This window comes from Carya illinoinensis, chromosome 11 (genome assembly GCF_018687715.1).
Source record: "Carya illinoinensis cultivar Pawnee chromosome 11, C.illinoinensisPawnee_v1, whole genome shotgun sequence".
Classification (NCBI taxonomy): domain Eukaryota; kingdom Viridiplantae; phylum Streptophyta; class Magnoliopsida; order Fagales; family Juglandaceae; genus Carya; species Carya illinoinensis.
Window position 1 is genome coordinate 20,630,366 of NC_056762.1, and position 144,179 is coordinate 20,774,544.

The window sequence follows — 144,179 nt, forward strand, 5'->3', positions numbered from 1 at the left end:
ACAAATCTCTTATACGCTTTGATAATCCTTTGTCCCTGTGGAATACGATCCTGGACTTATCCTTGATACAACTTGACACTTCTACACTTGGAAGCACATTCGAAACTGAGTCATTAATATAAATATTAGTATTAGTTATATCTATATTAGACTATATAATAGGATTAGTATTAGACTATTAGTATAGCTATATCATTATTTCATATATATATATATATATTTAGTATAGTGATTTATATACTAATTTAGTATTTTATATATAGACTTTTTTTTTTTTTTTTATGGAAAATGCTTCAATACATTCATTCATAAACGAAGTTACAATTATGACTTATCAGTATAGGAGAACTAGACTATAAGTCAACTAACGCAACTACTCAGGAGCTTCCCCGTTAACAAATTTCTTTGTGATGGACATTGTCTAAACTTCTATACCTCCTCTCTTGACAGCAGTCAAAAGAGAAAGCTCTTTGTTAAAACAGAGATAAAACGACCTTTCTTCCAAAAAAGAAAGGTACACCCACGCTCCATCCTCCCAAGGAGGAGAAGTACAACCACACTCTCTCCTCCCAAGGAAGAAGAGTACCAATACCTACCTTCCTCCAAAAGAGGAGTAGGACAAACACCTACCTTCCTTTTAAAAGCTAAAACAAACCTACAATTGCCAATACAAAACACAAAAACTGAAAAGGGCTGTAAAAACAAAAGCCCAGACGGTGTAAACACATTAAGCCCAGCCTAACTGAAAGCCCAGCTTGCGCGTGGGGGCCCAACCCGTTAGGGTTTGTCTCTTTCTTCTGCCGCCGCCTCCATCTTCAACACTGAAGGATCGACCCCGTGCCTCGCACTGTGCTGGAAATCGTCCAACAGCACCAAAAACCACTGCTCTCACCAAAGCAGGTTTTCAGGTCAGCCCACGCCGCATCTTCCACGCCACGCCCTGTGTTCCAGTTGGCCCTTGCTTCCACCCCTTTGATGTACCTCCTCCTCAGTCCTGCAGCACCAGAACCACTCCAACGGCTGACCACCACGGGAGCAACCCTTTGTGCTACAGACCCATCCCACGCCACCCCTGTCCCTGAAAGACAGAGTAGCTGCCAACCACATAACCACCCCCACAGTGGGTTGCACGACCGCGAAAAACCACCCCAAAAGACCAGAGCCACTGCTCAGCCACCCACCCCAAAAAAACCAGAGGCCAACCGACCACCGTATCTTCTCTGCCTCAAGACGCCATACAACCGGAGAGAAGGTTTTTGGGGTGAACCGAGTACTTGGCCATGGCGCTGAGTCACGACGATACAACTCACCTTCAGAGTATTTTATATATAGACTTAAAGTATATTACTAATAGTAATAGTAATACAGTATTAGACTATTAGTATTAGGTCATAAAATGTAAATTATAATTAATATACATTATATACTAATGTATATTAGTATTACAAATCGTATCCCTTCGTTGTTGAATAATTCTAAATGGAGCATTAGAGAATGAAATATTTTTTTCTAGTACGACAAATAGAGGGATAATGGCCCCTTGATTAATGACTTGTCAGTAGTGGGCCAGCCTTTGTTGAAAGTTAAAGAGTGTCAGCTGTCAAATAATTGGGATGTGAATCCTCTTGAGAACTTAGTTGGCCCAGAGAATGTTGATGATACTTTAGTCTCTTTATTTGGGCATAATTCCTGTAAGGATGTTCTAGATTGGACTCAGACAAAGATAGGTATGTTGTCTACCAAATCCGCATGGTATTGTACTAAAATCAGAGGCTTCTCTCTTGATTGGCATTCTTGGATTTGGCATAAAAGTTTTCCTTTATAAATGTCTATTCAATTTTGGAAGGCTTGGCATAAGACTTTGAGTGTTGATGATAGATTGCACCGTATTGGTATTCCCACTATTTTCAAATGTGATTGCTGTATTGCAAGCCATTATGAAGATATTAATCATATTCTCTTTGAGGGTGATTTTCCTCAAAAAGTCGGGTCATTTTTTGGCAACCTCATTGGAATTCCTCTTGGTAGGTCTTGGAAGTATCATGTCTCCTCTTGGTTCCAGCGAGCTAGCTCCTCTTCCCGGGTGGGTGTTATAATTGGTCCTATGCCTATCATTGTTAATTGGCGACTTTGGACAAGAAGATGTCTAGCTCGAATGGAGGGGAAATTGGAATCGCATGAAGATGTTGTCCAATCTATTTGTGTGTGGATTGGTTCTCTTTGTCAGGCAATTGACAACTCTTACAGCTTGTCCCAGCTTGATGGCATGATACTTGAGACTTTGCGGATCAAACCTGCTCCTTTAAAAGTTAGGTGGTGCAAAGTGGTTAAGTGGCATAAACCTCCGTCAAGGTGGTTCAAGTTGAATACGGATGGTGGTAGCCTTGGTAACCTAGGTTCTTGTGGTATTGGTGGAGTTATTCGCAATGATCTAGGATGGCTTGTGCAAGCGTTTGCTCTTCTATCGGTTTTGGTTCACATAATAAAGTAGAGCTTCCTGCGCTTTTCTAATGGCCTGTGGCTTTGCAATTCTCTTCATATTTTCAATGTGATTATTGAGGTTGACTTGATGGTGGTTATTTATTGGTGGAATAGAGGCTGTTGTGGTGTTTGGTACCTGGAGGATTATTGGGATGAGCTTGTTGATTTAACTCATATTATTAATTGTCGTTTTCAGCATATTTTTCGTGAAGGAAATAAGGTGGTGGATTGGTTGGCCAAGGATGGTGCCTCTAGTGTTGATTTGGTCTATACAAATAATTCTATCCTGCATCGAGCTCTTAGAGGTTTGCTCCATTTGGATTTGTCTAGTCTTCCATCTTTAAAATGTCGATAGTCTTTTTATTGTTTTTTGGCTTTCATGTTCATGATTATGTTTATAGGCTTGTCTAGTGATTTGTTTTTGGTTTTTGGCCTTGTTGAGTTTTTTTGCTCATGGGCCTTATTTATTTCCACGGTTTTCTTCCACCATAAAATGATGGCTTTATTAATAAATTCAGGAGGGGATCACTCATGGACAGGTGATTTCCTACTCTTCATAAAAGGAAAAAAAAAATTTACTAATGTATTATGTACTTATCAAAAAGAATATATTGAAAATTTATTAGGCCATAAAAATGTAGTAATAAATTAATAAGATTTGAGTGATTTTCTTTCTTTTTTGGTAAATAATATTTTAGTGATCTTATTTACAATTTTGGTATATAAATTCAAATATTTTGATATTTAGGATTTTCTTTTCAATTTTAAACTGATTTTAAGTGATAAAAAATATTGTTGTGATTTATCAATTTCAATTTGAAGTTTTACAATTTTAGTTTATTTTTAAATTAATTTATTATTTATCAATTTTATATTTAAGTATTTTTCTCTATGGAAGTGGTTCTTATGATAAAATGTTATTAAGATATATATTTTATGGTTAAAGCATATGATCAATTAAACTTTCATAATTAAGATTAAACTTTTATTTTATAAATTATAATAATATTATCTTATATATAATTATAATTTATATTATTATATATATTATATCTAAAAATTATATATAATATAAAAAGTATTATATATAATATTTAAAAAATAATTTAAAATACATATTAAATGAAACTGATTCAGTCCTAAAAAGCCTAGAATAGAAACTAGACTGATTCTGGCCGATTTTCCCATTACAGAAATTGGTTCCGGACCAGTTCAACAGGTTTGGGCCTGTCCGAACTGGTTTTTGGCTTTATTTTTTTTTACACCCGTATCTGCGACCAACTGACCTACTTTAGCCTGGAATAGATATCCATAGAAGACAATGCCATAGCAAATAGGCTAGCTAAAGCCGCTTCCGTGAAGCAAGAAGTAAACCTCTCGTGGGAGGTACACATAAGGGTAATATAAATCCCATCAATTGAAATGAAAGTGAACCAACTAGGGCCAATAGAGCCAGAATGGACCAAGGCAATATCTGAATACTTAGACTCAGGCAGGCTCCCCAAAGAGAAAGAGGCAACAAGGAAGATCAAAAGAAGTGTATCACGATTCGTCAAGGTAGATGAAATCCTTTGTAAAAAAGGTTTTGCCGCCTCTTTGCTAAGGTGTATCTCACCGAAGGAGGCGCAATACGTTCTAGTAGAGATACATGTGGGCATCTATAGGAACCATTTTGGTGGGAAAGCTTTGGTGAGGAAAGTAATCCGAGCAACTTATTATTGGCCCAATGCCCTAAAGGACCCCAAGCAATTTGCAAAGAAGTGCATCAAGTGCCAGATCTACGCCCCTATCTCGCATTGCCCTAGAAAAGTTATTATCTATCACAGTCCCTTGGCTGTTTGCCCAGTGGTGAGTTGATTTAGTTTGACCCTTCCCTAGCGAGAAAGGGGCATGAAGCATATCATAGTAACTGTGGACTATTTCACAAAGTGGGTAGAAGCAGAACCCCTAGCAACCATAACAGAGAAGGCCGTCACCAAGTTTTTATGGAAGAACATCATCTGTTGATTTGGGATCCCTCACAGTATAATATCTAATAACAAAAAAAAGTTTGACTTAGAACATTACAAGGAATGGTGCAAGGAGCTAGGATCCAAGTTGTATTCATCACTTGGGCACCCATAAGCCAACAAACATGGGGAGTTGACGAACAAGCCTTTACTTGAGATCTTAAAGAAGAAGCTAATAGAAAAGGAATGAGAGTGGTTAGCAAAACTCTCAGGAGTGTTGTGGGCATATAGGACAACGGTGAAGACCCTAACAGACAAGACATTCGCGTTGGCTTTCGGAAGTGAAGCAGTCGCGCCAGTGGAAATAGGTTTGCCAACACATCAAACCCACAACTTTAATCAAACAGAGAACGATGAAGCACTGGAAGAGCACCTTAATCTCCTGGAAGAGGAGAGAGAAGGAGCCGAAATCCAAAATGTCCTCCACAAAAGAAGGACATAACACTACTTCAATAAGCGGGTTAAGCCCAAATCCTTCAAAACTAGGCAACCTGGTCCCCAAGGAGATGGGAGTGATAGCGCAAGATGAAGAAAAGCTTGGGTCACATTGGGAAGGGCCGTATATAGTGATAGCCAACCACTGACCGAGGTCTTATCGCCTCAAGGACATCCAAGGAAAGGAGTTGCAGCACTCTTGGAATGTTAAGCATTTGAAGAAATTCTACCATTGATTTTTCTTGCTAAGCATTTGAAGAAGTTCTACCCTTGATTTTTCTTTTTTTTTTCCTATGTATTCAATAAAGACAAATCAATAAAGTTGGGTGGTTAACCAGTTTGCATGCCCACGACTTCTATACTTAGTCACCAAAGTCGAGTTAAAGATTCGCGGTGCAGCCAAAAGGGCGTAGAAGTCAAAATACCCCATGACTCCTATACTTAGTCACTAAAGTCAAGTCAAAGACTCACGATGTAGACAAAAGAGTGTAGAGATCAAAAGACCGCAAGACTTCTATACTTAGTCACCAAAGTCTAATCAAAAGACTCGCAATACAGTTAAAAGGGTGTAGAGATCAAAAGATCCCACGACTCCTATACTTAGTCACAAAATTCGAGTAAGAAACTCACAGTTTAGTCAAAAGGGTGTGGAGGTCAAAAGATCCCATGACCGCAATACTTAGTCACCAAAGTCGGCGGTGGAACCAAAAAAGTATGGAGGTCAAAAGATTGAACGTGCAATCAAATAGAAAAGAAAATTACTGAGATGAAAATTTTTAAAGTAACATAATAAAACTAAAATGATAAAATCGATACAGAAAATAACTAAGATTTCGAGGATCCATCTAATAATTTAGAATATTGTTTCTGATTGATTTATTCCAATTAAATTAAAATAATGATTCCGTTTGATTGGAAAATTTAACATTTAAGGTCAAGAAAAATAGTCACTAATGATTAAGCATGAATGATTTATGATTATAACATTCACAAAATCATTTGAATATCATAAGGGTTTTTTTCAAGCATTCACTCTATTCGAAAATTACAATGAATCAAGATAAATATATAAACAATCAAAATATCCAATAACAAAATCATTCAATCGATCAAGCTCACAAAATAAATTCTACGTTGATCCGAAAATAATGTTTAAATCATTAAACTTCATTAAACTTCATCTCTAACTATAGTATGAAAATTTAGCCAACCATATTCAACACAAGAGCCATGAAAATCATAAAAATATCATCCATAAAACAAACTAAAATAAAACACACAAATTAACACTAGAAAAATAATCTAGACCTTAGAGCAAGAGTAGAGAGAAGATATAAGAGCCCGAAATGAAAAAGCTCACAGCCTTTCGTCTTCCTTCGTGCTGCGTCAAAAGTCTTCCATTGTTTTTCTTCTCACCTAGAAAAATAAAAACTAAACCCCTTCTGTTTGCCATGAACCCAGCTTTTTTTTTTCCTTCTCTCACTTGTTAAACGCCCCAGCTAGCATCCCCGCGTCTTCCTCTGTTTTTGCCCTGCTTCTACCTCTCTCTACCGAAACTCCAACCAGCCACCCCAGTCTCCTTCTACAATCAAAAAAATAAATACCCTTGCTCTCTCCGTCCGCTGTCACCCCAGAAAGAATAGAGCATCCATTCTCCCCTTTTTCTTCAGATTTTCTCTAAACAGATTTTTTTTTTCCTTTCTCACTTCCAAGCCTGTTGCATCTCCCATCGGTCCCAAGGCTCTTGCTCTCCCTCCAGACCAGCTGTCGTGCTCCCCATAAGTCCTCACCAGCCGTTTGAAAAGTATCCTCGCCTCTATTCTCCCTTTCTGTCCCAATCGTGCCTTCCCTCTCAAATAATTTCTGCCCATTTTTTTCGTCTGGTTCTAGCCCGTTTTTCCTCCATTTCTTCGTAAAACACTCCCCAAAAAAATGTTGTATGTGTCTCCATCCCAAAATGAGAAAAATCCAACTCCCCTTTCTAGACCATAGCTCCTATGCACCTCAAATGTAGTGTCTTCAGCATGCCCCTTCCTACTGGCTCTGCAGAACAACTGTTGCATCCCACTTTCCTTATTGCACTGCATGTTAACATAAAAAAGGTAAAGAAAGTAAATTATCAATCTTATTTAGAAGCAGTATAATTAAGGAAAAGAAGTAACACACTTGAAATAGAAATCTAAAGATAAATTTAAAGGAAGAATAAAATATAAAAAATGTGTTGTGCATGTGAGAAAATATTATCGAATTAAATCATAGTTATAAAATTAAGTATAAATATGATATTAATCAATTAAAAATCACAACTCGTATTTATGCTTATTAACTATTTTTTTATTATCTAAAATCAATAATAATGTCATGAGATAATTAAAATGTATTAGCTCTAAATGTATAAAATCTGCAATATTTCAACTCAATCACACCCCTCAACTAGCGTTTTGCTAATCCTTTAGCAAAATAGTGAAAATTAATTTAGATGAATATTACATAAAACTCGAAATCTAAACAAAAGCAATCAAACACAATTATGAATTCTCACAAAACTCAATTCGTGACTACTCAACACCAGGAGTTGTATCCACAAGGATAGTCTCAATAATTTTTTCACATAGAACTAGGGCAAATATCTTAGAACTCGGGTGTGTGTGGCTAAATCACTGTGTGTTCCTCATTAATAAGCATGATTTATCATAAGATTTTTCAACCTTGAGATTAATCATTATTGATTCTGACTACCTCAAAGCCCAAGGGACTAGTAGTTTCATGCCAACTCTATTTAAATGTTGAACGTACACTCAACCCCTAAAGTTTTGGGTAACCGTTTCTACTCATTTATTTAGGAAAGCTAACACGCTTTCATCTTCTTTTTCTTTTTCTTTCTTTCTTTTTTTATTTTTTTTATTTTTTATTTATTCGTCTTTGTTCTCTTTTTTATTTTTATTTATTTATTTGTATAAGACTTAGTAGTCCTGCAGTTTATTTCTCCTGTTTTAAATCAATGAACATTAATGAAAGACACTACAAGTGTAAGCATGTGCAAAATGTTCTTTCAAAACTTGGTCTTCATTCTATATAAATTATACTAATTCTTATCTTTATAAATATCGCATCCTGGAGTTTCAAGTCACTCTTCAACAAAATATGATGCATCATAAGTCATGCTCTATTTTTAGGGTTAAAGATAAATCTGCATAAAATAATTTCACTCAATTACTCGATCAAGGTGCTCAAATTTCATAAAAATGTCAGAATGAGTGTATATTAATCATTTGTGTTTCAATGCACATCACGACAATTTTTTTTTGTTTTTTTTTTTCAATTTTTAAAAACTAACACATTTTCAACAGAAAACTCTCCCCTTAACTACATGTAACATTGTCATTAATGTTCAGCAAATGAATGTTTGATGATATATGCTATACAGGCATGAATTGAAGTAAGATAAACACTGCAGAACATATATTGAAATGAAAATGATTAAATAGAGAGAAAAGAAGTCATCTGAGATACTTGAGTGTACACAAGGACTAGATTTCTGTCAAAATTAGAAGACACAAAAAGTAAAAGAAAGAAAAACAAAACAAACAAATATGGTATATACAATGAGAAAGTAGAAATTAATTCTGATAAGCAGAATCCTCCAAAGTAGTGGACTCAATCTCTGGAGTAAAATCACTAAAAAAATAGTTTTAACCTTTGTCCATTAACTTTAAAAACATTACCATTCTCTGGGTTTTCTATCTCAATGACTCCAGAAAGATAAACAGTTTTTATAATAAATGGACCAATCCATCGGGATTGAAACTTGCCAGGAAACAAATGATGCCTTAAATTATACAACAAAACTTTTTGGGAAGGCTAAAAAGACTTTCGAAAGATATTTTTATCATGAAAATTTTTTATTCTCTCATTGGAAACATGAGCGTTTTCGTAAGCTTCATTCCTAATTTCCTCTAACTCATTAAGTTGAAACTTATGAAGAGAGCAAACTTTATCCACATCAAAATTAAATTGCTTAATTGCCCAATAAGTTTTGTGTTCCAATTCCACAGGCAAGTGACACACCTTTCCAAAAATAAATCTATATGGGGACTTACCAATTGGGGTTTTAAAAGCAGTACGGTATGCCCAAAGTGCGTTGGTTAATCGTAAAGACCAATTTTTGCGACTTGGGTTAACCATCTTTTCTAAAAAAAATTTGATCTCCCGATTGGATACCTCAACTTGGCCATTTGTTTGTGGGTGATAAGGGGTAGCAACCGTATAAGTAAAACCATATTTTCGTATTAAGGCCTTTCGAAAGGCTTATTGCAAAAATGTTTACTCACATCATTGATAATAGCTCGAGGTGTTCCAAACTTTGATAAAATATTTTCTTTCAAAAATTTCGGCACAATTTTGTGATTATTTTTCTTGCATGGAATGATCTCGATCTATTTGGACATATAATCAACAGCTACAAGATGTAGAGATTGCTAAAAAAAACTAGGAAGGGTCCCATGAAATCGATGCCCCAATAATCAAATATTTAAACAACCAAAATTAGATTTAATGGCATCATATTTCGGCGGATAATCCATTCTAATTTTTGACGATGCTCACAAATTTTACAAAATTCATGGGTGTCTTTGAAAAAGATAGGCCAGTAAAAACCACATTGTAAAATTTTAAAAACTATTTTCTTGCCAGAAAAATGGCCACTACATGCTAGAGTGACAAATGGACATCATACTTTGAAATTCACTATTAAGAACACATCGTCTAATTATCTGATTCGGACAATATTTAAACAAATATGAATCATCCCAAATGAATATTTTTACCTCTACAAAAAATTTTATCTTGTTTTGTTGAGTCTAAATGTGATGAATTTCACCTGTAGTAAGAAAATTAGAGATCAACATACCAAGGCAATTGAGATATACTGAAAAGTTACTCATCTGGGATTGTGTCTCTAATAGAAACTGTCTCTATGGAATCTGAAAGAACAAGTTTAGATAGAAGATCAGTAACAACATTCTCAACTCTTTTTTTTTTATCTTTAATTATCAAATCAAATTCTTGCAGTAAAAAGATCCATCTAAGCAACCTAGGCTTTACATTTTTTTTAGGTAAAAAGTATTTTAAAGCAGCATGATCAGTGAAAATGATAATTTGAAACCCAATCAAATAAGAACGAAATTTGTCAAGTGTAAAAATTACTGCAAGTAACTCTTTTTTAGTTGTTAAATAATTCATTTGATCACTATTTAAAATTCTATTTGCATAATAAATAACATAAGGCTTTTTGTCCTTACGTTGGCCCAACACAGCTCCAACAGTATAATCACTAGCATCACACATAATTTCAAATGGTAAATTCCAATCAGGTGATTGCATAATTATGGCTGAAATCAACATACCTTTTAGTTTTGTAAAAGCTAACTCACAATCCTCAATCCACAAAAAAAAAAAATTGAAAATAAATTACAGAAATGTTTAGAAATTGTACTGAAGTCTCTACCCATGTCGCCACCATACGCCAACCTAGTCGCCACCACCAAGCCCTACTACCTCCAAGTAGCCTCCACAGCCCACGACAACCACTCCTTCCTCTCCCATCGTACATACATAGCCCCTCTACAAGCATGCGTTTCTCCCCGTAGTGCCGTTGTGCACCACCATGCCACCTCACTGCTGACACCACCAACTTTTCCTCTCACAGACGAGTCCCCCCTAGCCTCCCCATGCCCAGCCGTGCATCCACCTTCTCCCACTCTCCCACGGCTTCTCCTCCACCTCTGGTGCGCCTTCCTCAATGCCACCACCTACCTCCCAACACCTCTCTTAGCTCCCCTTCGAAATTCTCAGTTTTGTGACCCACGACCAACACTTGAAAACACTACTTTGCCACCGCTTTGTCACTTTTGGCATCACCTTTGATCTTCCAGAATTTCCTTCTACCATTGTAAGTAATTTTCTAAAGAACTTTATGAGATTTAAATATATTTTTACGCTAACATATCTTTATGCAATCTGTTTGGTTGTGTCGGGCCTTGGGTCCAAGGAGTTTGGATTTTTGGTTGGATTTGGAGGATGGGTTGATTTGTAGAGTTGAGTTGTGATTGGATATTTTATTTGGTAGTTTATCGTGTCATGACATTCATTTCATTGTTGCATGCATTTTCATGTGTTATGTATGAAAACTAGGTTTTCATGTTCAGAAAATATTTTTGGGTGCTTGCTATCACGATCTCAAAACTAAATGGGGCATTATCTTGGTAGAGCTCCTTTAGTCAATCGGGAGCGTAATATACCTAGTGACGTCCCTTGAGTTGTCGTTGGACGACAACGGGATAGGACGAGATGGTAATACTCTCTTGCTGACTTCGTGGCCCTTCTGCTGGCTGGGTTTAAAGGATACTTGGTCACAAACGCGATGGGCACAGATCTAGGCATCTCTCGTTGCGAAGTCACATGCATGGTCGTTACCCATGGTGTGAAGAATGGAGCCAATGTGTGCGAATGGTCTCTAACGGAGATCATGGTGCATATGAGATAATTTGGATAATGAGCCATTTTCTGGAAAATGACAGATTTGATAAATGAATATGTGGACCATTTTCTGGGAAAATAGTGCTTTTATACTTAGACCGTTTTCTGGAAAAATGGAAAATTTGATAAATGAATATGTGAACAATTTTTTCGAAAAATGGTGGTTTTATACTTAGACCGTTTTCTGGAAAAATGGTGGTTGTTTATTTGAATAGACTTGTTTTAGGCCAAATGGGAGTTTTGGCATGCATTCAAAAAATAGGCATTTTCAGAGAAAATGATATTTTGGTCTCATGCATTCGTGTTGGTTGTTTAAATGTGTTTTTATCTCTTGGGTTGTTTGGTTGGTTAGTTATTGTGACTCATAATCTCACGTGGTATTTATGATGCAGATGAGGACGTTGAGTCTAAGGTTTCGGTTATGCTGAATGAGTGACTTGGGGTTGCTTGTTGGCTATGGGATTTATTTCCCCTTTTGTCTGTGTATTTTTGGCTTTGCATTATATTTGGTTGGATAATTGTTGAACTCTTTTTAAAGGCATTTTATTTTGGTGAATCTGTATTTAAAATTATAGTACTTAGTTGATTTCTTTTATTTATCCACTGTAGCTTTTATTGTACACTTTTTACATATACACACATTTAGCACTTATCGTTTGGGGTGTGTGACACATGTTGTTATCATCCTGGTGTTCAAGATTCTCATCTTTCCGTACGTGGGAATCAGGGACGCCACATTTTTAACTATAATGTTTATTTATATATAGGTTAGATTGGAAAATCGTGTACAAATTGTAATAGAGATGGGCTGAAACATGACCGCCATTCTAGACTTTAAAAAGGCATTTTGGGCTCAATGTACCTATACATCATCGAGACCAATAGGTAACGAGCAGATTTGAAGAAAATGAAAATTCAAATTTCACCAATACTATTTAAGGGATAAAGACCAAGTTGAATTTTTGAATAGCAGAAGACATTGGAACCAATCAAATGGCAAACTTTTGAATTGCATGTTGGAAGTCAGACGTGGGACACACATTAGCAAGTTTTGATCTTTGAGGAAAATATGCTACGTACAAGAAATAAGGCAGTTTTAGTTTTTGATTTGGCATGCAATACGGGCCATTATTTTTAATTGATGGAAGAAGCAATGTGGGGCCTTTGGTTTGACTTGGGAGAAAGACGCATGAGTGAAATGTAGAAGAAAATTTATTTTCGTTCGTTCCTTCCGTAAAAGAAGCAACCAAAATTAAAAACTCCTCCATGCGTTTTACGTTTGGATTGGAAATATGATTTTTTTTTTCCTTTTCGAGAATGCTAGGTTCTATAGACACATAAGAAGAAGTTTTCTTTTTTCCTCTTGGCTCTTGGACGAACAGGAGAGATAGAACGACAATTATTATTTTCCTTTCATTTGAAGACCCTACGACTTGGAGGACGACATTGTGGACTGCGACGAGTATCTTTTAGTGTTGATTTTCATCAATTCTTCTCAGAAAAAAAATATGGTAAATTCGTATATGTTGAATTTAATTTTTAGTATCAACTAAATTTTCTTTATTGTAGGCAAACGATGTAACTAGTTTCAAACTATGCTTGCTTTTTTATGCTAATTTGAAATAATTCTTTTCTATGTTTATCTGATTTATTCTGAACTTATTGCTTCTAATTAACTGGCCATTAATTAGATGATTTTGTTCTTGTGATATTCAATCAAAAGAGTGAATTATATGATAGATCTTAGATATTTCGGCATAGGTAAATATAGAGATCGAAAAACTTGTATGAGCCTATGTCTACATCCAAGCTTGAATCTTAGGATAAAGTTTATTATAACCTTTTATGGAAAATGCTATTGGAATTGAGAGATTCGATTGATACTTTATATTGATGCCATATGTCACTTTCTATATGGCCCATATAGTATATTTAAAGAAAAAAACTACAGAAAACTTGAGCTCCTCTCTTCCCCTTTGATAAAACCTAATGCTTCTCTCTCTTTCTTCCCTCTCAAAGTCGCACACCTCCCTCCCTCCCTCCCCTCCTTCTCGAATGAAACCACAAAACCGAAGCAATCTCAGAGCTCCACTTACCTTTTGGAAAATGAAAGTAAGCTCTCAAAAAAATATTAAAAAAAAAAAACAGGTTCCTATTTAATCTTCCAATGTAAACCTCCAAAATTTTTGAACGGAATCAACTCAGCTACACTATCCCCTATAGGCACCCATTGGAGGTTTTTTCAAGAATTCTTGGGCATGAAGCTATTGAGTAATTTTTTTTTTCAACCAACCCTTAGGTTCATTATCACAAATAGGTGGACTGTAATAGGCAAATTGCGATAACCTTAACATTCAGAAAAGTAGCCACTAAAATCTTTCATTATTGTAACATCAAAGACAAATCACAATAGTAGCTAGTAATAGGGTTGTAATTGAGCCAAGCCGCTTGGCTTGACTTAAAAACTCGAACTCAAGATTTTTATTTAATATTTGTTCAAGTTTAGCTCGGCAAGCTAAACTCCCAACTCGAGTTCGAACAAAAAATGAGGTCGAGTTATTTATTTATTTTGATATTTTTCGAATAAGATTTAATAATTAATAAATTAGATAAATAAAAAATAAAAATCTAATATTGAATTTGTACACTAACAAGTATAACTTTTATTGAATTATAAGATTTTAAAAATTTATAAATATTTAATATGTAACTAATCTATATTTATGTATAATAACAATATATTATATTTTTACATAAATTATTAATATATATACATAATATAATAGCATATATCTATTCATATATGGTTTCCACATACTAGTTGTTGGGGAGATTTATCCCAGGGCCTCAGGCCCATGAGGACCGGCTCAGACCAGACATCAAGAGGACTCCTTACACTCCTGAGGCCCAAAAAGCCAGACCCAGGCCTAGAGATCCCCTTAGTGACCCAACCGGGCCCACGACCCACGTAAGACAGGGTATACGGATTCAAGTCAGGATGAGACATTACGCAGGGAGCGTGGAAGGCCAAACTAGCAAAATGGGAGGGAAACACGCCAAAGGGAGGGGACTGGACCTCAAAGCAACACCAAGAAATCACGCCACATTAAAAGCACTCACCAAGAAATCACACCGCATTAATTACTTAACCTAGAGGTCCATGCCGCATTAAAGGAGGCATGGTAGATGAAATCCCAAAGGGACATCTCTTCACCCAGTCTATAGGATATGGCCGTCTGACCCCTGGGACTGGGTATAAAAGCATCCCTGGCCATTAGGTATCGGAGGCTGGGTATAAGAGTTTACTTGCTAGATTCCCATTTCACATATTACTAGAGAGTTATTGTTGACTTAGGTATTGGCAGCTCCCCGGGCCACCCTAGGGCCACCATTTCCAACTCTTTCTTTGTGGTCGTAGGCCCTCAAGAATGAAGATCTAGACCACTGAGAGCCAGACCCTTAGGCGTACAAAACACATCATCAACACTATTGTATGAAATTATTTAATCTTATTGACTAACTATTGTACAAATTATAAAATATAGTTATGAAGCATATTCAATATATAAGGATAAGTAATTAGGTTACATATCATATTTTAATTATAAAAGTGTTATTGTATATATTTATCAATATATGAATGAGTTTTAATCAAGTCGAGCTAATGAGTCAACTTTGGCATAAACGAGCGAGCCTTAATCAGTCTTAGTTGAGTCGAATCGAGTTTAGTTGGGTACGTATCATTTATTAATAGAGCGGATATCTGCTTTCATAATGAGTTTGATCCAAGTTTAACCGAGCGAGTATTGAGCGACCTATCGAACAGACTAGTTCATTTACAATCCTAGCTAGCAATGACTAGTTAGGAATGTAAATAAAAAATGAAAGAAAATAAAATCTACCGCTTGAATTCTTGAGGAATGGGGGGGAGCCGGCTGGAGATGAAGATCATCGCCGATAATGGATATCCGCCACATGGACGGAAGGATGGCGCCAGATGGATTCACTGATTTTGTCCAAGATGGAGGAAGGGATGAGGGAGAGGTTTAGAGTTATGGGGGAGAGGGAAGGAATGAGTATAGAGGAATGGAATGGGTATTCAGACCAATTTTTCCCTTTTTTTATTACCTAATCACGCGCAGCTCAATCAGTTGAACTTATAGATCCAAATTGTTGGTTTCTGTAGCAACTCCCAACCTTTATATATAGCTAGGATGATTTTCTTGATAAAATTGAGTTGTATGAAAATATGTAAACAGTACAATAGTCCCACTTGATTTTTGAAAGGAAAATGTTACTTAATCCCTTCAATATTACTGCTCGAGTATTTTAATTTTTTTTACTTAACAATTAAGGAAGCGACAATTAGTGAAGTTATATATATTTTTACTTTTTTAATAGTTAAAGGTGTTTAAAAAAATACTTAAAAAATAATAAAAAGACAAAACTATAATTTTATATTAGTGGTACGCCTAATGGTACACATCGCCCTACTCGATAGCATCATCTTTTTTCAAAACAATGTACTATATATTTTTCTTCAGAAGCAAATTGTTAGTTTCTATAGCAGCTCCCAACCTTTCCAAAAAAAAAAGAAAAAGAAAAAGAAAAAGGGTCCACTCCTTTGAAGGGTGAGGTTTTCTCTCTAGTTTCTAGTGGACTTAGAGCATTGTCTCTCAAACACCATGTCTGTATAAGGAAGGGGCAGGGAGGATGAGATTACTAAATTGTGTGAAGGCTTAACACTCACTGAGGAGGAAAGGCAAGAAGTGGTTGTTGCCAAGGAAGACTTGTTCCTATCTACTAAGAGAGTCAAGAGATGCCTAGTTACACTGGTGGTCTCAAACAGAGAGGTTAACAAAGGAGCTTTTTGTACCACCATGCTGAAACTGTGGCATGCAGAGGGACGTATCCCGCTTAGAGAGATTGGGTGGAACAAGTTTTTGGTCTAGTTTCATTTGAAGGAAGACAAGGACTCTATCTTTCAGGCAGACTCTGGTCTTTTGATAAGTTTTTGATCTGCCTCCAAGAGTGTGAGGGTTTAGTAGCTTCTCAAGATATCCAGTTTACTACTAAGCCTTTCTGGGTTCAGTTTCATGATATTCCTTTTGTAGGAATGACCAAGAAGGTGGGGTAACAACTTGGGGCTACAATAGGAGAGGTGTTGTTGGTTGATATAGAAGATAGTGGAGCAGGTTGGGGCCAGTTTTTACATGTGAAAGTTTTGTTAGAGTTGTCCAGACCACTGTCTCGAGGGAGATTTCTGATGTTGGGGGAGAAATGACTATGGATTCCTCTCAAGTATGAGAGACTTCCTAATTTTTGCTTCCAATGTGGCCTTATCCAACACCTAAAACAGAGGTGCTAGAAAAGGGGAAATCAGAGGCTCATGGGAGATGGCAGGCATGAGCAGTATGGCCCTTAGTTGAGGGTGAATCCCCCATCCAAAATCTCATCTTTCAAATGACCCATGGAATGGACTGGACCGGCTCTAAACATGGGGGAAGGGTCAAAGGGTGCAACTAGGGCAGAACAAGAGGACATTGCCCAAAAAGGAAAGGAGCCAGCAGCAGGTACAAGCATGGATGAAGGCAAGCAAGCCTCTAGTTCTTTGGATCTTACCAAGTTGTTAGATCATCAAATAGAGCATGAAGAGGCTGAGTTAGAAAGCATGCAAGTTGACCTTTCACCTCAGGGCCTTTCCTCTATAGAGCCTGCTTTTAACTTTACAGCCTTGAAGGGAAAGGAGGGTTGTCTCCATTCCTTAAATGTGGGGAGGGTGGAAAAGACATCTAAGGCCAAAATGCCAGCAGACAAGATGGAAGCTACATCAGCAGGCTCATTAAGGTGTACTGCCACGTCTTCAGTTCAAAATTCTTTCTTACCAAGAGGCTGCACCAAATCCTTGTCAAGATGGAAGAGAAGAGCCAGGGACTTGAAGGAGAAGGTGAGTGCTAAGCTTCCTTTAACATGTGCTAAAAATAGACCTATATGTGACATATAGGGTCACCTAGGACACTTTATGAAAACAAAACAACAAAAAATTGGTGGAAGGTTTAGTAAGAAAGGATTGGCAAAAACTGTTATGTAGCTTTGCCAAACAAAATGAATATCCTGTGTTGGAACTGTTGAGGGCTTGGAAACCCTCGAACAGTTTGTGAGTTTCACCTATTGGTGAAAGAGAAGTCTCCCAGTGTTGTTATTCTTATTGAAACTAAATGCAAAAGACAAAAAATAGAAGCCATTTGCAATAAATTGAGATTTGAACATAGTTTTGTAGTTGACAATTTGTGGAGGAGTGGTGTTTTGGCAGTGATGTGGACAGACGTTTGTCAATTACACCCAGAGTCATATATCCTTGGAAATGCAAGTGAAGAATTGGGATCACAAGTGGCTCTTGACTGGCCTCTATGGTAACCCCTTGGTTGCTAAGAGGATGGAAAGTTGGAACCTTTTGAGGCAGATAACCCTAAATGATAAAGTACCTTGGCTATATGGGGGATTTCAATGAGATCACATCTCAAGATGAAAAAGTTGGTGCTGCTCTAAGACCTTATAAATAAATGGAACTTTTCAGGGAAGCTCTAGAGTAGTGTGGATTGAGTGACATGGATTATGAGGGCTCTAAATATACTTGCTGTAATGGTAGAGAAGGCAGCGCATTCAACAAAGAGATGTTAGATAGAGTAGTTGGCAATCGAGTTTGGAACTCTCTTCATGAACATACTGAGACCTCTATTCTCCCAGTTCAATGCTCTGATCACAAACCCTTGCTCACCTCCTGTAACAACCCTTTCAGTCTTTTCATGCCCAAGAAGAGAACATTTAGGTATGAGGCTACCTGGTCTAGGAAGGAAGAATGTTATGAGATTATTAAGCATGCATGGTTTGGCACTCCAGCTGCCTCTAGCAGTACTAACTTCATTAAAAAGGGATTGGTTAGGTGCTAGCAACAGCTAACCAAATGGAGTAAATCTCCTCTCTGGGATTCTAGAAAGGCCATTGCTGAGAAGAGGGATAATATAAGAGTTGCAAACCTGAACCAAGGGGATCACTCAGGGACAATTAGATGTTTGCAGAGGGAAGTGAATGATCTTCTTGAAGATGAGGACCTCATATGGCGGCAAAGGGCCAATCAAAGGTGGTTAAGAGATGGTGTTAGGAATACCAAATTCTAACAGTACTGTGCTAGCCAAAGGAAGAAGTCCAACTTAATTCAAGTATTTCTAGGGTGGATGGGATGCTTGCCTCACAGCCTAAGGAACTTAGTGACTTGTTTCAGACCTATTACATTGGCCTCTTCACCTCCTCTCAGCCTCAAGGGATTAGAGACAATCTAGTTCACCTGAGGAAAGTAGTGACTACTGAAATGAATGACCAGTTATTCTCTAATTTCACAACTGAAGAGATAAACTGGTTGTCTTTGAATTGAATCCTCTTAGCTCCCTAGGGCCTCATGAGTTCCTTGTAATTTTTTACTAGGACACTATTGGTAAAAATCTAGTGAGTGCAGTGAAGGATGTGCTATCTTCTAGGTTAGGCCTTGAAGTGTTGAATGAAACCTACACCATTCTCATTCCCAAGAAACAGGACCTTAAACTAGTTACTGAATTTCGTCTTATTAGCCTTTGTAATGTGTCCTACAAGGTTATTACCAAAGTCCTAGTAAACAGGCTGAAAAGGATCATTCATATGATAATTTCCCCAACTCAAAGTGCATTCATTCCTAGTAGACTAATCTCGGGTAATGTTATTGTGGCTTATGAGGCTTTTCACACCGTAAAGACTAGAATGCAAGGGAGGAAGGAAGGCTATATGGCTCTAAAATTAGATATGAGTAAGACATATAATCGAGTTGAGTTTTTAGAAGCTATCATTCAGTAGATGGGTTTTGATTGCAGGGTGCAATGTATTTCTTCAATAAACTATGCTCTTCTCATAAATGGTGCCCCTCAATAGAAGTTCCATCGGTCTATTATGTATGTACTTAGAAATTTAAACAATACAGCTCATGTCCTAGCTTGGGATGCTTTACTCCTCAAAGAGGTTATTCAACTGGAGAACTCTCTTCCTTGTATTCTTATTTTGGTTCTTGATTTTAATGAGATCAATCATCGTTTCAAAAAAAAAAAAAAAAAAAAAAAAAAAAATATGAGGATACAGATTTGAAAACAGCCCAAGACGGGGGAACAGCACACCAGCTGACAGAGGCACTAAACCCACTTGAAAAATAACTAAATGAAAAAAACGAAGGAAAAGCCCTGGCATAGGGTTTATCATAACCTCTGTTTGAATATTCTGTTTCTTCTCAGCTATGAGAAACCGCCCACAAACGCTAGAGGAAGTAGTTTTGGATATGTCTACGAGTAGGAGCGGCTCCATGAACTCTCTTATGGCTTCACTCTCAACGAGTTTCGGGAAAGTGCCTCCGGTGGCTGTCCCAGCGATGTTGGATTGCATATTGGCTTCCACTAGCTTACCTCCATCGTCTCTCTTCGCTTCTCTTCTTGACGCTTTCCCTAATCTCATTAAGGTATATCAGCAATTCCATCAAACACCGGGCTTGTATAACCTCTACTTGTGTGCTTGGTGGCTGATAAAATGCAGGAAAAGCAAAATTAAGCATTCTCATTTTAAATGCAAGTGGGTTAAGAACAGAGTAAAAGTGAAATGTTGTGCCAAGTGAATACGAGAAAGGATTTTGAGACTACATTTATCTTACCCCCCAAGAAAAAAGAAGGCTTTTGAGCTTAATGTGGTCATGGGTTTGCCTTGAATTACGAAGTGGATGCGTTACCACTTAAGTCTTTGCAGGCATCTTGCAGTTTATTTTTCTGTAGAGCATTGCTCATTTTGTTTTTGTGACTTGTAAAATAGTTGTAAGAGTTGTAAGTTTATCATTTTCTATTATTAAAGATTATATAAAGGGTGGTTAAATTATTAGGGTTTGGTTAATTTGTGTAGGATATTATCGAGGAGGATGGGAAGTTGGGTCGTGATCGGTGTAACTATCTTACATCATTGGTGGGTGCACTTTGTCACCTTCTAAAAAAACTTGGTGAGTTATCATGGAACGCCCAATCTGGGAAATAGGTTTTCTCTACCAGTTGAGATTGTAAGATTAATACCATGTACTTCCCTTGAATCTCTGCAGACCCTGTTAGGTCGCTTTATTGTTAAGAAAGTAAATACCTTTTACAAGGAAGTTGCTATGTCTGTTTGGTTGGACAAAGACTCGGGGAAAGAATGTGTTAATTTTAAGAAACTTCCATTTTATCTACTTTCCTTCAGTATATTCTCTTTGATCAAGTTTATGTGTCTTGTTATGTGATCTGAGTTATATTTACCTTTAGAAAATACTAGACCTTTTAAACTTGACTAAAATTCCATTGCAGGGGCCAATAATAATGCTTTGCAATCATTTATGTCAATAAGTTTTATTCCTTTGTTGAAGCTGGTGGATGCATCTGACCGTGAACTGCTTAACCAGGTAGATTGTCTAAAGAGGGTGCTATCATCTTTAGTGGAGTCTTTGATGTTTCACCTGCATCTAACTGTTATTTGGTGCTACTGTTCTTGGCTTTGCATTAAATCTAGATTGGCGAATTGTTCATCAATGTTGTGATAGAGACTAATTCCTGGGTTGTTGTGGAAGAAAACTTGGTGCCATTGTTTGTTAGATTTGTTGGTCTTTCTGCGGGTATGCTTCAACACAAAGAGTCAGATGCCTTCGAATGTGCAGTTTTCAAAGGTTTAAATGAACTGAGAAATGTTGTGGGTGGGGTAAAAGAACACATTCTTTCTCCATCTGGACCCTTCCCACTACCAATATCGTGTCATATTCTAACCTTAATGCTGGATGCTTCCCTTCAAAGCTTGCAATCAGCTTCAATCTCAGAATTGATTGTGGCAAATGATTATTATGCAGAGAAGTTTGCTGCTAATTTAATTTGGGATCTTTGTAATTTGACTGAACGACTGCTTCTACAAAGTTTGGAACACCGGTCCTGCACGATTCACTTTTTTCTCCCAATTATTTTCAAAGCATTTGTTTCATATCGGTCTTTTGAAATCTCAGTTCATGGGCAGAAACAAATACTTTTGAGGTAAACTACTACTTTTTTCAACTATGTGAATTTGCATCTTTTTTTTTGATAGTAAAATCTTTTTAATTAGTTTATTGTGAATTTGCATCTTGTTTACCAGATTTGATATGAACTAGCACTTTGACTTTGTCTTTCTCTACCAACTATATGTCATTGTCTCACAGGAAGAGTTTCCTTGAAGAAATCTGGAAGTGCTGCAGAACACTGTTTTCTCTTGGAACTTTAGAGAGAAGAGATGCCTATAATGTACTCTCCATGTATTTCTCTTCTCTTCCTTGTACAGAACAATGTGATGTTGCTGACACAAGTGTGAGCGAGGAAGAATTCGACATAAGATCTGAAAAAGAATTTTGGGACGAAATTAAAAGAGGATTGGTAGCAGAGTGTTAATTTTTAAATAATTTTTTGTTAAACCATTCTGATTTGTTGGTAAACATAGCACATGCTGATTGTTTTATTTTTCCCTTCCCCCCTCCTTGGCGGGGTTGATCAGGTTGATAAAGAGGGACTGGTGAGGAAGCAGTCGTTACAAATGTTGAAGAATGTACTTCCCATTAATGGAGGAAGCCAACCCTCTTCTGTTGTTTCAGACACGAAATTGTGTGAAAGGTCAATCCCTCGTGGTATGACAAAGAGGGAGCTGTGGGCTGACAAGGAAGCCAAGTCAATGGGTATTGGAAAAATCAACAAATCAGCTGATCAAAATTTGAACAGCCACCAGCAGTGGGAGGCATTTATACTATTATATGAGATGCTTGAAGAGTATGGTACTCACTTAGTTGAAGCGGCATGGAATCATCAGGTTCTGTCCTTCATATTTCTAATGAATCTCCTGAATTCGCTATTTAGATTTCATTATTTTCTCATGTATGTATGAAATGGTTGTGTGCGGATCCCTTTGCTTTTGAAGCCAACTTGGGGTTTTTAATAACAACTATTTTCATAGATGAGTTCACAATCCTGTTATTTGACTTCTGAATTTTTAGCATCTCAAAATCACTTCTTATTCCAAATATTAGTGTTCCCATGCATCAAAAGTAATAGCTGTCCTGACTCCAATTGGATCTTCTACAGACAGGACAGTCGTATACCGAAGACAGTTGAATCAATAAAAAAAACTAGGAAAAGTACATAAATAAGTAAATTGAATATGGCTCTATAAATACAACTATAACTCTATTTGTTTGACTAAAATTTAAAATAAAGGTGGAAACTAAAGGAAAGGAAAATTTTTTTTTTGATAGGTAGTCAAGGAAGGAACATTATAAAATATCTATGATAGAATTCTTGAAGTCAAATTAAGTGATACCAAGAAAAATGAAGACGGGATGGTTCCATTTTCTTCTTCAGTTGAAAAAATATGAGAGAAGCCTTTCTAGGTTTCTTCTCTCTGGAGCATCTCTAATGATTCTTCTTGAATATCTCTAGAAGGATTTCACCTTGGCAGGCTACTTGGATAGGGAAGGGAATTGTGCCGTGGAGCAAAGGATTTTGAAAATGTATTTACAAGGAGGCATCATGGTGAAGTGATTGATATCTTGCATTGTGGAAATAAGTGAGAAGTAGTCATTAAGGAGAATAAATTTCTCTTCACAATCATTTGGTTTATTTCATAAATTGAAAAATTATGTTGGGATATAGGGAGGTCTAGCAAATTCAGTTTTTATTGTTTGTTGGATGGAGCAAAGGCTAAGGTCTTACCTAAACTTGATCCTGGATGCTGAAAGCTATCATACTAACCAAGGTATCAGATGCTTGCTTACAAAATAATACATTGAGTGCTTGATCTACTGATGTTCCAGATCCAATTTCTTACCAGAAAAGAGGTTCCAGGTCCGATTTATGAGGGTATTCACTGACTTAGAATGGAAAAAAGTGTTGGGGAAGATAGGAATGTAAAGAAAGGTCATACTTCAAAAAACAAGTTATAAAAGCATTGAGGCCGGGACACCTTGCTGATGAAAAACAATTGTCCTGTTTCAAGAATTTACTTTATTAGAAATATAAAATTTCCTTCCATGCAACCAGGTATACTCATTGGCTGATGAAATGAATAATTCTTGCATAGGCTAGCTTGTAATGCATCTCAGTATAGTAAATGTCTCCTTGAAGTGAAGGCTTCATTTTTGCTTTGCAGACTTTAATGCATTGCTATTATTTTTTCAGGCTTAATGCATTGCTATTATTTTTTCAGGCTATCTGCTAGAAACTTTTTATTTGTTGCAGGTATCGTTGTTGCTTCAATTCTCTATGTCCCATGTTAATTTTGCAAGCCTTGTGGATGGAATCCATCGAAACCAGAGTGAAATCATGGGTGAAATTTTTAATTGGTTATCAATTCTTTGGGAACGAGGCTTCTGTCACGATAATCCTCAAGGTACTGCTTATTAGAAAATCCTCAAGGAACTGATGACTTAACAAGCACGTGTTATTTAGTTTGTTCATAGGCATATTCAATATACTGTAAACAAGGCAATTATAGTTTTTCATAAGATATTGGAGTGAATTAATATATTTCCTTTTGTCTAAGTGTAACGCAGTTTTGTTTTTGTATGAATTGTGATGCAGTTAGGTGCTTGATTATGCAGTCATTTCTGGGAATAGAGTGGAAGAATTATGGAAACTCTGCAAAATCTGTGCCTGAAACTTTTGTTCTTGGTCCATTCATACAAGCGTTGAATGACCCTGTGCACCACAAAGAGTTTGGTTTGTTGTCAACTTGATTGGTCCTCTGCACTAACAACACTCTTTAAGCATATTTAGTTCTATTGCAGTATATTATAGGCAATTACTTGTGATATATTTAGGGAATCACAAGTAAAAAGAATGGTATGCTTTCGTAATCCATACCCTAATTAACTATCTACCATCTAGCTTTTTTTGAGAGTATCGGCCTATATGTGGATGGAATCTCACGTTGCTTATGAGAGAGAAGTTTTGGCCCTTTATAATGTTTCTAAGGGGGGCTCCAATTGTAACCTTGACTAATCATGTTGGAGTATAGGCTCAAATGTGGTTTTGATTTTCCTTGAGTTGTTACATTGTTTCCCAAACTTTGCTTCACTCTCCCTTAATGAAATCTAGATGAGAATATTAGTTATCCTTGGATTTCTTTTGGCAATGAATCAGAATATGCTCTCCTTTTAATAATTTCTTGAAGATTTCTGTTTTCGCATTCATTTAGATTCCCGTTCTTATAAAATCTTTTTGGTATTAATAAATCAACTCAGTGATTTGGTCTCGGATCTGATTGTGTCTTCAATTTATATTAATAATAAATCGTTTGAAGCATCCTTTTTGTTTGATTTTCTTATTTGCTTGCGTAAAATGTTCGCAATTTTGTCTATCAGTGGCAATATGAGGTTTTAGTGTCAGTGCTTGACCCGGTTGGTTGATTTACCCATGGCGGGAGGGGAATTCACATTGTCAAATGGGAGAGCATGGATCTGGTTGGACAGATTTTTGATTTTGGCTTCTTGGGAAGCCTTATTTCCGGAAGTGAGGAAGAAAAGGTTGCAGAAAATTTTTTTTAACCACTATCCTATCTTATTGGATTGTGGGGGCATTGTAAGCGGGAGAAGATATTTTAAATTTGAAAATATGTGGTTGAAGGATGAGGGCTTTGTTGAAAGGGTTAGGAGGTGGTGGGCCTCTTATAACTTTTCTGGCACTCCAAGTTTTGTTTTGGTTAAAGCGCTAAAACAAAACTTGAAGAGATGGAATGTGGAGACTTTTGGTAATGTAGTAAATAAAAGAAAACAGCTTATGGAACAGTTGCAAATTCTGGAAGATAAAGAGATTGTGGGAGATATTTCCTATGAGAAGGAGAAGAAAAAAGGGGTGAATGCTGAAATTGAAAAGCTTTCTCTTATGGGGGAAATTTCGTGGAGGCAAAAATCCCAGATTCTTTTGGTGTTGAAGGAAGGCGATAACTGTACGAAATTCTTTCATAAAATGGCAACTTCTCACTGTAGATTCAATGCTATTGAAGCTCTTCATGATGGTGATAATGTTCTTTCCGATACTGGGGAGATGGAAGACCACATTGTGAGTTATTATGAAAAGCTTTTTAGGGAACAACATTCATGGACACCAAAGTTAGATGGGCTGGTGTTTGAGTCCATTGATCAATTGAGTGCAGATCGGTTGCAGAGATCTTGATGTGGTTAGAGGTATGACTAAGGACAAGGCACTTGGCCCGGATATTTTTTCCATGGTGTTTTCCCAAGCATGTTGGGAAATTGTGAAGGATGACATTATGAAAGATTTTGGTGAATTCCCCTCTTTCCTGAAATTTGAGAAGAGTATTAATACTACATTCATTGCTCTCATTCCTAAAAAGGCAGGTGTTGTGGAGATGAGGGATTTTCGCCCTATTAGCTTGGTAAATGGGGTGTATAAAATCATTGCCAAGGTGTTAGCCAATCGTATTAGTGTGGATATGGACAAGATTATATTGAAGTCTCAGAATGCATTTGTGAGGAGAAGACAAATTCTTGACTCGGTTCCAATTGCTAATGAATGCTTGGAAAGTAGAATAAGAATGGGTAAACTGGAGTTTTAGTTAAATTGGACATGGAAAAGGCTTTTGATCATGTCAATTGGGATTTTCTTTGTTACATACTTGGGAGATTTGGTTTTGGTGAGAAGTGGTGTTCCTGGATTAAACATTGTATTTCGACGGCCAGATTTTTGATATTAGTGAATGGCAATCCTGTTGGCTTTTTTAACAGCTCTCGGGTTTTGAGGCAAGGAGACCCCTTATCTCCTTCCCTTTTTGTAGTAGTGATGGATGCTTTGAGTTGTATGCTTGAAGTGGCTATTGAATGAAGATTTATGTCGGGATTTGTGGTGGGTGATGAGACTCGGGATAGTATTACAGTATCACATTTGCTTTTTGCATACGACACTTTGATTCTATGTGATAATGATAAGGATCACCTTCATGTTTTGAGAGCCTTACTGTTATGTTTTGAAGCTGTCTTTGGTTTAAGAATTAATCTTTCCAACTTTGAAATTGTTCTAGTGGGTATGGTCAAGAATATTTTGGATTTGGCCTGTATTTTGGGATGTAAGGTAGTTTCATTACCGATGAGATACCTTGGACTACCTTTGTGTGCTCCTCACAAATCAGTTTCTATTTGGGATGGGGTTATTGAGAAGATTAGGACGAGGTTAGCTGGCTGGAAAAAATTATACTTGTCAAAAGGTGGAAGAGTTGCATTGATTAAGAGCACATTGACTAATCTCCCTACTTATTTCCTCTCTCTCTTTCCTTTATCAGTTGGGGTTGCTAAAAGAATAGGGAGGATTTGTCGGAATTTTTTGTGGGATGGTAATGGGGAGGAAAGAAAGTTTCATTTGGTGAGTTGGAATAAGGTTTGTCTCCTGGTGTCTTGTAGAGGTTTGGGAGTGCGAAATTTAAGACTTTTCAACAAAGCTCTTCTTGGGAAATGGCTTTGGAGGTATCTTAATGAGACTAATGCATTTTGAAGAATTATTGTGGATGTTAAATATGGGAGGACGTGGGGGAGTTGGTGTACGAATGAAGTAAGAGGGATGTTTAGCGTGGGTTTGTGGAAGTCTATTCAGCTGGGATTTTATTTTTTTTTGTTTTTTTGGGGGGGGGGGGGGGGGGGGCTTGTCAAGAATACTAAATTCAAGGTGGAGGAGGGGGCAAAGATCTATTTTGCCATGACATTTGGTGTGGGGATTTACCTCTTAAGGATGTTTACCCTAATCGTTTTAGGATTGCTAGAGATAAAGGGGCTGCAGTGGCTGATTCCTATCACTTTTCTAACAATTTGATTCACTGGACTGTGGAATTCGCTAGAGATGTACTTGATTGGGAAGTATGTGAAGTTTCTGATTTATTTGGAAGATTATTTGAGATGAAGCTTGATCAGAACAGGGAGGATAGTCTGCAGTGGGTGCATACAGTTAATTCCAGATTTTCATTGAGTTCTTTTTACAAGGTGTTAACGTGTCATGGGGTCAAAGATTATCCCTGGAAAAGTATTTGGAGAGCCAAGGTGCCTAGTAAGGTTGCTTTATTCTGTTGGCTGGTGTCTCTTGGGAAAATTTTAACCATGGACAACTTGAGGAAAAGAGGCTTATCAGTAGTTGATTGGTGTTTTATGTATAAGAAGGATGGTGAATCTATTGATCATCTTTTTCTTCATTTTGAGGTGGTGGCTTTTTGTGGAATGAGATTTCTGCAAGGGTTGGCATTTTTTGGGTGATGCCTGTGCGTGTGGAAGATTTCTTTGCATGCTGGCAAGGTATTGTGGGGAGAAGTAACAGCACAGCAGTGTTGAAGATGATCCCCTTGTGCTTGCTTTGGTGTTTATGGTTGGAGAGGAACAGGAGGTGCTTTGAAGATTGTGAACGTTCTTTAGGGGAACTTTGGGAGTTTTTCCTTACTACTTTAACTTTTTGGGTGAAGAATCTTGTAAGTAATGGGAATGACTGTAATGTTTTGCTTTAGTTGTATTCTGTTTTAGCTTGTAAGTAGGTGTTCTCATCTGTATGTTACTTGGGCTATGCATATTCACTTGGAATAAAATTTCTCTTATTAATTATAAAAAAAAAAGTGTCACTGCTTGATGTAAGATTATTGGAATTGAAAGCTCTATTGTAGATGATTGCTCTCTAGGTAGTCACAGGATGAACGTACCTTGCCATATTGTTTATATTGTAGTTTTTGGAGATTGAAAGTTTCATGATTTTAATTGCAAGTTTCTGTCTCAATAGTTGGGGATCATTAATAATCTCTCTCTCTCTCTCTCTCTCTCTCTATATATATATATATATATAGATATATCTAAATTCAAACTTTAGGTTTTCTTTTAGTAAGACTGTCTAGTGCTTTTCCTTCACTCATCACTAATGTTGTGAGGAAAAGGATTTGTTTAATTTATCATGTTCTGATACGATGGTTTTTTTTTTTTTCCATCTTTTCTCTTACAGGTGTAAAAGGAGTCTACTCATCCAGGATAATTGAGGGTGCAGCCCAGTTTTTACACCAATACACAAGTTGCCTCAACGAGAGGTATGCTATCAGTTCTTGATAGATAAGATACCATGTGCATAAAGAAGTAATTGTGGTGAAAAATGCTGCAAGAACGAGTTCATGCTGCAAATCAGAAGATAAAGCCTTAAAAGACTGATAACCAGTTATTAGAATAATTCTTGTTGTCAATAGATTAGTGCATTCTGATATTTTCATTCACAATTAAGTGCAGTGAGGAATTCGAGGTAGATTTTGACTGGTTTGATTTGTTTCTAGATAGAAAAAAATTCTACTTATCACCTCCTACACCACACACCAATATGTGATTTGTCATTTTTGCCCTTCTATTTAAACACACACATATTGATGTGTAAATATATATATTTCAATAGAAGGACAAAAATGAAAAATCACATGTTGGTGTGTGGTGTGAGATGATAAGTAGCATTTCTTAGATACGTAGATATTATTTCAGTACTCTGCCAAAACTAGTTGACCATATTAATTAGATTTTTAATTCCCAAAAATTGACAAGATTGTCACTTTGTCCCAGAAACTTCAGCAAAACTAAACTGACGGTAACATCCTTTGAAATAGAACTAGTTTCGCCATACGTGCACTTTCCCGTATCTGGAACTGTGATCCAGATTGAAGAATAGTTGTGTGGTGTTGCTATCCAGATTTCCAGTTTCAGAAATCCCAGTTTCCAATATTGAACTTTGATGAAAGAGAAATGTTTTAGCCACAAAGAGATCCCACAAAAGTAAATCCTCAAACTGACGTAGCTTGATATAGTATGTTAGATTGTAAAGCTACTTTTATTGTAAAGTAGATCTAACGTATCATATGAAGTTATGTCAATTTGTGCCCTTACTTTTGTGGGATCTCTTTGTGGCTGTAGCGCTTCTCTTTTGTTCCACAAAAAATGATCTGATTTTATTTTTCCTTTCTGAAATAACAGTCTTTTTAGAATATATAATTGACTATTTATTATGGTCTATAACTTTGGGAAAATGAAAAGGTCTATCTCACTTTTTTCTTTAATATTTCAAAACTAAAATATGTATCTGAATGAATTGGTTGGGTAGCCATAAAAGGTTTCTCTTTCAAGAAGTTTTTATTTGCCGTGTTAACGGCTAACTCACATTCATGCGCTTATGGGTTATATGTTCACAAACATTATACTGCAAGAGTCCTATTTACCATGAACCATCATGTATCAAATCATCAAAGCATACCCTCATTGCACCATGAACCAGGCATTAGGAGCATAGCAGTTTCCTATAACTGTAGCATGTAGCCTAATGTACAATTTTTCTGGTAACACTGCTGAGAATTTGATGGAAGGTTTCTCTTGGGGTTGAGACCAGCTGGCTGCATCAACTATGCAAGTGACTTTGCTTTGTACAAAAGCTACTGACATTCTAGTTTGTTTTGGAGGGCCACGAAATGGATTCTGCCAGGCATTAGGAGCATGAAAGCATACCCTCATTGCACCATGAACCAGGCATTAGGAGCATAGCAGTTTCCTATAACTGTAGCATGTAGCCTAATGTACAATTTTTCCGGTAACACTGCTTAGAATTTGACGGAAGGTTTCTCTCGGAGTTGAGACCAGCTGGCTGCATCAACCATGCAAGTGACTTTGCTTTGTACAAAAGCTACTGACATTCTAGTTTGTATTGGAGGGCCATGAAATGGATTCTGCCAGCCCCTCCGTCATAAAAAAACAAAAAAGGAAAAACGGAACTAGTTGGAACTATTCATTCCATGTGGTTACAGGCTTCCAGTGTGCTTGGGTTGAATTAAATATGTACCTTTACTCATAAAAAAATGTGGTACCTGTAATTATAAAAAAAAATTCCTTGTGGTCACAGGAATTGAATTGCATCTTTGAGCAATTGGCATAAGCTGCTTAGAAGCAGTCTTACTTAAAAAATGTGGTACCTTTACTTATAAGAATACCTTATGGTCACAGGAACCGAATTGCATTTTTGAGCAAGCTAGCATCAGCTGCTAAGCAGCAATCTTTCAGTAGAGCTGGATTGATGGGTCTTGCAGAATGCATTGCCTTAGCTGCTTGTAGAAATGACAGTGAAGCAGACTGGTGTGAAGATGCTTTTCTTGACATGGCTAATGTGGAAACTTCTTCAGAAAATTTTCTACAACATGATAAAGCAACTTTACTTGATATTTTGAGATTTGTTATAGAGAGCAGCAGACAACATTTCAATCCTAATTATCGTTTTCGAGGTCTCTAATAATGATATTTTAGGTTATGATATTTTCTCTACTACAATATAATACGCTTTCTGTAATCATTATGAGGTGAGATCATAATTAATCTTATACCTTTCCATGGCTACCAGTTTGTGACAAAGTCCTTGAGGCTGCTGTTTCAGTAGTATGTGTGTTTGAAGTGCCCCTGGAGATACTTTTGCACTTCATTTCAACATTGCCACGAGAATTAACTGACTATGGTGGTAAGTGGGATTGCTCTGGCATATTACATCTACTTCTGGGATCCACCTTGCTATTTACATTAGACATCAGAGTGGAGTTGGAAAATGATAAAGACAACTCTTTTCTACAACTTTTTACAACTCTGCTTTAAATGTAGGATACTTTTGTTTAACAGAGTTGTAAGAGTCATACTTTTACAAAAATACCCTTCATTTAAACAGAGCTGTAAAGAAGTCGTTAAAAGAGTTATATCTATATCATTATTCGAGTTTAGTTTTGGTGGGGCCTGCCTATCAGGGTTCTACTACCTCATATCCCTTAGGCATTTTAATGGCATTGACTCATTGTTTCTTACCCAGTCACCTTTATTTTCATAAGTTATATTTTGCTGATTATTGCAGAAAGTCATGACCAGTTACTTTGCATTTAATCACTATGTGAATGCATATGTTGGTGGTTGATATGTTTGCAATTTATTATCATTGGTTTTACTGTTTTGATTTGAACACATGGAAATCTTTCTTAATTGTGGCCATAGAAAAATTATGCCTTGGTGAATAGAACACAACAACTTTTTCTAGCTTCACTGCAGATTAATGCTCATTGGGAAAAAAAAATCTAGGGATTCAGTCATCCATTTTTGTGGCCTACTGTAGTATCCACTTGTCTATTTAGTGTGTTTGGTTAACTGCTTTGTTGAGTCTCATTATAAAACCGCAGAGGAGTGCAACTCAGTATTGTAAGAACTATAAAAGAGAAACTATTTAGGAGAAGACGAAAAAAAAAATTAAAAAAAGTAGAAAAATTTGAAAAGTGCAAACCATTACGAGCTGCTATCCATGTTCAAAAAGAGTTGATATAATCTTTCTAGTTCTACAACAACTGTTTCTCTATCTTGAAAGGTCGTGCATTCTACTCTCTCCAAATACACCTCATTAAACAAAAAGTGGCCAACCTCCAAACTTCTAAAACTTTACGATTCACTTTCTGTCCTCCCCAGTTTATGAACTCTCTCGCCCTTCTAGGCATAACTCAATCAACCTCAAATGACTTAAGAAGCAAAATCCATAGATCTCTTCAGTTTAGAATGAAGAAAAAGGTAATCAATAGACTCCCAACTTTTTTTATGCATACAACACCAATCCAACACAATGACATTTCACTTACTCAGGTTCTTCAATGCCACTATCCTCCCCTATGCTGCCGCCCACACAAAAAATGCCACTTTTGAAGGATTCTTCACCATCCAAATACTCCAATTGAGGACCTATAGGCAACGCTAGAACCTGATAATATGATTTCGCCCCAAATCTTGGTCTTTTGGAAGAGGTCCAATATATACTATTCATGCCTCCTTGCCTTACTCTTAACAAAGTACTGCTCAAAATAGAAGATACCAAATCCACTTCCCAATCTGATATGGGTCTAATAAAAATTATATCCCATTAAATGCCTCCACTATGGAGTTGGCACTAGCTCCACTATGGAGTTGGCACTAGTATCTTCCCCAATGCTGCCGTCCACCAAAAAAAGTCACTTTCGAAGGAGTCTTCACTCTCAAAGTACTCCTTCAAGGATATTGAACAAGTGTAGGTAAAGCTAGAACCTGATGATATGATTTCACTTCAAACACGAGTCTTCTGAAAGGGGTCAAGTATATGCTATTCATGCCTCCTTGCTTACTCTAACAAAATACAACGTCTTGGAAAAGAAGATACCAAATCCATTATTTAATCTTGTATGGATCTCGTATAAAGTATGTCCCAATTAATACTATCATTTTGGAGCTCCATATTATTAGATATCCCTAGGGAGCTGCCTATGATCGGCCAACCATGCATTTGACACTTTGTGCTACTATACAAATCCAGATAAGCTATCTTTAAGGTTGTTCCCCATACCATATATAATAGCAAAAGCAAACCTTAGATCTGCTATTACCCACTGCAAATCTAACAAATCTGGAAAAATTAGCCCACCCCCTCTATATGTATCTCTACAAGTTTTGGTGAATGGCACCCTGGTTGGTTCTTCAACAGCTTGCGTGGATTGAGACAAGGGAACCCATTGACTCCTTTCCTCTTTGTCATTGTTATGTATGCGCTTAGTTGGATGTTGGAGGCTGTTGTTGGTGGGCCGTGGGGGTTTTCTCCAGTCTTTTCAGTGGGATGTAATAACAATAGTTTTGTCCATATCTCCCATCTTCTTTTTGCATATGAAAAATTGCTTGTTCGTGAGATGGACCATGGTTATGTTCAATCATTGAGGGTCCTCTTGCTTTGTTTTGAAGCTGTCTTTGGCTTTAAGGTGAAACTTGGGGAGTCTGAGATGGTCCTGGTGGGTGTAGTGCACAATATTAGGGGTTTGGCAAGTATTTTTGGTTGTAAGGTAGCTGCCTGGCCCATGAAATACCCCTTCCCTTGGGGCCTACTTTTAGGAACAGGCTATCTTGGATGAGGTAGTTGAGAAGATTGAGAAAAGGTTGGCAGGTTTGAAAAGGATGTACTTGTCAAAAGGGGGGACAATCACACTAATTAAGAGCACTCTTTCTAATCGGATAGAGAAGATTTTTCAAGCTTTCTTATGGGGAGCAATTGGGGAGGAGGCTAAGTTCCACCTAGTTAGTTGGGACAAGGTTTTCTTTCCCAATTTCTAGTGGTGGAAATAGGGCCCTTCTTGGGAAATGGTTATGGCAGTATCACCAAGAATGGGAGCCATTGTGGAGGGCTGTAATTGATTTCAAGCATGGGAGTTATTATGGGGTTGTTGTTCTAATGAAGTGAGGGGTGTGCATGGTGTGGGTTTGTGCAAAAAAAAATTGGGAATGGCTTGGAGGTTTTTGCCAGTCATATTAGATTTGTGGTTGGTGAGGGATCTGGGGTAAGATTTTGGCATGATACTTGATATTGGAACTTTGCCCTCAAGACCGTGTTTCCATCTCCTTTCCAGATTGCTCTTGATTAGGTGGCTTTGATGTTGGATCTTTTGGACAGCTCTAATGGCTCTTCACAATGGAATGTTTCTTTTCTTAGAGCTGCCCTGGATTGGGAAAATTGAGCTATTTCCGACCTTTTCAGCTTGTTATACACTTCGAGCATTGGTAGTGTTGAGGCGGATAGGATACTCTAGATGCACACACCCGGAATAAGAAGTTTGCTCTTCGATCATTGTGCTTAATGTGGTGTTTATGGACAAAAAGGACTGACAGGTGCTTTAACATCAAGAAGCGAACAGCGGAGGAAATCTGGAATTTCTTTGTGTCTTCTCTTTTTCAGTGGTTTTCTGCTATTGTACTCAAGGGAGGGAATGTTCATGAGTTTTTTTTTTTTTTTTTTTTTCCCTTTTCAGCTTTCTAGAATGTAATTAGGTGTCTCATTTTGTATACTTTCTATGTATATGGATTTTGCCTAGTTTCATTTTGTTTCATTTGATCAAAAAGATTCTTACTTGTCAAAAAAAAGAAAAAAGAAAAAAGAAATTGTTCAAGGCTTTGCCATGTAAGAGCCAAATTCCTTTTCTTTGGAAGTGTATTTGGAGTAGTAAGGTGCCTTCCAAAGTTGCATTTTTTGGTTGGACTTCCTCTCTTGGGAAAATCTTGACTATGGACAACTTGAGAAAGTGTGAACTTATTCTTATGGATTGGTGCTTTATGCTTAAGAAAAGTGGTGAATCTGTGGTTCATTTATTATTTCATTGTGAGGTGGGATGAGTGTTATTGAATGAGATCTTTAGCAGGACCGGACTTGGATGGGTGATGCCTAGGAGGGTGGCAGCGCATTTGGCTTGAAAGGAATGACTGGAGCTTTGAAGATTGGGAGAGCTTTTTAGATGAGCTTAGACGTTTCTTTTTTCACACCTTATTTCATTGGGCTTCTGTTATTGTACTAAAAGGATCTAGCTTTCATTACTTTCGTGTATCAGTTTCAAGCTCCTAACTTGTAACTAGGTGTTCTCTTTTGTATACTTCCTGTGTACTTGGGCAACGCCTACTTGATTCAATAAAATTTTATTTTACTTAGAGATTGATTATGGTGGACTTAGAAGGGTACTTAAAAGCAGAGCAAAACTGAGAAATGTATTGCTTGTTAGAAAGTGGAAGTTTGATTTGCTCATATTGTAGGTGTACTTTTTTATAAATTGGGGACCTGGTTGAAAGTTTAACACCCTCATATTGTATGATTTGTCTATCTATATTGATATGTAATTGTACTTTTTGGTGGGTGTGTGGTTTTCTCACTCATTAATTTAAATATCTTTTGACTCTTTCTTCCTATGTTTATTCTAGGTTCCTTAAGAGTAAAGGTACAAGAATGGCTTTTAGGTTGTGGTAAGAAGCATTGTAGTTCAAGATGCTACAATACTGAGGTGAAGCTTTTGAAGAGTCTTCATGAGTTCCCCAAAAAGTTCACAAGTTGTCATTGTGTGGTCAATGATTTTCTTATATATGATGATGAAGACTTGGATGCATGGGAATTTGAAATAAAACGATGGGCAAGAGTGCTTTTCCTTGCAATCAAGGAGGAACATCATTTAATGCCTATATTAAAGGTTTGCCTTAGCAATCTTATAACTTGGCTTACTTTTTACCCTTGTTTAAAATAACTTGGTCTCTAGTTTATTATAATTGTCTACAATTAGTATTGGATTTTTGTTTTATCAGTTTTATTTTTTGCTTTGTTTTGTGTGGATGTGGAAGGTATTAGTAACTATTTTCATAATGTTTTTTACGAAACTTATTGGTTAAGGTAATAATAGAATAAAACCTGTCTGATGCATGGGTTGAGAACTGTAACAAATAGAGAAGATCTAAATGCCTCTATTCCTAGATTTGCTCAGGACAAGAAAGAACTAACACACTTTTATGGTGAATGTGATGGTACCCAAAGACATGAAGCTGCCTTAATCTGCAGCTTTGTGAAGAATCCTGGGGAACTAATTGGGAATAAACCCCTAGGGATTGGCTCAAGTTGTAAGGGCTTTGGTCTTGAGGATATGCTTCTTTTAGGTCTAACATTCAAACCCTTGTGTGCAAATGATTTCTTGGTAAAAACCAGCGATTTACATGATTATGTGGGTGCATTAGACAGGTCCATGGTTTAATGAGTGGAATAGAATGTTTTTATAGCCTCCGGGGTTCCTTGTCATAAAAAAAATTGGGAATAATTGAACTAATTTTGGGTAAGGTATTCATTTTGTCTGTTACTTTTCAATGTTTCCATTTTGACCTTGTTCTTCTATTTGCAACAATGTTACCCTTCAACTTTCTGGATTATTTCATTGTTGTCCTCTACCAATTTAGGTAGAATGTCTATACAAAAATACCAATTTGGCTCATTTATTGCTTGCTTTATTATAGATACAGACTTATTGGGTTTGGAAGTGACAGCATATCCCACGTAAACCATATATATATTTTCTGTTTTATCAGAGTAAAACACGAAGATAAGTAAAAAGGAAATCAAGTTTTGTCTGACAAAACAGAAAATCTTTTATTGTAAATCAATTGGCACCATCAACATCCCTATTATCCATACTTGAAAGTTCAAAACCACAAATGTATCTGTTCATTTTGCATCTCTAACCTTGCTTGGATTGATGACTGAGCCCTCCACAGCATCATGAAGGATGGCGCCAAATACTGTTTGTGATCAAAATGCAAGATACGGTGTTGATTAATGTAGTTAGTGATAGTTAGGGATGGAGTAGTGATGTTGGAGGATAGTGGTGATTTTGGGTAATGGGAGGACTGAAGCATCAGTTTAGGCATGCGATTGAAATGTGAGGCTAACTATTAGTAGCAGTGGATGAATCTGCTTATCAACAACATCTTGTGGGGTAAGGATTTGAGGAAAAGAGAGAGAGAAAAAAATAGAACTTGGTACATTTATGCGAACAATATAATCAAGAGTTTACAATGGCAGGCTTTGCCAAAAATGAGACTGATTTGGTGAATGAAAGACGATTTCAAGACCCACCTGAAGAACTTGTAGAAAGTCCATTTTCCTATTTTTCATGGATTTGTTCTTCCCTTCAAATGTCCTTTCATTATTGAAAGTGCCATTTTTTGAATATCACAGGAAGTGGTAATTACAATACATCATTTATCTTGGAAGATTTATATAGTTTTTGATCGGTAAATCTTGGATGATACATGTTAATACCTTTTTCAGTCTCAACATTATGATTAGATGACCCTCTGCTTCCACGTGGTGATTCTTGATGGTGGTGTGTTTGGAATGCTCATCCATAGCTTGCTTAATTATAAATGACTGAAAATAAATGAGACAATGGTTTACATGGTTCAGCACTAAGGCCAACATCTATGGGTCTTGGGTGCCAAGTCCACTTTAAATATAGTTGAATACAATTTCTCCATCCTCACTAAGCTCTCTACAATCACTCCTATGGACTTCTCTAGGAAAAATGGTCTAGGAGTCCTCCGATTCTCTTCCTCCCCTCCAGAATTCTCTCCCAACCCAAATGAAGCAGACCCCTCTCTCGGTTGCCTTTCCTCCCTCTTCTAGTAAATTTCCCTGCTTTATGTCACATCCTCCTAGCTTTATGTTCCCTCCCAGCTTTATGTCTAATCAATTCCTTATCATTGTCAGATCCTCTCTTTCTCCATTTCTCCCTTCCATCTTAGCATAGTGGGCTATAATCTTCTATGGGCCTTTGTCGGGCTTAACACTTACACTAATTTTACCCCTAACAATATATATATATATATATGTAACTGATGAATAATGCACTCTCATTTAAAAGTGCATAGGTGTGCAGCTTAAGTACACAAAAGTATAGAAGAGAACCCCTATTCAAAAGGGAAAGAACAATAAAAAATTAGAAAAATAAGAAAAAGCAAAGTAATATATTTTCCATAACACCCTTCTAGATGGAGCATATATATCATATAAAAATAACTTGGAACAGAGAATTTCTTACCTATTTGGACACAAGGGTTTTGCAAACATCTGCCTACTGGTCTCCAAACTTCATGAAAGATGTAGAAATATCTCTACTAAGTATCTTGTTTCGAATGAAATGACAATCATTTTCAATGTGAGCATCTTGCTTAATGAAAAGCAATGAAATTAGAGTATGCAAAACAATGGAACTTGAGTAGGAGTTGAAAATCCATTCTTCTAAAGGGAATATTGCAACTATGTCAATTCATTGGTAGTAAGAGCCATTGCCCTGTATTATGCTTTTGCACTAGACATTTATCATGCTATCATTGTTTGTTTCCTACTTTTCCAAGTGACCAAAATTTCCACCTACCAACGTAAAATATTTGAAGTAAATTATATATTGGATGTAGAAGCAGCCCAATTTGCATTGGTAAAGCCTTCTCCTATGAGGTTGTCTATATATTTCCATTTTGTGTGTGTATATGTGTGCGTGTATATATATATATGAGAATTACATATATAAAAGCAATGGTTACAACAGGATTTCCACAGACCAGAGTGTTTTTTTAAAAGGCACTTAAGAGAACAAAAAGAAACGAATGGTAAAGCAAAAGGAAAACAATGAAAGAATGTTGTTTGAGGTCTTTTGTGATATAAATGCATAAAAGGATTTGGCGGGTGTGCCAAGCATTTTTATCACAAATAGAATTTGATGGGTGAGCCAGGAATGCCTGGATAGTTAACTTTAAGTAGGTGTGCCTGGCATCCTATGCAAATTAGATGTGGAGAAGGCCTACAGCCAAGTCAATTAGGACTGCTTGTGTTACCTACTTGTGAGGTGTGGTTTTGGGGAAAGATGGGTCTGATGGATTAAGCATTGTATTTCTACAGTCCGTTTCTCGGTGTTGTGGATTATGTGCCATTTAGATAGTGAGTTGAGATGAAAGTTGAAAGTTGAATAAAATATTATTAGAATATTATTTTTGTTTTGAGATTTGAAAATGTTGAATTGTTTATTATATTTCGTGTGGGAATATGTGAAAGCTGTAATGATGAGATAAGATGAGATGAAATACTTCTTGTATCCAAACAGGGCCTAAATCTCCTGTGGATACCTTGCTTCTCATTGCAGATGATACCTTGCTTTTTTGTGAGCCTTGTGGTCAAATTCAATATTTGAGGGCTCTATTGCTTTGTTTTGAAGCTGTCTTGGGATTGAAGGTGAATCTCTTGAAGTCCAAAATGGTTCCTGTGGGTAATGTTTAGTGCTTGGCTAGCACTATGGGCTGTAAGGTTTCTTCGCTTCCCATGAAGTATCTTGGTCTTTTGTTGGGGGCTGCTTTCAAGGCAAAAACTATTTGGGATGGCGTGCTAGAAAAAATCAAAAGAAGTTTGGCAGGATGGAAAATAATTTATTTGTCAAAGGGGTTAGAATTACTCCAATCAAAAGCACTCTACTTAACCTCCCAACATACTTTCTTTATTTTCTTTATCTGCAGGTGTGGCATCATGCACTAAGAAGATCTTCTGCACTTTTCTTTGGAGAGGTATTGGGGAGGAAGCTAAGTTCCATCTCGGTTGTTGGGACAAAGTTTGTTCTCCGGTAGCTTGTGGTCTGGGGGTGCGTAATTTGAGGATCTTCAGTGAAGCACTTGTGGGGAAGTGGTTGTGGAGGTATCACCGGTTGATTCTGGATGTGGGAGTATTAGGGCGGGATGGCGTTCCAATGAAATTGGGGGGGCATATGGTGTGGGGTTTTGGATAAATATTCGTTCAGGGTGGGAGAGGTTTTCCAACTTTTTCATATTGACGTTGGTAGGGGCTATGGTGTTTATTTTTGGCATGATGTTTGGTGTGGTGTGATGGCTGTTTGGTGTGGTGCAATGCCTCTTAAGTGTGTTTTTCCCACTCTCCATCAGATTGCAAGGGACAAAGAGGCTTTGATGGTTGATTTTGGTTTATTCCAATCACTCTACCTAGTGTTATTTATTTATTTATTTTAGAGCAGTTCAAGATTGGAAATTGGTACTTTTGCTAATTTTTTTGGTTCATTGTATGCTATGACTTTTGGTAATGTTGTGGTGGACAAGATGATTTGGAATCCTGGTGGGAGTAAAAGATTCTCGTTGTGATCCTTTATAATGCCCTTTCAGGCTTTCATAATGACCACTTTCCCTGGAAGTGTATTTGGTAATGTAAGGTACCTAGTGCTGCTACCTGCACCCCCCAGACCCCTAGACCCCTGTGGGCAGGTGCCCTCATTTGGATGCCGGGGGACGGATTGGCCCTAGGGTCATCTGCCCACCGCCCACAACGAGATATCGGAGAGAGCTTCCAAAGAGAGAGAGGGAGAGATACTTGGGGCTGGGGTTGACAATGAGAGGGAGAGAGATTGCAACGAAGATGACGACCGGATGAGACTTTAAATCATAGAGGGTAGAGAGAGAGAGGAAAGAGAGAGAGATGTGAGGGGGGAGGGTTTTAAAACAAAACCCTACACCAAAACAGTATCGTTTTATGAAATTGTTTTTAAATATATATATATATATATATTGGGCTAGGTAGACAATGGAAACCCTAGGCGGGCTTGGGCCCAGCCTGGGTCTCGTCCCCTGGCACCCAAATGCATGTGGGGGGCCACCTACATGCCCAGCCCAGGCGGGTGGGCCGAACAAGGGGCAGGTGGGCAGGATGCGGAGGCCCGTTGCCACCCCTAAAGGTACTTCGCAAGATTGCTTTCTTTGCTTGGATTGTGTCCCTTGGGAGAATCCTTACCATTGAAAACTTTAGGAAATCGGGCCTCATCATTATGGATTGGTGTTTGTTTGTGTAAGAAAAAATGGAGAATGGGGATTATCTATTGTTACAGGGTGAGGTGGCTAGGTTTTTGTAGGATGAGATCTTTAACTGGATTGGCATGGCATGGGTTGTGCCAAGAAAAGTAGTGGATATTAAGTGTTGGACTGGTCTTAGGTGTAATGTTCATATAAACGCTGTGTGGAAAATGATCCCTCATTGTATTATGTGATATTTGTGGATGGAGAGAAATGATAGGTGCTTTGAAGACCGGGAATGCTTCTTGGACAAGTTGAAGAGAATCTTTTTTAAAACACTATTTTCTTGGGCTTCGGTCATTATTTGTAATGGGGACAATTTTCATAATTCGCTTGTATCCATCACTAGTGCTTAGTGGTTATTAGGTGTATTTTGTGTATACTTCCTGTGTACTTGGGCTATGCCTTTTACTATCAATAAAGTTTTACTTTTACTGATTAAAAAAAAAAAAAAGCATAAAGAATCCCATTTTAAATGCATAAGTAAGTTCTTATATTTCAATTTTAAAATATAAAATTATGAATGCTATTGGAGGTTGACAAATGGTTGGAACTATTTGGAATTAGTTGGAACAACCTAAAACAGCCTGGAATTTAGAGTGAAACGGATTAACTATACTGGTCACTGCACCAGTATGGAAAATTTATGCCATCAGAACGAAAATCAAAACATTTTTCTCCCTTGCTATCTATGCATTTCTTTTTAGATTTTTTTTTTTCTGCATAATATTTCTTGGAGTTTTTTTCCTAACATGATGCATGCATGCTTACATGCATTTATGCGTATTTACAAACATGCGTGGATGCCAACAAATACATCTAGCTTGCATGTACACTTAGGTAAAAGGATCTTAAACGCTGCTTGGTTGAAAAAGGATCTTAAATGCTGCTTGGTTGCATCTAGTTTAAGTGTATTTTCATCCTAAATTTGCCATAGTTGAGTTTTTATATGTTATTGCTTTTCTAAATTTCGAAGCGAAGGGTAGGTTTGGATAGTGAGATGAGAATTTTTAGTTTTAGATGAAAGCTTAAAATATTATTTTTTAATATTATTATCGTTTTGGGATTTAAAAAAGTTGAATTGAGATTTGAAAAAGTTGAATTGTTTATTATATTTTGTGTGGGAATTTGAAAAAATTGTAATGATGAAATGAAATGAGATGAGAATTTTGTGTCTCATCCCACTTGCCAAACCTGCACGCCATTATGCTGCAGCAAGCTTACTGCACAAAATAACTTCACGTTATATCTTTTGTTGGCTGCTAGAATGCATTATAATTTTACCTTTTGTTTGGTATATTAGCACATACTACTTATCATCTATCTGTCAGATGCTGTCCTCCATGCTTGATTAACTGTTGTTATTCATTCTGTTTTCTTGTTATATTATAAAAATATTCTTTCTTTTTTTTTTCATCAAGGGTTGTCATCCAATAGTTGTTTTGACACATGTTTTACCTGTCTGTGCAGTTTATTCAAAATTATGGTGCAAATATTTGCAATCAAAGCAATGATATGGAATGGATACCTGTGAAGTTTCTCATTCTTTCCCTGAGTTTGGTTCATGAGCTTCAAATAATGCATGAAAGAGCTGCTGAATATGGTATCGAAGTTCAAAGAAGATCAGAATTTAGCTCACCTAAGACACCGTTTCTATTGAATTATGGAGAAGTAGCCATTTTATTTGAGAAGTTCGCTGAGATTTTTCTTCTTATACTGGTACTGGAAACTGATTGCACCTCACTTTTCAAAGTCTCTACCTCTTATAGGTGCTTAGAATTGATGGTACTGTAATCTGAATATTCTGATTGGCTTGCAGGAGGAACTAGTCTCATTTGCAAACCTATCTTGTTCCATATATTCGTCCAGCACAGCGATAGATGATATCGATCTGCCTAGTTCTGTGAGAGGAAAACTTGGAGGCCCTAGTCAACGCCGGTTGTCATCTTCCACCACCACTGCTGTGCTGCAAGCTGTAAATCTTTCTGGGCTTTTCTTTTCTTTGCTTTATTAAATCAATCTAGTATGGAAATGATTTTCGGTCTATACATACACTGGCAAAGACACATGCATACAGTTACATATGCTTCTACCGCATTCATGCTAATTGCAGCTTTTCTTTTCTACAGTTTTTTTCTTCTTTTTATGTATATTTTGCCAAAATTAACTTATAACTGCTTAGCACATTGAGCTTTCTTTTATTAATTGAAAATTCTAGATATTTTACGTACTGTTTTTCTCTATGAATAACAAGTTATGAAGTTCTATAAGAATTGTTTTGTTCTCAGTTTTGAACATGCTAATGTCTTTCTCTGGTGTTTGTTTTAACTCATTGCTGAGCCATTGCTTCTTGCATTTATATGTTGCCTTTATAGAGTACTCCTCATTGGTATCGATTTTTTATTTTCTTTTTGTATTCCTTCTGTATGCGTAAACAGGTAACAGCTGTGAAGTCTGTTGCAGCTATCTCATCATGGTGTGCAAAATTTAAAAGTGATGTTCTGCTAAATTTTTCTTCTAGCTTTTTGTGGAAGTTCTTCTTGAAGACTGTTTCATTTCCATCTTGTGATTCAGAGGCATGTTGCAAGTTCTATAGCCAATCTAAAATCGTGCTGGTTTTTGTTTTAAAGATTTTGTTAGATTGTTATGAGCTACTTTAAATAATAATCTGTAAGCTCCAATGTAGACTGGAGCAGAAATCTGTGTTGCAGGATATGAAGCATTGGCTCCTGCTCTCAGAGCACTAGCGTCTGTGTTTTCTCCTCAAGTTTTGGATGCTATTAGGGAAAATGATAATTTCCTTCTACCTAAACTTGAAGGCACACTTCTATTAGATTCCTTGGCCCTTTCTTTTCTTCAAAACATCAATAATCTTCTTGCAGTTGGGGTTTTGGCAAGGACACGCCGAGCAGTTCTACTGAATTGGAAGGTTATGGATTTGTCTTCTTTGAACTCATTGTTGGGGATTATTTCTTTTTCTTTTGGCAATCATGCTGCTTGCAATAACACCTGAAATTGGATTTTCGGTATGAATGGGCATAAAATGGAATTATTATTCTAGTATTTGCCAACCATCATTATTAGTATTATACGTTTTTGGCTGTAATTACATGATCTGTAAGTGCAAGCCATTTCATGTTTAACAAGTCATCGAACTGAGCAAGGTGTGGGAATAATTACTTAACTATCATGCATTAACTGTCTAAAATTTCTGCCACAGAGTCTAAAATACAAGAATATTTTTATAATCTTGTGGAATGAATTATTATATCTCAACAAATATCAAAACTCACTGGTGAGAATACAAAGAATTCAAAGTAGAAGAGTTGAAAGGCGAAGAAGCCAAATGGACAAGTATCAATACCTATAATAAGATGAAGTATTTTTTTATTGGAAAAATACCATCAAAATGGTAAAAGAGTTAAGTGGTGGGAAAACTAAAGAGACAAGTAATGGGAAATCAATAATCACTATAAGATGAAATTTTTTTTTCCTCTATTAAATTGGTAAGCTTAAATCTTCATGTCTACAAATCTCTCTCTCTCTCTCTCTCTCTATTTTTTTAAATCTTAATGTCAACAAATCAAGCGGGCTCTCTCTCTCTCTATTTTTTTAAATCTTAATGTCAACAAATCAAGCGGGTTGGTTGTGGCAATAAAGACAATACAATGAAAGGTCTTTTTAGTATATGAAGGGTTATATAGGTCAATAAAATAAAATGAAAAATAAAATAAAATAAAATGATGAGGTGGCTTAATAGAGTAAAATGAAGATGCTTTATAAAGTATATAGGTAATACATATTCTTTTCTATTTGCATGCCATGCATGTATTATGAACTATTGGCGCTATTCATTTGTTTTAGGTTAATTAGTTTGCAAACAACTACTAGATCTCTCCATCTGTGTAAATGATGATGCTAGATTTATGAAAAGATCCTAACTGTTTGTTGATTGTGACTTATTCAGTGGCTGTGTCTGGAATCTCTTTTGTCAATTCCAAGCTATGCTGATGTGAATGGGCTTCATTTAGAGGAAGTTAACTGTGTTTACTCAGAAGCTGCTCTCAGATTGATCTTCACTGACCTTGTCGAGAGGTAAGAAATATGTTGAGTTATAGAATTATTTATATTTTATCATTCATCAAGTATTTGTGCTTGTTGTTCTCTTGGCATCTTGGGTGTGGGTGAGAGTTCCGGGCAATAATCACATTCAATTTCAGTATTCATGCTCTCTCTTCTATCTCCTTCTTGCACACGCATGTGAAGATTGAAATGCTGTTTATTGGTTTTCTTTTTAACATTTTAGGAACTGCAACTAACCATGCTTTTGCATGAGACCTCTTTACCCAACTTCTCTCATAGTGTTGAAATGGTCTGCATCTGTTGTTTGATAAGGTCCCAAGTTGGCTTCCAGATGAAACTTGTTACAATCATGGCTATACTGCAAAATGCATATTTATTTTCTCTGTTTTTCACTCTTTGGCCCCAAATAAATTTGCAGCCTTGAGAATGCTGGGGAAGACTCTGTTTTATCCATGCTGAGATCAGTCAGATTGGCTTTGGGGCTTTTTGCTAAAGGAACTTTGCATTCAGTTGTTTCCTCGTGCAATGGTGTGGATGTCCAGGTCCACCCCACAACTTTGATACTGAGTTTATGTTGATGAGCATATGCATCTGTCGTTTATTCCTCACTGTGGATGATATGGTTGTGTGAATGCTTTGTGCATCTCTGATGCAAGGTTGCATATGTTTTTGATTTCCCTGACGTGGCTGGATAACTTTCAGGTCACACAACTATTGACCTGCCTGTACTGCTAAAAAAATGATTATTGTTATCATGTTTTGGAGAGGGCTGGATTTGCTGCAATGGATCATCTTTCATTGTTTCTGGCGTCCAGTTAATAGAGTTACCTGATGAACCTTTATTTTTGTTGAAGTCAATCCCATGCTTTTTCTCCAAATAAAAGGATAAACTCACCACTTAACTCTGAGGGGAGTGCTCTGACTTTCAGAGCATGTTGTTGACTCTTTATAGATGTTACTTTTTTGAGTTAATTGCAAAATCAGTACTTGGATTTTCATCTTTTTGCAATTTGAGGCCTCTATTTTCAACTTTCGCAAAATTGATACCTGAAAGAAATTCGCAATCAGGTATCTCTGTCAATCTCTCATTAGAAAACTGGTTAAGCCCCAGTACACAGGAGATATACAAAGAGAACTCCTAGTTACAAGTTAGAGGCTACATGAGGATACAAGAAAATCATGAAAGCTAGCACCATTAAGGACAATTACAGAAACCCACAAGAATATAGTGTGGAAAAAGAAGCATCTAAGTTCATCCAATGAGCATTCCCTATTCTCAAAGTTCCGACCATTCCTTTCCAGCCAAATACATCACATGAGACATAAAGGAATCAAATTCCACATTGTAGCCATTTGATGGTTATTCTGAAGTCCTCTACGATTAGGTAGAAAATTCACCAACCTCTAGGAATCACCACTAATCTGGTCCTGCAAAAAATCTCACCCCATAAAGCCCTGGCCGCCTCACAGTGGAGTAATAAATGATCCACAGATTCACCACAGTTTTTGCACATAGAGCACCAATCCATAACAATAAGCCCACGCTTTCTCTGGTTGCACATTTTTTTCATATGCATTTCCATGAAAAGAAATGTGGTTCTGAATTGGGATTATAAAATCCTTCAGATTTTGCTGATTATTCAAGCCCACCTCTTTAACTTGATCCAAGTCCATACCCGAGCCCAATCCCTCATCCACTTGTCTGATCAATCCATTCATTCTCCTTTTACAACAACATCTGAGCTTTCATTCCCGATGGATTACTGTACGCACTTCCTTCTGACAAGCTGCCATCGAGCACCTCAACCCCACCTGGATTAACACCTAGTTTAAATTTAGCAAGTCTTGATACCCTCTCAAATTTAACTCTGGCTTGCCTCCAATGGTAACTGCTCCCCCTTCCAAAATACTGCCTTTGCCCTTGTGCAAGTTATGCTTTTTTTACATCTGTAATTTTTCTATAAAAGTACTTGTTGCCCCCACCATAACACAAGCCTCCACTGCTTTCACCAACCAAACAACTGTAGAACTTCCAACGATAATGTCTTTCACAACCTTTCTACTCCTTTCAGTAAGTTTGATAATTATAATGATTGTTAAAAATTATATTTCTTTAAATAAAATTACTTAAATTGTTCACAAATCATTTCAGGATTCTCAATTATATGTTTCAGATGATGTGGCATTTGGTTCGTTCCTCTTGGATATTGCATGTCAGCTGCAACAAGCGGAGGGTTGCACCTATTGCCGCTCTTCTCTCCTCTGTTTTGCATTCATCCGTGTTTGGTGATGAGAACATGCATGTAACTAACAAAGCGCCTGGGCCTCTGAAGTGGGTGTGTGGTCTCTCTCTCTGACTGTTTGTTTGTGTGCATGCAAATTACCTACAGAATTTTAGCGATTGTTATCTTATATTTGTTGCAGTTAATTGAAAATATTATAGAGGAAGGCAAAAAAAGTCCTCGTACAATTCGTCTTGCAGCATTACACTTGACAGGGCTTTGGCTCTCAAATCCCAGGACCATTAAGTACTACATTAAAGAGCTCAAACTACTCTCTCTTTATGGTTCTGGTATGTTGTATGCTCAATTTTTCTGTGTATGTCCACATTCTTTTAGTCTAATAAGCTGTGATATTTCTTTTACAGTTGCTTTTGATGAGGATTTTGAAGCTGAATTGCAAGACAACTTTGATGCAAAGACTGAAGTGTCATTATTGGCAAAAAGTGCTGATCCTGAGCTGACTGAAGTAATCTATCTAAATATAGAAAGTTGGACATTTTAAGAATAATTTATATAAAGTGAATATCTTTTTCTCATAAAATTAGTTTGTAGTTGCTTTTGGGCAACTTGGAAATGTTCTAAATAAATTGGGTTTTCAGCTAAGATAATTCTGGTTAGGGGACAATAACCTAAGAGGTGAATTTTCGAAGTCCGCGTTAGGTTTACAAGAATTTGGGAAGACTTAAATGAGGCTATAAGTTCAAAAGTATGGGGTCATTAGTGATTGCATTTTGAGTTGGACTCATGCTTTGACTAAGGGTCTGACTTGTGTTGCAGGATGCTCATGGGATACTTGGTTAGCTTGGTTGACCAAGCCTTTTACATTGGAGCAGACCGAATTGTGGTTTTACACTCTTTTTCATGTTTTGCTTGTTTGAAGGGTATTTTCGTCATTTTCAACCATTACTCCTTCTGATTTAACCTTTATGTAGGCATCTTTTGGGACTTCTAGAGGGAGATTAGCTGTCCTTGAATGATGTTTTCAATCTTCTCACTTATTCAGAAAAGTGTTTGCTCCTTTGTGCATTGATAGAGTCCAGCAGTGGTGGTCTTCCCACCAGTTTCATGGAAATCCAAGCTATATCATGACATGTAAATTGAAGTCTTTGAAGAAAGATTTGAAGGCTTGGAATGAGTAGGTGTTTGGAAATGTGGAAGGCCAAAAGAATACTATGTTAGAACTCAAGGGATTGGTGGGTGTGGAGGAGGTGAGGGAATTATCTGAAGTGGAGAGAGCTCGTAAAATGCAAGTATCTATGGAACTTGAAAGGGTTTCTCTATTAGAGGAAATATATTGGAGACAAAATTCGAGAGCCTTATGATTGAAGGAGGAAAAGAAATGCAGTAAATTCTTCCACTGGGTGGCTATTTCACGTAGGAGAAACAATGTTGTAGAGATATTGATGGTGGATGGGGTGGCTACCTCAAACCAACCCGAGATCACAAATCACATTATTAACTACTATGGGAATTTGCTTTTGGAGCAATTCTCTTGGAGACCGAACTACGATGGACTTACTTTTGATGCTCTCAATTCACAAGAAGAGGCATGGTTTGAGAGACCTTTTGAAGAGATAGAGATTTGGAAAGCGTTAAAAAGTATGGCGGGATATAAAGGTTCAGGTCTGGATGGTTTCTCTATGAAGTTTTTTTAAACTTGTTGGGAAGTGATCAAAGATGACATTATGTCTTCCATTAATTTAATGAAAATGGAATGTTTGAAAAAAATCGCAATGCAACTTTTATTGCTCTCATTCCAAAAAACCCATTGTGCTTGAGGTAAAAGATTATTGACCCATTAGGTTGGTGAGCGGGATGTATAAGATCCTTTTGAAGGTCTTGGTGACTAGATTGAGCTTGGCGGTGGAGAAGCTAATTTCAAAGCCTCAAAATGCCTTTGTTAGAGTAGGCAAATTCTTGACTCAGTATTCATTGCCATTGAGTGCTTAGATAGCAAACTCAAGTTGGGAGAGCCGGATTTTTGTGCAAACTTGACATGTAAAAGGCTTATGACTATGTCAATTGGAGATTCTTGCTTTACATGCTCGAGAGATGTGGCTTTGGTAAGAAATGGTGTTCATGGATCAACCATTGTATCTCAACTGCTTGCTTCCTATCTTGGTGAATGGCACACAAATGATTTTTTAAATGCTCACGAGGTTTGAGACAAAGTGATCCTCTATCCCCGCTACCATTTGTCTTTGTAATGGAAACCTTTAGGAAGATGATCTTAGGAGTTGTGGAGGGTGAATTCCTATACTTAGTGGGGGAGGTAAATATCGACTCACTCATCATATCTCACCTATTATTTGCCGACAACACTCTAATCTTTTGTGGGGCCAAACATAATCATATTCAAGCCTTGACGGCTCTTCTATGCTTCAAAGCTGTTTTGGGATTGAAGGTGAACTTGGTCAAATTAGAAGTAGTTCTAGTGGGGGATGTTTCTAACGTGGAGAACATGGCTTCCATTTTTGGATGCAAGATATCTTATTTGCCGATATAGTATCTTGGCCTTCCTTTAGGTGTGCTCCGTTCAAGTCAAAATCACTTGGGATGATATGTTAAAGAAAATGGTGCGGGAAATGGTCTTGTTGGAAGAGGATGTACTTTTCCAAAGGTGGTTGGGTCAATTTAATTAGAAGTATCCTCTCCAACTTGCCGACCTACTTCCTATCATTATTCCCGCTCCCCACCAAGGTGGCTCAACGCATGGAGAAACTCCAGCAGGATTTCTTATGGGGGGAATGAATGATGGGTTTAAATTTCAGTTGGGAAAATGGGCCACAGTATGCTCCCCAGTTTCAGAAGGAGGAATTGGTATCAAGAATTTGTAAGTTTATTTTTTACGAGGCTTTACTGGGCAAATAGCTTTGTAGATATCATCAAGAGTGGGGGCCTTGTGGAGAAACATCATAGAATCGAAGTGCGGTGAAGCATGAGGAGGATGGTGCTCAAATGAGGTGAGTGGGCCAAATGGGGTGGGGCTTTGGAAGCATAGAAGAAGAGATTGGGATGCATATTTTAGAAATATTCGCTTTGAGGTGGGTGATGGATCCAAAATCAAATTTTGGCATGACATATGGTGCGACACGGCACTCAAGGAAGAATTCTATGGTATAGCAAGAATGAAAGAAGGCTTGATTGCGGACCTCTTGGTTATATCCAATGCTACTCCCCCAATGGAATGACACATTCTTTAGAAATGCACAAGATTGGGAAGTTGACTAATTTTCTGAGTTTTATGACCTAGTATACTCTACTTATATGCGGGGGACGTTAAAGACAAGATTTTCTAGCTTCACTCCAAGAAAGTGAAGTTCATGGTCAGCTCCTACCAAGCCATAAACACAAGTCCATTCCCATGGAAGAGTATTTTGTAGACAAAGGCACCCCTAAAGGCAATCTTCTTTGCATGGAAGATTTCCTTGGGAAAGATCCTCACACTTGACAATTTTAAGGAAACGCTGAAACATTGTTATGGATTGGTGTTGTATGCATAAAAAAAATGGGGAGTCTGAAATCTATTAGTTCATTGTGGGATTGCCATGACTGTGGAATGAATTATTCGCTCGGGTGGGACTGGCTTGAGTGATGCCGAGAGGGGGATTGATAACCTAGGTTCTTTGAGAGGTCTTTTGGGTAATTCTCATATTGTAGCAATATGGAAGATAGTCCCTATATGGCTAGGGTGGTGTATTTGGAGGGAGGAACGAAAGAAGCTTCGAAGATTGAGAGCGATCAATGGACGAACTTAGAAATTTATTTTTTAATACTTCATTCCATTGTTCAGTTGTAATTGATTATAATGGAATGAACTTTCATGAATTTCTTGTATCACTAAACTAGCATGCATAGGTGACGCTCTTGTATATGTCCCGTATAGTTGGGCTTTTGGTGGACCTATGAAAATTATATTGGGTAACAATCTGTCAACTGCTTCTATTTGTCTTTACTAAGAGCATCCTTATCGCATTCCTCATCCCCATCCTTATAATTTAATTCAAAATCACCTTTCCTCAAATTTTTCCCTAAATTTTATTCATCTTTCAAAAACCTCCTACATCTCATTCCCCATCCCTATCTCTATTCTATTAAATAATATTTTTCTATTCTTTTTTTATTAATTTTTTCTTTCACTTCTATTTACAAATTTAACTACTCAATATTTTTTCTTATTTTTTGAACTATTACTCTAGTGAATATTTTAAACAAAAATTTAAATTATTTTTTTGTGAATATGATAATATTTTTAAAATTAATTTTTTTATATTTTCGTAATTAATTAAATTATTTTTAAAATTATTATTTAAAACTATAATAAATATGAGTATGAGAGAAAGTGTAGATGATTAGAAAATTATTTATTTTATATATTAGAATAAAATATTGATAAAAAGGATTTAGGGAATGAATAGTGAGTCCCCAAATATGGGGACTTACATTTTATTCCCTAAACCTTTTTCCTAAAATAGGGATCCGGATGTGGGAGGTATTTTGATCAAAACCTCAAAATAAACCCCAAATTATGAGGAATATGGTGCTTTGGGAAACCGGATGGGGATGCTCTAATGGAACTTGTTGAACAGTCATAAATCTATATGGGTTGGGGGAGGGGTGTTATAAGCTGCTCCTAATAACTCTGTTTAAGGCCACAAGATTTTCTGTTGTTTGAATTTGTGCATCCGAGACATGTTAAAATGATTGAATTTAATTTAGAAATATATTGGGACTTGTCTAAATTTGGTTTCTGGTGTAGAACTCATTATTCATTAGTGAGAATGTGAAACATAATCCTCTTTCTTCTGCGGTGATATGAGACATTTGAATTGAAAGCAGTTAGCCTTGACATCATTTAAATGTATCAAGTGGTGATTCAAGTGGTATTGAAAATCTCCCTTCTCTATGTGGTGGCTCTATCAATCTACAGTTTTGTTACATTTATGAGAGAGACAGAGAATGTTAGCAATAAATCCAAGTTCTATCAATCTACAATTAGGGATGCTCCTTTTATCCAAGTGGCATTAACAAAGAAACATTGTCATTCAAGGAAGCTCTATAATTAGTTTGCTTTTCCTGGTTGATTAGATTTGGAAGAAAGACTTTAGGTTTCCTGTTAATAATTGTTGAAGTGAGGTTTTTCTGGTAAATATGAACGCTGCATGCTGACTGGGTTACTCAGTTCATAGTTTGCCAGTTCTGGTATACTGCAAATAGAGATGCAAGTTGGATTGGTTTATAAACTGCTTGAATTTTTTGTTTTTTTATAACGTGATATCTTCTCTTGTCAGGTATTTATCAACACAGAATTGTATGGACGTGTTTCTGTTGCTGCTTTGTTTTACAAGCTAGTTGACTTGGCTGATATGGTGGGATCAACAAATGAAACTGAAGATTGTCTTGCTGCTTTGGAGTCTGGAAAGTTATTTCTGTTAGAACTGCTTGATTCTGTGGTAGCTTCTTGATTCTTCTGTGTTATCCTTTTCTATTGGCATCTAAGATTGAAATTTTGTCTGTATTCCAAACTATTTTAACTACCAGTTAAAGATTTCAGAATTGAGTTTACCTTCCACCTGGATCTTCACACAACTCAGGGGATGCCTGAGGAATGAGATGAGATGAGAATTTTGTGAATGGTAGTAAAATGATTTGTGAATAGTAATAAGATAGTTTGAGTTAAGTATTTATTGGATTTTGGGAAAGGAGAGAGAAAAAGTTGAATAAAAAATATTATAAAGTTAAAATATTGTTAGAATATAAATTTTAAATATTATTTTTGTTTTGGGATTTGAAAAAATTGAATTGTTTTATGTTTGAAAATTTGGAAAAGTTGTAATGATTAGTTTGAAAGTGTTTGTGTTTGAATGATGTTTGGAAAAGAAACGAGATGAGATGGGATGGGATTGGATGAGATATGTTTCCAAACATCCCCTCAATGAAAAGTTGCCACAAACTTTTCATTTGTTTTTGAAAAAAGTTGGATGAATCACAATCTAGTGTTCTAGGGTTTAGGTGTCAGAAATAATAATATAGTGGGATAGTTGATGATGTAGCTCCATATGAGCAAGGCTTCATATGAGTAAGACTTAATGATTTGAAAAATTAGTAGTATTAGCAATTTATCCGCATGATGCTTAGAAAATTATGAAGTTTAGTTCTATTATATTTCCATACCTCTCTCATAGTCATGAGAAATGTGATGTACTTGTCAATTTATACATAGAGAGAAGAGGGGGGAGAACAAACTGAAAGTCAAAGTTGCAAGAGATGCAAATAAAGTGGGCATAAAAATGACAACTTCAGATGTAGGGCTTGGCGCCGGAGTCTCAGCTGTTGCAACGTTTTGCAAAAAAGAGATGGCCACCCAACATTGCCACAAAGAGTTTCATCTCTAAGAGGGAAACCAATTTTGGAACCTTTCATGACTACCAAGTCAGATGGGTTTTCAAGAAGAAGATGACAACAAAATCAAAATATGAGAGAAATAAGTGGAAATGTAATAGACTTCCAATTAAGCCTGAAAACTAACGGCCTGGAAACCGGGTAGTAGCACGGAAAAAAAATGTCGTTTAAGGAAATGAATTAATGTTGAGATGGTTGTTAACCTTTAATAACCTAGAAACTGAATAGTTTTGATAACCTGAAAACCAAACGGGTTTAAGGTAAAATTGAACTTAAGAAAATAAAAAGCGGTAACTAACAAGAAGTGCAAGAGATTGCTAATGAAGTTGTAATTCAGTCCCCTTTCTAGAGTTATTCCTGTGCCCCCCACTTATGGTTGGAGAGGATGAAACCTTAGTATTGCCTTCTTCCCCCTTTAACGACAAAGACCAATTGCCCATCTCTGCTCCCCCCTTTGGGCACTTCTGCTAAAACCAAATCCACTGCCAAAGCTGCTGCTCTTATCAATCTCACAAGACTCACTAGTTTCCTCCATGGCCTCTTGTCCCCCCTGGTTTGTAAATTTGAAAGGAAAAGGGGAAGTGTTGAAAGGGAGTTGGGAACTGATAATTGGCTTGCAGAGCTCTAGGGCCTTGGAAGACTTTGATTCTAAGCGCATGAGTGGTTTCTTGGTCACTTTAAATGCCACTACACAAAGCAGACATTGCACCTGTCAAGATAAGTCGAAAAGGATGAATGAATAGCCGAATAGTTGGCCTTGTGATTTCTTTCTATTATATAAGCTGTACAAGGAATTCTATACATGGAAAGAACTACGTAAATGCTACTGTTATTCCTATACAATCTGTCAAATATTAAGCTAATTACACGGAAGAGTAAATCAAGGAAATAAGTATGAAACAAATATGGAAACAAATATGGACAGCAAAGCTGTCCATTGACAGCCCCCCTCAAATTGATGCGGGTTGATTAACAAGCATCAATTTGCTACTTAGGAAGCAGTGTGGATGACGAGTAAGAGCCTTGGTGAAGATATCAGCAATTTGTAGTTCAGTGGAAATGTGGGGAAGAGTGATAACACGAGCGTCGAAGGCTTCACGAATAGAGTGACAATCAACTTCAATATGCTTGGTGCGCTCATGATAGACAGGATTGGCCGTGATCTGAATAGCACTTGTATTATCGGCATGTAAAGGAGTAGGATCAGGCTCAGAGAAGTCTAACTCAGCAAGCAATCCTCGAAGCCAAATAATCTCGGAACAAGCAAGAGACATCGCTCGATACTCAGATTCTGTAGAGGACTTAGAAACTCGGTCTTGCTTCTTACTCTTCCAGGAGATCAATGCATCACCTAAGAACACACACCATCCAGTGATGGAGCGACGTGTATCAGCACAACCAGCCCAATCAGCATCGCTATAAGCAACAAGACGGGGAGAATTTCCTGCAGGAAAGAATAAGCCACGGGCAGAAGTGCCCTGAACGTAGCGTATGATCCGACGAACAGCAGCCAAATGGAGATGACGAGGAGTCTGAAGAAACTGACTAACTTGCTGTACAACAAAAGAAATATCTGGTCTAGTGATAGTGAGATAGACAAGGCTACCCACCAATTTCCGATATAAACTAGGATCAACAAGTAGGTCACCCTCCTCTTTGCGAAGCTTGATATTTAACTCCATGGGAGTATCGACAGAGGTAGCTTCCTGCAATCCAGCTGTAGCTACCAAATCACTAGCATACTTGTGTTGATTGAGGGAAATACCCGAGGAACTACGATGCACCTCAAGACCCAAAAAATATGTGAGAGACCCAAGATCTTTCATATGAAAGGATTCTGAGAGATGAGTCTTAAGCTGGACAAGTAAAGCAGAATCAGAACCAGTGATCACAATATCATCAACATAAACCAAGAGGACAACAATACCCATGTTTGATTTCCGAAGAAATAATGAAGTGTCATACTTGCTCTGCTTGAAGGAAAATTCTGGTAAAGTGGTTCGAAATTTATCAAACCAGGCCGCGGAGCTTGTTTAAGACCATAAAGAGAGCGACGAAGTTTACATACATTGGAGGTCGGAGAGGGAAACAATCCCGGAGGTGGCTTCATATAAATACACTCTTTAAGATCCCCGTGAAGAAAAGCATTCTTAACATCCATCTGATGTAGTGGCCAATCATTGGAAGCAGCAAGGGCTAGAATCGTACGAACAGTAGTCATCTTAGCCACAGGAGCAAAGGTCTCCTCATAATTGACACCATATTCCTGATTATTCCCAAGAGCAACAAGTCGAGCTTTATAACGATCCAAACTCCCATCAGAGCGAACCTTGACTGAGTAAACCCATTTGCAACCCAAAGGAACTATAGTGGAAGGACAAGGCTCAATGTCCCAGGTGTGATTGGCCTCTAGAGCGGCAATTTCTTCCTGCATAGCTTGTCGCCAACAGTCATGCTTAACAGCATGTGAGTAGCATGTAGGAATATCAAAATTGGACAATGCAGCAGTCAGAGCTGAAACAGAATTGCCAGAAGAAAAACCATACCTATCCGGGGGTACAGACACTCGAGAAGAGCGACGTACCAAAGGCTCTGGAGGTGCAGCAACTGACTGATGCCGGTGTATGTTAGGATCAGATATTGGGTTAGCCACCGGAAGAGACTGTGAGCAGGAGCGTCTCGTATACACCATACCTGGTTTAAAGCGAGAACTGACATGATGAAAATCTGAGAGCTGCTGCTCAAAGGAGGGAAGGACCACAGTAGAAGAAGAGGGCACAGATGACATAGGAAAGAAATGTTGATTTTCAAAGAAAATAACATTTCGAGAAATGCGTGTACGATGTAAAGTAGGATCATAACAAACAAATCCCTTTTGACACACATTATATCCCAAGAATGCACACCGAACAGATTGAGCAGATAGTTTATGTCGCTCATGAGGAGGTAAATGAACAAAACATACACAACCAAAGATACGAAGATTATCATAACTAGGTTGCTGAGCAAACAAGCGGAAATAGGGAGACTCCATTTGTAATACTTGGGAAGGTAAACGATTAATCAAATGAGTAGCAGTTTTTAGAGCCTCAACCTAGAACATGGATGGAACAGAAGATTCTAACAAAAGAGTACGTACCACATCAAGAAGATGGCGATTTTTGCGTTCAGCTACTCCATTTTGTTGGGGAGTAGCGGGACATGAACGTTGGTGAATAATACCTTTAGAAGCCAAAAATGCCTGAAACTCAGTAGACAAATATTCACCACCAGAATCTGTGCGTAAAGTCTTAATAGTCGCAGAAAATTGATTGTCAACATACGCTAAAAAATCAGTGAAAGTACGAAAAACCTCAGATTTAGAACGAAGAAAACAAACCCAAGTGAATCTGCTATAATCATCAATGAAAGTCACATAGTATTTGAATTTGTCATGTGAACTAACCGGGGAAGGTCCCCAAACATCACTATGAATAAGCTCAAAGCAGCTAGAAGCTCTACTGGCATGCAAAAGAAATGGAAGAATTTTGCTTTTACCAAGCTTACAAGAATCACACTGAAGAGATAAAGAAGAACATTTTTTATTATCAAGAAAACCAGAGTGCAATACATGAGATAGGGTCTGAGTATTGGGATGGCCTAAACGACGATGCCACACCATACTTAGATCAGGAACATTATTACAAGCAAAAGACTTAATAGAAGAAACTGAAGAAAATGACGGAATAGGTAAAAATAGTGGAAACAAGCGCCCCACTTTAGGTCCCTTCGCGATCGGCTCCCCCGTTACCTGGTCCTGCACAACACAACCATCACCAGAAAAATTAACAGCACAATTGTTATCAACTAATTGACCAACAGAAATAAGATTCGTGGAAAGTTGAGGAGCAAGAAACACATTAGTAAAGGTAGATGAGGCATCTCCGACAGCAGCTATGGGTAGAGAACTGCCATTGGCAGTCTGAATAGCAGAGTGACCAGCATAGGGCCGAACATGACACAGAGATGTGGGAGTATTCGTCATGTGATTAGAAGCCCCTGAGTCTACATACCAAAGTGTAGTAGAATTGTTACCTTGAAAGCCCATCGCAGATAATGCGGAAATAAGCATCTATTGCACCATGTCAGGGGTGCAGTAAGTGGCGGCAGGGGATGCAAGATCAGAAGAAGCACCTGAAGAAGAGTCGTGTGCTACAGAAGTTGCTGCAGGAGGAACAGTAACAGAAGTCTGAAAAGCGTGGGCCTGACGATTCTAAAGACGGATACGGCATTCTTTGATAATATGACCCTTTTTATTGCAATAAGAACAATACTTTTTAGGACAATTGGCAGCAATATGCCCAAATTCCTTACAGCAGAAACACTGCAGATTTTTAGAAGTCATAGAGGATCCTCGTCCTTGGGCAGCATAAGCCACAGTGGGCGTCCCGGAACTGCCATGAGATTGGTCCAGAAGAACTTGAGTACTAAGACGTTGTTCTTCGCGAAGTAACTCACCAAAACAAACATCAAGAGAGGGAACAGGAGATCTATTCAGTAGAGAGGAGCGAACATATTCATATTCCGGGCGTAGTTTCATAAGAAACTGATCACGCCGGCTAGTCTCATGAAGCTTCTGAATAGTCGAAAGAGCGGCAACAGGAACATCCGCTATAACCAAATCGGTATATTCATGCCAAAGAGTCAAAAAGGCCGAATAGTAGTCTTGGATGGAAAGACTACCATGTTGAAACATGGCAATCGCATGTTCCAACTGAAAGCGACGAGCATCATTATCTTGATGATAGACCACCTTCAAGTAATTCCACATGGATTGAGCGGAGCGATGCGCCCGCAAGTTGGTAACAATATGTGGCTCCACCGAACCAAGAAGCCAAGACATAATCTGAGTGTCAAGAACAGCCCATGAAGGAATAGTCTTGGGTTTGTCAGAAGTGGATGGGTCGTCAACATCGGTACCGTCAATATGACCCCAAAGGTCTTTTCCCTTTAGAAAAAGTTCAAACTGAAAAGCCCAAGTAGAGTAATTTTTGCCAGTAAACTTGACACACACAGGTGCAGAGTCCATTGCAAAAAAATGGGACCCGAGACAGCAAAAAAATAGTCTAAAAAAAATTGAAAGAGACCAATAGAAGGACCTGCTGTCGACAAATAATAGAAGCCAAAAAAATATCCAGACCAAAAAAAAAAAAATGTGCCGAAAACACCCACTCCAGGCAAAAAAGAACGACACCCAAAAAAATACGTAGAGACCGAGAGAAATACCCAGACCTTAAACAGAAGCTGCCGAAAAAGACCACTCCAGGAGAGGAACGGGTCGATAGACTGAGAAGTTGCCGAGAAGACTCAAACTGAAACAGAGACTGCCGAAAAACACTACCCCAGAAACAGAATGCCGAGAAGCTGCCGAGAATGCTCAAACTGAAACAGAGGCTGCCGAGAAACACTACCCCAGAAACAGAATGCCGAAAAACACAAGGCTGTGACGTCAGATGTGAAAAACCAGAAACAGAAAAATGCCGAGATGTGCTGCCGAGACTTAGAAGACGCCGACACACCGAACCGAAAGGAAAAAGACCAAAAAAATTCACGCGGGCAACAACAAACCGAGAGAAAAAAAAATTTTCAACCGGCTCTTGATACCATGTCAAGATAAGTCGAAAAGGATGAATGAAAAGCCGAATAGTTTGTGATTTCTTTCTATTATATAAGCTGTACAAGGAATTCTATACATGGAAAGAGCTACGTAAATGCTACTGTTATTCCTATACAATCTGTCAAATATTAAGCTAATTACACGGAAGAGTAAATCAAGGAAATAAGTATGAAACAAATATGGAAACAAATATGGACAGCAAAGCTGTCCATTGACAGCACCTACATGACAAAATGAAACCCCCTTCGCTAGGTATCTCTGCTTCTACATAATGGGTGGCTTGAGTCTCTGACGTAATAGTGGCTGAAATGTTTGCCAAAGCTTCGCAACCAACAGTTTCCTTTATATGCATCATTGAGCTGTGATTTTGTGCTCTCCTGCACTCCTTCAGTACCTGTCTCTTTTATTGACCTACCATTGAGAGGGTTTTTTGAACTAGGCTGGGTTGGAGCTCGTGGAATTAGTGGATCCTTCCCTTTGATTTTTGCTGAATTGAGTTTATTAGTCATTAAGCTCACGAATTTTTTTTTGTCTCGCCTCCATGCTTTCTAATAATCTCGTTTTGACTTCTCAGCTGTCTCATTTTTTTACCTACTATTCTCAGAATTTTTTGAACTGGCCCCAGTTGGAGCTTGTGGAATTAGTGGACCCTTCCCTTTATTGTTTGCTGAGTTGAGTTTGTTAGTCATTAGGCTCACAGGCTTTTTGTGGCTCACCTCCATGCTTTCTAATAGTCTCGTTTTGACTTCTCAGCTGGACTGGGCGTGACCGGAGATGGCCTAGCATATAATGAATTATACCAGGCCCATGGTCCATTAACTGCTTAGGCCCACAACACCCTACTCTACCTCTTCTCTAATAAGTCAACCATTGCCTTATACTAACATTTCTTTGGTGTCTTGATTGATAGAGTGTACTGCTTATTCTCCCAGCCCACCAACCTTCCTGCTGCCAACAACAGCTGCAGAGGTTTCTATCACAGATTTGGCAGCTGGGAGGGAAAGTAGTAGAATATGTGGTTGGATAAGAAGCATAAAGGGCATTTTTGTTATTTCCAAATGGTGTGCAGGGCATAGTTTCCTTGAGTTGAATAGTAATGCAATCTTATTCAAAGTGCAGAGGGTACAACCAAAAGACACATGAAGTACACAATAAGAAAGTCCACAATAAGGAACACCCAACTAACTTACCAGAAAAAAGAAACACCCAACTTGGGAAACATAAAGTTTATAATTTTAATAAGACCAACCTATCTGTAACATATATAATTTTTGAAGCAAAGGTTTTGTTTCGGTTGAGCCGCATCATCCATTCTTGCTTTAAATGATGATAAACTTGGTTGTTCAAATTTAAAATAAAATGAAAGGTCATGCCAATAAATAATTGACAATTTAGAATCTAAACACTTCTTCTTCTTCTTTTCAATATCTAATTTATTAAATTAGCAATCAAAGGTCACGTTTAAACAACTCATAATCAAGTGATAAACTTAATTCATTTCTTTTTCTGTGTTCTTGTTATGTTGGCCTCTCTATTCAAAGGTGTCATCAATCATTCTTGGTAAATATTGCTTATTGACCAGATATGTGCTATCATTCGATGTTATGAAAATGATTGTTCTATGTTATGAAAATGTACGATTGCTTGAACTTAGGGGTGTAAACGAGTCGAGTTAGAGCAAGTAGTAGGTGGTCAAGCTTTGTTCATTTAGTTTTTATTTTAACATGAGTCGAGCTCAAGCTTTTCATCGAGTTGGATTTTATGTTCACAATCAGCCTTTTAATATTTGAGTGAGTTTGCTTGTTAACGAGCTGCTTCATTTAAATATAATAAATTATTTATAATTTTATGTACAAATTTTGACAAAAAAGTTGACTTTTTTGCTAATATTTTTATGAAGTTTATATAGGCATATGTTAATTATTTTATTTATAACGGTTTAAGTGATATGTTGTGTATTATGACCATGATTTTCTCCAATCTCTATAAATATTTAAAATAATTTCATTATAAATATAGAGATAATACTTCAAAAAATAATAGATACGAAGTTATTCGAGTCGAGCTGAGCTTTATACAAGTTGTATTGTTTAATAATCAATAATAATTTTGTGTTAACGAACAGCTCATTTAATAAATGAATCTAGCCAAGTTTGACTTTTACCGAGCTGACCTTGAGCAGCTTGTCAAGTATTTTCTTCAAGATGGAAAATATTTTCTTGCCAACTTTTTGTGTTTGGATGGCTTCTTCTTTTTACTTTTCCTTATCCAATTTGTTAGCGTTTCCTTCAACTTTAAGCTTGAGGGGCTTTGCATGATTTTTTGGTTGTTCCTCTTTTGTATACTACCCATATAATGGGGTTGTCCCTTCTTTGCATGGTTTTTATTCATCAATAATAAACGATAAAAAAGTACAGATACAAATCTGTCCTTATTGGTCATTGGTTTTATGAACAATTCAATGGCAATGTGTGCATAGATTTATAAACTTTCTATGGTTTCTTATTGTTGCTTAGTTCATTTTCATTTGACCTTCTGGTGCATGTCTGTTTCTGTACAGAAAAACATGTTTCTATTATTACGGTATTATAGTGTGGATTCATTGTTTGATGTAGGTAAATGACAAGGACCTTGCAAAGGAGTTGTATAAAAAGTACAGTGCGGTGAGAATCCTTTTCTTTTTAATTCTTTTGAGTAGGGAGTTGAGAGTTATTCAGACTTTGAATTGTAAAACTTGAAAATCTGATGGAATTAATGGACTATGTATGATTAAAGTTGTATTTAGTAGATTTGAGTAGTTGATTGATTTTGATTGAATCAGGTCACCATACGTTTCTTGCAAGTTCTCCCTATCTTTATATTTTCTTATGTTGATCTTTGATATAATTTGATATAATCATCCGTGCTCTACTTTGACAGATCCACAGGCGCAAAATACGTGCTTGGCAGATGATATGTGTCTTATCACGATTCACTTGTGAAGACATAGTGGGACAAGTTATACAAAGCTTGCACACATCCCTTTGTGTACGTATTATTTTTTCATTCCACAACATTTCTAGTTCTCTTTTAACTAACCAGTATAATCTTCAATATTACAATATTCTTTCTATGGATTTAAGTTAATATTCTGTAGCTGCATGCATATGTCAATATGCCTATTTTCATAATTTATTTATTTTAATTATATGTTATGCACGTCCCTAGTAGGGGTCTTGAACCCAAAATGTCACCCTCCATCCCATTTATACGAGGGAAATATTTTTTTCAGTCGAAGCATATCTGTTATATGTTTAGTTTGATCATGCTATGTTAAACCTTTGTTAACGAGGCATAATTGTTTGGCATCTCCTTCAATTATGCCAGTTTTCAATTAAAGCGTTGAAGCTTATCTCCTTCAATTTTTCATTTTTAATGTAGGATATGCTTGCTGATTTCTGTGTATTGTTTGTCCTCCCTGAAGACCTGATTGATAAAATTTCCTCGTAAGGGTGACAAACTATAAAAAGAAGTGTGAAAAATAGGATACATTGTCATCTTCTTCCTGCATCTTTTGCTTTCAATCTTTGAATATCCAATTGATAAAAGTTGTTTCTTGCTGAGGTAGCTAATGTGAAAATACCCGTCATTTTTCATGTATTTGAAGGAACCCAAATGATTTTTTTAATAATTAAATTAATCTTATTCAAGGTGCATAGGGATGCAACTTAAGTACACAAAAAGTATATGAAAGGAAATGCCCAACTAGTGAGAAGAAGAAAAGAATGCAAGTTCATAAATTCTAGAAAACTGGAGAAATGGGAGCTGTTGTGAGAAGCCATCATGCCAAATGCTAAAATGCATAAATAGGCCATTCTCCAAACTTATGAATTTTATTACGTCCCAAAAGGATTTTTCCAACAAGCCGACAACTAACCACCTGCTGAGGATGACCCAGTCTATCACAAAATTACCGAAAATTGATGCCCCTAAATCCCTAGCCCCCTCACAGTGAAGATAAAGGTGATCAATACTTTCCCTGTTTTGCTTACATATACAATACCAATCCATTACCATAATTGTCTTTTGTTAGATAAAAAAATCAAATAATCAAATTTACCTTTTCTTACTAGCTTAAGTTTTTGGCACAATTGGGCTTTTGCCTACTCTTTCGATCAATTAAAATTTTGTTTACCGATAAAACAAAAAAAGTTTTTGGCACAATTGACGGTTGAGGAGTCTAACCCATTTGTCAATTGGTGATTATAGTAGAGGTCCTTAGTTTCATCCCTGACTCCCCAATTCACCCCCATTTTTCTATTAAATGTTTGATGTGTTAAGCCCATGTATTAAGGACTCTAATCCATGAAAGGGGAGAGCTAGTTCATAGATTAATGATTGAAGTTACCTGTTTCCAGCAGTTAACTTTTTGGAAAAATTGGCGGTTTAACATCTTTTGTTCAATTATCCAAACACAAAATGTTTCGTTCGTACGTACCTTATTTCTCAAAATAATCTTCCAAGGAAATGAGAAGTCGACTGGAAGGGTGAGTGCATTGGAGAAAGATTTTACCTTGAAGGTCCACCTTTTGGACAAAATCCAATAGTTGTTTTTAACACCACCTCTTCTCCACCGAAAAAAATAGAAATGAATTAAGAATGAAGAGAGAACTCCACCTCCCAATCATGCGTTGGTTTAGTAAATGTGACATTACATGTTGCATTGTTATTAGCGATGTGCAAACGTTCTGCTACCAAAACCTCCTTTTTTTATTTTTTATTTTATTTTATTTTTTTATAAGTAAAGGCTGATATTCATTCGATACATTGTACCAAAATGTGATCTTATAGCCATCACCCACCCCATATATAATCACTTGGAATGTTTTTCCACACCGCAACCCTTAATGGCTTACTAACCTCATCTGAATACCACCCTTACCCATGTGGTACCATATTTTGCTTATAGCATGAGTCGCCATAAAAGCCTCTCTCTCCATAGCATATTGCCATAACCATTTACCTAAGAGAGCTTTGTTAAACAAGAGAGAGTTTTCAGCCCCTAAACCATTTACTAAACCGCTTGATGGAATCGGGATGCAAATCTTAGACACTTGACCAGGTGGAACCTGTACTTGTTTCCAGAGTGGAATCTTTTGAAGTCAAGCAATCTCTTCTCCTCCTTGACTATAAAGCACATGCTTGTTCACTAACGACTAAAGGAAAAAAAGGAATTAACGAAGATCAATTAGATCTTGTAGAAAGCTCCATATCTAAGCCCATGATTACTAATGATCAGCTAAAATCAAAAAGCACCTAAAAAGATTCTTTACATTGCTAGCATTTGTTTTTCATGGGATATAGAATTTTTGTTGCTATCTCTCGTTTGTTATGGCAGTTAGAATGCCATGCATAATTCAATCTGTTGACTTTCTACACTAATGATTTGGTGCCTTTACTTAAAAAAACATTTCGGCGCTTTTTTACACTAACAATACACCTCTATTTGTTTTTCTTACTGCAGAGAAACAACTTGCCTGCTGTTCGCCAATACTTAGAGACATTTGCAATCAATATTTACTTGAAGTTTCCATCACTGGTATGAAATTTTTATTGAATTTCAGGGGCAGATATGGCCATCCCTTTTTGTGGTTATTGTGATGACAGGAAGTATAGTGGTTTAACTTATTTATTAAGGCCTCTCAATGCTTGTTTCACATATTAATCAATAAGCATGTAAATGAAAAGTAGAATTTATGGAAATTTACTTTTGCAATTGTAAGTTTTAAAATTTGATTGGCTGCAGTTAGGTTGTTGTTCAGTTTTGTGCTAAAAATATTTTTGCTTGGCAACTTGACTCACAAATTTTTCAGTATTAGAACATCACAACCTGTCAGTCACCACCCTGTTTTTAAGGGGATGGAAGTGCTAATTGGAATATAGCCCATTGGTTATGAAAGATCACTTTCTTTACATGTCTGAACAAATACCTAAAATCATATTTTAACGAGAAAGGGAAAAAAAGGATAATTTCTTTGCTCACTGTTAAAGAAATTTACATTTGCATCAGTTATGGCATTAAAAAAATGGAAATAAAGAAAGCATGTAGTGATCTTGCCACGACGGAAATAATCACAGCTGCTTTCATGAGATCAAGCCCTCTCTTGTTAATGCTGAAATTATTCTTTAAAATCACAGGTTGTGGAGCAATTAGTTCCTGTATTACGAGATTATGACATGAGGCCTCAGGTATATAATCGTAGAATGTTCTGTTCTTGGTCATAAAAGAAAATTCCCCTTGCAATTCATTTGGTTGAATGACCTAATCTACCTCTCCTGTGCCTCATTAGTTTTGGATTTTATAAATTCTTAAGAGAAATGCTTTAGCCACAAAAAGATTCCACAAAAGTAAATCCACAAATTGACGTGGTTTGATGTGGTATGTTAGATTGTAAAACTACTTTTATTGTAAAGTAGATCTAATGTATCATATGAAATCATGTCATTTTGCGGGTTTACTTTTGTGGGATTTCTTTGTGACGATAGCACGTATCAATTCGTTAAGTGTAGTCTTATCTCTTTCTTTTTAGATGACGTGGAAGCTCACCATGGCAAGCCTCATTATGTTTGGATTTTATAAATCCTTATGTTTGAGTCTACAGCTCGTCCAGAGTTTGCCTTTGACCACTAGACTGCTCCCTAGCCTGACATGTTTTTTTCAACATCTCCTGTATACTAATGTATTTTGGTTGCAAGCTTGAGGTTTTCTGGATAAACTTTGTTTATATAAAATTTGACTCTAGAAATAAAAATGTAAAACTACTTTAATTTAGAAGACTAAAATCAAGTACTGCTTCCTCTTAAGGCTCTTATTTGAATGTTGAAAGAAAATTGAAGAAATTCTTCCTTCAAGTAGTCTACAGTTATGATGTCTTAAATCAGGTAGTCAGTTCCAGTTGATTGTTTGCCCCGTGGACACATGATTAGTTTCCTTTATTTTTCCAATTTCTTTTTGTCTTCCTTTGATACAACGGAAAATGTTAGAAGAATATAGATGCCTTCACTACATTGTTTACTGGGTTGTATTCCACTGGATTGGGAAGAAGAGGCGAAGATGAACTTCTTTGGGCCCCTTCCAAGAAAGGGTTGATCATGGACGCATGATTCACTCTTTCTATAATGCCCTCATCCCTCATGATAACAATCCCTTCTAATGGAAGAGCATTTGGGTGCACCAAGGCTTCTTCAGGAGTTGTGTTTTTTGCATGGATAGCCTCTCTAGGAGAGATTCTCACGATGGATAATCTGGAGAATAGACATTGTAGTTCTTGATTCGTGTTGCATGTGCAAAAGGAGCGGAGAGTCTGTTGGTCATCTTTTACTTCATTGCGAGATGGCTAGTGACTTGAGGAGTTACTTTTTAAGACTATTTGGATTGGCTTGGGTCATGCCTAGAAAATTAGTGGACCTTTTTATTCTTGCAGAGGGTTAGGAAGAAGCCCACAAACTGCAACAGTGTGGAAGATTGTTCCTTCTTGCTTGGTATGGTGTTTGGAGGGAAAGGCATGACATGATTTTTGAGTATTATGAACTGACATTAGAGGAGCTTAAAACATCTATTTTTGATATCCTATTCCTTGGGACAGCTTCTATTGACTTTAATGGGCTAACTTTTTTCATATTTTTGTATCATTATCTTCTTCTAGATAGGTCACCTTCTTGTATACATCCTATGCATTTGAATGAGTTTTTGTGTTTATTAATTAATTTTTATTATTTGTAAAAACAATTGTGCTCCTCGGCATTGTTGTATAACTTCTTTAGTTGAAACTTTTTGGACTGTCAGAACACCTAGTAATTTTTGTCATCAAATGCAGGCACTCTCATCGTATGTATTTATAGCAGCTAATGTCATCCTCCATGCGTCTGAAGCATTTAAATTCATGCATTTGGATAACCTACTTCCACCTATAATTCCATTGTTGACGTCACATCACCACAGCTTACGTGGTTTTACGCAGGTCATTTTTTGTTTAGCTGAAGAATCCATTCTTTCTAAAAAACATTTCTTGTTTATGACGTGTCTTATTCTTGGCAGCTACTAGTATACCAAGTTCTTTGCAAACTATTTCCTACATTGGATTCTGGAGACTCTCAGATCATAGCTTTAGAGAAAAGATGCTTTGAAGATTTGAAATCATACCTTGCAAAGAATTCTGATTGCGTGCGGTATAATATTTTTCCAGTAGTTTTTATCTCTTGTTTCTGAAATTATTATTGGTTGCCAATGCTGTGAACTATGTGTGAGCATTCCTTTTTGAAGCAACTCATGACACAAAAATCTATGAGTTTCTCAATTAATACTACAGTTTTATGAATGCTGTTAAATCAATTCATGCCTGTCTATTATTATTTTCATAAGTAAGAAATGTTTTAGTTTGATCAATAAAAACATAGGCATTACCAAGGTCCACTGGGATAATGCGCCTAATGAGAGAGGGAATAGAGATAAAAGAAAAACTCTTGGAAACTAAAGTTGGTAAGACAATGGTGGCTGCCATCCTGTGCTAATTTAAAGTTGTAAATAAAGCCTTGAGTCGACACTTGTCCTTGAGTTATCTTCAAAATTTAGATAATTTCTCTCTCCATAAGCACCGCATCAAAAAATTTGTGATCATTATCTGTAAGGTTTCCTTGTTGGGACTCTTAAACTTCTCACACCAACAGATCCAATCCCTGTCTAGGCATTGCCAATATTTAGCCCAATTAGGTTAAGCACTGCTTGTCACAAAGAGCTAGTTAGCTTGCCATGAAGTCAGAATTGATCCTCTGATTCCCCATCCCACTTGCACATACAGAACCATTCAATCACCATTGCATATCTCTTCCTCAACTTGTCCAAGATAAGGATCTTCCCAATGTAGCTGTTCAGAAAACAAAAACTGCTCTTGGGAGAGCCATACTGCTCCAAATGGTCTTCAATTGAAAGATGTTATCTGGGGAACTAACGCATTATTCAATGGCTTAACTTCAAAAACACCCCTCCATTGGATATGCTTTGACTTAGCTTATCTGTACCACCGTATCTTTTTGAAATCATACAATTGAGCATAAAAAGTGGTAAAGCACTCCACCTCCCAATCCTATGCTTGCTTGTAAACTCCACTTCTTGTTCGAAGAGCCATTAAAGACCTGTAAATTGTTTGACACTGATGCTTACTCAACCCTAGCAAGGTTGAATAGGTCGGGGAAAGCTTCTTTGAGGGCTGATCTCTGTACAGTACATCATACAAGAACATTATCCTAGAAGCATCGCCAACTCAAATCTATTGTATTGAGAATACTCCCCTATACCTATCGCATGTTCATCCATAACCTAACCCCATAGCTTGTACTCACTTTCTCCGTACATTCATCTTTCGATGGGGATTGTGGGGTGTTCTGAGGCTGATTAGAATGTGTAGGATATTAGTGGTTGATTATTGGTGGTCTGATAAGATTAGTCATTGAATCAAAAGCCTTTGTTCTGATGAAGGAGGGACACTCAGTGCTCATCACAAAGAGGAGCTGGAGGGTGATGAAGGAGCTAAGACTCGGGAAAGCTATGGTGCAATGGTTCATCAGAACCTTGGAGGAAAGCTTGAGGTGTGGGATGAAGGAGCTGTATGCAACGGAAAGGGAGGGTGACAGAAGCTTTATAGAACAGAGGTGGTCAAATGTCAAGGAAGATTTATGGTGTTGGTGGAATATGGTGGAGGTAGAAGACGTAATTTCATCTTCATCCCTGAAGATGTGGAGGGGAAGGGTTGGAGGAAAATGGCTATTGCACTAGGAGAGATCTCCTTGGAAGAAAAAATTGCGATTTACAGGGGAGGAAGATGCTTGTAGAGGTTGTTGGAGGTGAGGTCCAGTATGCAGCCTCAATCATATATGGAGGCGTTGGTGAAGTCGAAGGTGCTGGCGCAGCCTAGGGAACAATTCAGAGGTGGAGCTATAGGCAGTAGGATAGCTAGTAGTAATGGCCAGTAAACAAATGCAGTGCATCGGCTTGTTGGTACAGTATGTATGCAGAGAGAATGAGGTGGTGACAGGTCCTTTGTTGGCTTGTCAAAGTCTGGTGTGCATAGAACCTTACATACAATGCAAGAGCAATTGAAGGCATTGCAGTAGCAAGTCTCTTTATTAATATGGTGCGTTGAGGAGGATATTGAGGTGGACCTGGGCTTGGGGCAGGGCCATGAGAGGGGCAATGGGTAGGGGGGTGGGCCTAGACCAAGAGGGGGGATAGGGACAAGGCCAGTGAGGCAACTAGGTAGTGTTGATGCTGAGGCCTGTTTGGGCTTGACGAATGCAAGGGACAATGGGCCAAAGCCCACTGGGCTTGTCAAGGGAAAAGAAAAAATCCTGATAGCTTGTGAAGCCCAGCCCGTGTGGAGAGTCAGGGTGGGAAGTAGCAGGGGGAGATGTATCTTGGTCGAGAAGTTGTCATTGGTGATCCAATAGGTGGTGTCGACGGAGATAATGTCGCTGGGACACTCAGAAGTCGCCGGAGATAATGTGTATGGACTTAACGTCGTTGTAGCAGACCTAAATGTGGATACTCGGGCAATTCTTGGACAGACATTGCCAACGGATAAAGGGGCTGAGCCTCCTCTCGAGGATCTGTTGGTAACGGAGTCGGCGACTGTTTTTCAACCTTTAGAAGTAGCCCGAGGGCTATTTTCAAAGGCAAAAAGGGATGGGGGGAAGATGTGGGGTCTTCTCGGCTGCTAGTTGTCGCAAATGACCCCTCTGATGGGGATGGAAGCTTTATTTGCCCCGTGGAAGATCTTGCTGTGCCGATGAAGACCCAATGGACATTTAGAGACACGCTGGACTTTTTTTTTTTGGGAGAGAGAGAGAGAGAGAGAGAGAGAGAGAGAGAGAGAGAGAGAGAGAGAGAGAGAGAGAGATCTGATACCACTAATCTTGTAACATTAAAATCACCACCTATGCACCTGTCAGATTTGGTTGAATAATCTCTTTGAGGTGCTTCCTTCTCATTATATAGAAATAATTACAAAGATAAGATTGAGAATTCAAATTTGAATCTCAACAAACTACATCTTTATCTCTATCTAAAGTAATCTGATTTTATCCTATCTAAATATGTACAAGTTTAATTTAAATACAAGATAACTATTAGAAAACATATCCTATTAGGAGACTGCCGCATCTTAAGTAACGAAGAGCCTAGTTTCCTTTGATACCCTCCCTCAAATTGATGCTAGTGAGTCAACTAGCAGCAATTTGCTAACTAGATATTGATGCCGTTGTCGAGTTAAAGCTTTGGTGAAGATATCAGCTACTTGGTATTCAGTTGGCACATGAGGGAGAATGATAGCTTTAGACTCATAGGCATCTCGGATATAGTGACAATCAACCTCGATGTGCTTCGTACATTCATGGAAAACTAGATTGGCTACAATTTGATGGCACTTGTATTATCACCATGAAGAGGTGTGGGATGTGTTTGTGCAAACCCGAGTTCTGAAAGAATACCACGCAACCACATGATTTCTGAACATGCTACAGACATTGCCCTATATTCAGCTTCTGTAGATGACTTAGATACACAATCTTGCTTCTTACACTTCCAAGAGATAAGCGAATCCCCAAGGAAGACACACCATCCAGTAGTAGAACGTCGAGAGTCTGGACAGCCAGCCCAATCTGCATCACTATAGATAGTCAAGTGAAGAGAAGAACCCTTAGGAAAAAACAGTCCACGATTAGGAGTCCCAAGTAGATAACGAATAATCTGACAAACAACTACCAAATGGAGATGTCGAGGTGAATCCATGAACTTACTAACAGTGTGGACATCAAAAGAGATATCAGTGCGTGTGATAGTGAGATAAATCAAGCTGCCAACTAACTTACAATATAAGGTAGGATCTGGGAGTAGTTCGCCTTCATCTTTTTTATACTTAAGATTCACCTCTAGAGGAGTATCAACTGGAGTAGTATCTTCCAATCTCCCTAACTGAATTAAGTCTTGAATGTACTTGTGTTGATTGAGAAATAAACCATGTGGCTGAGACCGAACTTCCAACCCTAGAAAGTAGGTAAGATCCCCAAGATCCTTCATGTGAAACACATTATGAAGATGTTGCTGAAGTTTTTGAATCAATGGTCCATCCGGGCCAGAGATGATAATATCATCTACATAAACCAACAAAAATACTACTCCAGCATCGCCCTTGTGCAAAAATAAGGAAGCATCGTACTTACTTTGCTTAAAAGAAAACCCTAGCAAAGTATTATGAAAATTTCTTAAACCAAGCTCGAGGAGCTTGTTTAAGACCATACGACTTCTTCAATTTACATACAGCTGTAGGGAAGGAAATAGGCATATCAGATGGGAGCTTCATGTAGATATCTTCCTTTAGATTGCCATGCAAGAAAGCATTCTTTACATCCATCTGATGTAATTGTCAAGATTTAGAAGTAGCAAGGGCAAGTAACAAGCGAACAGTAGTCATCTTGGCAACCGGAGCAAAGGTCTCATCATAATCTATGCCACTCTTGGCGATTCCCCAAAGCAACCAATCTAGTTTTGTATCGTTCCAGTGAGCCATCGAAACGAAGCTTGACTGAGTATACCCATTTACTACCAATGGGTTTGATCGAAGGAGGGCATTGTACCACATCCCAAGTTTGATTATCCTCAAGTGCATCAAGTTCTGTTTGCATGGCTTGCTTCCAGCACTCATGTTCCATAGCCTGTTTGTAAGAAGAAGGGATAGAAATGGAAGATAATGTAGCAGTCATAGAAGTAGGGGAAGAAAAACCAAACTGATCTGGTGGGCGAGAGACATGGATAGATTTTCTAAGAATTGGAGCAACTGGAGCTATGGTGGGTGTCAGATTAGGTGTCGGAGGAGGAGAATCTTGAGAAGTCATAGAAGACTCGGCCAAAGGAGTGCAATGACGTCGAGTGTAGACAAAACCAGGTTTAAAACGAGTCACTGGAATAGACGAAGTATCTGGATTTGGCATAGGGAAGGGAACGGGCTCATCATGAAGAATTGAAAAACTAAGTGAGATTAGATCGACATGAGAGAGAAAAAATTGCCGATGTTCAAAAAACACAACATTTCTGGAAATTCGAATTCTTCGTGCATTAGGATCGTAGCAAAGAAATCCTTTTTGAGTTGAACTATATCCAATAAAAGCACACCAGACTGATTGAGCAGTCAATTTATGTCTTTCATGTGGTGGGAGATGAACAAAGCACACACAACCAAAGATATGCAAATTAGAATAGTTAGGTGTGCGACCAAACAGTATGAAATAGGGAGAAACATTATGTAAAACTGGTGTGGGCAATCGATTAATTAAATGGATAGTAGTAGCTAATGCTTCACACCAAAAACGAGATGGAACAGATGAATCAATAAGAAGAGCCCGAACTATATCAAGTAAATGTTGATTCTTACGTTCAGCTACCCCATTTTGTTGTGGTGTAGATGCGCAAGAACGTCAGGAAAGAATACCTTTTTCTTGAAGAAAATTCTGAAATTTATGAGACATATATTCACCCCTAAAACCAGATCGTAAGACCTTGATAGAGGAAGCAAATTGTGTCTGAATGAGTGCGAAAAAGGCCTTGAAAACAGAAAAAACTTCACTTTTATTACGAAGAAAATAGATCCAAGTGAATCTACTGCAATCGTCAATAAAAGTAACAAAATACTTGTAGTGAGCATGTGATATTACTGGAGATATACCCCAAACATTGCTATGAATTATATCAAACACCTGAGAGGCATGAGAACCAGATTGTGGAAACGGTAACACTTTACTTTTGGCAAGTTTGCAAGAGGTACAATCAAAAGAATTCATTTCCATGGACACTGAATTTTTATTGTCAATAGTACCAGATTTAAACAGAGTTTGGAGTACATTAGGATTGGGATGGCCTAAACAACGATGCCAATCTTTAGTACTTGTTTTGATAGCATTACAAGAAATAAAAGAACTAGACTCAAGAAAAGCTGTACTAGGATTTATTGGAATTAGCCGACCCTCCTCAGGACCCCTCGCGATCATCCTCCCGGACACTCGATCTTGTACAACACAACCAGAAGATGAAAAAGAGATGTTACAATTATTTTCAACAAGCTGTCCAACTGAAAGTAAACTGGAGGAAAGGTTAGGAGAAACCAAAACATTTTGAATGATAGTAGACACATCACCCACGACAGAAATTGGTAGTGAACTGCCACTTGCCGTGTGTATTTTGAGAGGACCATCATAGGACAGAAGATTATGTAAGGAAGTGGAATTATTAGTCATATGATTTGAGGCACCAGAATCTATAAGCCATGAATTAGGGGATGACTTTGTTTTACCTGAGAGGCCTAAAGCAGAAGAGGCAAAAATAATCATTTGTTGTACCATATCAGGAGCAAGAGTAGTAGAACTGGAACCAGCAGGCACTGAAACATGAGTGGCAGCAGCAGGAGCTGTAGAAGAGGATGCACTTGACGAATCAACCAATGTGGAATAGGCATGCTCTTGCTTTCGAGGTGGTCAGATTGGGCAATCCTTGATAATATGTCCAGATTTTTTGCAATAATTACAAAATTTCTTCGGACAATGGGTGGCAATGTGACCAAAACCCTTGCAACTATAGCATTGTGTAGTGCTATAGTCTCGGCCCTTTGATTTCCCTTGTGCTGTAAATGCCACTTGAGCTGGAGGAGCCAGCTGGTGTTCCATTGTACTTCGAGTAAATAACCGTTGCTCCTCCCGAAGTAAATCACCCAAACAATCATCAAGAGAAGGAACTGGATCTCTATTCATTAATTGAGAACAAACAAATTCAAAATCTGGACGTAGTTTCATAAGAAACTGATCCCTCCTACCGGTTTCATGCACTCTTTGCACATGAGGGAGACCAGCGACAGTGACAGAGGAATACACAATGTCAGTGTATTCAGCCCACAGATTTGAAAAACCAGAATAGAATTCCTCTATAGATAAGGCACCTTGAGAAAAATTAGCCATCTCAAATTCTAGCTGAAACCTTCTAGCAGAATTATTTTTAGTATAGATTCTCTTCAATTACTCCCACATAGCCTGGAGGTTCTCTGGGGTCGAAGATTGAGAATGATGTGAGGCTCCATAGAGCCTAGGATCCAAGACATTATCTTGGCATCCTTACTTTCCCACTTAGACTTCTCCGTAGCACTTTCTGGGGCTGGAATATTGCCATCAATATGACCCCAAAGTTCTTTACCCTTGACAAGAAGTTGAAAATGAAATGCCCAATCAGAATAATTTTTACCATTGAAACTAATGCACAAGGAATCAGATTTTTCAGATGCCATGAGAACAAACCTGTCAAATTCCGAGAGTAAAAAATGGCCACAACTGGGAAATCACCACCAAACAGAGTCTCGAGAGCCAGAAACTGAGATAGAGATGTTCAAAAAATTCCCTGGTGGTCTAGACCGAGAGCACGAAAGTCACTAAACAGCTGAGTGCCAGAACAAGGCAAACCAATTGCCGAAAACAGTATAACTCAGCACAGAAAATGCCGACAGACTAAGAGAACCCTGGCTGTCTATGATAAGCACGAAGGCACAGAAGTGCCGAGACTACCCAGACCAAGAATACAATCCCAGGAAAAAGAAAATCACAGGAGGTACGGTAATTAGGAACCTGCTCTAGATACCATGTCAGATTTGGCTGAATAATCCATTTGAGGTGCTTCCTTCTCATTATATAGAAATAATTACAAAGATAAGATTGAGAATTCAAATTTGAATCTCAACAAACTACATCTTTATCTCTATATAATCTCAACAAACTACATCTTTATCTCTATCTAAACTAATATGATTTTATCCTATCTAAATATGTACAACTTTAATTTAAATACAAGATAACTATTAGAAAACATATCCTATTAGGAGACTGCTGCATCTTAAGTAAAGAAAACCCTAGTTTCCTTTGATAGCACCATGCTAGATTCCACCAACTATGAATTCCAGCAAGTTCTTCCCATAACATTCTTCTACTGCTGTCCATATTTGGCCTGTGAATACCAGCAAAAGTCCATAAATAATTATCATCAACATTCCTAAAGGAACATGCCACAGTATACTCCCCAATAAATTCCTCCATTTTCTCCATCATTCTTCTATCCCACATCACCAAAACACCTCTTGAAGCCCTGTCAGAAGAAAGATAAACCCAGTCCAGGTAAGTACAGCTCCATAAACTCTTGACAACTCTCCTTGGAATAAATTTCAGCTTAGTTTCCTATAAACACACTATGTCCACCTTCCACTCACGAAGCATGTTTTTCACCCAAAGGCATTTATTTGCCTCATTGAGCCCTCGGACATTCCAAGAAACAGTCTTGGCTTCATAAAATTGGAGCTGACCCTCGCCCTTCAGCTCTTTCTCTACTTGAACTTGAATTGCCCTCATAGTTTCGAGACCATGTTAGCCTCTTTAGCGCCCTTTGTTTTTTAGAATCTGACTTCTTCAATTGGCCATGTCCAACTTCAATGGCTGTTAGTAAAGCCATGAATTGTTCCTCAAAACCTTCATGCTCGATTCCAACACAATGCTGGATCTCCTTTACTTTATACAACACCCAATCAGAGAAATTAACTTGGTCTGGTAGTAGGTATTTTTAAGGTGCACTTGTTGGGATGTGGTGAGGGTGGATTTGATGAAAGTGTTCCAAGAATTATTTTCAGTTGGGAAATTTGAGAAAAGCCTCAAAGCCACATTTATAGCACTCATTCCTAAGAAGATTGGGGCTTTGGAGGTGAACGATTTCTGGCCCATTAGCCTCGTGAATGTGATACATAAGATTATTTCTAAGGTGCTTGTCAATCGTCTATGAGAGGTTTTGGGGAGGATCATTACAAGACCCCAAAATGCTTTTGTTAAAGATGGGCAAATTTTGGATTCAGTCCTCATTGCTAATGAATGCCTAGACAGTAGGCTAAAATCTGGCCAGCTGGGAATCCTATGCAAGTTAGATATGGAGAAAGCGTATGATCATTTTAATTGTGAGTTCTTACTATATGTGCTTGGGAGGTGTGGCTTTGGGGAGAAATTGTGCTCATGGATTAGATGGTGTATTTCAACAGTGAGGTTTTCATTATTGGTGAATGGCAGCCCAAATGGTTTCTTTATTAGCTCTCGGGGCCTAAGACAACGAGATCCTTTGTCCCCACTCCTATTTGTTTTTGTCATGGAGGCACTTAGCAAAATGATTCTAGCCTTGGTGAATGGTGGCTTTATTGAGGGATTCTCAGTGGCTGATCCTAATAGGACCACTATTAACCTATCTCATTTATAGATGATACACTTAATTTTTGTGTGGCAGAACAAAACCAAGTTCAAATATTGAGGGCATTATTACTTTGTTTTGAAGCGGCATCTGGCTTGAAAGTGAACTTTGATAAATCAGAATTGGTGCCAATGGGCAATGTTTGTAACATCAAGCAATGTGCTAGTATGGATCTAAGGTTTTCTCTCTTCCCATGAACTGCCTTGGTCTTCCTTTGAGGGTCGTTGCAAGATCTATATTGATTAGGGATACAATGGTGGAGAAGATTGAATGCAGATTGGCAAGTTGGAAGATATTATATATCTTGAAAGGCGGTAGGATCACCCTTATCAAAAGTCTTTCCAATCTACCAATGTATTTTTTATTTGTATTCCCGGTTCCACCAAGTGTGGCAAACCGTATTGAGAAGCTGTATCGTGACTTTCTTTGGAGTGGGATAGGAGAAGAATTCAATTATCATCTAGTCAAGTGGGATACGGTATGTTATCCAATCTCTTTGGGTGGGTTGGGCATTAGAAATTTGAGGATCTTCAATCGAGCCTTGTTTGGGATGTGGTTGTGGAGATATATTACGGAACTGGAAGCCCTATGGAAGTCAGTGATCAATTGCAAATATGGGGCATGTTTTTTTTTTTGAAAAGGGGGGGGGGGGGGGGGGGGGGTTGGTGCACTAGGGAGGTTCACAGGGTTTATGGAGTAGGAGTTTGGAAACACATTCGAAGAGGGTGGGGGATCTTTAATCGGCATACTAGAATGGTGTTGGGTGATGGATCTAGAATAAAATTCTGGACTGACCTATGGTGTGGAGACCAAGCCTTAAAGGATTCATTTCCATCAGTCTTTAGGATTGTAGGTGAGAAAGATGCTTTAGTGGCTGATTGCATGGAGTTATCTGGGGACCTAATCTAGTGGAACGTGAATTTCACTAGAGCTGCCCAAGATTGGGAAGTTGGCAGCATTGATGAGTTCTTTGGTCTTCTATACACCATGATGCCAAGAACCCAAAGAGCAGACAAGATGTGGTAGATTCCCACCGGTAATGGTACATTCTCGGGCCGCTCTTTCTATAAGTCTCTTACCCAACCACAGAATACGGAATTCCCATGGAGAAAGATATTAAGAAACGAGGCACCTCCCAAAGTGGCTTGTTTTGTATAGACAGCTGCATTAGGTGAGATCTTGACGATGGATAATCTATGGAGAGGTAAGGTGATCATAGTAGATTGGTGCTGCATGTGTAGGAAAAATAGTGAAACTATGGATCATTTACTATTGCATTGTGAGGTGGCCAGTGGCTTTTTTTGTATGGACAGCTGCATTAGGTAAGATCTTGACGATGGATAATCTATGGAGACCTAAGGTGATCATAGTAGATTGGTGCTGTATGTGTAGGAAAAATAGTGAAACTAAGGATCATTTACTATTGCATTGTGAGGTGGCTGGAACATTATGGAATGAAGTGTTTAATAGAATGGACTTAGCTTGGGTTATGCCTGCCACAGTGATAGAGCTCATGGCCAGCTGGATAAATCTACGAGGTCTTTCACAAATCTTAGTGGTGTGGAAAACGGTTCTGATTTGTATCATGTGGTGCCTATGGATGGAGAGAAATGACTGGATATTTGAAGACAATGAGCACTCACTAGAAGAACTTAGATTATTTTTTGTTAGCACTCTTTTTCCTTGGGCCACAGCTGTAGATTTTTGTGGCCTCGATTTTCATGATTTTCTTGTTTGTATTGCTTCTCTCTAAATAGGTGTGACCTTTTGTATACCATCTTGTGTACTTGGGTAATGCCTATTCATATCAATATAATTGTTTATTTATTTTTTAAAAAAAAAGTAATAAATCTTCTGATGCCTAGATCTCTATCTGAAATAGGAAATACACCTTTGGCAACTTCACTAAATGAAATTTTAGCTCGTCTCCCTTACCACCCTATAACAAATTCTCTGTTTTTGTTTTCCAAAGTGGTTTGCTACTTGCACAAGGAGTAGGAATAGAGAAAAAGTTAGTTGGCTAATTTTTGTGAGTGCTCTTGATAAGCCATTAAGGTTACCCTCGCTTCGATATTTCTTCCATCTAGCCAGTTGACACTCTAGCTTCTCCACAATACCCTTCCAAATTGATTTCGCTTTATAGTGAACTCCCAAAGTACGGCCTAGTTATGCTGTAGACAATTAAGACTCTTTAAATCCTAGAATGCTAACCAGCCAGGCTTCCTACAATCTGCATTGCCAACCGGTAATAGTAGGGATTTAGCCAAATTGATTTTCAATCTTGATACGACAAAACAGAGCAACATGCAGTGCAAAGAGTGCAGGTGTTCATGGAGTGCCTCACTAAAAATCTGCGTGTCATGTGTAAACAAGTTTGAGATAAGAAGCTCTCTCACTTTGGTTCCCTGCTAAGAAACCTTATAGAATACTCCTATCCACCAAGGCTGAGATCATCATGGGGGTGCTAATCACCAATACTGACAAACCTCTCTGTGGGGATGCATTGAGTGATCCAGCTGCACCCCTTCTCCCCAAATCCACACCTCCACAGCATGTACATAAACTCCCAATTCATGTGATTATATATGGCTTTTCTAGATCGGGCTTGCAAAGGACTCCTGATAACCCTGATCTTGTTTTGCCATCCAAGCATTTATGAGCAATGAGAACTGAGATTAAAATTTTACTTCCTCTAGTGAATGCTTTTTGAGAGGGAGAGATAATCTTTCCCAACACCAAATGGAACCCACATTTTTTGAGAAGGTTAGGATTCTATGTTTATCTCAGAAAACGTGGGTTCCATTTGGTTGTTGAGCATGAATAGGAACTTTATTGCTGCATCTGGTTGTGTTCATGGCGGTAGGAGATCTAAGTTGGCTTTGATTTTCCAAATGATAGTGTTGCATAAGAAAAAATCCTCAAGTCAAAATAATGTGTTATGGGATATAATAGTCCTTTTAGAAGTTTGACTCGATGGGGATCCTGTTTGAACTACTTTATCTGGATTCTGATGTAGTCAAGCAGTCAAATAAAAAGACTAGGAGCTATGTAGAAACATTGGAAACAGGAACCTAGTAGAAAGACCCAAATTTGTTATTTCAATGTGTCTCGGTTTTTTTTGGACGGTTACTTTTAGGTTGTAATAGGGATTTTTTAAATGGAAGTACGGTCATTATGTATCCACCAGAACTGCATATCCACTCTTATTTGTGGTATGATAGCAACTTCAGGTTCGAAGGCTTCATTTTTCTTGTTTGGAATAATGTGTTCTTTGTATTTCCAAACTATTTATTTTGGTCGGTGTATTGTTTTAGAGGACGCATTGTCAATTTATAAAATATGAAGGGGCCTATATTGATAAAAAATCTTAGGACACAATGGTGGCACCTATAATTTAAAGAACTTTGGGCAATGATATCCTTACCTGTGCGCAGTTGAATAATATCTTTGCTATATGACCACCAAACTATGTCAATTTTTCCTCACTTTAAGTTATAAGTTGAAGTTTGGCCCTCCTATAAAATCCAACCACTGGAATCCTACCGTGTCATCTATTTTTCATCCATCTTAATGGTAAGATCTTAACAAGTGGGAAATTGCAACTTATTTTTCAAAGCGTGGGTTAAGAGACAACTGTGGTGGTTTTTGGGTTAAAATGTAATAAATCCCCTAATATATGAAAATAGTTCAAGATTACTTTTACCTCACTATTGGGGGTGAAGATAATATTACTAGTCATTTGCATCATCTGTTTCAATTCTAGGAATTTAGTCATTGAGTTTGACAGGCTTGTATTAGATTTCTAACAATTTGCTGCCTTTAAGAGAGATTTTGGAATTTGTTTGTCCCACAAGAATTGCTGAATTACCTAAGCTTGTCATTGATCAAATGCACTGGAGTTCTTTTGAGACTACATGCATATATATGTGGTTTAACTGATTCTTCTTCACTCAAAACAAATCAGAAGTGAGCCAGTTCTTCTATAAATTTGCTGTAAAACCTACATGCAAGTATATGTTGCAAAAGTTTGTAGTTTGAACATGTTTTTCACTGCTGGATCGTGATAAATCAGAATATGAGCCCGGATAAATATTTTTTGGGATTTTATATTTTAATTTTTATACGAATACTGAGAGACTCCTTTGATTTCATGCCCTTAGTTATGGTTTGTAGAAAGCTCTTAATACTATTATTATTTATCTTTGTTCTATTTCAGCTTACGAGCATCAATGGAAGGATATCTTGATGCCTATAATCCCGAAAGCTCTGTCACTCCAGGAGGAATTTTTGTCAATCGGGTTGAGGTCAGGGACTTCTTTGTTGAAGTTGATCAACTTTAAAATTTTAGCCATTTTTTAGTAGAACCTGAATTATTCTTGTCAAGACTGTAAAAAAAAAGAAATTCATTACTGTTGTGGTATTATGAGCACTTCAGGAAACGTGCAATTATATTCTGAAACGGAAGAAGTAGTGAACATCACAACTGCTTGTAGCAATCTGAAAACTTCAATTGAGAGTTATATCCAGTGACATTCTCAAACTTCCGCTAATTGAAATGAAAGTTGCTGGTGATCTTTAGCCAGTTTCTTGGTCGTTTAGTGCATATGTTTAGGCACTTTGCTTGAATTATGATGCATAGTTGGATTACTTCTCTCTTAATTTTAATTGATAGTCATTGTTCTGGCACTCAAAACCACATCAGGTAAAATAGCTGAATTACACTTAAGAAATATTTGTGTACCCAAATTTTGTTAGAAAACCCAACAATTCTTGGTTTTTAGCTTTTATCATATATTTTTTTTACCACTCCTAGGATTTGACTAGTCTTTATGAAGTGTAAGTCCAGATGAGACTTGGACTGCCCTTGGGTCATTACAGACATCACAGTAAAAAACATTATATAAATTGTATGCTTTTAGGAAACTTAATAAAAAAAATAAGGATAAAAACATTGCACACACTGTAGGCATCACTTTCCATTTTATCCATCAAGCGTCCTTTAAAGATTTACGCCCTCTGTGTAAGGATTGACAATCAGATCCTGACTGCAACCATGTGGCTGTGCAATTTGAACTTGGGTCTAAGATATGGACATCACTTGATAAATGATGATGCTCTCAAATGGTTGAATCTCTACGGACCATACAAGATGATTGCCTCCCTGTTTTAGCTCTGATGGCATTGTCATAATTCATTTCATAAGGCGTGAAATAATGCAACGTATATTCATGCATTCATTCATCATGTAAGATGCATGGAATTTCAAGGAATGCTTAAGCATGAGTTAATATTCAGTTATTCAATTACCCCGAAATAATGCATCCCATGTTCTAAAATGTTAATAATGGAAATCTCTATTTTGTTAAAGGGAGCAATATGTGGACAGCTTGTAGAGACTTGGTCAGTAGAGATTTGGACCATTTGGTAGATATGCTTTTGATTGATAAGAATGAGTAAAACTACACATCTGAAGCACTGGTGGTCCATAATATCAAGTAAATATGAGATAATCATGCTTTCTTGAGGAGAAATTAACCTGTATTATTGTTACAAAATCATATTGGAATGACAGACATCATTAATAAATTTTGTATTTAATCTATTTGCAATCTTAATCACTGGGCCAAACTTAACTACTGGGCCAAACTTAACTCTATGAAACAAATGCAGTAGAGTGAACATGACCCTCGCTAATAGGTTGCTTGATTAAAACCCTAAGGAAGACCGTTTACTGTATCCGAATGAGTGTTGATGAATTGGGTAAGAAGGATCGAATCTTGTATGGATTTTGGTGATATCATCATCAAAGGAACATAATAAAAAATGATTAAGCTTGTGTCTTAGTAAGAAAACTTAAGTACACATTAGAGAAAGCAGGCCTAATCTTCACTAACATTGGCTGGCACTGAGGGTTTGTTAAAATAAGAAAAATGAAGGAAAGCAAGTTGTATTGGTTTGAAAGGCTAAATTTAAGTAGTTCTAGGGTTGGCAGATTCTTTTTGTGCCTAAGGAGGAATAGGAGCTTCATCTTGATGAGAATATTCAAATTCTTAAGGCTTAAAGGGTGTGGCAGTAGGATCTTGAGTTATCAAAAGGGACAGGCAGTCTGATTTCATTGTAAAATTCTGGAGTTTGAGAGCCTCTAGGGAGTAGAAACTAGGGTTTAAAGGATGGTTGCTGTTTTTTCCCTGGATTAAATTTTGCAGATTTTTGGGCTAACTGGGGGTGGCAGCAAGATCTTATGTGATTGTATGGAATGACAGTTTGTTTTGTGGAGGAAATCTTGGGATTGATTGGTTTTTGATGGTTAACCTTTTTGATACTTATGACTGACTCTAAATCAACTTTTTGTTGGCATGTTGAAGGAACTCGAGTTTGAATGCGTACCAGTATCCCTTATGGAGCAAGTGCTTACCTTTTTAAATGTAAGAACCTGAAAACCTTTTACTGCCACTTGTTCTTGAGGTTTGCATCTCATGTGTAGTGGTGCAGGATGTCAGAGAAGACCTTAGATGTTCAATGGCCAGGGATGTGGTAATCATCAAGAATGAGAGCTTGAGAGTTGATGAAGATCTTGACCGCATGGAAATATCATCTAATGTCCAAGAACAAAAGCTGCTTAGCCAGCAGCCTTGTTTAGATTTTCAAAAGAAGATTACTCTCTTGAAACATGAGAAGAAAGACGATGACGTCATTTCCTTCTTTGGCAACAAGGAAACAAACGAACAAATTTTCGGTATGTATTCATTCATTTAAGCAGAATCATGTGGCATCAATTTACTGTGTGATATATGTTGCAAAGTACTCTTAGTTGGAGGGTATGAATTTAATTATAGCTGTCCTAAACTTTAACTGGTTAGTAAATATTTTTCGATGTGCTTATTTTGTATATTGTATTCTGGCTTCCATATTCTGAGAGTAATATCTTAGCACTTTGATTAGTGAATTTCAGCTTGCTTTAAATGTTGTTTTTTATCTTATTTTTCTTATTAAAAGGGACCTATTTTATGAATATTTTGTACTTAGGCACTGGCACTTCTCTGTGTCTTTTAATGAACTTATCCAATGGAAAATAAGAAGACTTTTTATGAATCTGAGTAATTAACTGTAATGCCCATGCTCAAGCACATGAAACAAGGAAAAGGTAACAAGGCTAGCCATTTTGATAAAGATGTAAGATCATCAAAAGTGGGCCTTGCTGTGGCTCAATCTACATCATCATCATCGGGTATGCCAACACTTTACTTTGCCCTGTGGAGCATTCTTGCGGAACATGACATGAGTATGCATACCTAGATATACGTCAGCATAAGACACTGTTACCCATTCCATTCCAATTACAGTGGGAAACCTGGCTGTTGAATGTACAATGAGTACTTCCTTGTCTGGCATCCTGTGATCAAACAACTGGAACTAGCTAACATTGAGAGCTTTTGTAATTTTCCTGCAACCCTTTGACTATGGTCTTTTCAGCTTCTGTCCAGCCCTTGAAACAAACTCCCAAAACCAATTGCTGATTCTTGTAACCAAAAAGCTCAAAGGAAACAAAAGGAATCTTCTTTTCTTGTTCTTAAAATGTCTTTGCCTCTGGATCATGCGAGGGGCAACATAATGAAGCTCAATAAGGTTTCGGGCAGTGGTAAGGGATTTGGTCTCCTTTGGGTTGACTAAAGTGGTAAAAGCCTTAGTGCATGCTTGGGATTGCGGTGAGTAATATAGTTTTTAGGTTTAGGATTTTAAGTTGTAGAGCTAAGTAATAAGCTCTAGTATTAAAAAGCTATTTATTGTTTGGTAACTTTATGTCTAAAGCATTTTAAAAAATGTTACATTTGTTTGGAAACAATATAAAAAAAGGTGTTTTTTTAGGTAGAAATGACAAAAGATTTGAGGTAGTTTCGTGCATGTGATAAGATCACAGGACAAAGCTGTAACTATTTGAAATTTGTATGGGTATGTTCACCCTTTGACAGTTTTCTTTAAAATTAGAACTGCGTTCTGCTGTCAAAGTGTATGAATTGGCCGAATATCTGGCCTTGAGATTTCTATTATTATATAAACTGTACAAAGAATTCTATACATGGGAAGAAATAAGTGTATACTAGTTCTATCCCTGTACAATCTGTCAAATATTATGCTAGTTGTATATAATAGTAAATCAAGGAATAAATAAGGAAAGAAATATAGAAAGGAATATGGACAGCAAAGCTGTCCATTGACAGCCCCCCTCAAATTGATGTAGGTTGATCAACAAGCATCAATTTGCTACATAGGAAGCAATGTCGATGGCGAGTGAGAGCCTTGGTGAAGATATCAACAATTTGTAGTTCAGTGGAAATATGTGGAAGAGTGATAACATGAGCTTCAAAGGCTTCACGGATAGAATGACAATCAACTTCAATGCTTTGTGCGTTCATGATAGACAGGATTGGTTGTGATTTAAATAGTACTTGTATTACCAGCATGTAAAGGTGTAGGATCGGTCTCAGAGAAGTCTAACTCAGCAAGCAAACCTCGAAGCCAAATAATTTCGAAACAAGCAAGAGACATCGCCCGGTACTCAGATTTTGTAGATGACTTAGAAACTCTATCTTGCTTCTTACTCTTCCATAAGATCAACGTATCACCTAAGAATACACACCAACCAGTCATGGAGCGACGTGTATCAGCACAACTAGCTCAATCAACATCGCTATAAGCAGTAAAGCGAGGAGAATTGCCTGCAGGAAAGAATAAGCTACGGGCCGAAGTGCATTGAACATAGTGTATGATCCTACGAACAGCAGCCAAATGAAGATGATGAGGAGTCTGAAGAAAATGGCTGACTTGCTGTACAACAAAAGAAATGTTCGGTCTAATAATGGTGAGATAGACAAGGCTACCCACCAACTTGAGGTATAAGCTGGGGTCAGCAAGTAAATCACTCTCCTCTTTGCGAAGTTGACATTTAATTCCATGGGAGTATCAATAGAGGTAGCCTCCTGTAAGCCAATTGTAGCCACCAAGTCACTGGCATACTTTTGTTGATTGAGTGAAATACCAGAGGGACTACCATGCATATCATGACCAAGAAAATATGTGAGTAACCCAAGGTCTTTCATAGGAAAGGACTCTGAGAGATGAGTCTTGAGCTGGCCAAGTAAAGCAGAATTGGAACCAGTGATCACAATATCATCAACATAAACCAAAAGAACAACAATAACCATATCTGCTTTCCGAAGAAACAATGAATTGTCATATTTGCTCTATTTGAATGAAAATTGTAATAAAGTGGTGTGAAATTTATCAAACCAGGCCCTTGGAGCTTGTTTGAGACCAAAAAGAGAGCGACAAAGCTTACACTCGTGAAGTCGGAGAGGGAAACAATCCCAAGGGTGGTTTCATATAAATACACTCTTTAAGATCCCCAGGAAGACCCCTTATGAGTAGGAGGTTAAAAGGCTCACCAGAGACCCCAATCTTGGTGAGGAAGGCATCGAAATGAGACCCTACAGGTGGGTTGCTCCTAGTTGATCTTTGGTCCTTGCGAGCAAGGCACCGCGGTGAAGGTGACAAATTTGCTGGCGGAGATGCCTTTTACCTTGGGGATTAGTTGAGAGCCAGAGCCTTATCTAGGACAGTGAAAAAAAAAAACAGAAAAAAAAAAAGAAAAAAAAAAAACCCATGAAGAAAAACATTCTTGACATCCATTTGATGTAGTGGCCAATCATTGGAAACAACAAGAGCTAGAAGCCGAGCCAGAATCGTACGAATAATAGTCATCTTAGCCACAGGAGCAAAGGTCTCTTCATAATTGACACCATATTCTTGATTATTCCCAAGTGCAACAAGTCGAGTTTTGTAACGATCCAAACTTCCATTAGATCAGACCTTGACTGAGTAAACCCATTTGCAACCTAGAGGAACAATGGTGGGAGGATAAGGCTCAATGTCCCAGGTGTGATTGGCCTTTAGAGTGACAATTTCTTCTTGCATAGCTTGTCATCAATAGTCATGCTTGGCAGCGTGTGAGTAGGATGTGAGAATATCAAAATTGGACAATGCAGCAGTAAGAGCTGAAATAGAATTGCTAGAACTGGAAAAAGGAAACCCATACCTATCCGGGGCTCGAGAAGAGTGACGTACCTAAGACTAGTTCGAGTCCCCTCAGGGCCACTGGAGGTTTACCTGGCCGTTAACTTCAGGGTCTCGTGGGATTAGTCGAGGTGCGCGTAAGCTGGCCCGGACACCCAAGGATATCAAAAAAAAAAAAAAAAAGAGTGACGTACCTAAGACTCTAGAGGTGCTACAGCTGATTGAATTTGGAGCGTGGTAGGATCAGATATTGGGTGAGCCACCGGAAGAGATTGTGGGCGGGAGCATCTCATATACACAATACCTGGTTTAAAGCAAGAGCTGACTTTATGAAGATCTGAGACTGCTGCTCAAAGGAGGGAGGACCACAGTAGAAGAGGAAGGCACAGAGGACACAAGAAAGAAATTTTGATTTTCAAAGAAAATAACATTCCTAGAAGTGTGTGTACGATGTAAGTAGGATCATAGCAAACAAATCCATTTTGATACATTATATCCCAAGAATGCACATTGAACAGATTGAGCAGATAATTTATGTCGCTCATGAGGAGGTAAATGAACAAAATATATGCTGACCAAAGGTACAGAGGTTATTGTAATTAGGTTGCGTAGCAAACAAGCGGAAATAAGGAGACTCCTTGTGTAGGACTTGGGAAGGTAAATGATTAATCAAGTGAGTAGCAGTTTTCAGAGCCTCGACCCAGAACATGGATGGAACAAATGATTATAACAAGAGAATATGTACCACATCTAGGATATGAAAATTTTTGCATATGTACCACATCTAGGAGATGACCATTTTTGCGTTTGACTACTCCATTCTGTTGTGGAGTAGCTGGACATGAATGTTGATGAATAATACCTTTAGAAGCCAAAAATGCCTGAAACTTAGTAGACAAATATTCACAACCAGAATCTATGCATAATGTCTTAATAGAAGCAGAAAATTGATTGTCAACATATGCTAAAAACTCAGTGAAAGTACGAAAAACCTCATATTTAGAGCGAAGAAAATAAATCAAAGTAAATCTGCTATGAACATCAATGAAAGTCATACAATATTTAAATTTTTCATGTGAACTAACCGGGAAAGGTCCCCAAACATCACTATGGATAAGATCAAAGCAGTGAAAGGCTTTACTAGCATACAGAGGGAAGGGAAGAGTTTTGCTTTTACTAAGTTTGCAAGAAGCACACTCAAGAGATAAAAGAAGAACGTTCTTTATTACCAAGTAAACTAGAGTTTAATACATGAGATAAGATCTGAGTATTGGGATGGTCTAAACGACGATGCCACACCATACTAAGATGTGAAACATTATTACAAGAAAAAGACTTGATAGAAGAAATTGGAGAAAGTGCTAGAACAGGCAAAAGTAGTGAAAACAAGTGCCCCACTTTAGGTTCCTTCACGATCGGCTCCCTCGTTACCTGGTCCTGCACAACACAACTATCACCAGAAAAATTACAACACAATTGTTATCAACTAATTGACCAATAGAAATAAGATTCATGAAAAGCTGAGGAGAAAGAAACACATCAGTGAACTTAGAAGAGGTATCTCCGACAATAGTTATTGGCAAAGAACTGCCATTGGCAGTTTGAATAGCAGATTGACCAGAGTAAGGCTGAACAAGACACAAAGCGGTGGGATTATTTTTCATATGATTAGAGGCCCTTGAATCCACATACTAGAGTTTAGTAGAATTGTTACCTTGGAACCCCATTGCTGATAATGCCGAACTTAGCATCTGTTACCCCATTTATGGTGTGCAGTAATTCGCTGTAGGAGGCAGGAACAAAGGAAGCATCTAAAGGAAAGCCATGTGTTGCAGAAGTCACTGTTGGAGGGGCAATAACAGAAGTCTAAAATGCTTGGGCCTGACTATTCTGGGGGCGGATATGACATTCTTTGATAATGTGACCCTTCTTGCAATAAGAGTAGTCCCTGAACTGCCGTGAGATTGCTCTAGAATAGCTTGAGTAGTAAGATGATGTTCTTCGGGAAATAACTCACCAAAACAAATATCAAGAGAGGGAACCGGAGATCTATTTAGTAGAGAGGAGCGAACATATTCATATTCCGGGCATGGTTTCATAAGAAACTGATCATGTCGGCTAGTCTCGTGAAGATTTTGAATAGTCGAAAGAATGGCAACAGGAACATCTAATGTAACCAAATTAGTATACTCATGCCAAAGAGTCAGAAATGCCGAGTAGTAGTCCTGGATGGAAAGACAACCATGTTGAAATCTGACAATTGCATGTTCTAAGTGAAAGCGACGAGCTTCATTATCCTGATGATAAACCTTCTTCAAGTAAGTCCACATGGATTGAGCGGAGCGATGGGGCCACAAGTTGGTGACAATATGTGGCTCCTCTAAACCAAGAAGCTAAGACATGATGCGTGCCCAAGCACAGGCCATGAAGGAGAAGACCCAAAATCCGGAGATTTGTCAGAAGATGATGGTTGTGCGACATCGGTGCCATCAATATGACCCCAAAGGTCTTTTACCTGAGGAAAAGTTCAAACTGAAATGCCCAGGTAGGGTAATTTGTGCCCGTAAACTTAACACATAGGTGTGGAATCCATAGCAAATCAATAGAACCCGAGACAAAAAAAATGGACCGAAATATCATCCATAAAAGCACATTTCTTGAAACGAACTTTTTAGCCCTTTTGAGATTAAAAAGTGTTTTAACATGTAAGGACTAAACAACCTAATTCTATTATTAAAGAGCTTTCGAGGCTATTTAAGCACTTTTCAAGACCCCTAATGCAACTCCAAACAGGCCCTTAGTCTTGAGGGTGTGCTCCCTCCAGGTCCAAGGTTTGAATCCTTGGGTGAAAATATTTCTTGGGGCCATGTCCCATCACTAATAAGTCAATGATTTACCTTATCAGTGTAATGTGGGCGAGTTACATGGGTCGTGGGTTTCACCATATAAAAGATATGCTGTGTTTGTGCAGTCTCCGGAGTGCCTCGTGATCAGAAAATAAAGTTGGGGTAAACATTTGATACTCAAGGGAAGAAGAGGAATCATATTTTACTTAATTGTGGGATTAGGGTGGTTGGCTGTGAAGCTGTTAATGAGCTCCACCTCAGCAGTGTAAAATAAAATCTATTGAACAAGTCTAATATATTTTAAATCCGATAGTTGCCTCCTTTTCCTCACTCCTTTGTTAAATTTGATTACGTCTTTCACCTTGATGGCATCCAACATATCAGCAACTGGGCTCTGTCCAATCCCTTCTTGTATCTCAATCATGATGCAGATGAAGATGTACTAGCAATTGCTTCACATCAAAAACTTAAGCGTTGTCATTAGTGAACTGTAAATAAAAGTTGTTTCCCATCTCTTCTAATAAAGTGTATGTACCCATGCGCTATATGAAGCAGAAATGGAAAAGGATGACCTGCTTCTAGATCAGTTGTTGCAGTCTAGAAGTCTAGCTATGGAAAGAATAAGAGCTAGTCGGCAACCTTTTATCTTAGTAGCATCACTGCTTGATCGTATACCTAACCTTGCTGGGTTGGCACGGACATGTGAGGTATGTTATAGGTCCTCAAAATGATCGTTGTTGGTATTTTTCCTTTCCATTTTTACAATTTATCTAATCATTGTTCCTATCAGGTATTTAAGGCATCAGGATTGGCCATTGCAGATGCATCCATATTACGTGATAAACAGTTCCAGCTTATCAGGTTTTGATATTGGTTCACCACCTTATGTTGCAATCTCTTTCCATTCATTGGTTCACTGAATCTTAGATCCAGAATATAATCACTGGACTGCTATAACCTGCTTGCTATCTAGTGTGCATAGAACAGTTTAATGGCTACTGTAAGTGTTACTTGCCAAAAATGAAAAAAAGGAAAAAGATCCTCTGCTTGTTAAAAGATCAAGCTGTCATGGAGAATCTTTTATACATGTTATCTAATATTTATTATGAAATTAGAGGTTTGAGTGTCTTTATAACATGAATCTACATCAATTGGTATGGGATTAATCATAATTTAAGTTATATTCTCTGCCAAAAGCACATGAAGCCTAATATGTCGTATCATGAAGCATGGTGACAGTTTCAGAAGCGGGGGTAGCACCCAATGTTAAAAATTCATGTGATTTAGGCTGTTCTTTTGAGTATTTAGAGCCTGTTTGGGATTGAGTTTGAATGCTTAGAAAGTGCTTTTAACTGTTAAAAAGCTCTTTTAAAGAAAAAATTGATATGTTTGGTAAATCTATAAAAAATGATTTCATCATCTAAAAAAGCTGAAAGTCTACTTTTTTAAAAAGCACAAAATTGAAGCTTTCATCGAAAAGCTCCTATAGATAACTATATATTTTAAAAAAATTAATGTAACTAACTTTAAAAGTGCTTTAGATACATGTTTATCAAACAGTAAACAGCTTTTGAAGTATATAGCTTATTATTTAAGTTATAAGCTATAAGCTTTAATGCTATAAGCCTTAAAGCTATAAGCTATATTTTCCACCGCAACCCCAAACATGCACTTACATTACAAATTAGAAGTTGATTGCTTCTCTTGGTAGTTTGAGTTGCACACGCATGTGCAGTGTTTAAGACTTTGATTCCAGTCTGCTGTAGTGTTCAAAGACAATTGCATAATCAACACATTATGGTGTTTTCTCTTGTCACATAAACTTTTCTATATAATTGAAAATTACAAGTTCTGAAGTAAATATTCTGACCATCCTTCAGCCATAATTTGGAACTGGTGTTTTGTTTTCCAGTGTGACAGCAGAGAAGTGGGTTCCTATCATAGAAGTTCCTGTGAATAGTGTGAAGGTCTTCTTGGAGAAAAAGAAACAAGAAGGGTTCTCTATACTGGGATTAGAGCAAACAGCAAATAGTATACCTCTTGACCAGTATACCTTTCCTGCAAAGACGGTAAGTTATTCTTTGATTTCAGGCCTTCAAGTTCATTTAGCATTAGTTGTTGGAACTTCATGGAATATATTATGTATCTCTACAGTTTTCTTCCATTCCCTTTCCCTTTCTTTTCTTTTTTTCCCCCGAGTGTCTTACTGTAATACTTGGTTCAGAAAAGTTAATTAGAGCTATACTTCTTAAAACGATAGAGAGAGATAGAGAAAAAGAAAAAAGAGAAGGGGGGGGGGGGGGGGGGTGCTTTGGATCTGCTGCAGGAGGAAGAGAGGAAAAATTACAATTTTTACTTCCTTTTCCTTGTTTTAATATTTTCCACCTCCTGCTTGGGCCCTTCGTGTCAAATGGATTGAATGCCTCCATTGTGAGGATTTCTTGTCATTATAAAGGCACCAAAGTGCAATATACACGGCTAGAATTAAGCCTAGATTACAGTAAATAAAATCTGTCTACGTATGGAAACTAGCCCTCTGTACAAATTCTAAGTAAATAAATATATACAAGTGTCTAAAGATAAATAAGGAAACATAGAGCATATCACGCTAACATCCCCCCTCAAATTGATGCTGGGTGGTCAAGAAGCATCAATTTGCTGACAAGAAATTGATGACGCTGTCGTGTCATGGCCTTTGTAAACACATCGGCGATCTGGAGATTAGTAGAAACATGAGGAAGCGTAATTATACGAGAGTCCAAGATTTCCCGAATGAAATGACAATCCACCTCAATATGTTTGGTACGTTCATAAAACACAGGATTGGCAGCAATCTGAATGGCACTGGTGTTGTCAGCATGGAGAGGGGTAGGAGAGGACTGAACACAACCAATTTCAGCAAGGAGACCCCGAAGCCAGAGAATCTCAGAACACCCAGCGGACATTGCACGGTATTCAGACTCAGTAGAAGATTTGGAGACACGATCCTGTTTCTTACTTTTCCAAGAGAGTAAGGAGTCACCAAGAAACATGCACCAACCTGTAACAGATCGGCGTGTATCAGGGACAACCTGCCCAATCAGCATCACTGTAAGCCACAAGACGAAGAGGAGTGCCAGTAGGAAAGAACAAGCCACGACTAGGGGGAACCTCGAAGATATCGAATATACGACGAACAACAGCCAAGTGGAGATGACGTGGAGCCTGCATGAACTGACTCACCTGCTGGACAGCAAAGGAAATATCAGGGCGAGTAATAGTCAAATAATTCAGACTCCCCACTAACTGTCGATAGAGAGTGGGGGTCAGAGAGTAGATCACCCTCTTCCCGACGATACTTCGTGTTCACTTCCAGAGGAGTATCTACAGAAGAAGTATCCTGAAGGCCAGCCAAAGTAATCAGATCTTGAGTGTATTTATGCTGGTTCAAAAAAATGCCAGAAGGATCAGTATGGACTTCCAACCCCAAGAAGTAAGTAAGAGGACCAAGATCCCTTCATATGAAAGGAGGCTTAGAGATGATGCTACAATTGGGTGATCAAAGCAGAGTCCGTCCCAGTAATAACAATATCATCAACATAAACCAGAAGAAGAACAATGCCAAGAGATGTCTTGCAGAAAAATAAAGAAGAATCATAGGCACTCTGCTTAAAGGAAAATTGAAGCAAAGTGGAGCGAAATTTATCAAACCACGCTCGGGGGAGCCTGTTTCAGCCCATACAACGATCTTTTCAATTTACAGACATCCGAGGAGGAAGATGAGGACAAACCAGCGGGAAGGGTCATGTAGATTTCTTCTTTGAGATCACCATGAAGAAAGGCATTTTTGACATCCATCTGATGAAGAGGCCAACCTTAAGAGGCAGCAACCGAGAGAATAGTCCGAACTGTAGTCATCTTGGCAACCGGAGCAAAAGTCTCCTCATAGTCCACCCCATATTCTTGCCGATTACCAAGTGCAACCAACCGGGCCTTATACCGATCTAGAGTCCCATCAGAACGCAGCTTGATTGAATAAACCCATTTACAACCAATGGCTTTCACCTGAGCAGGACAAGGAACAACATCCCATGTATGATTATCTTGAAGAGCCTGGAGTTCCTCGGCCATCGCCGCCCACCAACAATCATGTTTAGCTGCCTCAGAGTAACCTGACGGGATGGGAATGGAGGACAAAGTAGCATGAAGAGAGGTATGAGAAAAACCATACCGGTCGGGTGGGCGAGATACTCTGGTTGAACGACGAGGAACTATGGTAGTAGGCAGATCACCAGTAGAGGATGCATGCTGAACAGGCTCAGATGGCGGACCAGGCTCAGGAAGGGGCAAAGGAGGACGTCGTCTTTCATATACAAGTCCAGATTTGAAACGATTAGGAAAAGAAACCGGGTCATCAAAATTAGGCAAAGCATGTATCTCAGGTAAAGACTCAACAGAAAAAGGAAAGAAGGACTGATTCTCAAAGAACACAACATGACGAGAAATACGAAATCTGTTAGAGCAGGAATCAAAGCAAACATAGCCTTTGTGAGAAGCACTATAACCCATAAAAGCGCATCGAACAGATTGAGCAGATAACTTATGTCGTTCATGAGAAGGCAAATGAACAAAGCAGACAACCAAAAGTATGCATATCAATATAGGTAGGATGTCGATGATACAAACGAAAGTAAGGACTTTCAAAATTCAAAACACTAGATGGCAATCTATTAATTAAGTAAACTGCCGTAGATAAGGCTTCGACCCAGAATTGAGGAGGAACAGAGGATTGGAGTAGTAACGTACGAACAACATCCAACAAATGTCTATTTTTCCGTTCAGCAACACCATTTTGTTGAGGTGTATACGGACAAGAACGTTGAGAAACAATGCCTTTTTTATTAAGAAAATCATGAAATTCACGAGACATGTATTCACCACCCGAATCAGACCTCAAAATTTTAATGCTAGAAGAAAATTGAGTTTCAACATAAGCAGTATATTGTTGAAAGACAGAAAAGACCTCAGATTTTGAGCGAAGAAAATAAATCCAAGTATACTTCGTATAATCATCAATGAACGTAACAAAGTATTTATAATTTGCATGAAAGATAACAGGAGAAATGCCCCACACATCACTATGAATCAAATCAAAACAACGTTCAGTAGGAGTACTATGAGAAGGAAAAGCAAGAGACTTACTTTTACCTAATTTACATGTGGAACAATCAAAAGAGAGAAGAAAATTGATCTTTATTGCCCAAGAAACCAGAGTTTATGACATGAGATAAAATAACGGAATTAGGATGACCTAACCGTTTGTGCCACACTTCACACTTATTGTTCACAGTGTTACAAGCAAATGAAATGACATTAGGAATGGAAAAATGTAAAGGAAATAAACATCCAACTTTAGGCCCCCTCGCGAGTATCTTGCCCGACACCTGATCCTGCACAAGACAACCATCACAAGAAAAATGAACATCACAGTTGTTATCAACTAGTTGACCCACGGAAATAAGACTAGTAGAAAGCTGAGGAGATACAAAAACATCTCTAACAGTGGAATCCATATCCCCAATAGCATAAATAGGTAACTGACTACCGTTAGCAATCTGAATGTGTGTAGATCCAGTATAAGGCCGAATATTGCTAAGTGTATCAGAAGAACTAGTCATGTGATTAGATGCACCCGAATCAACAAGCTATGAGAGAGAGAGGGAACCGTTACCTTGCAGCCCTAAGGCTGAAAAAGCTGAAAGAATCATCTGCTGAACCTTCTCAGTAGTAAGAGTAGATGAGTCATTAACAAGAGTAGAAGAAGCGGAACCCACCGTACCCTGATAAGAATGAGCCTGGCGATTTTGGGGACGTGTAGGACAATCTTTGATAATATGTCCAGGCTTCTTACAGTAGTTGCAAGATTTCCGTGCACAATTATTAGCAATATGTTCGTATTCTTTGCAACTGAAACATTGAACTGTCCGCATGTCTCGTCCCTTGCCTTTTCCGTGAGCAGCATAAGCAACAACAGTGGGTATCATTGTGTCGTGCTGATAAGTAGCCTGGGTGGCAAGTCGCTGCTCCTCACGAAGTAACTCCCCAAAACAAATATCCAAAGACGGTACAGGAGCACGATTCATCAAATTAGAGCGAGTGACCTCAAATTCAGGACGTAACTTCATTAAAAATTGATCGCGCTTGCTTTGCTCATGAATTTCCTGCACAACAGAGAGAGACTCTTCTTGTACCGTGGCATAAATTATGTCAGTAAATTCTCCCCAAAGATTATTAAATCCAGAAAAATAATCCTGAATGGAGAGATTGCCCTGAGTGTAACTGGCAATTTCATACTCTAACTGAGACCGTCGAGCCGTATGGTCCTGATTATATACCTTTTTCAAATATTCCCACATAGATTTAGCAGTTTTATAAGACCTCGAATTGAGAACAATGAGAGGATCAACCGATGTTAAAATCCATGTCATCACCCTAGCATCTTTGATCTGCCACTGAGCTAATTTAGGAAGCTCAGTAGGAGCCGGATTACTCCCATCAATATGATCCCATAACTCCTTTCCCATAACAAATAAACGGAATTGAAATTCCCATGCAGAATAATTTTTACCCGTAAATTTTACGGTAAAAGACTCGGAAGACATGAGACCCGTAAAAAATAAGCACACACCGAATTAAAAATAATACCTGACCAACCAAAAAACTGCCGACAATCCAAAAGAAATAAAGAAGCTGCCGAAAGCTCCAGAAACAACTGCTGCCGAGACCAAAAAAATGACGAGTGCTGCTGCCGATACCCAACCCACGAAGCCGAAATGGAAAGAGGCAGCAGAAAAACACAAACCAGCAATGGAAAGGGCAACAGAAAGTGCCGACTAGAAGCCTGGAACCAGAGCCACACAAAAGACTGCTGAAAGCCACAGGAAAACCCGTAACCCACAACCAGACTGCACCGAAAATCACCCAAGGAGGACCAGACTGCACCAAAAATCACACAGAGAGGACCGAAACACCAGAACACATGGAACCCACAGCCAAAAAGAAAGACCCGAAGGAAAAAACAACGTAAGCCCAGTAACCTGCTCTTGATACCATGTCAAATGGATTGAATGCCTCCATTGTGAGGATTTCTTGTCATTATAAAGGCACCAAAGTGCAATATACACGGCTAGAATTAAGCCTAGATTACAGTAAATAAAATCTGTCTATGTATGGAAACTAGCCCTCTGTACAAATTCTAAGTAAATAAATATATACAAGTGTCTAAAAATAAATAAGGAAACACAGAGCATATCACGCTAACACTTCGCTTTGGATTTTCTATTACTGGGACTGGTCCAATTCATTTACTGGAAATTTGGAATAGTTTTCTAAATTTTTTTACATATTCTTTTTTCTTTGCAAAAGTTTCCTGCACGCCTATTTGTTTGCCTATTTCATCATTTTTCCAGGTCCTCGTCCTCGGCCGTGAAAAGGAGGGTATACCTGTTGATATGATACACGTTTTGGATGCTTGCATTGAGATTCCACAACTGGGGGTTGTTAGATCTCTCAATGTTCATGTCAGTGGTGCCATTGCTCTCTGGGAGTATACTCGACAGCAAAGATCCAAATAGATCTTCATTTAAACACATTTTTGTCCACCATACCCAGAGATGTTCTTCATCCAATAAATCAGCTGCATATGATTTACAGCCTGCGGATGTTGTCGTCAGTGTATAACAGTCATATTATTTGACATGCAAGTATCCTATAATTAAACTATTGTTGCAATCTAGCCATTTCTTTAGTTGATGAATAAGGTGTGGGTTAAACATTTTTTGTTGAGGAATACGATATGGGTTAAACACTTTTATTTGAGTAATGAGATGTGGGTTAAAACATGGTAGAATGAAGGGAATGTCATTAGATTCCATTATTTTGTGTTTTTATTGTTCACTCATCTAATAAGTAGATGCCTGAGCCAATATACGTGTTTTAATTGGTTTGGGGTTTGTTGTGGGATCATGTTACGTCATGACACTCTCAAGAATAAGGTCCAAGTTGGAAAATTGGTGATTTCTAGAAGAGTTCTACTCAGCCAGCCCTACACCACATACCTGATCGCTTGAGTTTTTATTTTTTTTTATCTTTATATATTTTTTCCCTCAGTAGGTGTGTGATGTAAGGTTGTTGAGTATAATTTTTCTTTCTAGAATATGGCTACCTTCATGTTTGTGCCACAATGTTTATCGGTAGATATCTAGGAATACTTTTCCTGTTTGTTTCTGTCACTGTCTTAATAGTGTGTGCGCGCGTGAGCACAAAAGTGTTGCTGGAGGGGTCGGTAGATCTGTTCTCTCCGTTGATTTCTAATAGTTAAGATGTTTGCTGTTATAGATGTGGGATTTCCAAATCAGCCTGGAGCTGATCGATTCATAGACACTCCTTGGGTGTCCAACTCTCCAAAAATTTTGGTAGTCGGTGCTTCCTTTTGTCGTGAAGTGATTTTAGCCGAGATTGAGATCTTGAACTACTTACTACTTTTGATACATGAGTTTGATCCTCGTTGCACAGTTTAGATGAAAAGAGACGAGATGTTTTGTTAAAAAATATTGTTATAATGTAATTTTTTAATATTAATATTATTTTTAAATTTAAAAAAGTTGAATTGATTATATGAGATGAGATAGTTTAGATTTAGATATCCAAACTAGTTTGCATCACCTTCTTATTAGAAAATTCATCCGCTGTGGACTTTGCAAAGCAATCCAACCACTAGATTGTCCTAACAATCGTGTTCATGGTAGATCTAATGATTCATGATGATGTATATAAGAGGATAAATGATACTTACAGTCGTGAGTGCGCAAGCGATACGTAATCATTTTTAAAAAAGTGAATAAATATAATTTGTTTGTGTTTATTAAAAGATCATGCACATGAAGACGTGTGAATGTAATAAACTAAATTCTAATCAGAAAAAATCGATCTTTTTCTTCCCCTTTTGTTTTCTGCAATGCATGAATCATCCATGCATCTGGATGTAGAAATAGCTGATCTTCATGATCTACTCTTTCCTACTGTTGAATTAATACAGCCTGAAATGAACCCCCGCTTCTTTTTCTGCATCTGGAAGAATTTAATTCCATTAATAAAACGTGAAACTAGGATTAAGAGCGAAATTAAGATCATGAAATTAGGTATATGGGGTGATTGATTACCTGCAAACTTTTCGTGATAGCTTTTATTTTGCCGCTTGTCCATGCACTCTGTTTTTTATTTTTTTTTCTCTCTTTCTTACCTTTGGATCCTGTCAAAGATCTGAAAAGGCTTGGAAGCAAGATTTTCCAGTTGCCAAAGCAACCTGGCGTTTTAGGATGTTTTGATTTTCTTGGGACTGCGACAGTACTCTTAACAAATCAAAACATCAAGAATTACAACTGTATCAGATAAAATACAATGTCAAGATGGGCTAAACCATTCAATTTTCAAACAAAGGTAACTGTAGAAGATAAAGATTAATCTCAAGAATAGTGATAATCCCAAGTAACTCTCTCGTGGATGAACATTAATTAACCAAAAAGATATGAACTCTTCAACCAACTTAGCAACCTACAAGAATACCAAAAGGTACAGACCTTTTAATTTTCTGTAACTGGAAGCAAGTAATGCTTAAAAAATCCAGTTTATTAAAGAATAATCTTCCCTGAACGAAAGGAATGGAACCAGACCAGAGAATATGTAGGAGATCACAAAACAATCTGCAGGTTGATCAACTAACTCTCCTCTAAATGATGGCTAATTAAGCTGGCCTTTGGTGTAATCGATAAATCAGAAAAATGCTTCTAAATAAGGGGAAATGAATATAATGATATGATCAAGTTATATATATACATGAATCCAGGCACATAAGTTAGTAGAAATCGTATGATGCCGAAGGATTGAGGGAATGAGAGATCAAAGGATTAACTAATCAATTCCAATAGCCAAATAAAAAAAAAGGAGGAAAATATCACAAAATCAAAATGAAGTTTAGTACTACATAGAGGTGTAACAAGGTGTTACTTTGCTTGTCGGTTTGTGGTTGCCGGAAGAAGAACTTGATAATTCGAATGGTGTCTTTAATCTGATTGAGCAGACAGTCAAAGCTGTCTAGAGTACTGTAGAAGCTGAGCTCTCCCATCATACCCTTTACTAGAAGCGCCGGCATTAACGTTATATAAGATTACCTCTCGTCTGATTGTTTGATGAAGATGATGATTGTGGTGATGGTGGTGATGATGCGGACCCTGCGAGACCCTCTTCTTCCTCGGATGCTCTACATACACTTTCAGTAACACTGACTTCTCTTTGGAGTATGTCAACTAGAATGCCATGCCAACATACACAATTAGAGAGAGCGAGAGAGAGACCAGAGAGAGTTGATTTACCGTTTTAGTTGGCATGTTGAGGGAGTGAGGAGGATTAAAGAGTTAAGACATATATGATATATATATATATATTATGTATGTATATATCATATTTATATATGTACGTGCGTGTACCTGAATGCGTTGGATCATGCAGGCACAAGAAATATTAGATGCTAATGGAATGACAAAGCCGACAAGAGATGGTTGACACGAAGTCATTGGTTGGATCGAAACCAAACCCTCCATGACCACATTCTTAGATATTTCCAATTATATTGTAATTAGCGTACGTTAACGTCGAGTACTACATGATTGCATGGACAAATGTCGTCGCAAATCTATATGCTAATACAATTTTCAAATTAAGCACTAAGCCTTGCTCTCATAAAGCCACATAATCCACTATCTCATTTTCCTTATAAGAAATTATAGTTGTAATCATGAGTGTGTAAGCATTGTGCAATCATTTAAAAAAAAATGAATAAATACGAGACCTACATAAACAAAAATTAATTTTTTAATTGTAAACTCTACTCTTTTTCAAAGCGACTGCACAGTACTTGTGCACTCCGTAACTGTATTAAGCATTACTCGAAAAAGAGTGTAGAATCATGACTAACTTAATTCATTATCAAATGATATTGCACGTACAAATAAATTGGTTCACAAAAATGGACTTTTCAACTTTTTTTCATTATGCTTTTTTAAAGCTAATTTTCATTATATGGTGTCTCATCAATTTAGGAAGGGAAATAAAGTGGCGGATTTTTTAGCAAGATAGGGAGAGAAAGGGTTAAATTGTATATATATGGCTTCTGATGAATTGCCCCTTTGTGTTAAAGGTTTGCTTTGTTTGGATCATCTTGGTTTGCCTAGTATTAGGCCGTGATGATTGTTGAGTTTTTTGGTTTATTGCTTAGTTTATTGTATAGGTAGATTTATTAAAGTTTTTCTTGCTGCATGAGATGTTTTTATTCTGATTATTTGTAAATTCCAAGTGTCCTGCTTGTTACTATAGTTTTCTTCCACCATAAGTGAGAGTAATCAATAAAATTGGGATACTGTCATCTTCTAAAAAAAATCTAAAACATTTTATGCATATTTAAAACATATAATATAATATATTATTTTAAAAAACTATATTATTTTTTTAAAGGAAAGTACTCTAGCCACGAACAAAGCATGTGAACTTCAATTTATTTTGGAGTGTAATAGTATACGATTTTACACACATTATTATAAGTGCTAATTAAAAGATTTATTAGGATAGAACAAGTCAACTATAATAATTATCAGTTCTGCTATAGGTACCCGTTGTTGGGTACCTTTTGCTAAATCGACTAATGTGGCTGATGCTACATTAGCGGATATTAAAAAAAAAAGAACAAGAAAAGGGCAAAAAAACTGCTTTATGAGCAGCACCGCAAGCTTCAATGCAATTTTGCTACAACAGAAACCAGTGATCCAAATCGAACCAACTCAAATTTATTCTGTCAATCAAATAGTAGAATCTGCCACTGGAAGATAGTGGAAAGGACAAACATTGCTATGATTCAAAAGAAAGAAGCATGCAACAGAGAATCTATTTGGTTTCAGAGAATGCTTGGCGATCTGATAATAGCCAAGTCAACCGGAACCCGATTCATTAATCCCAAAATTTGTTTCATTTCCAAAAATTTCTCAGAACCCAAACAGAGATTGAAAATTAATAGCCAAAAAAGAAAAAAAAAAACAAAGAGAGAGAAAACATAGGATAAATTACCATTTGGCGGGCTTGAAACTCCTATGTAGTATAGACATAGCTACATGAAGTAGAAACCAAAAAGTTTAGATCCTTTGAGTTGCAGAGCAAATGTCGCAAAATTAGGTATAAAACACAAAAGGAACCGATACACGGTTTAGATTATTTGTAATTGAAGTTTGATATAGCGGGATTTAAATGAGAGAGAGAGAGAGAGAGAGAGAGAGAGAGAGAGAGAGAGAGAGAGAGAAGAAGGAGAAGAAGAAGAAGAAGAAGAAGAAGATGATGATGAACGAAACACCCCATTTCATTATTACACGTGGATGGACGTATACGCTAGAGGTCCCCAACCCGTGTGCAAATAGACTTTTTGAATAATTATTATGTTGTTTCAAGATAGTTTTCTTTTTCAAAATAATGTTGTATGTATTTCATTCCCTTCATGAGTCTCCATATATTTGGCATTTATAATTTCAATTTTGATATGGAAATGTACGTTTAGAGAATGTGATAAGATGATAATTTTATAATAGTGGTAAGATAGTTCATGAATAGTAGTAAGATATAGTTTGAATTAAGTATTTATTGGGTTTTTAGAAATGAGAGAGAAAAAGTTGAATAAAAAATATTATAAAATTAAAATATTGTTAGAATATAACTTTTGTTTTAGGATTTGAAAATGTTGAATTATTTTTCATTTTTATGCTTGAAAGTTTGTGAAAGTTGTAATAATTAGTTTGAAAGTGTTTGTATTTAAATGATATTTGGGAAGGAAATGAGATTGAAATTGTTTTCAAACATCCTCTTATTGTATGAAAATTTGCAATGAAATATATACATGCTTGTCATAATTTTCCTCTAGTTTCCAATCATTTTCAACACACTTAGGGGTCCATTTGGATACTTAGAATAACTCAATATATGTGTGAATAGTAATGAAATAGTTTGAATTAAGATATTTTATTGAATTTTGGGAAATGAGAAAAAACTTTGAATAAAAATATTATAAAATTAAAAATATGTTTGAATATAATTTTTGAATATAGCTTTTTATTTTAAAATTTGAAAAATAGTATTGTTTTTATGTTTTCTTTAGGAATTTGGAAAAGTTGTAATTATCAGGAATGATTATATGAAAAAGTTAAAAACTTGAAATTGAAAAATATTTTATGTTTGAGTGATGTTTGATAAGGAAAGATATGAGAATACTTGAAATATGTTGTGTTGTAAAACAGAGCCTTAATGTTGCATATTGCAATCAAATTTGCATTTGTCATAATTTTTCCCTCTTCAACATATTGTTTCCTTCTGCATGCAGCACTTATGTTTCCTCTCCACTAAAAAATTTCCTTCTCTAGTAATATCTATGGAATAAGAATCCATGATTTCTCCTCTCATTTGCTGTTAGAAAGGTGGATACATTTGAAGGGACTAGACTCATGACTATCAATTGAGCATTGTTCAAATTCTCTTCTAGATTGTGATGTTGAGGGAAAGGAAAAAAGACTTAAAACTTGAGTACATGGTAGCCCAAATGAAGGAGAATTCTTTATTTCTTAAGTATGAGTGATGTGGTACTCCCATTGTATCACTAGATGTCATTTAATTACGATTGTCTTTATAAGTATCAATTTTAATTTACATGACATCCTATGATAGGATGAGACTATTCCGTGTTCTTACTTCAAGAATATCTAATTATAATAAATGGGCACCACATGAATGGGTTCCATTCCAATTCATATACCCACATATGAAGTGGCTTGATCTTCAAGGGCTATGATGGCGAGCATTTAAGTTCAGGGTCTAGAGATTATAATTGAAGGGTCTATATATAAATATATATATATATATATATATATATATATATATATATATATATCCCCTCCCCATTTATAGTGGGATGCTTCCACAAACACATCTTTCTATTAAAATGTGTGTTTCTCCAATCCTGACATTTAGGCTGTAGAGTATGCGAGTGTTGCTCCTATTTTTACCACGTTATGTACTTTACTACCGAGGAGGTTGAATTCGGATTAACAACGGTAGAAAAGTCAGTGGAACAATCACACTTGATCCGGGATTTACCACTAGATGTAACATCGTTTTTGCTATATTCAAATCTAGAATTTCTAACCCTAATAGTTGAAATATACGTGGTACTTCCCAAAGAATGACATGGAATACGCTCTAGAATCAAGCGATTGAATTGAGGCATGAAGGGGCTGGAAAGATCAGTTAGTCATTTTTATCGATTTTCTATATTTCTTTTGAATCTGAGAATCTATCTTTAAAACGAGAGAAGAGGCGTAGCCTAAAAAAAAACCTTGAATGAGATGAGATGAGATAAGTTGAATAAAGTATTATTAGAATATATTATTTTTATATTGAAATTTGAAAAAGTTGTATTAAGATTTGAAAAAGTTGAATTATTTATTTTATTTTGTGTGAGAATTTGAAAAAGTTATAATAATTAAGATGAGATGAGAATTTTGTGAAAACAAACGGGGAGTCTTTTTCCTCTTCATCTCTTATAATACAGATCCTCCACCGAAGACAAAAAACCCAAAATAGAGTTCGCAAAAAAATAATTGAACGAGATTATTCACACTGGGAAGTTGAAAAACAAATAAGAGAGAAGCATTAGAAGATTTGGAGAAATCTATGTAAATGATTGGATGAAAATTTAAAATAAAAAGTGTTTAAGCTAAGTAACATGAGACTTGAGAAATCTAAGTAGGTTATCTTGTTTACTCACACAAAAATTTTCATCTCATCTCATCTCATCTAATCATTACAATTTTCTCAAATTTTCACATAAAATAAAATAAACAATTCAACTTTTTCAAATCTCAATACAAAAATATGATTAAAACAATATATTCTAATAATATTTTGTTTACCTTTTAACTTTAATTTTAACTTATCTCATCTCATCTTTGAAAACAAACACTTTTTTTTAAAACAAAAAATTTTGTAAAAGTTTTCTATTTTTCTTTTTTAATTTTCACTAAAATCTAAGAAAATGAGTGGATGTAAATCACTATTAATTATTATTAAATTGAAAGATGATTGGATTGAAATGGAAATATTTTTTATAAAATATTAAAAATTCTTAAAAATGAGTTGAGCAACTATGGATTGGCGGTTATCTTTTAAGACCAAGCACCAAACATGCCTTCCATCTCGGTTTATGGGGAACCCTCCACAATGGCCCTTAGAGGACTTATCGTAACCATTTTACTGAACTCATATGGGTTTTGCATCCATCTTGGCTAATAATTAAGTTATAAATAACAGTGATATAGTTTAAGTTAAGAAATTTTATTAGATTTGAAAAATGAGAGAGAAAAAGTTGAATTTGAGAATATCTAATAATATTTCAAAATAGTTGTATTCCTAAATAGGTCCTGAGAGTCATAAGGTTTATGTTTGTTATGGGGTCAGGAGGTTGAGTTCACAATTAGAAGTTTTTCAAAGCATCACATTGATGCTAAAGTTGACAACTGGAACTGAAGAGATGGGGTTCATTCCATTCATGAAAGGTTGTATAGAGCTTTAGCAAGCAATGCATGGTGTTGAGAATTCCCATATGCTAAAGTCATTCATTTTGTTGCTGCCTATTCAGATCATAGTCCAATTATTATAGATACTGAGAGTTGTGTTCAAAAGTTTAAGGGTCCAAAACCATTCAGATTTGAAGCAGTGTGCACAGAAAGTGAAGAGTGTCAGAAGCTGATTGAGAGGACTTGATAGGTTAATAGTGGTAGGGGACCAATTGGTGATGTTATGCAAAAGATCTTGAGATGTAGTGAAAGCCTCCTAAATTGGAACAAAACCAGTTTTGGAGTAGTGCAAAAGAGATTGAAACAAGTAAGGGTGCAACTGGAGAAGGCTCAAATGGAGAATTCAATAAAGTCAAATAGAGAAGTAATTTAGAAAGCCCGAGAAGAGTTACAAATTTGGCTAGAGAGGGAAGAGATCCTATGGAGATGGATATCAAAAGCACTTCGGTTAAAAGCTGAAGACCAAAATACAAAGTATTTCCATAGGAAAGCCAGTCAAAGGAAGAAAAGGAATACAATCACAAGGCTGAAGGATGACGATGACAATGGGGAGTAGCAAGAAGATGAAAAGAGGGATGAGCTGATCATGAAATACTTTGAAGAGATGTTTACTTCTAATGGTAATTCATCTAGTAATGATTTCTTAACATCTCTACAAGGGAGGGTAACAGAAGCTATGAATGAAGAACTTACCAAAGTGTTTACTGAAGATGAAGTGGAGATTGCATTGCAACAAATGAACCCCACCAAAGCTCCAGGATCCGATGGTATGGCTCTTATATTTTATAAAACATATTGGCACATTGTAAGCAAGTCAGTGTCTAAGGTTGTGTTGCATACTCTTAATGAAGGTTAATTTCCATTTGATATAAATCATACCTTCATTGTTCTCATTCCTAAAACTAAAAAGCCTGAGTCAGTATCTCAGTATAGACCCATTAGTCTGTGTAATGTCATTTATAAGTTGATGTCTAAGGTCTTGTCCAATAGGCTGAAACTTGTTTTGCCTTCAATTAATTTATATCCATTTCTCAAAATGCATTTGTTTCTGGTCGAGTTATTTTTGACAATATACTTATAGCATATGAAATGATTGATTACTTAAGAAAGAAAAGAAATGGTAAAGTGGGCTTCATGTCTATTAAGTTGGACATAAGTAAAGTAGGCTTGAATGGCATTATTTGGAGGTTGTTATGCAACATTTGGTGTTTGCTGATAGATGGATTCATTTAGTCATGTTATGTGTAAAATCTATTTCTTTTTCCATTCTCATTAATGGTGAACCAATTGGTCCTATTTATCCTTTTCGGGGGATTAGACAGGGAGATCCATTATCTCCCTATCTATTCTTACTGGGGACTGAGGGACTTATAGCTCTGTTGACTCAAGCTAGCTTAAGAAAGAAGATTTCAGGCATTCAAGTGTGCAGAGGGGCTTTGGTGGTAAACCAATTGCTATTTGCAGATGATAGCATCATTTTTTGCAAGGCCACTCTTCAAGAAAACATGGAGGTCCAAAGGATCCTTGAAACCTATGAGAGCACTTCAAGCCAAAGAATTAATCGAGAAAAGACTTCTATGGTTTTCAGTAACAATGTCTCTTCAGCAACTCAACAACAAATCCTATCTTTTTGGGGTGTTCAAGCATACCATAATTATAACAAATATCTAGGACTGCCATCAATGGTAGGTAGAGATAAAATGAGGGCTTTCTCTTATATAAAGCACAAGGTGTGGTCCAAATTACAGCAATGGAAGGAAAAACTTTTATCATAAGGGGGCAAAGAAATTTTACTTAAAGCAGTGGCATTAGCTATTCCAACTTATGCTATGTCATGTTTTAAGTTACTTAACTCTCTTTGTTATAAACTTGAGCAAATGATGGCTAAATTTTGGTGGGGACAAAAAAAGGAAGAAAAGAAAATTCATTGGGTAAGTTGGAAGAGAATGTGTGAAACTAAAGGTGATGGAAGAATGAGGTTTAGAGACTTAAGGCTCTTTAATGATGCTTTACTAGCAAAACAAGGATGGAAAATAATGCAATACGAGGAGAGCCCTCTTCATAAAATATTCAAGGCTAGATATTTCCCAAAAACAAATTTTCAGACTTCAATTCTTGGGCATAATCCATCTTATGTGTGGAGGGGCATATGACCAATAAAAGACAAACTTCTTCAAGGTTGTAGGTGGAGAGTAGGGAATGGAAGAACGATAAAAGTATGAGAAGATTATTGGGCGCCTGGGTTCAAAAGTTTGTAATAGACAAGGGTGGCATTAATAGGAGATGTTCAAAGAGTTGAGGATCTAATTGATCAAAGTTCTTGTTGGTGGGATGTACACAAAGTCAAAAGGTCATTGCTTCCTGAACCTGCTGATGCAATATTGAAAAATTATACTTCATTCAGGAAGTCATGAAGAAAAATTAGTATGGGACATGGAGAGAAATGATTGTTTTAGTGTAAAAGGTGCCTATAAAATGTTTAAGAGTTTGTCTACAGCTCCTAATGAGGGAGAGAGCTCTAGTAGTAGAGAAAATAAGAAAATATGGAAGGCTATTTGGAGCATGAAAGTACACCACAAGGTTAAGCTTTTTGCTTGGAGGGCGTGTATTGAACCTCTTCCTACTAGAAGCAATCTGAAAAGAAGGAAGATCATTGAAGATGAAACATGTCAGCTTTGTTCTGAAGGCATTGAAAGCACAACACATGCCCTTGTCCACTTTCAAATGCTTACTAAAATGTGGAATTAGCAACTTCCTTAGGCCAGATTAGTAGGACCACATGAGGATTTCAGGAAAATGGTTGCTTGAATGCAAGGTAATCACTGTCAAGATGAGCTAGAAAGATTGTTTATGATTTCTTGAGCATGCTGGTATAGAAGGAATCAATGGGTGTTTGAAGAAAAGTAGTTGAAACCAGATGAAGCAATCAATCATGCTGTTTGTCTACACAAGATTTATAAGGAAGCCAAAGGCCTTATTCATAGCAGTATTTAGAAAATGACTAAATGGAAATTACCTCCACCAGGAATGACTAAGCTTAATGTGGATGGAGCAATTTTTCATATTGAGGGCAGTGCAAGGGTAGACCTTATTTTAAGAGATTGGGAAGGAAAAGTGCTAATGGGTGTGAGTAAAAAAGAAGCAACAATAATGGAGCCTCTCGAGGTTGAACTAATTGCTATTCTGAAAGGTTTGCAATTTTGCATTCCTCTTGGTCTACAGTCTTTAAGCATTGAAACTATTCCTTGATTTTAGTTCAAGAGCTTACAAAATCTGATATGTCAAACTCTATGCATGGGAACATGATAGCAGATATTAAACAGATGTAAATGAGAGTGCCAAATTGTTCTTTTGTGCATGTCAATAGAGAAGCAAATGAATCAGCATATAGGTTAGCAAGGTTTTCAAGAAATGTTAATGACACTAGTGTATAGTGGGAGTTTGTTCCCACTAGTGTTCAACAAGTCCTTTGGACTGATTTACAATTGTAGTGATGTTTGGTTATGAAAGAAAGTGTTTTTTCCTATTAAAAAAAAGTCATAAGAGTCTATTTTTCTATCTTATTGGCTGAATTTTCAGTTGAGTACATATTTCGCTAGTATGATGTGTAAAAGTGACTTTTACATCCTTTAACCACATGAGTTCACATTGTCACATAAAGGATGCACAATTTTTAACAAATATGCACCACACATGATGTCTTAGATCTAAACTTAAAAACTAAAGTATAAAAAATAAACTCTCGTCAATTTTAATTATTTTTAAGACCATCTCCGCACATTACTTTGGACGAAACTCAGAGTTGCGTCTGCTACTTTAAGAGACGATCAAAATAATCTCCATCAATCCAATTTTTGTTCAGGGTGATAGCTGCCAATGGCCTAATATTTACAAGATGACATAACGTAAGTGGTGGCAAGAACCCACCATACGACGGTCAGCAATGACCAAAAATACGAATGGCAACAGCTAGGGACGGCTAGCGGTAGTCGCGACCATATAATTGCTCACTCATATGCTGAGTCAACTTTGTTAGTTGATGAAGTAGTTGCTTAATCACACCGAGATGTATATTGAGTTCATTTCCATTTTTACATAAACTTAAGTTTTTAATCTTCAAGTTTTTTCTAGAAGGTGGATGAAGCTCGATCATCAAGCCCCATTTGTCCTGAATCAACACGCAACTCTCCACATCATTCAACACCCACAAAATGTACTTCAGCAAAACCCTTTGTGTGGGTGTAGTACTATACGTACTAGCCATTCTATTCTCTATTTTTTCAGACAGTTTTCATCTTCCTTTGAGAATCCTATTTTGTACATGCCACCTGTTAAGAATTAGGAGAACGAGTAATGAACTACCGTAGTGCCTGATCTCATGTCTCTCCACGATTTCCAATGATGGCATGCATCTGATCAATATGCAACAAGACTATCAAAACATTAATCAAGCACGATGGCTAGCAAGATTTTCTATTTGCAAAAGCAACCTAGTGTTTTAGGATGTAATTTTGACTTTCTTGGCACTGCGAGTGTCAAATCAAAACATCAAGATGATCAATAAATAATTAATAAAATGTATAAAACATAAATAGAAAAAGATATAGATTTACATGGTTCAACATAAAATCTAAGACGTACTCAAACTATGACATGTACGCTTTTATGTGCAAGAAACCGTCCGAGGGTAAAATCCAGTTAGGACTGCAAATGGTCCGGTTCGAGAGGGGTTATGGACTAAAATTTTCAGTTTACTATTTTTCCAAACTAGACCAGACCGTTAGCTATAGGTCTGGGCTAGTTTAAAATAGGGGCCCAATACAAGAAGCCCATCACTCCATCAGAATAAAAAAAAAAAAAAAGCTCACAATGTGCATTTTCGCTCCATCATTATATTAAAAGAAGAAAGCCAACAATATTTGCAATTTTAAATAATGCAACTATTTAACTTTATTTTTACCTTTTGTATTTACAAATAGTACGAAAAAGGTTGGAAAATTATAAAAATTATGAATTATAAAAATACTTGGATCACAATTTGGTATTATTGTGAATTGATTCAAAACCATTGACCTAACTATACACCCACCACCACTACTCGATTGAATACTTACATTGGGTGGAAGTGGAGGAATGCATTGACCTTGTGTTAAATTAGCATTATCCGTGATAGAGTGTCCTGGAAAAGTTGCTTTTGAGTTACACTGATATGAAAAAAAAAAAAAAAAAAACTTATATTAGAAGAGAAAAAAAAAAAAAAAACCAAGAGAGTTCCATTAAATCACAAATCACCAAGAGGGTTCCATTTTCTCATATGTTTCAAGTTCTAAAGACCTTAACCTAGTCTAATAATAAATGCACCATGACCAATTAAATACACAATTGTACTAGTAACCACTAACTAGCCGCATATGCAAATTGAAAATACAATATTTATCAAATTCAAGGTTGCATTTTATTTTTCATCTGTAAAAAAATTATCCAAATGCAATTTATGGGTACAGATTAAATAATGGGACTCTGGGAGGCAGATTCACCCATGGCCATTGCCCTAGGTATTCTAATTTTCATTCATCCGAATAACACTTAAGAAATCATTCTTTTTTTTTAATCATTTATTCACTTTCATTAAAGATGCTAGGTGCTAACCTTCCAAGACTAACCCCATTTCAACAAAACGATTTCCCACATCTTTATCTAAATCCCTTAATTGTTAAGATCTAATGTCATTCTAAGCGGCGCCATTTTCATTTGATATGAGAACATTTGTTTCTTTTTTTCTTTTTGGCAGAAAAATTAATTAAAAAATTATTTAAATTAATAAAATTAAAATTAAGTTAGCCCTTAATTAATGTGAATTATGTAACTAACTCATTAAGAAATAATTAATTCTAATTATATTTATAATGTTAATTGATAATTTGTTCCTATTTTAGTGCATGCAAATGTATTATGATAGTTAATGCATTATGGGCTATATGAACATTTTAACATTTTGTTTATGATTAATGAATAATTATCATTGACCATATATTGATGCAGGAAGATCCAAGCCTAATGATGAATATTCCTAGGATTTGGGTGAGCGGCAATAGATTTGGGCAAGAAGTGGAAGATTTGAACAAGAAGTGGCATATTTGGGTGAGGAATGACTTATTCATTGGTTGGGAGAGGAGACTTATCCCTTGGTTGGGCAATGAGAAGTGGTGACATCAGTATTTTAACTATAAGTTTAACTATAGGCTATAGGTGTTAGAATCAAGCATATGACCCCAATCTAGAAAGCTCTCTTATGCGTGCACGTCATGGTCATAAGGCTTTGCATGGTAGGCACCTTGTCAACCCCAAAATCAGTTGTTTTTACTTCTGAATTGTTAGTTTTAGTTAACTCTTTCATTTTTGGTTAATTTTATTTTATGGTAATGTTTATCTTTAGTAATGATTTTATTCCAGATTCTTAGGCTACATTTTAGTAATAGTTATCTTATTCCTTATTCTATTGTTTGGCCTTAATTACAGTTTTGCCATTCTTCGTTTGCTATTTAAGCCTGGCTTGTGGACTTCAAAATAGGATTTGATTTATTTTATTAGTAAAACCCTAATCTCAAAGTTTATCTTTGTTTGCAATTTTTCTCAATCTCAATCTCTAACTTTCATTGTCTACCTAGCCATTAGAATAATCTTCTATTTTGTTCTGGCGTCAATTGGCATCAAAGCTTTAGCATTTTCCTAGGGTGAATTATTGTCAGTTTGCATGATTGATGGTAGAAGTTGTGGATGACGTGGAGAGGTTTCGAATTAGGAAGTCCCTCCTCGCAATCGTAACATACAAGGTGAGATAATTGGAGATTTGTAGACCCAAATAGCATAATTATCCCGTGTCTAGAGGCTCAAAACCTGGAGGGTCAAACTTTTGTTCAAGAATCTGAATCAAATTTTGAGAACCCTATCACCATTGTGCTCCTTTCCTTTTTGGGAGTATTGTGGTAGGGAGAAGCGGGGTGGAGACCTAGGCTTCAGAGTGGATCTACTAGAATTTTCTGGTATCGATTGGTTGCCTGAAGTGGAATGTATATTTGAATATAAGGATGTCTCAGATTGTATGAAAGTGAAATTAGTCGCCATCAAACTAAAGGGCCCAGTGCCTACCTGGTGGGAGTAGTTGAAGCAATCTCGTAAGCGACATGGTAAAGCCAAGATTGGCTATTGGGAGAAGTTGAAGAAAAAGATGAAGGGTCACTTTTCTCCCTTCAGATATACTCAGACCTTGTTTTAGTGACTTTACATGTTGAGGCAATGAATGAAATCTGTTGATTGTTACATTGAGGAGGGACGACAAAAAGACTTAGGCTTTAGAGTTGACTTACCAGAATTTCATAATACTCTGCAAACTGAAGGTTTCATTGATGTGTTGCCTAAGGTAGAGTTGGATTACTACTCTAAGGAAGATGACTTTGAAGATGAACATTCTTCTATTGGATGGAACCCTACATCGATTTATTATACCTATCCCAATGAAGATGAAGCTGTGGAAGAGATAACTATTTTTTTTTGGAAATATAGAATCTTCTAAAAATGAAGATGGTGGTGAAAGTTTGAAAATTGAAAATGAAACAACTTTTGAGCCAGTTACTTATGTTGATTTTCTGGGAATTGAGGAGATTTTCTCAAGTTCTCTTAGGAAAAATATTGTTTTTGGATTCAGAATGTGGGATGGAGACCTAATTTTAGACTATCAAATGCTCAATACTATTTTATTTCAAGTTGATCAAATCAATGTCAATTTTTCCATGATGGTCCGGGATGGGACTCCAAAGCAAGAGAAATATGGGTTTAACTGGATATTCAAGAGACTGAGACAAGAAGATTTAGAACATTTGATGAATTCTCTTCATACTAATGAGAATGATGCAATTATGTGAGTCCCAATTTATATGAAAAAAAATCATAAAAAAAGGGGGGGAAAAGAAATTTTGGTACAGAGTTTGCATTGGTTGCGCCATCCAGATGGCCACCTCAGTCCACGCACCGCATGCTTCATAGATGATTATGTGGACTCATGGGCAAGTTCTTTCCAACCTGAAGAGATTGATGCAGGATGATCTAGGCCCAATGATGAGAATTCTTAGGATTTGGGAGAGAGGTGGTAGATTTGGGTGAGAAGTGGCATATTTGGTCAAGGAATGACTTATTCCTCAGTTGGGCGAGGAGACTTATCTCTTAGTTGGGCGATGAGACTTATTCTTCGGTTGGGTGAGAAGAAGTGGCGACATCAGTATTTTAAATATAACTTCGACTACAAGTGTTAGAATCATGCTTATGACCCCAATCTAGGAATCTCTCTTCGGCGCGCACGTCCTAGTCACCATGCTTTTCTTGATGGGCCCCTTGTCGACCCCAAAATCAGTCATTTTTACCTTTGAATTGTCAATTTTAGTTAATTCTTTCATTTTTTGGTTAATTTTCTTTTATGGTAATATTTAACTTTAGTAACGATTTTATTCCAGATTCTTAGGCTATATTTTAGTCACAGTTATCTTATTACTTATTCTATTGTTTGGCCCTAATTACAATTTTGTCATTCTTCCTTAACTATTTAAGCTTGGCTTATGGGCTTCAGAAGATGATTTGATTTATTTTATTAGTAAAACCCTAATCTCAAAGTTTATCTCAGAGTTTCTCTCTGTTTGTGATTTTTCTCAATCTCAATTTCTAGCTTCTATTATTTAACTAGCTGTCAAAATAATCTTTTATTCTCTTCCGGCATCATATATACTCCATACTTATTTGCAACTTAGATATTTTACAAAAAATTTACCTAATTTCTTTAATTAGATGTAGATACTAGAGAGTAATTAGTTAATGGTGATATGTTAATTGATATAATACATTAGTTAATTGATAGCATATTAGTAATTGTATATTTAACATTTTACATTGTCAAAGGTGATAGGTTAAATGTAAACTATATAATTATTATGTAAAATAATATATATTTATATATATATATACATATATATATTTTTTCGGTCCGGTCTGAGACAGGAACAAAAACCAAAAATTGCACATAAGGAGGATTGAGACCGACTGGTCTCACTATCGGTTCAATTTGGGCCGAATTCTTTACACTCCTAAATTCAATATATTTGGTGATTTTACATTATCTCATAACCTCTCATATCTTTCAATACATTGGAGGAAGGTTGAAGATGATGTTGTTCCTATAGAAATATGGAGATCTAGAGGGAAGCCAATAATCTCCTTTGATTTGTAGAGATTTCTCCTCTTTCATAGATGTCTCTTTCTTTCTTTCTTCTTCTTCTTCTTTTATTTTTATTTTTGTTTTTATTTTTTTAAGAATAGTTGAGTCCTACTTGCTTTATATCACTTTTGTCAATTAGTTTTCCTTATCTTTATCTCTTCTTTTTATTCCTAGCAATAGGCTTCCAATGGGTTGGCCTCTAGTTCATGATTTCATAACCTACCCTTAAGTCATTTTCATCAGTCAATTTTCATTGTCTTTATCTCTTTGTTTTATTCCTGGCAATGAGCTAGGTCATCGTTCATTTCACATCCAATAAATACAACTATACTGGATGAAAAATTCTATTTATCATATTTTTTTCTCATCATCTTCTCATTATTTTGCTCCTGAGTTTCAAGGCAAGATAATCGTTGAATAATTCTACAAGATTCAAAATAGTTTTTCACATATTCCTCATCCCCATCAATTTGAACAATTTTAATACTAGTCAATTAGTTTTCATAAAGTTAAGGAAATTGCAAAAAATGATAGCTACATCAGAATTTTCGATCCATTAAAAAGAGACATTATTCATATCTATTAATTTTATAAATTTAAATATAACATTTGATATAACAAAAAGTTAATCTTATAACTTTTAGTATAATATTTGATATAATATATAAATTTTGATCTTATAATATAAAATTAATGTAAAATAAAATTTTAATCTTAAACAAAAACATTAATATTAAGTTATTAATATACACTAACTTTTGAAGAGAACAAGAATTATAGGAACCGGCTCTCAAGTCTCAACTTATGTAGTGCAACATGTGTAAACGATAAATTGGTGTATATCGGTTTGGTTCTAAAATTTGTTTAAAACCTAATCAACCTAGATCGGTTACATCCCTAGCTAGAACTAACAGGAATCGGACCCACATATCAGTATGAGTAGTATGAAAAAACGAAAGAAGCCTAGGAAGCTAAAAAAATGAAATGGTGATCTTGTTGATTTCCCCAACCTGGCTTGATACCATTTAGGGAAATAGCCTATCTCATACGTGAGGTGATTGTATTGATTTATAGAAAAGTTTGCATATGTCAACCATGAATAAATAAAACTATGTTACTGAAATTAGCTATACAAAGAAATTAGATATTACGGAATCAATCATTCTACTAGAATCCGTAGAATGGCAATCAATTGTATATGGAAATGATAGTGATGCAAAAGATTCACTGTAGCAAATATGGTAGAACAGTTGGCAATTTGCCTTGTTTGAGTAAGAAAATATGAAAGTTTGATTGTAGCAGAATAAATCCTCTGTTTGCATTGTTAAGAATATATAGAGTTTACATGATAAGATGATAAGTACAACAAAGAATATCTACAAAGAATAGATATGTGTCACATTTACAGACTAATTATAGACTAATTATTATCTTTTGTTTCTATATTTTCTCAACTGAATTTGTTGCTGAGTTGATAGGCCAGGCCTTGAGTGAGTCTGTTGATGAGTCTGGGAGTCATGGTTGCTGTCTTTGAAAAAGCAGTGGTTCTACCCAACACTACACCTAGAGGGGGGTGAATAGGTGTAATCTAATTTTTATGGCCTTTTGAAAATTAGACAAATAAGCATTTAATAAATGAATCAAGTAATACAAATAATCAACACATGATTTTGATCACGGAGTGGAAACTCATTTGAAGAACATCTTCAAAATCTAAAACCACTCCGGGTGTAAGGCACCACCTCAAATCCACTATAGAAATTTTAGATTGTTACAACTAATTTAGAGACACTCACAAAACCTTTGTAGTAGCTAAACTTGGCTTGCAACACCATGAGTGACCCACTCGATCTCTACACGCATGTAGTGTCAGAACTCCGACCTTCCTATAACTTCCCACGAGAACCTCTCGATCTCTGCATCAACGGCAGCTCCGGACTCTTTCGGCCAACAAAAATGTCCACTTCAATGGACTCAAGTACAAGTTGATTTTGAATGTGTTGTGGTGGAGAAATGTTTATCCAAGAGAGAATCAAACAAATGGGGGAGAGTTTGCTCTAAGAAGTTCTTGGAGGCCCTTAGGGTTTTTGCTCTGATTCTCCACACATAGAACAGAAGTTAACCTATTCTATTTATAGTTCCCATCAAATAAGGCGTTCAAAACCCTACATTGTAAGTGATCTGGAACATTGGCTTGAGCGAAATGTCGAGCGAAGGTCGAGCGCCACAATCTGCCAAAGTTCGTTCGAGCGACCTGTCGAGCGAGTATCGAGCGGTCGACTCTGCCTGAGTTCGCTCGAGCTCAGTGTCGAGCGAGGGTCGAGCGACACACTCTGCCTGGGTTCGCTCGAGCTCAGTGTCGAGCGAGGGTTGAGCGGTTGACTCTGCCTGAGTTCGCTCGAGCTGTATGTCGAGCGAAGGTCGAGCGGTTGAATCTGCCTCAGTTCGCTCGAGCACTCCGTCGAGTGAGGGTCGAGCGAAGTCGCCTTCTTTGACCAATCTTCAAGCCTTTCCGCAACAACACTTGTTACAACACTATTTTACACAGGTTTTCACAAGAATATGCCAATACGCTCATTTTTCCCTCAACAGTCTTGATAAGTATTGGAGTGTTTGAGTCTGAGTAGGATCCTTAACAGTTTCACCTAAGCATTTCCCAGACCTACAAGTTGATAAATCGCATTCCCCAGACATACTAGTTGATAAGTCGGAGTGTTTGAGTCTGAGTAGATCCTTAACAGTTTGTCACCTAAGCATTCCCCAGACCTACAAGTGTTCAAAATTTTCCTATATAGCATATGGTTCCTACGCCTATTGAAAAGTGTCAACCATATTTCAAAAACAGAGTCCTATGCCACTGCAACCTCAATTTGCAAAAGCAAGAATTCAAATTCAAACAACACTGAAGATTAGATAACAATCACGGATGCTTGTAACAGATTTGTTATTGTATCTTTATCTTTATCTACTTGTTATCTTATCTTCATTTACTTGTAACTGATCTATTATCTACAAATACAAATGCCCACCTCTGTGAAGGCAGGAAAGCATTTCCACAAACACTAGAATTCTACCAAAAGAGTTGCACTTATCTGTCAAAGTGTCAGCGTCACAAAGAACACTTGCCATTTTGCTCTCGTGAAGAAACACTTACATAAAGCTGGTCGACTTGTGTATAAAGCCTAATGGTTCTTTAATTAATATCCATCCCTCAGATTTTGTTATCTTGGCCCTTTGGATTTTGGTTCCATTTCGGTTTCTCGGTCCTCACAGTTTCATTGGCTTTGGGCAACCATGAATGCTCTTGTAGCAATGAACCGCAACTTTCGACATGCAGCTCGTCTTCTTGGTTTGGATTCCAAGCTTGAAAAGAGTCTTCTCATACCCATTAGAGAAATCAAAGTATTAAATTAACCCGTTTCACACTTCAACTTCGTGGATGTTTTTTCTTTCACTAAACTATTGTTGTTGTTTGTGGTCCGACTGTGGGTGCGGGTATGTTTCTTCTCATATATTTGACCTCCTCGCAGGTTGAATGTACGATCCCGAAGGACGATGGGACTCTGGCTACCTATGTTGGATTTAGAATTCAACATGACAATGCTCGGGGGCCGATGAAAGGCGGAATCCGTTACCACCCTGAGGTTATCTTTATTACCGTTGTTATTTTTTTTCTTTTACATTGTTGATATGCATGTTCATGTCGGTTTATGCCATACGTATGGAACTTCAAACCACTTTGATTTTAGATTTTGGGTATTTTCCAGATCACTTCGTTAATCAGAAAAGAACAGTCTTATGACTGAACCATGTTTAAGACAATTTTGTTAGTGATTTGAATCCTTAGTGTCTGAGTGTTGAATAAACCCCCCAAGTGTGAAATGGATTTGGGTTTGCAGTCACCCACCCCATGCTCACCAACCGTCCACCAACCCACTCACCTCCAGAGGCACTTCTGGTCAAGAGGAGTGGGTGTGTGTCCCCCTTTTACTCTCCTATAAAAGGAGAGCTCTGCTAGTGTAATTGATGCAGTGGGTGAAGAGAGAAAGAGAGACGTGAGAGAGAGAAATAGAATTTTGTAGAGTGTTTTGTAAATCTCATACAAATTTTATAAAAGAGGCTCCAGTAGACGTAAGCAATTTGCTAAACCACTTTAAAATTGTCTTGTGTGATTTTTAGGCAGGCTGGAGGCACAACATTTGATATCAGAGCTCTGGTTCGAGCTGTCCAAAAATTTAAGTTGCTCAAAATCAATTTTTGACAACTCCAGGGTGTTCCTCGTGTTGAGACGACTCCGTTGCAGCAAACGGAATCGAAAACGGAGGTCGGAGGAGCCTACACGCGCCCTTAGAAGGTCAGCGCATGCATCTGCTGTCATTCACGTGCCCCCACATGCATCGGAGGTTGAAGACGACTGAGATACATGCGCCCACGCGCTCCAGAGGTTGAAGACGCGTGACGGACACGCGCCTCACGCGCCCACACGCCCCTACAGAGGTTCAGCGCGTGTACTACACGTGCCTCACTCTTCCCCACTCGCACACAGTGCTGTAGCGCAGTGGGCAGCGAGGGGCGTCCCACGTGCCAGACAGATCACAACCGTTCATTTTTCAGATCCATTTTCGGCTTGATCTAAGCCATTCGGAGTCTGATTTCAGCAACCAAATAGTGTTTTCCTACTATTTGGATCATTTCGGACTCATCCGTACGGTTAGAATTTTGAAATTTCGAGTCTAAATTTTCTAAATTCAAATGGAAGGATCTAGAAGAGACAGGAGCTCTGAACATGCCAGTAGCTCAGGACGTCGGTCCACTGTGTCAAATGCCAAGTTTGAAGTTGAGAAGTTCAATGGAACAAGCAACTTCGACATGTGGCAGTGTGAAGTCCTGGACGTGTTGATCCAACAAGAGTTGGATATTGCGTTGGGAGGAAAGCCAGATGATATGACTGATCAGGGTTGGAAGAAGCTTAATACTCAAGCTTGTAGTACAATCCGATTATGCCTTACCAAAGAATAAAAGTATTTTGTCATGAGAGAGACAGATGCTAGGGTACTTTGGCAGAAATTGGATGATAAGTTCATGAAGAAGAGCATTGAGAGCCGTTTGCACTTGAAGAAGAAGCTCTTCAGATTCCAATTTTGTGAAGGTATTTCAATGTCTGAACATCTGAATAATTATAACCAAATTCTTGCTGATTTGTTAAACTTGGATGTTAAAATCGAAGATGAAGATAAGGCTTTACTACTGTTGAATTCCTTGCCTGATACATATGAGCATTTAATTACTAATCTATTGTATGGGAAGGAAAATATTAGTTTTGAAGATGTATCTAACTCTTTAATTAGCAATGAGTACCGGAGAAAAGATAAACAGGTACACCAAGATACATCAACTGAAGCGCTAACAGCAAGAGGGAGACTACAGTCAAGGTATCCTGGAAGGAGGAAAGGTTTTCATTCGAAAACTCGGGCCACATCACGTGGTTCATCAGTCGGCAGAAAACTCGCCAGAGACGAGTGTTCCTTTTGTCACAACAAAGGACACTAGAGGAAGGATTGTCCCAACCGGAAGGGACAACAGCAGAATCAACCCACCACAGCCAATGTCATGGACAGAGATGACGAGTCAGATTTCGCCTTGGCAAGTTCATCATCCATTTGTCATTCCGATGAATGGATTATGGATTCCAGATGTACCTATCATATGTGTCCCAATCGGGACTGGTTTACTGACTTCACAAAAATTGATGGTGGAGCAGTACTTATGGGCAATGATAGTGCCTGTAAGACTCAAGGAATAGGTAGTATTCGGTTAAAGCTGCACGATGGCAGCGTCAAGACTCTGACAGAAGTTCAGTATGTTCCAGACTTGCGGAAGAATCTCATCTCATTGGGATCTCTGGATTCAAAGGGATTCAGAATCGCAATTGAAGACGAAACTCTCAAAGTACTAATGGGAGTTCAGGTGGTAATGAAGGGCTTGAGGCGAGGAAACTTGTACTTCTTGCAAGGAAGTACTGTTGATAGAAGAGCTTCCACAGGCTGTGAGAAGCTAGATGAGACTGATGCCGACACCACTAGTCTTTGGCATATGCGTATGGGACACGCAGGAGAAAAAGCTATGGAAACATTGGTGAAGCAAAGCTTACTCAAAGGTGCCAAGACAGGTAAACTGTCTTTCTGTGAGCACTGTGTATTGGGGAAGCAGAGGCAGATCAAGTTTGGAACCGTAGTACACAATACACAGGGAATTCTTGACTATGTGCATTCCGATGTTTGGGGACCTACCCAAAATGCATTTTTGGGAGGTAAACATTGGTTTGTACTTTTGTTGATGATTATTCTCGTCGTGTGTGGGTGTATACGATGAAGAATAAAGATGAAGTGCTGAAAATCTTCCTTGATTGGAAGAAAATGGTTGAGACTCAGACCAGCAGAAAGATCAAGCGGTTCAGATCTGATAATGGAGGTGAGTACACTTCAGACCCCTTCATGGAAGTATGCCGGAGAGAGGGAATTGTCAGACACTTCACAGTACGAGGTACACCGCAGCAGAACGGTGTGGCAGAACGAATGAATCGTACTTTATTAGAGAAAGTGCGATGTATGTTGTTGAATGCTGGATTCAGTAAACAATTTTGGGCTGAAGCTGTGACATATGCCTGCCACCTCATCAACCGACTACCTGCAACTGCCAATGATGGAAAGACACCCATTGAAATGTAGAGAGGTAAACACGCTACTGATTATGACTTTTTACACATTTTCAGATGTCCTGCTTACTATCATGCTAAAGAAAGTAAGCTTGATCCTAGAGCCAAGAAAGCAAAATTCTTGGGCTTTAGTACCGGTATAAAAGGGTATAGACTCTGGAGTATAGAGTCCAAAAAGGTAATCATCAGTAGAGATGTTACATTCAACGAATCTGAGATGCTTAAGTCACATAAGCATAAAGATTCCAGTGAAGGCAGCAGTGATGGCTAAACATCAGATGATTCACAGAGTGTGAAGTTTACTTCAAAGAAGTTGGGAAAGCATGGACAAGATGAGGTTGATAATCTAGTCACAGTACCTCCAAGTCAACCCGAGTCAATAGCAACCAACAAACCGAGACGAGAGAAACGTGTACCGACACGTTATGCAGACTATGTGACATATGCATTACCAGCTAAAGGGAGTGAGATCCCAACCACTTACAGAGAAGCCGTACAGTCCAGTGAACAAGTTGAATGGACAAAGGATGAATGAAGAGATGCAGTCTCTTCACCAGAACCAGACTTGGGAGCTTGTGCCACTTCCAAAAGGAAAGAAGACAATTGGTTGTAAGTGGATCTTCAATGAGAAAGATGATCAAGCTGCTAAAAATGGAGTGCGATACAAAGCTAGGTTGGTAGCTAAGGGCTACGCTCAGACAGAGGGAATTGACTACAGTGAAGTATTCTCTCCTGTTGTGAAGCATTCATCTATTCGGATATTGCTAGCTTTGGTTGCACAATATGATCTTGAGTTAGCACAGCTTGATGTAAAGACAGCTTTCTTACATGGTGATTTGGAAGAGGAGATTTATCTGTCTCAACCAGAAGGATTCAAAGAAGCTGGCAAAGAGAATTGGGTATGCAGTCTGAAGAAGTCTCTTTATGGCTTGAAGCAGTCACCTCGGCAATGGTACAAACGTTTCGATCGCTTTATGTTGGATCTAAAATACACTCGTTGCCAATACGATCATTGTGTATATTTCAGAAAACTTACAAATGGATCTTTCATTTATTTGCTTTTATATGTAGATGATATGTTAATTGCATGTAAAAGCAAGGGGGAGATAGATCGCTTAAAAACTCATTTAAGTAATGAGTTTGAAATGAAAGATCTAGGAGAAGCACGAAGAATACTGGGGATGGAGATTAGCAGAGATAGGGTGAAAGGTACAGTTCACCTTACTCAGAAGCAGTATCTGAAAAGAATACTGCAACGATTCAACATCGACTCGAAGACGAAGCCGGTGAGTACTCCTATGGCCCCATATTTCAAGCTCAGTGCATTGCAGTCTCCTAAAACCGATGAAGAACGGGACTACATGAGGAATGTCCCATATGCAAGTGTTGTTGGAAGCTTAATGTATGCCATGGTGTGTACATGACCTGATATCTCCCAGGCCGTTAGCTTAGTTAGTCGCTATAAGCATAATCCTGGAAAGGTTCATTGGCATGCGGCTAAGTGGATTCAACGGTATATTTCAAAGACCGTGGATGTTGGTTTGAGGTTCGAGAAGAGTGAAGATAGTCTAGTAATTGGATATGTTGACTCAGACTATGCAGGTGATCTTGACAAACGCCGATCAACAACTGGTTATGTGTTCACTATGGCTGGAGGACCAGTTAGTTGGCGATCAACTTTGTAGTCAACAATTGCACTATCATCAACTGAGGCTGAATACATGGCTGTAACAGAAGCCGTGAAAGAAGCTATTTGGTTACAGGGATTGGTAACAGATTTCGGCTTTAAGCAGCAAGAGATTACCATTTACTGTGACAATCAGAGTGTAATTCATTTGGCCAAGAATCAAGTATATCACTCTCGAACAAAATATATAGATGTCCGATTTCACTTTGTACGTGAAATATTAGAAGAAGATGACATCAAACTTCAGAAGATTGGCACTGAAGATAATCCAGCAAATATGTTGACTAAAGTCGTCACAGGGATCAAGTTCCAACACTGTTTGGATTTGATCAATATTATACACTGCTGAGCACCCTCGGGTGCATTGGAGCGCATTCAACAACGAAAGTCTCTCATGTCAAAGAATGGGGTGCATTCATTTGAAGAATGAATCAGTTTGTAAGCATCCTGGTATGGCACACTTGGGTAGAGGGGGTGATTGTTGAAAAAACCCCCCAAGTGTGAAATGGGTTTGGGTTTGCAGCCACCCACCCCATGCTCACGAACCGTCCACCAACCCACTCACCTCCAGAGGCGCTTCTGGTCAAGAGAAGTGAGTGTGTGTCCCCCTTTTGCTCTCCTATAAAAGGAGAGCTCTGCTAGTTTAATTGATGCAGTGGGTGAAGAGAGAAAGAAAGACGTGAGAGAGAGAAATAGAATTTTGTAGAGTGTTTTGTAAATCTCGTACAAATTCTATAAAAGAGGCTCCAGTGGACGTAAGCAATTTGCTGAACCACTTTAAAATTGTCTTGTGTGATTTTTGGGCAAGCCAGAGGCACAACACTGAGTATATGCATGATCAACCAAAAATGGATGATGAAACTAAAGCTCACGTTACGTGTTTGATGGCTTTCCCTTGAGGGTGGAAATCCAAGCAGTACCATCAACCCAAGAGAATTGAATTATTTGAATCCATTCACTTGAGCTCTATTTATAGTACTCATTGATACAACCCTTCATTGAGAGGTGCAGCACTTCATAAAGAGGTACAATATTTGGGAGAGTTGAAACCCATCCAATGGTTGCGTCACCTCGGTGTGGATAGCTCCAATGGAAGGTATCCCCATGCGAGGAATTATAGGGTGGGGAAAGATCACACCAATGCCATGGTGTGATCACGCCTATCTCTTACGGAAAGTACTATGCTGTCGTGATGCTAATGGATGGAGACTAAAAATATCGGGTTTTAAATTAGTTTCTCCCAGATCAATCTTGATTACCAAAAATTTGATTATAATACATGGGCTTGATTTCAACTTTTCTTAATTGAAATCAAGTCATCAACATACCATTGTTATCCCAATGCCTTGTTCGTTCGAACCTTTTTATTAGTTTATCTCCATGTTCTAAAGGGGACGATCATGTAGTGAAGAGAATGTTTATTTATTTGCCAAAACATTCCTTGTCTATAATGATTGAAAAACATAAAGATGGAAATTTTGAACTTCATGAAGAAGTTATGTTTACTTTGGAACACTACAAGTTTCAAACTTACTAGTAGCTCAAAAGGTAAAATAGGATATTTGAAGTTAATGTTTGTTGTGGAGGATAATATGGCTTTATTGGGTGTACTAACTTGCTTTTCATTTTCTATTTCTTTAGTGCTGCAAAAACTTAGATTGACCTTTGATCCTTAAATTCTAACCCAATATTTTATTAGTGGTCTAAGCATCGCCTTGATCTAGATATGATAGGATAGCATTGTGCAAATTGCATTAGACAGCACTGGAGGGGCAATCTGAGTGGTATGAGGATGTGAGTCATGAGGGTGGATGGAGATGCAAGAATGACCAATCACTTGTCACCTAGAGATTGATCGAGTTGTTGGCAAATCCCTTAATTTTAGAAATGAGGCTTGTTGGCAAATTCCTTAATTTTAGAGGATAAGTCAAATCCCTTGATTGTAGGGGATGAGGCAAATTCCTTGATTTTAGGGATGGGGTGGATTAGAGGAAGTGACAGAGTTGTTTTTTCGGTTTTATATTGTATTTTCATTATGCTATTTTTCAATAAAAGTTTAAACACTTGTTGCCGAGAATTGAGTGCTAGTTTGAGTTAGTCTTGATTTTCATCATTCAACCATTCAGATCTTGGTGTTGTCTTGAGGTAATCCTAAATTCATCCATCCAACACGACCTAAACATCTAAGCATGAGCAAGGCTTCCATCAGGGTGTTGAGAAATATCGACACCACAAGTTTGTGAAGCACAAAGCTTATATGATGAGTTATATATTATAAACAGATTATATATTATCTCTAGAAACTAGATGGTGAAGTTCAGTTCTTGCAGCCTGCCCCATGCACTCGAGTATAGGCATGTCTGATTCTGTAATATATGTATCATGGAATTCTGTCTTGTTATTTATGTTCTTTTGCAAGTGCCCCTGTTTCATAATATGGAACATTTGAAACTTTTAAATGTAAATGGATTTTCTACTTTTGTACTGGCGTACATATAGGTCACAGCACTTGGTTTACTGAAACAAAGTGCAGGTTTTGTTTTGCCAGGTGCCATTAATTTTGAAAAATCTTTCGATGTATTTGAGACATGATGCTTATTACAAAAATGAGAAAACTAGAGGTTTCGTTTATGTATGTTGGATTCTATTGTGGGCAGGTCATGACAGTCATTGATAACGGTGGAAATACACACGCACGAACACCCATCAACTTGCAATCATTTCTGATTTTAGTTTGAACGGCAGATGGGGGGGGTGGGGGGGGACATAGAGTTATCTCATAGTGCACTACTATACTTGGTCCATTTATTGCTTTCATCTTAAAAATTTATATATAAGCTTTCTACTTAGTAATCCAAGCTTTTTATTCTAAATGTCCCATTGAGCAAAAGAGTTGTAACATTATTCATATACACATATGCCTATATTTATACTACATTTTTATAATTGTATGCAGTATATTCATATGACATTGTGATGTTTATAAATGGGAGACACGTTCAACTACCTATATTAATCAAATGAAACCGTGGGGAATTGATACTCGTGCAGTCTATATGCTTAGAAGTTACAGTCTAATGTGTCATATTTTATTGGTCAACATTTTGATCACATGTTTCAGATTTTCCTCTTTTCTTGTCAGCTTTTATGACGGAAATATTGCTGGATCATATTAACAAGATCAGATACAAATAGGTTACACTAGTTCATTGTACAACCAAATAGGAAACTGATGACATCCAACCTTGTACATGGTGGTCTAGGGCATGTGTTGCGTCTACAAAGTCATTGGCTCAAAGTTTGGTATAGATAAGAGAAAATATGAAACTGATGCTTAGCTTAATGAAATTAGGACCAGTCATAGTTTTCCCTCATGAAATGCTGAAGATGTTTCACTCTAGGTATTGCGTGGGAATTTCATTTATAGGTAGGCACAATGGTCGTAAGCTTCTGTAAGCTCTATTGAGTACAAACTTTCAAATTCTGTGATGTTAGGTTGACCCAGATGAAGTGAATGCTCAGGCTCAACTAATGACATGGAAGACAGCTGTGGCAGACATTCCATATGGTGGAGCAAAGGGTGGGATTGGCTGCAACCCAATGGACCTAAGTATTAGTGAGTTAGAACGTCTGACTCATGTTTTTACTCAGAAGATTCATGACCTCATTGGAGTTCACAGGGATGTTCCGGCCCCTGACATGGGAACTAACGCACAGGTAACCCATTTAAGTCGATGGACTAGATGAATTTTGATTATGGTACTTTTGGTTTGAAAATAGAAACTTTTCAACATTGATTTTTTGGGTTAAGATAATTATTAATTTTCAAACTGTGCAGACAATGGCATGGATTCTTGATGAGTACTCAAAGTTTCATGGACTTTCACCTGCAGTGGTGACAGGGAAACCAATTGTTAGTAGGATAGAGAGATGAAAACTTTGCAAAAAGTTCATATTAAGGGAGTATGGAATTGAAAAATTTCTTCTTTTTTGCCCATTTCAGGATCTTGGGGGTTCACTGGGAAGGGAGGCTGCAACAGGACATGGTGTGGTTTTTGCAACAGAGGCTTTACTTGCTGAATATGGGAAGTCAATCGCTGATACGAAGTTCGCCCTACAGGTAGCACCAGTATCACACGTAATTTTCCTTTTCAGGGGCTTTAATCAATATAGACTTTTTTAGTCACTTATAACTGAATCTACTTTCAGGGTTTTGGAAATGTCGGTTCATGGGCAGCAAAGTTTATTCATGAGAAAGAAGGCAAGGTTGTTGCTGTTAGTGACATTACTGGTGCAGTTAAAAACCCAAGTGGAATTGATATCGCAGCTCTGCTGAAACACAAAGAGACCACTGGAACTTTAAAGGATTTCCAAGGTGGAGACTCCATGGACCCAAATGACTTACTTGTTCATGAAGGTGATGTTCTCATCCCTTGTGCCTTAGGTGGAGTTATTAACAAGTATGTAGTCTGTTTAACTGTCAAATACTTGTATTACTCTCAGGCTGCTGACCAACTTTAATTCTATCCTTTGCTTCATACACTACACCTCATATGCTTAAAAATTACAATTTCAAGTACTACAAACTTTTAATGGCCACAATGAATCAATCACTATATCATTTTCTATTTTGTATTTCCTCTACATTTGAACAAATACAAGTTGAGTAAATTATTATTCACTTTATTCTCATTTAAAGGGAAAATGCTGCTGATGTTAAGGCGAAATTCATAATAGAAGCTGCCAATCATCCCACTGACCCAGAAGCAGATGAGGTAATAATGCAGACGGCATTTATACAAAAATGGAAAGTGACATAATTTCCAAGCTCAAACATTCTATTGACAAAATCTATCCATTCTGCAGATCTTATCTAAGAATGGAGTTGTTATACTCCCTGACATATATGCAAATTCCCGTGGTGTAATTGTGAGCTATTTTGAATGGGTACAGGTGAAAGAAACTGCACTCCTGCCAATGCTAACTACACTTCCTTTTTTCATTTTTATTTGGTCATCCTCCATAGAATGATGAAATATTGTTTTCTTATTGAAGTCTGCACCTGATATTGCTTTATGATTCTTTCATATGCACTCATATTAAGGTAAATATTTAGTGGCTCTTTCTCTCTTTCTCTGTGCTGCAGAACATTCATGGACTCAAGTGCGAAGAAGAGAAAGTGAACTCCGAGCTTAACAGGTACATGAGGAGTGCCTTTCATGAAATCAAGGCAATGTGTAAACGTCATGAGTGCAACCTGCGAATGGGTGCCTTCAGTTTGGGGGTGAACCGGGTTGCACGTGCTAACCTCTTGAGGAGTTGGTCTGCTTTGTGCACGAGGCCATCTCGTACTCGTCCTTTTCTTTATCCATCTTATGATCCGGAGGATATCATCTAAGTGGATGTTTGAGATTGCAGTGAGAAATAAAATATTTTTAGATATGACTTTTAACTTATAACTTAAGTAATAAGTTCTATTATTAAAAAATTATTTACTATTTGTTAACCATATATTTAAAGCACTTTTAGATATGTTACGTTTGTTTGAAAATAAATTAAAAAAATACTTTATGAGGTAGAAATGACCATTATTTAAATTTTTAAATATTATGATCATATTATTGAAAGTTTAAAAGTTGTAATTATCTTAAAGTTGTATAGATATTTTCGTCCATTGACAGTTTTTTTAAAATTTGAATTATATTCCACATTATTCGAAAAAGTACGTATGAGAAAAAGTATTAAAATGATACTTTTCTTCAAACGTACTTTTTAGCTTATTTGAGATTCAAAGTACTTTAATACATGACACCCAAACGACCTAATTTTTTCATTAACGAATTTTTAAGAATATTTAAACACTTTTTAAACTCCTACCCCAACCCCAAACAGGCCCTAAGTGAAAAAAGTTGGTTAGTTTGATATTTGCATGTTTTTTTTCTTTTTTCTGTTTCATTCTATTCTATTTCTTTTGATTTTTGTATACGTAGCTTACGCAGTAATGAAATTCAACAATTAACCAGTAATAGTCGTGCAGGAAAAATGTTGATTTTTAATTTTTTTATAAGCCTATTGCGAAGTTATTCTAGAGTACTTTCTCTACTATGATAAGCTGCCATCATTTTTTGTATAGATTTGAGTATAGGTGTAATCTTCTAATTCTTGTTCATGCTCACTATCTTAAACTAGGATGTTTGGGTAATGAGATAAGATAATAATTTTATAAATAATAATTAAAAGATATTTTATAGAGTTTTGAAAAAGGAGAGAGAAGAAATTAAATAAAAATAATTATAAAATTAAAATAAGGTTAGAATATAACTTTTTAATATAATTTTTTTTTTTTGAATTTGAAAAAAGTTGAATTGTTTTTGTATTTTATTTAGAAGGTTGAAAAAGTTGTAATTATTAAGTAATGATTAAATTAAAAATTAAAAAATTTAAATTAAAAAATATTTACGTTTAAATGATATTTAAATGTTAAGATGATATAAGATGTGATGAGATGATTTAAAAGATTTGTGAAATCAAAACATGTCTTAAAGTTTTTCTTTTCTAACTATAGTTTGTATTAGGTGGATTGATAGTTCACAATTTGACAGATCTATCACAATTAGAAATCATGGATTCAAGTCAACTACTTCTGCTCTGAAAAAGATGCATGCCAAATGCCATAAAAGACTCGAGTACGTTTTGATATTGAAATGACATGAATTTAAATTGAATTATAAATAGTAATATTTGGTTAATCCTATTGAGATGAGTTTAATTTTTTTATATCAAGATAGATTAAATTTTTTAAGTTAAAATGTATGAAATAGATTGAATTGAGTTTAACTTTTTTATAAAAAATTAAAAAAATAATAAGTTTCATCAATAATTAATTTGAAATGTATCGAGATGAATCATGTTAAACCAACCAAACACAACCTATGTCTTCCTTGATACTGATTTATTTTAAGTATATTTGACAATTCACAGTCCAACAAAGCTGAGTACCACAGTGCTCAGAATTTCAAGACTTCAAGTTATTCGTTAGAAACTTGTAGCCCATTGCTTACAAGGTAGGTCAAGTTCATTGATGAGAGTCCAAATATTTATCATCCTTTAGTAGTACCTGCAGACAGGTGCAGCTAGGAATCTGAAGTTGGTCCCACAATAATGTTTCCGCTTAATTCTTTTTAAAAGGGATCGTGTTCACAAACGACTTCTTGCTTCAAATGCACAATAGCTAACAAAATAAGAAAACACAAGTTCGACGACTGATGGGAGTTGAAATCATCATTCTCCACTACAACAGAGTAATTACCTTAAAATAAACGCAAAAGAGGATGCCCATGAAATTTTAGGAGGCAAACTCATGAATAGAAATTTCATTTCTCAATTCTTGGAACTGCCAGGCGCCTCGTCCTGCCAGGTTGCTTGCCATTGCTTGTCATAGAAGGTTGTCTCTTCCAGCAGCTTCTTTAAGTTTTCTAAATCCTCATTCTTCCGGATCAGAAGAACTCCAACAACAGATATAAACAATAGAGTTTTACAGAAGAAGTTGTTCATTTGGTCAACCAAACCTACCCCAGTCAAGCTATCAACCAGATAAGTCATAAAGAAGCCTATCATTGCAGCACGGCCTGCATAAAACTCATTAAACACCATAGAAGAATTAGCATGAGCCAACAGCCACCTTTTTGTAAGCTAAGATTCATCATAGAGGGGGAATTATGAACTGAACAAACCATTAAGTAGTTCGGCTTCAGGTAGATGGAACCTTTTTATCCATGCCCACCAAGGTATGATGGATGTGTCAAAAATTATTGGGTCATCATTACTGGATGATTCTGGATTATCCTGAAGCCATTTTCTCCTCCTAGCTTCTAAAAAAATTATCCAAGGACGTCCATTAGAAATTAAGTAATCCAGAGTAATCTGGATGAATAATGAATAAATATAAAGTAATCATAACTGATTCCATTTTCACCTCATCCTATCCTCCCCGTAAAAATACAAGAAAAATATGGCAAGCATCCAAGTTTTCAAAAGGACAGGGGAAACATCAATGAGAGAGATATGAACCTATTCGCTCAGTGAAACTTGACCAACAAAGGAATTAATGAAACCAAACAAGGAAGGAAAGCGCTAAATGTCCTACTATTATGCCACAAGAAGTTGAGCACTCTGAACACACTTTGAAAGATCAATAATGCAATACAGTAAAGCACCTCTGATTGTAGAGTGACATTTATTTCAGTTTGGGATTCAAGTAGGACGGTTGGCCATATTTTAAGTTCTTTTTAATATATCACCTTCCTTGTAAACGGATGGGAAGGAGTATTGAGCTTAGTTTCTGCTGCAAATGTTGGAAGACTCATTCTGCACCCGTAATTAGTGAAGACACTGCCCTATGTTTCAATTCTCCAGTCATATGTATGAGGTGACAAAGGTTGAAATGACAGCCAACAGACAGCTCTATCTTCAAAATTCCAAATATCATACACTCACTTCTGAAGTCCCCTCTAATATCACTTCCATTAACTCTAATCAGAAACATCAAGGCTCAGCAATGCCCACAGCAAGAAACGTAATGATAATGAAACCTATGACCAATCCACTGTAATCGTGCTCTCCAACTTTCTCATCCATTACAGGATTTTTTCCCAGTGTTTTCGTTCCATTTCCAGTATGGTACTAGCATTTTTTGGACCTATAGACAGAATTATTGTGGTTGGTATTTAATAGTTTATAGGGCTTGCTGAGAAAAGCCAAAAGGCTTCTTATTGTGCAAAAATCACAGTCACATTTCTATGATTCCACTACATTGGTAGCATCTGTCCCCAAAACTGTTCATAATAAATAGTTTCCTACAACTTATTGTGAACGCTTTCCTAACAGATCATAAAAATTTCTGGAATGTATACCTAACAACACAGAGTATTATTGATTGTCACAAAACACACATACAGAAAGTAATTTTAAAAGAGGAGACTGATAAAAGATGGATACTGATTAGGACATGCTGTAAACAATATTTGAAGTTCTTACTACTCTTCTCGCTACACTTCCTTTCATATTGTAGTAGATATTTTTTAAATCAATTTCCATTATGTTCCTCTTTATTATAAAACAGACGGATCAATGCAGATAGAGGTTTCTCAAAAGAAACATAATTCACACTCGATAACTGAAATTTTTAACTTTTAAGCTGGATGTTGTTTCAGATAACAATAGTACGTAAAAAAAATAAAACCTCAGCCCAAGTCAAATTAACGCGGAAGCAAAGCAGAAGTGATGAAATCAGACTCAAAATAAACGAAATTATATAACATAAAATAAAGGGGAAAAAAAGTTACTTCGAATCCAAATTGACACAAACCCAAAACCTCACCAGCGTCAATAACTGCATCCCAGTCGGGCTTTCCATCTTTCTCGAACTTCTTCAAGTCCCAAGTCCCTCCGATCCATCTGGTGTCCTCAAACTTACTCACCACCTCAACTTCCCCTGCTTCCGTTGCCCCCAAAGACCCATTGGCTCCAGCAGAGCTCTCATCCTTCTGAACCACCGGTTTTGGAGGTTTAGAGATCTTCTGGTCGACATCTGATTCAAGTGCAGTGGCACCCGAGGCCGAAGTTCCAGCTCCATTGTCCCCTGAGGCCCTGGCGGTGGAGAGGAGGAAGACGGAAGCCTTGAGTGGTCCGAGAGAAAGATGAGGTTTAAGGATGGGGTGGGGTTGGGGGGGTATAGAGCGAGAGAGGGATGGAGGGTGGGTTAGAGGAGAAAACAGGGCCATGGAAATGGACATGGTTTTGCTGGAAACGAGAGCAGAGGCTCTATCTATCCTTTCCTCATCCTCAGAAATGGCCAAGACTGATGGTTTGTACCTTTGTACTTGCCATTGCCAACTTTGATTGTCTATGTACGAGACCCTATCGATGAAAAATAATGCTACATTTCATTATCTCGCACGTTACATTTATTTATTTTTATTTTTATTTTTATTTTAATTAAATTAATTAAATTTTTCTACCCATTATTTATACGTCACATCTTACCTTAAGAAAAAAATTAAAAATAATGTGTACTATATGATATATAGATAATAAATGTGATTTTTCATGCTATTAACCATTTGAAACTTAGATGATCCTCTTTAATTCACATAATTTATTAAAAATATTAAAAAATATATTCAGATTTAGAAGATGTTTGAGAATATAAAAAAAGAAGAATTGGAATTTTAAGTTTTCCCTATCCTTTTGTGTATGTGTTTTATTTTTTATTTTTAATAATTTACGTGGAATCACATGATAGTGCTATATCAAGAAGGTTATCTGAACAGTAAATTTGATATTACTAAATAAAATTATTCTAAAAAATAATAGCAATTGGGAATCCAATGTTGAATTTAGTTGAAAATAATTAAAAATAAATAAATTAGATTATGCATTCCAAGTTATCATTATTGGCATTAACATATTAAACGACCAAAATTTAACAATTTAAAGCCATGATGAGTGGATGACTATATTTAATAACATGTACCTATTAATATAACACTCCCTACTAAAACGTCCATCCATTGTCTCACCATTAGCATTATTCGCAAGTCAACTTCATCCAAACTTGATTACCTTCATGAATTTTCTATTTGAAGTTTTTCCTATAAAAGAGCTTTAAAAATAAGATAGTAAAAAAATTATAAAAAATATGTCAAATGAATATTAAAATTTGAAATACAAAATGAAAAATATTAATAAATATTAAATGAAAAAAATTAAAAAAAAAAAAAAAGAGGTCATAAAGGCAAGAAAGATCAAGGGATGACGGAGATAAAACTAGGGAAAATATAAACAAACAAATGTTGTTTGAGATTTGAGAGTTATCAAATAAGATTGGAAATCATCAATTTATAATATTTCTTAGTTGAAATAATTTTCTGAGGTCTTTAATTGGACAAAAACATTTTTTTTTTTAATAATGGATTTAATTTCTTTTTAAATATAATGCGTGAGATTTGCGTAACTTAAAACTGTATTTAATTTTATTATTTTTTTTAACCCATTTTTCTAAACATGTCCAAAATTACACAAAAAAAAGCATAGTAGTGTAGATAGGTGTAATTTTTAGGGTTGGGCAGTAGAGCCCTGTATCTAGTTACCCTGCCTCACATCTGCATGGGCAGGGCAGACCCCCATCCACCAAACGCGGGTGGCAGGATCACTAGCCCTGTGTCTGGCCCCCGGGGGGGGCAAGCGGTAGGTGGGCTCCAACTATGCTCCTCCACCACCATTTTTTTAAAGTTATAAATATATATTTATATTTATATATATTTTACAAATTGTATATATATATGGATAAAACTAGTGTATAGCCTGAAGTGTACCGCTCAGGCAAATTTTTATTTTTTATTTTTTTAATGATTAAGAAAGTGTTTTAAATATACTGATGTATTTTTTTACTTAATAATTAAGAAAGTGATTAAAAATATATAAAAAAAATTAAAAAAAAAAACATAACTAGACGGTACGCCTAGCGGTATGAGTGGGGTGTCACAATAGCCCCACTCATATATATATATATATATATATATTACCCGTAATAATTTTGGTAATCCAAGTTTGTTAGGAGATGAAGGAGTTTTAATGAATTAAGAGCACTTGTATTAAACTAGCCAAAGTTAAAATACAGCAAAAATTTGGCGAGTGAGTACAAAATACATCAAGTATAAAACTAGCTAAATCTACTATGATTTTATTGTTGGTTATTTGGGCTAACCAAATATTACATATATTTTAGCAACTATCTTTTTTCTTTGTTCTCCCCTACCCCTTTTTTTTCTATCATTCTACAAGTATTTAAAAACTATGACCCAATGAGCCTTTTACTAAAGACTCAAAACCGAATATTAACCAAGGCTGCGATTTTTAGCTTTAATTTATTTTTTTATTTTTTATTTTTCTTTTAGTGACCTAAACTATTTAATTGGACAGTAAAACCTACTGAAGTACGTTTTTCTGACCTTTGGTTTCTCCCTACAGATTTGGTATATTACAAATATGCCCTTTCAATCCCTTTGCCGTTTAGCTCTTTCTGTTAAGCATCTTGAAGAATTTTTTAGATGTTTTTACGTTACTACCCTTGTTTTAAAATCATGAAAGGAAGTGAATTGCCCTTACGTTGGGCTAGAGTTGAATTTATTAGACTTATATTTTGAGTTGGGTTGATGTTCAGTGGGTATGAATTTAGACCGCGTGTATCTTAGGTTGGGTTTAATTTTTAAAGTTATTAGTTTTACTTATGTTAGAAAATTATTGTGATGAGAAAACCTTTAGGCCGGACAAGCTGTTCTTAGTCAATTAATAGCCATCCAATAACAACCCTCCACGTAAGATTTATATTTCACATATTGTGCATTTGCCAGTACCTGATCAAAAACTCATTACAACCTTCACATGCCCTCTTCCACTCCATCCTAACCCAAATTGAGATCTCGATCCATTCTTATCCCTAAAGGCAATTCGACCCCCCGAGCCAGTTGTAGGACGAAGCTTGATTCCCTAGTCATGTACTTGACACATTTCTTAATCTATAATGTAATCCATCAAGGATACTTTTTACACAAGTAAAAATTATCAAAGTGGAGCTATGTAACGCAAATGCAATGGCAGTATCTTTACATCATGGGCAAAGAGTGATGTTGAACCAGGTTGGAGCTTTTGTAGATGGTGTAAGTGTCAAAGAAATAGGTGAAGAAACTTTCCACATATGCAAGGAATTGGTAGATGGCATAGTTCTTGTAAGCCGTGATGCAATCTGTGCCTCAATAAAGGTGAGGCTAGTTTCTTGTTTTAAAGTTTGTTTACAAGCTTCTTTGTTTCTAGCTAAGTTTTGCTTATTCATCTCTCTTGAAACCAAGACCCTCCTCACTCTTTCAACTGCATTTCCTTGGAGAGCTTTAATCATCAAATAATAGATGTAGGTGTCAGTTCTTGGGATTTATATATTGAGAGATTTATATATTGAACCTAGAAGCTTCAGACGATTTTGTTAACTGATGGGCCAACGTTTCTAATGGTTACTGTCGTTCACAAAGCTTAGATATGGGGAAGGGGTAGGGGCTGTTCGCAAGGCTTTGGGTTTTAATTTCGTAGATAGATTCTCTCTCTTTTTTCTTTGATAGGGGTTTTAATAAAGAGAAATGATATTTGCAGTCGTGGTTGTGCAAGTGGCATGCAGTCACTTTGAAAAAAATGAATTAATATGAGACCCACATGAAAAAAAAAACTAACTTTTTAATCGTAGACCCCACTCTTTTTCAAAGTAATTGCGCGGCATTTGTAATTTCACAACTGTATGTAGCATTGTTCTTTAATAAATGTGTGCATGTGTAGTGTAAATTTAGGCCACTATCCTATGTGTCTATTTATATAATTGTGGGCTGTTATTTTACTCTTAGCAAATGGGCTGTTCCAAAGAGGAATTCTGTTGTGATATTTTAAGTTGGACTTGGTTTTGATTAAATAAATATTTTAGCCCATAGATGCATTTTTATGAAAAAAATATTTAAGAGATTTAAAATATATTATCAAGTATTAAATTATGATTAGCCTATAGTAATTGTTTACAAGGATTTTAATATTGAGTATGTGGCAGTAAGGGTAATTTATCTGTCAACTTTTCCACTATCACCCCCAAAAAACCAAACTCTGCCTTACGTAAAGCTGCCAGAGTACGCTTAACCTTTGGATTTGAAATCACTGCTTATATACCTGGTATTGGCCAGTTATAGTGACAATTACATTTATAGTTACATTTTTGATGAAAGCAGAACTAGTAGTGAAAACCAAAGTTCAAGTATAAAACCGAGCCTAGATGATAGTGATTTAACTATAACAGAAATAGAAAGATCTTGTGATGACCCGCTTTTACGTGTATTTTCACTGAAGGGTTGTTTTTAATTTAATTAATATATTAGTTTATTTTATTTTAAATTAATGTATTTTAATTGGTTTTTAATTATTTGAGGATGTGTTTTATTTAATTAGTCATTTTACGGGTTTTTAATCTCGTCTTCGGCGGTTTTGTTTTGCTTTCCGGAGTGAGGATTGGACCTCATTTTTTTCCTACATGTTTTCTTTTCCCTTTTTCATTTTTCTCTTTTTCTCTTTTCTTTCCTTTTTCTTTTTTTTTCTTTTTCTTTTTCTTCTTCTTTTTCCTCCCCTCTCTCCCTCGCGTAACCCCCCCGTTCGTCTCTCTCTCTCTCTCTCCTCTCCCACGCCGGAACCGTCTTCAGCCCAGAACCACCACCGCCGGCCACCGTGCGGCACACCACCCCTACCAAAATCTTCCCCTCCCTCCGGTGAACCACCCCACCAATTTTCACCGCCAGCAGAGCCGCCGTTTGGCCGGAAAACACCCAACAAGCCTCACGGTTTTTGCCTCGATCCGCCGCCGTCGCTCCACCTCCGGCCACCATCTTTTCACCACTTCATCACCGGCTCCTTGCCGTCCTAACCCACCCATTTCTGGCCTCTAACAGCCACCGAAACAGCTCCCACGAGCTAGCTTTTCATTTTGGGAAATCCGGCCTTCTTCCGTAGTTTCCGCCGCCACCCACGGCCAAACTTCACTTCCATTAGCTTCATAAACATCCTTAGACCCTTCCCTATCAATCCCGAGCCTTGGTTTGTCCCCGTTCAAAAGTGGGTATTTTACAACCCACGGCCACACTGAATTTTCACTGTTATGTTGCTTTCCTTCCGCCGTTTGCAATGCCGTGTATTTTCTAAAAATACTATATAGCGCTATAAGTATTTTTCAAACCCTACTTTTAGATTTAAAAATATTTTGCTCATTCAATAAATTAATTGTTGTTGGTTGGTTGATTCTAGACTGAGTCCGAGGAGTTCGGGGGTCGGATGGATCGAGAATGAAGTGCTTGGTTTTGCTTGTGTGCGATTGCTTGATTATTTGGGCCATGAGGCGTGAGTTGCATTTTGTGTTTATGTGCATTTTGTTTTAATCGTGAAAATCCCATTTTATTGGCGTAATGGTTTTTGGGTGCGTGTGTCTCACGAGCCCAAGCCGGGATGGGTTATTATCTCGATGGAGCTCCTCTGGTCACTTGGGAGTGGATAAAACTGAGTGACATCCCCTGGGTTGTCGCAGGGTGACGACTCCGTGGTCCCTAGAGTGGCGGGGACTAGAGGATGGCCTGGCTAGGTACGCGCGGGGCGCGAGTCTGGACATCGCTCGTTTAGGTGTCACATGCGTAGTCGTTACCTGCGGTGTGGCACAAAGCCAGGGTGTGCGGGTGATCCCTAGGGGAGATCATGGTGCATGCATAACCGGATTGTTTTTATGGTTTTCGGATGTGGGCCATTTTCTGGGAAAATGGCGATGTTGGTTTTCGAGGCTTTTGATCCATTTTATGAAAAAATGGTGGTTTGGGCCATTATCTGGGATAATGGCGAGACTTGATTTTAAGGACATGTTTTTGTGGGCCAAATGGGTTTTTGGCGTGCGTGGAGAAAATTATGTTTCATGGCGCATGTGCATTGGTTTTTATTTCATGCATATTGTTTGAGTTTTATATGTTTTTATCTAGTGGTGTTTGGAGTTTACTTGTGACGCCCCCAAATCTCCACGCACGATCACGGGAAAATCGAGACGTCCGGATGATGATATCACGGGTCATCATCCTATCGACGTGTGCCAAGTGTGTGAAAAAGCGACGAATGTGCACGAGAAATAAGCAGCGAAAAGCAAGTCAAAAACTAAGTACTAGAATTTTTCTTGCTTAATACAAAACTATTCAAAACATTCATAAATAAATATTACAGGACACAAACATAATTTTAAACTAAATACAAAGCACAAACCTCAGCACCCCGGCGGAGCCGCGTCCTCGGGCTCAACCTCCTCCTCCTCATCCTTGATCTCTGCACCAAAATCTACGGAACCAAAAATGGTGCCGCAGGTAAGTAAAATCTAAACACCACCAGATAAAAACATATAGAACTCAAACAATATGCATGAAGTGATGCCAATATGCAAAACCCATAAAATGATATTTTTACCACGCATGCCAAAAAATCTCATTTGGCCCAAAAACATATCATTTCCAAATATCACGCCAAAAGTCACATTTGGCCCATATCTATCTCAAACCATTATCCAATTAATCCGTATGTATCATGACCTCCCCTAGGGGTCATCCGCACACCTTGGCTCCGGTGCCACACCGTAGGTTACGACCACGCATGTGACACCTAACGAGCGATGCCCAGTTCCGCGCCCCGCGCGTTCGTAGCCAAGCATTCTCTAGCCCTTGCCAGCGAAGGGCCACGGAGTCGGTGCGTAGAGCGATGCTCGGTTCCGCGCCCGGCGCGTTCGTAGCCAAGCATCCCCTAGCCCCCGCTCCCGTCGTCGCCCAGCGACAACTCAGAGGACGTTACTCAATTAATTCCGCTCCCGAGTGACCACAGGAGCTCCACCGAGATAATACCCCATCCCGGCTTGGGGTGGTGATACACACGCACCCGAAAATCCACTTACACCAATAAAACAGGTTTTTCTCAATTAAATAAAAATGTATGTGCATGCACTATGTAAATGCGATATTAATGCACAAAATAATCAACCATCCATAAATCAACAAAACCAAGCACTCCGTCCACAACCCATCCGACCCTCGAACTCCTCGGACTCAGTCCGGAATCAGCCAACTAACTGATAAATATTTATTGAATGAGAAAAATATATTTAAATCTAAAAGTAGAGTTTGGAAAATACTTACAGCGCTATATGGTATTTTTAGAAAGCTTGTGGCGTTGCAAACGACGGAAGAAAAGTAACGTAAAAGTGAAATTTCACTGTGGCCGTAGGTTGTAAAATATCCACTTTTGAACGGGGACAAACCAAGGCTCGGGATTGATAGGGAATGGCCTTGAGATATTTATGAAGTTAAGGGAAATGAGTTTTGGCCGTGGGTGGTGGTGGAAATGGCAGTCGAAGGCCAAAAAGGGGCTAAACGGAGTTGAGCTCGTGGGAGCTGCTCCGACAACGGATCGAGGTCGGAAATGGGTGGTTTAGGTCGGCAAGAGGTAGGGGAAGAATCTGTGAAGAGATGGTGGCCGGAGGTGGTGCGATGGCGCCGGAATCGGTGAAAAACCGTATGGCTTGGAGGAGCTCATGGTGGCTAACGGTGGCTCGGATAGAGGTAAAACTTGGTGGGGATGTTCACCAGTGAGATGGGAAGAAAACTGGGTGGGTGGTGTAGGCCACGCCGCCGGCGAGCGGCGGTTCTGGGCTGCGAAAGCAACCGGCGACAGGGGCAAAAATAGAGCAGGTGCAGCGACTTCCGGCGGCTCTCGGAGGCTAACGGCTGGTCCGATGGTTCTGAAAATTGGTGGGGATGATCTCTGGTGGAAGGGAAAGAGAATGGTGGTGGCGGTGCACTAAACGGTTGCCGGACGGCCGAGAATTGGGCTGACAAATAGGCGGCGACGGAAGGAGAAAAAGGGGCTACTGTGCGTATGCGGGAGAGGAGGAAGAAGAAAGAAAAAGAAAAAGGAAGAAAAAGAAGGAAAAAGAAAGAAAAAGAAAAAAAGAAAAAGAAAGAAAAGAAAAGGAAAGAAAAGATAAGGGAAAAGAAATGAGGTTCAGTCCTCACTCTGGAAACCAAAACAGATCCGCCGAAAACGATATTAAAAACCGTAAAACGACTAAAATAAATTAAACACAACATCAAATAAATAAAAACCAATTAAAATACATTAATTTAAAATAAATAAACTAATATATTAATTAAATTAAAAACAACCATTCAGTGAAAATACACGTAAAAGCGGGTCATCACATCCTCCCCCCCTTAAAAACAAATTTCATCCTCGAAATTTGCAAGATCAACCATCAACGCCAAAAAGATACAAGATACAACTTTGAACCTAATTGAGAGATACATATCATCGACAACTCCCAACAAATCCAAATGTTATTATCTTCACACCATAAATTGCTAATATCGGCGACGCCTCTGCTTTACCTTCCGAATTTTCATCCTATTCCAACCTTGGTAACCTAATAGCCACTTCCTAAAATTAACCATCAATAAATAAAATTTGCACGACCAAAAGATTAATCTCACATTAAAACTCTGAATCACTACTAATTCCTCAAATCGATACAAAATTTGAACTTCTAAAAATCTCCAAAAATCATGCTTTCGCGCGCACTCTGATAACTCATCAACATACATAAAGGCTATATCCTAAAAAATTATTATCATGAAGAACAAGCTCAATCTACACCTAATCACAAGAAAACTTTTACCACATTTCCATAGAAAATCATATACTTTGAGAAATCACAAATCTCCACTCATTCCTCAGTTGGCCATCGCTGCCCTAATGAAAACCAACATTCCGCAAAAATACATCCAATGATTGATGACGGAAACCAGTACGAATCAACCTCCAGGCCCCAATTTGCATAACATCATCCCAAAATACATATGTCTCTTCTAAAGATAAGCAACATCTCCAAAAGGCCCAAGTCCTTCCTGGCCAACCAATGAGAGCACTTATAACTTCTATCCGATATCCCATACTTCAAACTCATTACCTATATTTTGAATAACATATAATCTTGCAATAACTCACTCACTATAAACTACCACTGACTTCACCTAGACATAATCAAAACGCTCTTGGTAACTCACCCACTTACTTGTACTCTCAAAAACTCTAGTTTTGGCACAACTAATTCCTTCAATAGCACTTCACAAAAAAAACATCTCAAGACAGGTCATACTGTTTAAATCTTCAATCCATCAAAAACTATTAAACAACATTCAAGGATCCTACTGCTTTATTACTTCATACATATGATCATGCTACCCACCTTTGATGCATAAGTTTTAACTTCCAAGATTTATTACTTGATACACCCCACATGGTGACCTAACGATCTCCTTTCAAGTTAAATAACCATATCCCCAATTCTCCCAACTGGATACTTGATCTCCAAAGAAAAGTATAGCCTCACAAATATAAATTCATATGACTTCAAGTCGCAATTAATTTTCAAGATAAACACAACAGTCGTTTCAAACCATCATCCCAATGGGTAACCCGCTTCGACTGCACATTCCGTTCAATTTACCAAACAACTCAAAACCAAAATCTCTTGAATTTAATATTACCACACAGATTCCTCTTCAACTCCTACCAAGCCAAAAATAGATGAGACTAGGACCAGCACTCTCCGACATCCATATGCACGTACCATTACTACTCACCGATCTCATGCACTCTTAGCCAACACCAAAAATCATTCAAACGTACAAGTGATCCATTATCGCATTTCCATTACCTAGACTTATATCCTCAACTCAACAAGAATTGTTCCTGAATCTACTAAACTTATATCCTTAAATCAGAAACTAGTCATTGCTTAAAGTTTGGTACCGAGAATGACCTTAAACTTGCTAAGAATCCATTCCCAAAAGTCTACGGATCGTATAGTCTCAAATTCAATCGTATTCAACACCAACACGAAATCTACTATTTCCAACACCTTGATGGACCTATATCTTTCGAATCGATAGAATCATTTCCTAAAATCTGCCACTATAACCTCGGGTTAACAGTAAATATTTTTCTAAACTAGCTCGATATATTCAATCCTCGAAGAAAAACACGAACTAGATCATTACCTCCAATTCTCAAAGGAATCTACTCTAGAAAAATTTTCATATCAATAACTCAACTCTAATCAACCCCATTTTAATGGTTACAAACTAATTACTCACTAGAGTAGATTAAGCTATAGCACTAAGTCTGTAAAACTAAGAACTCAATTCCAGTTATAAATCAGTCCTTCAATTCTGCAATTCTAAAACCTTAAATCAAACAAGAATCATCTTCCGGAATCTCTAAGATCAAAGAACTTACATCCCATAATAGAAAAAAATCGACTTCTCAAATCTTTCAAATTCTAAAACATTAATAGATAATAAATCTTTTTCTAAAATTCTAAAGATTGGTAGCTTTAATCCAAAACATTCACCTTAAAAGCTTGTAAAATCTAAAGCCATATTTGCCACCAAATTACTCATCTGAATCACGAAATCTAAAACTCGAAACTTAATTATTTCCCCCCCAAAACTTGTCGAACCTAACACCTTAATTACCATAAACTTATTTTCCTAAAATCTATAAGGCCCCAAACTTTAAAACTTCAATGAAATTTCATAAAATCTATCCTTGAAATTTGTTGAACTTACAATCTACTACGCTATAGACCCTTTCATAAACTCGATGGAACTAAAGAATTCAATTATTCTACTTCCCTAAAAGATCACCCAGATCATGCCACTCTCTCTAAGCCTCTATAATATAAGAAAAACAAACCACACAAGGCGTTCATCACTAAAGATTAGATTAGACCCCTACCTGCCATGACTCCAGCATTCTGAATCTCCGAAACCTCGCCTCCAACAGTACCAAGAGTCATTGCGCACATGAGCCTGAGCTAATTGCCTCTGGTTAGTTATACCACTGCGACGAGCTCCACGACTTTCTTGAACATGACTAGGGCACTCACGAGCAAGATGTCCCGTCTGGCCGCATTCAAAACATTGGTTACTACCCAGACGACATTCACCCTCATGAGCTCTATTACATTTTTCACAACTGGAACTCGGCCTCCCATACGCACTCCCGAGGCTGCTTATGGTCGAGTCCCGACCCGCTGAACAAACTTCTGAGGCGAACCCGAACTACTTCCTTCACCAGTAAAACTCCGCCTCTTTTGTCTTGAAGGGGAGCCCATATTCAGATTATTCTCTCGCTCTACAAGAGTGACCACATCCACTAAATCCTGAAAAGTGGATATCCGGTGGCAAACTACCATCTTGCATATATCTAGTCGCAAACCTTCCTGAAAACACTCGGCCTGCATCTCCCCTGTGGCGATGAGGTGGGGAGCAAATCGCCCAAGCTCTATAAATTTTCGGGCGTACTGTTCCACGGTCATGCTCCCTTGGACTAAGCTTGAGAACTCTCTTGCTTTTTGTCGCCTCACGGAAGCGGGAAAGAAGCGATCATTAAATTCTTTCTTAAAGCGCTGCCAGGTCACAGCGGCAATAGACCCTAAACCTTAAACAAAATTCCCTTAAATATATCCTTAAAGTTCGTTGAACCTACACTTTCCTATACTATAGCCCCGTTACATAAATTCCACAAAACCTTGACCTCAATCATCCTAAGCGACTTAAAGCTAATTCCTCTCCTCATTGCTACGTGAGTTCCCACCTTACAAAGATTGCCTAAACCATGACATTTCCTTCAGACCTCAAC

General features: G+C 37.3%; 3 protein-coding genes across 5 annotated transcripts; 2 read left to right on the top strand and 1 right to left on the bottom strand.

Annotated features, from left to right (window-relative positions):
• The first annotated feature begins 19,630 nt into the window (after positions 1–19,630).
• On the top strand, positions 19,631–97,375 carry LOC122280821. 3 transcript variants are annotated; one of them, XM_043091861.1, is made up of 35 exons: positions 19,631–19,995; positions 20,427–20,520; positions 20,858–20,952; positions 21,060–21,568; positions 21,733–21,943; positions 22,062–22,370; positions 23,795–23,945; positions 24,137–24,274; positions 28,538–28,619; positions 30,559–30,833; positions 30,950–31,063; positions 35,329–35,591; positions 42,253–42,501; positions 42,602–42,757; positions 43,221–43,358; positions 43,469–43,711; positions 44,750–44,877; positions 45,284–45,407; positions 47,040–47,201; positions 47,290–47,437; positions 47,513–47,613; positions 52,439–52,600; positions 61,821–61,868; positions 62,125–62,232; positions 64,709–64,783; positions 65,383–65,433; positions 67,062–67,205; positions 67,283–67,413; positions 80,763–80,850; positions 82,912–82,971; positions 83,039–83,282; positions 90,019–90,170; positions 90,254–90,324; positions 91,376–91,532; positions 96,912–97,375. In XM_043091861.1, exons 1-35 carry the CDS (start codon positions 19,777–19,779, stop codon positions 97,074–97,076), a joined length of 5,565 nt encoding a protein of 1,854 aa, XP_042947795.1. In that variant the 5' UTR covers positions 19,631–19,776; the 3' UTR covers positions 97,077–97,375. The 3 variants fall into 3 exon arrangements, with proteins under 3 accessions (XP_042947795.1, XP_042947796.1, XP_042947797.1); XM_043091862.1 differs by having other exon boundaries at positions 21,733–21,814; XM_043091863.1 differs by lacking the exon at positions 20,427–20,520 and having other exon boundaries at positions 19,856–19,995.
• Positions 97,376–117,491: 20,116 nt separating this feature from the next.
• Positions 117,492–128,228, top strand: LOC122282025 (glutamate dehydrogenase 2-like). The gene is made up of 9 exons (XM_043093930.1): positions 117,492–117,825; positions 117,954–118,067; positions 126,321–126,542; positions 126,664–126,738; positions 126,829–126,945; positions 127,035–127,285; positions 127,525–127,600; positions 127,692–127,778; positions 127,972–128,228. The coding sequence occupies exons 1-9, from the start codon at positions 117,718–117,720 to the stop codon at positions 128,221–128,223; spliced, it is 1,302 nt and encodes a 433-aa protein (XP_042949864.1). The 5' UTR covers positions 117,492–117,717; the 3' UTR covers positions 128,224–128,228.
• A 1,744-nt stretch (positions 128,229–129,972) lies between these two features.
• On the bottom strand, positions 129,973–132,743 carry LOC122282804 (light-harvesting complex-like protein 3 isotype 1, chloroplastic). The gene is made up of 3 exons (XM_043094839.1): positions 132,205–132,743; positions 130,559–130,696; positions 129,973–130,453 (listed from the first exon to the last, which is right to left on the bottom strand). Exons 1-3 carry the CDS (start codon positions 132,617–132,619, stop codon positions 130,206–130,208), a joined length of 801 nt encoding a protein of 266 aa, XP_042950773.1. The 5' UTR covers positions 132,620–132,743; the 3' UTR covers positions 129,973–130,205.
• Positions 132,744–144,179: the final 11,436 nt, after the last annotated feature.

Bases quoted from the DNA above. Each gene is read 5' to 3' on its own strand.
- LOC122282804 (XM_043094839.1), bottom strand. From the start codon at position 132,619: ATGTCCATTTCCATGGCCCTGTTTTCTCCTCTAACCCACCCTCCATCC. The intron at 130,697-132,204 runs GTGAGGTTTTGG...TAATTTTTTTAG, and splicing joins GGATGCAGTTATTGACGCTG to AAGCTAGGAGGAGAAAATGG. The intron at 130,454-130,558 runs GTTTGTTCAGTT...AGTTTTATGCAG, and splicing joins TGAAGCCGAACTACTTAATG to GCCGTGCTGCAATGATAGGC.
- LOC122282025 (XM_043093930.1), top strand. From the start codon at position 117,718: ATGAATGCTCTTGTAGCAATGAACCGCAACTTTCGACATGCAGCTCGT. The intron at 127,601-127,691 runs GTAATAATGCAG...TCCATTCTGCAG, and splicing joins CTGACCCAGAAGCAGATGAG to ATCTTATCTAAGAATGGAGT. The intron at 127,779-127,971 runs GTGAAAGAAACT...TCTGTGCTGCAG, and splicing joins GCTATTTTGAATGGGTACAG to AACATTCATGGACTCAAGTG.
- LOC122280821 (XM_043091861.1), top strand. From the start codon at position 19,777: ATGAGAAACCGCCCACAAACGCTAGAGGAAGTAGTTTTGGATATGTCT. The intron at 52,601-61,820 runs GTAGCTTCTTGA...TGTTTGATGTAG, and splicing joins TAGAACTGCTTGATTCTGTG to GTAAATGACAAGGACCTTGC. The intron at 67,414-80,762 runs GTATAATATTTT...GTTCTATTTCAG, and splicing joins AAGAATTCTGATTGCGTGCG to CTTACGAGCATCAATGGAAG.